This window comes from Adiantum capillus-veneris, chromosome 4 (assembly GCF_014529385.1).
Source record: "Adiantum capillus-veneris isolate H3 chromosome 4, ASM1452938v2, whole genome shotgun sequence".
NCBI classification, from domain to species: domain Eukaryota; kingdom Viridiplantae; phylum Streptophyta; class Polypodiopsida; order Polypodiales; family Pteridaceae; genus Adiantum; species Adiantum capillus-veneris.
In genome coordinates, this window is record NC_140934.1 from 96,928,275 (window position 1) to 97,072,453 (window position 144,179).

At 43.1% G+C, this 144,179-nt stretch overlaps 1 protein-coding gene across 3 annotated transcripts; it reads left to right on the forward strand.

Annotated features, from left to right (window-relative positions):
* The first annotated feature begins 32,709 nt into the window (after positions 1 to 32,709).
* On the forward strand, positions 32,710 to 96,661 carry LOC147459656 (putative RNA-dependent RNA polymerase 3). 3 transcript variants are annotated; one of them, XM_086510880.1, is made up of 20 exons: positions 32,710 to 33,011; positions 63,297 to 63,651; positions 64,726 to 64,849; positions 88,996 to 89,070; positions 89,152 to 89,320; positions 89,401 to 89,605; positions 91,579 to 91,669; positions 91,766 to 91,909; positions 91,984 to 92,061; positions 92,798 to 92,901; positions 92,987 to 93,135; positions 93,234 to 93,462; positions 93,538 to 93,766; positions 93,845 to 93,990; positions 94,091 to 94,250; positions 94,335 to 94,494; positions 94,575 to 94,744; positions 94,827 to 95,027; positions 96,215 to 96,333; positions 96,412 to 96,661. In XM_086510880.1, the coding sequence occupies exons 2-20, from the start codon at positions 63,404 to 63,406 to the stop codon at positions 96,509 to 96,511; spliced, it is 2,901 nt and encodes a 966-aa protein (XP_086367006.1). In that variant the 5' UTR covers positions 32,710 to 33,011; positions 63,297 to 63,403; the 3' UTR covers positions 96,512 to 96,661. The 3 variants fall into 3 exon arrangements, with proteins under 3 accessions (XP_086367006.1, XP_086367005.1, XP_086367004.1); XM_086510878.1 differs by lacking the exons at positions 96,215 to 96,333; positions 96,412 to 96,661 and adding an exon at positions 33,130 to 33,278 and having other exon boundaries at positions 32,715 to 33,011; positions 94,827 to 96,065; XM_086510879.1 differs by lacking the exons at positions 91,984 to 92,061; positions 96,215 to 96,333; positions 96,412 to 96,661 and having other exon boundaries at positions 32,714 to 33,011; positions 94,827 to 96,065.
* Positions 96,662 to 144,179: the final 47,518 nt, after the last annotated feature.

Genomic DNA, 144,179 nt, shown 5'->3' on the forward strand with positions numbered 1-144,179 from the left:
GCGCATCAAACCGCACTCCAAATGCATGCACCAATCTCCACACTTTGCATACATCATTGCAAACACCTGCAAATCTAGTACACAAATATCTGCTCTACCTGTGACTGCCAAAAAACATACTCGAGGCATACATTGCCGAGCTCAAAATGCAATCACATTAGTCTCCCTGAGCATCAAACCACATAAGGCATACATCGTATCCTCCCACCTGTGAGGAAACTTACAGTAAATATCACTCTCACATATAAGAGCAAACCATGTGTGGAATCCTCGACACACAATAAACAACTGCTGCTGCAAAAAATTCAGCGTTCAGAATTTTAAAATTTTGATATAACGAGCACGTCCGGAGCATGTCAAAACCCCAAGATAGACTCCTGGATCACATGTATCTGAGTCCGGTGTGAAATCTATGCCAAAAACCTCCGTTTCGATCCAAAAACGCAGCATAAACTGCCAAAAGAGGGCTGAAAAATGCAGCTCCTCAACCGTAGCTCGAATGAGGTTTCTGATGGCTCGAATGGCTTCGAAAGGGGGGTAAAACGCCAGGACACCTACTGGAAACGCTCTCGGAAAGCTGAATTTGCCGATGCCGAAGTCGAAACCCTATTTGCACTCTTGAAAGTGCACGTGCGCGCGGAAGCGATTTCGGGAATGAAACTGGCTCTCCGCTGTCGTCATGACTGTACACACACGCGCTCCCTCCGCACCTACGCTCTGATACCAATTGAAGGGGATCGGGGAGCACCACAGACGGAGAGTAAGAGAGAGAGAAGGAGACACACAACACACAGATATGGGTGGGGAGACTCAAAGAGTGAGAAGCCCCCTATACACTTATGCTATGTATAAGGTATACAAGTCAGTGGACGCCCAGACTCTGGAAACTGGGTGGCCGGACAAGACACAGGCGCCTATACCTCAACAATACACTTGGCCTCCATCTCCTTACCCACCTTTCTATCAGCCTCCTCCACCTCCTCCATCATCCGACCACCAACAGTAGATCGCCGATATTTCAGTTCTTCAGTTGCGCTCTTCGGGACAGGCCACTAGTGGTCTTGTGGCGGGCAATCTGTATCAGGCTACAGTGTCACTTTCACAGGACAGTTACTTTACAGTTGGCTTTGGTCAGTTGGTCTTTGGTCTAGTCGGTTCACACTAGACAGACTCGTTGGGCAGAGACACATGACAGGATAGAGTGGTCTAGTGGACATCGTGGCCAGGTCACCACCGCCACCCAATGGGGATAGACTTAGATGATGTTCTTTATGAGCCGTTGGTGGCTCTTGATGATTATACATATGAGTAGTTGTTTTGGGCCAGTGGGATTATCTTGTACGTAGTCGTCTAGAGTGAGTCTATACACAGAGCACATCTTCACCATCCCGACACATCTGAGCCTCACCCCCATTGTACCTGTGAGTCCTGGGCTGGAGCTGAGTATGCTTCCACGCCAGAGTCTGTATCAGTCTTTGAGATAGTCGAGTCATATGTTATGGTCTGCTGTTGTGTCTTTGTGAGCTCTGTTGACGTCTATTGTTTCCTTTCTATTCAGTCTGTTTGAGGAGATTCAGTCTGTTTGAGTGAGATTGTCACGCACATTGCACTGAGGACCACCCACTGTAGAGAGAACGACACGTTATCCATGCTACAAGTTGTTGTGTTATTCCTGTGGTTGCAACGTTACCCCTCATTACAGGTTGAAGTGTTCATTCCATATGATGAAAACATAGAAGCACATAAAGGAACTAATGCACTATTATTCCATGAACAAGCTATCGATCACTTATACGTTCTCAAGCAACATATCCCACAGATCCTATTTAGGAAAAAGAAAAGTCACTTAGCATCAATGTCACCTTATATAAAGGTATAGGGCTCTGCAAGATATTCTCCAGAGAGCTCAAGGAGGCCACCAAGGCTTCTGTGAAGAGGCCAAGATAGGCAATAAAGGCTTTGGCATAGTCCACAAGGCCACCTTGGACGATCAAATTGTCGTAGTGGTTATCTATAAGATTGATGAGAAGGATAAGCCAAGGGATTTCTAGGCAGAGACAAAAACAATAGGAACAATCAAGCACCCTAACCTCGTCTCTTTGTGGGGTTATTCTTAGACAGACAAAGAGAAGTTACTCATCCACGAGTACATGGAAAATGATAGCTTGTATGAGTAGCTTCATGGAAACAAGAAAAACAAGATGATGCCAATGGCCAACCAGCAGCTACAATGGAGCTTAGCTGGGAAAGCCGGCAATTGGCTTACAATAGCTTTAGGAAAGTTTCTTGTTTGCCCATTGTTACTCAAATTCAATACTTCAAGAGAGAAGTACTTTGCAAGAAAGAAAGGGATTCTTTCCACAAAAGAATTTGTGGCTACCAGGATTAAGCATATGATCACACAAGTTGTAAGTAACACATTCAGTTAGGCCGAATCGGCCCACATTGCGTTGACCGACATTCACTACATTTTTTACACTAACATAAGGAACATGAACACAACAGCTACTAGAAACTCTACACACCATGCTATAAAGAGAGACGGGTGTAAGGTGCAAGAGCATCCATCATGGCGCTCGGTGCTGATATGGGGGCCGCCATGGAGCAAAGAGCTCCGAGAGGTTTCTAATTGAGTGTCTCTCAAATCGAAGGGATCACAGTAGTTATGTTGACACTGTAAGCAAAAACAAACAAATTCTCTCTCTCACAATGTCAACGTAAAGTAATGAACTATCCAGCCACTTGCTGAAATTGTGATGGGAAAAAGAGAACGATGCGCACGATGTACTTACACTGCTAGGAAGAGTTTGTATCTATTACAGTTGCAATGATTAACAATCAAGTGATTTTGCATGTTGTATACAATCTGTCATTTATTTACTTCCATCAATTCACGCTTGTCATTTTTGTATCTTTATTTTGCAAACAATACGTACTATGGATGATGGAGTTAATGATTATATTGTCTTGTGGCTGACTATTTTGGGTCTATATTTACCTTTGTACTTTTTTTCAAAGGTAAATAGACCAATGAAACATTCAATATTGTTGATGGGTGGCAGGGCATTCAATGCCCTGCCACCAAAATTTTTTAATCTCGGGCGTCGCTATGAGCGTCGCTAAATTGTGTACTGCAGCGTCGCTATAACCGTCGCTATCTATGGCCCTGTAACGTCGCTATATGCCTCGCTATGGCCGTCGCTATATGCGTCGCTATATAGCGACGCATATAGCGACGCTTATATAGACGTCTGTAGTGACTGGTATAGCGACGTTTTCTTATCGACATTGGTAGCGACGCTTTTAGCGACGCCGGGGGATTAAAAAACCCAATGTATTTCCGTCGCTATAAGCGTCACAAGAGTACACAACCTCTTGTAGTGTCAATATCTACTATCACTCTCTTTATGCGGCACACCATTTTGAAATTAGCCAGAAATAGCTCGGCATCCTCTCCAAGATCTCCAAGAAAGAGAGGATATCTTGACATTTGGCGCTGGGCCTCCATTGAATCAATTTCAAAGTGGCAACACGTTTTTGTTCTTCTTTCTTAAAAAGACTTACACAATAATGTTTTCTAAATTGCATCTATTCTACAACAAAATAAAAATATGCACATCAAATGATCTATGATAATCAACAAGAGGCAAATGACAAGGTTTGGTGACGTGAGAATTTCTTCTACTCTTTGGGCACCAAACATGAACACCATACATTGTTGAAAATGGATTTTTCTACTAATCGCAATGTTTATTCTAATGTATGGAGTGAAATGAAAGGGAAAAACCTCTATTCCTGGGCCATTATCCATGGCCTATGCATGTCCTAATGCTTAAAATAACACAGAAATATAGACATCTAAGCTAATATTGTACCTAATGAGAGGCAAAATAAAAGGATTTACCGAAGCGTTTATCTCGGCCAACCTAAGAAGACCTAAAATCCCACGAATTACACGTTAAAATTGCAACTTAGTACTAACAATTATGTGTATCTTTTGCCTTGCAATGTAAATGAAAGGATCATACAAACTCTCGTGATTCATGCAAGCTACTTGATTACTCTAAAGGCTAAGTATTTACAACAACATACACAAGCCCTCCTTAGTGGAGGCACCAAAATTGAGACAGTCTGGGGCGGGGGTAACAAGGAGACGACCTCTAAACACCCTTCAAGGCTCCCGTGCTACTCAATTGGGATTGGAGAAACCACAAACAAGAGAAACTACAACAAACCCACAACCAACAACAAGTGAAGGGGCACCACCTAGTTAGAGAGCAAGCTAGGACGCCGAAGAGGAGAATCTCTGAGCAATACAAGCAAGAAGGAAGGGTACACTAACACTAATATCAATGCTACAAATACACACACCAAACTCCTAGAGAGAGAGAGAGAGAGAGAGAGAGAGATTTGTGCAAGAATTAAAATTCACTTTAAATGTTTGACACATGTGCATAAACAGCTTGGAGAAGAGTCAAGAGACACAATTAAGTTTGATGATGTTGCGATCTGCACATTATCTTAGGGTTATGGGAACCCTCTCACCCTACAACCCTCTTATAATGTTTTCCCAAGCAACAAAAAACAAACACAAGAGCTCTTGAGTCACATACAAACAAATACTAAATGAATCTCAAAATGAAAATGCATCACCTTAATTCAAACGAGATGAGGTTACAATGGGTAGAATGACTTGAAAGATGAGAAAAGAGGGGTGAACGAGATGGGTGTACCCTTGAGATGGTGAATCCATAAGGAATCTTGGGCTCACCCTTGCTTAATTGTCGAAAGTGATCGATGATCTCCTTCTTCTTCTTTTCACACCGCTGCCATAGTCGAATCACCACAGATAGAATGAAGATTTTGTTGATAAAAAACCCCCATTTTGTAGAGATTAAGTATGGTAAGGTTGCTGATATTTTATACATTCTTGAAAGGTTATAATAAAATTATAAACTGGGAGTAATAGAGAGAATTATGGAGATGGTGGATGTAGGTAGGGCTTCAAAAGAGAGCTATGGGTGAGAGGGGAGGCTAATGGTGAAGAGGGTGAGAGAAAACCATGAAAGTTGCAAGTTTGAGTGAGGAATAGAGAAAAATGTGTGTGTGCGTGTGTGGAATTAGGAAAGGAGGTGAGAGAAAACTATGGGTTACTTTGTGAGAAAAGTGGGCACACTGGATCCACACAAAACACATATCTCACCGGTGGTAGCTCCAAAAATTATCAAAATTTTTGAGGTGATTATTCAGCTTATGCTCCACCTCTTGTCTTTTAGTCATTGCTTCAAGTTTGGAGTGGAGATATATATAAAAAATCCCACCAAAATGCCTATATTTCTTTACAAAAAAGTCTTCAGTGGCCTCCCCTTTGTTGAATTTGCATAAGGCCCCAAAGGTGAGCCCCTCCTTGCGTAAGAGCATGACCTAATAGATTTTTAGAGGTTTGAACATATGCATGGTTGTGGATTATGCACAAATATAATATATGGATATGATGGGAAAAAAAAGATTAGTATATAACTAATTCATGGAATCTAAAATAATTAAGTTGTATATATATATATATATTTATATATATATATATATATATATAGGAAATCAATTGAGGAGGGTACTCATTTGTTTTTATTGATGTATATTTATTTATTTACAAGAGATAAGAAAAATACATTTAGAAAATATGAATTTAGTGAAAGGCAATGACTGATGGTCAAAGGTATTTTTTTGAGGTTTTTTCTTGGAGTGGATTTACACCAAAAATAAGAGAAGCTTGCATGAAATGATTTTTTATAGATTACATGGTAAGAAAGATCATGGTGATGGTGAGTAAATGTACATATCGTACTTAGGTAAATAACACACACCTACATAGAAGCATTTCAATAAATACCAAAATAATTATAAAAAATTCCTATATTTAGGCCCTATATACAATGAAATACTTACACACAAATGAGCCAAATAATATATTTTTATTTATTTATTTGGTTCAACTAGCCCAATTATTAGCTAGCTGTGGGTTTTAAAGAGATATGGGGAAAGTCCCCTAACTCACACACACATATGTACACTGAAAGGGTGAGGATACCCACAGTGTTTGAGTGATTTTGATATGGTGAGGTAGCTCACTATGGCAATTACAGAGAGCCAAAAAACGACTGTCAATGTGTTTCATCCAATCTATGCAAAACATGCTTGTTCCATAGCCAAAAATCCTCCACCAACTCATTTTTCATGGCTCACTTCCCAATGTGAAGTTTAGAAATCTTAGACCGGCTCATTGCTCCTAGCTTGCCCCATGCAAGGAGATAGCATGTAGCCACCGCTAGCTATTAAGAGATTCCGTAGGTAATTTGTTGACAGTTGTTGCTTGTCGCTGGATGGTTGTTGCATCGTCATTGGTAAATTTTGGTTCACTCTACGGTACTCCTCTTGGCAGGGATCCTTGTAGATAGTTGTGGATTCTAACTTTTTTTTGTTTTGAAATGAGTTTATGTGAGTCTGTTCAGGTGTGTGTGTGCATATGTCGATAGTTTTTTTATGATTTCTTTTTCTTGTATGGTGATTGTGTGCTGATAGCCATGAGTGAATATGGGTATATATGTGTGTGGGTGAGTAGGTAGTGTATGTATGGATGCATATGCATGCTTGTGTTGATGACAACATGTGTGTCTACACAATTGTGTGTGTGTGCATGTATGTATGTGAAGGTGTGTATGGTGGAGATAAAGGTAGAGATGAATTGTGTGTGTGTGTGTGTGTGTGTGTGTGTGTGTGTGTGTGTGTGTGTGTGTGTGTGTGTGTGTGTGTGTAGTTGTGTATGTGTATAGTATGATAGGGTGGGAGAGAGAGTTCCAGTCAACAGCAATGTGTGTGTGTGTGTGTGTGTGTGTGTGTGTGTGTGAGAGAGAGAGAGAGAGAGAGAGAGAGAGAGAAGAGAGAGAGACGAAAATATTGAGAGTAGCAAAGTGCATTCAGCTTGTTTCTTTAATCAATTGTGGCATTTTATGTTAGTGATTATCTAAGTTTTTCAAAAATGTTTTGAAAAAGTTCATTGCTCTCAATTTTCATTGCTATGGAATAGTCGGACTTCAGTGAAATCTGCACTCTTCAATCTACTCCATGTTGGACTTTGTCATTTTGGAATAGATTTAATGTTGAGTTCAACTTCAAAAGTTAAAAATCTATGGTCTATAGTTCAATTCCAGTTGAGGTTGTAGCCCATAAGTAATGATTGTCAATATGTGGATGGGATTATGTTTTTGTTTCTATAAGAATAGGCTCTTAAAATAATGAGGAAAAGTGAGACTTAAAAGGTAGGGTTAAAATAGGCAAATAACTATCTCTAAAGTGGCATAGATGAAGTGGGCACCCTTAGACTGCCCACCCATGTTTTTCACTTCTCTATGTATTCACAAACGAAGTCTACACTTTAAATTAAAAAGCTCTTGCAATGGAACTGCAATGTTAAGTGCTAAAAGGAAATGAAGTGCTGGTCAGCCCAGTGGTCACATGGTGTGACGTCTAGTATGGCCATCTCTCTTGAAACCTCCAATGCTCACTCATTCTCCACTACTATCATTCATAGTGTGTTACACTATTGCCATTTAACTGCTATTAATATATTGCACACTCCTTACATTACACACCGCACCTTCTATGCCTTCTACCCTCTAAATCCTGCAATCACAAGGCTTTTCCTGTTTGTACAATATGCATTTTCTTATGGCATAGCACTCTTGCTACACTAGAGTCTACTCCACTATTCCCATTCTCTTTTCCAATTGTTCTTCTTTTGTAGCATTCTTCTCAAAAATTCACTTTCCTACCTTATAAAGGGATTCTTCAACTCCAAAACATTGTGCTTAAGAGGAACAATGCTTTCAAATATGGCAGACCTATTCAACACCACCCCCAACTATATGGAGACACAACCCCTTCTTTGATGACATGATCCTCTCCTAATTACCCTGATGGGGTGAAATCCAAATCATGATCACCCATGTTTAGCTATGCCTAAACATAGAGAAATAAGAAAGAAAGTAAGACCAAGAAAGAGATAAAACAAACTTTTCATTATCTAGTGTTATAAAATGAGATATAAAGACCCCATTTTATAGAGACTTCCAAGAGTGATGGTTCCAACTCTTGGGACTTTTTAGCTTCCAACAACATCCTAGGGTAGCAGAGGATGAGGGAACATAGTATGAGTTTGACCGATTTGAGAAAGCACTTGGAGGAGCATGTCCTAGACATAGAGATTCATTTGAAACTTGTCTCCATTTGTATACATGCTTATTTTTCTCTAGAAATCATGAAAAACAAGCTCTTTGACACTTGCACAATGGTTGAATCTGATGCAATGTGTATGTTGCATAGGAAGGAGACACTCCACTCCTGGTGAGAAAAACAAAAAGATTGTGAGAAGAACTCATCTCTGTGATGGGTTAGTGGTTGTGAAAACGTACTCCCTAATCACCAATGATTAGCGTTAGGCTATGGAGGGTGAAGCCTTAACTTAACCATGGTTTTAGGGTTAAGGTTAGAGAGATGTTGATTAGGGTTAGCTTATGCCAAAAGCAAGAGCATAAAGAGAGAGAGAGAGAGAGAGAGAGAGAGAGAGAGAGAGAGAGAGAGAGAGAGAGAGAGTTTAGACACAATGAGAGGACTCAAAGTGCAATTGTTTGATTAGAAATTAACCTCTATATAGGATTGGTGCTTTACAATCATTGGCTAGATGGGTTTCATCCTCTTGCTATTGGACCATGTCATCATCTATCCTTTCCTAGGTGGCTAGAGGGCTTTCCCATCGTGGTGCCATAAGTTGGGCTTACCCTAACATATTCCCCCTTAAGCCAAACTTGGGGTTTACAACGCTTTCATGTGTCCATGCGTAGATGGGCATCATTTTGGTGAGTCAAATGTAGCACCCAAAATACAAAAGTGTCTTCCCAGAGAATTTTTAATTGGGTGTAAGGCCAAAGTCACAACATCCTCCCTAGAGAATCGTAAATTGGCTATAGGTTCAAAGTGTGCACCTCCCCTAGATATTTGTATGCAACTAGGTGGTAGGTCGAAATACAAATGTGGTGCTTTAAAATTTTTGTTTATTTGCATCCGGTGTCAGAGGGTCAAATGTGTCATTGATGCAATCTTCAAATACGCAAAGCTGTTTGTCGATGTTGTCATCAAATTTTCCTTCGTCTTCATTGTCATCTTCTTCTTTTTTATCTTCATTGGTCCATGGTGTTGAAGGTGCAACCATCTTGGCTAATGTTGTAATGCACACATAAATATCGTTTTGTGCGCTTGTGTGTGTGCTCATGGAAAAGAGCAGTCTTACCATATACATAATGTATAGGCAGTGTCTAAACCCGTGTAAAGTGCTTTTGGACACAAATGTTACATACATATCAAAGTGTGCTTTGTGGGATTTTTAAACATATGTGCGAGTTGTTGCAGGTGTGATTCCCTACCCAAAGCCAGAAAATAAATTGCCAAATGTGAGCTTACAAGTGTTGTGGATCCTGCTTGTGCCCCTGTGTGGGAAATGCCTCTTAACAGAGTATAGCACTTTGCAAGTCGTTTGGAACATGGGTTTTATGGTCAAAGTCTGAGGCTTATGGGTTGTTGACAGCTCGCGCAAGAAATACTGCTAGTGGACCTGAACATGCACTATGAAGCACTTCTAATGATAATTGGCATCCGAGTTCCGGGAAAAAGAGTGTTGCATGGAAAGAGCCCCCTATGGACCTGCCATGGAATTTATCATAGTTTATCGCCCATCAAAAATCTACCCAAAATGCCCAACGAAAATCCAATTCGAGCATTAAATCTCGTACCACTCCCCACTTATGGGGTCAATCCAATAGACCATTACACTTCGTGGACTTGCTTGTCAATACTCCCAAAAAAACAAATTATGTCCTCGTTACTTTACAAAGAATGCACACATACACAAACTTATTTTGGAAATGGATTAGGGGCAGCTAATGAGCTCCAAATATTGAGATTAAGGGCTTAGAATGAAGCTAAAAACACAAAGGTTTTGGACACACAATTGAAGAGAAAAACCTTGATCAATTTTTGCACTTCAAGGCCCTACAAAAACGCATCAAGGAGTACTTTGCACACACATAAATTTCACAAGGTGATGATGCTTGCAATGATAGCAATGGTGCGGCAAAATAGGCCAAAAATGAACACAAAGGATGCACACTAATGGAAAAATTACACACACATTGCTAAATACAAATTCCTCCTCACCTATTCACCAAACGGTAATGGATCATTCTTGTGCCTGAGTGGTGATTGGGGATAGGGATTATTAAGCTAATGCAAATGGAGATGAGTGAAGTGACAGACCTATGAACAAAACCCTCGGGTCTAATACCATTTGATGGGTTAGTGGTTGCCCAAATGTACTCCCTAATAACCAATGATTAGTATTAGGCTATGGAGGGTGAAGCCTTAACTTAACCATGGTGTTAGCGTTAGGGTTAGAGAGATGGTGATTAGGGTTAGCTTATGCCAAAAGCAAGAGCATAAAAAGAGAGAGAGTATAGACACAATGATAGAACTCAAAGAGCAATTGTTTGATTAGAAAGTAGCCTCTATATAGGCTTGGTGCTTTACAATCATTGGCTAGATGGATTTCATCCTCTTGCTATTGGACCACATCATCATCTATCCTTTCCTAGGTGGCTAGAGGGATTTCCCATACTAGTACCACAAGTTGGGCTTACCCTAACAATCTGGTATGTTCTTTAGCATAGTTGTAAGTTATTGCAGCTAACAATATTCTGCCCAATGACTTATATGAGAAAAGATTACAAAACTCTCTCTCAATCCACCAATGTGGTGATGGTGATCCTACTATATCAAAGAAATGTCAAAAGATTTTAGTGTGGACTTAGATGTGAGGACTAGATATATCTAATGCAAATCTAGAATGAAATTTGAAGTTGAGTGTAAATCAAGATGTTCATATTGATTGTTTAATTTCATTTTTAGTCCAATGTGGAGCAAGATATAAATGTGCTATGTGGTGGAAATATCATGTGTGCATTGTCTTCTTTGGTTAATCAAAAGGATGTGTGCAAGGTATCATGTCTATAGATCCTGTATATACGATTGAGTGTCCTCCGTGTTGACACGGCACAAGTACCACCATATGCTCTAGATTATTGAGTCAAATTGCCTTTTGTATGCCAAGTTGTAGATAGTAATGCTTTTTAACTGTTGTTGGGGCTCTAGGAGACATAAGTGGCTAGGGGACAATTCTTTCGAAAGGGGAAATTTTCCCCTTGGTGCCTTCAGTAACAGTGTCCTTTTTTGTGTGCTTTTTTTTGTTAATTTTTCTTGTTGCTGAAGTGTTTCTATTGCCCATTCCTAGTGGTCAACATGAATACACAAAATTGATGGTCAAAAGAGTATCTAATGGAATCTAGACAATGAACTATAGAAAATGAGCAAAAAACTCCTTAAGAACTTGTCAAAAAGAAGAAAAAGATTCCATAGGCTCTATGCATGATGCCAGCCCAAACTAACATGAGATTGCTAGCATGGATGAGAGCAAGACCAGAGAATAGCGAGAGCAAGTATGAAACAATTTCTTAGATGCCTATGTTGTTTTTATGTATGACTTGAATATCTCTTCCTTCATTTTTAGTCCATTTGGTCAAAGCAATCTAACAAATCTAAATGATGATCTAACCTCAGGGGGGTCACTTACAAAAAAGTGCATCTATGGCGAGTTCAACAGGAAGGGTGTTAAAATCCCTTAAAACCATAAATAAAATTACATAAGGGATATTTTTTTTTAACTTCAAAAGAAATTATAGATTTCAAAAGAAAGGGGCTCATTATCTTCCTTGAAAAATTCACAGATAATGGATTTTAAAATAGGGTCTTGAATGCACGTGCTATAGGAGGATTACATATAGTGACCTCCTTGAGTATCTAACAAAAGAAGGTGAGCTAAACATGGAGAAGTTTTCATATTGGACATGAACATCCTTTGCTGATGCTTGATACTATGAGATAGAGGTTGTAGAGCTCATTGGCATTCCACCTCTGCTTTGTTTTACGAGAGTGTGTGTACAACATGTTTGCAAAACACACTTTGAGAAAGTGTAAAAGCTTCCCTCATATTTGCAAGTGGCTGGACACACACTAGGCAACAATTGCAAATCATATAAGGGCACTAAGGCTATCGTCAATGACTTCAACTTTGGTCGACATGTATGCCAAGAGTGGTATTTTTGTCATCCTTTCAAGGATGTTGTTTCTTCAAACTAAAGTTTTCAACAAATTTAGTTTCACTGGCTTCCTCCACATGTAATCTATTGGATCACACTTATAAAGGGAAATGCTTAGGAAGGACTCATCAAAGAGGCTTTGGGGTGTTTTCATCAAGGAATTCAGCAAGAGGGGATAGCAAAAAAACATGTCGTGATTGGCAATGCATTGGTTGCCATCTTGTATGCCAATTTGGTCTAGTTTTGAAAGCACAAGTAGTGCTTCCCAAGATGTGGCCTCTTGAAATTCATGATTGCAAATATATGTCCCATGGGGGGTGGGGCCACGAGGGTATAGTCTCTTTGTAGCACCAGATGTTGAGCAAGGGTTTTTGTTCAAGGAATGCAAAGATTGAGGGTTTATATCCATGTATTAATATTTTTCATATGAGGGTAGGGCTGGTCGCACTTGAAAATTTTGGAAGGAAAGGATGCATAAACCTTCGAATCAACCTGAGCTTCGGCTGCATACAAATAGATAGTCGTTTCGCACATGACAAATGACGTCCTACAAGCACAAGGGAGTTTAGATGAGGATGGATCGACATCAGAATTATAAAATCCACCTCTGGCATACAACACAAATCAGTTCAATGACTCTATATGAAACACAAACATGTGATGATTAAACATATCCAAACAAAACAAGTCTCCATTAAGCATGTAGAGGAGCTCGAACATCTACATACCTCCATCATATGGCCATCACAGGCTTGCATATAGCACAGATCGATTTAATCTACTTTATTATTAGATTGAAAATATAAAACCAAGTGATAGCTACTTTGAATGTGACCTTGACAAACCAGATGAGCAAAAACAGACAATGCAATAACTCAACTTTTGTGTCCTTGACATCAAGGATAAATCGCCCTAATTAGGAAGGACTCCTTTTTTGCTTTATAATATTCGATAAAAATGTCATGCAATGTCACACAAGACATGTATCAAGAAAGGCAGTAATAAAGGACGAAAATTTGGCGCAGCTAATTAGCTCCAAATATTGAGATTGAGGGTTTAGAATGAAGCTAAAAACACAAAGGTTTTGGACACACAATTGAAGAGAAAAACCTTTATCAATTTTTGCACTTCAAGGCCCTACAAAAAGGGATCACGGATTACTTTGCACACACATAAATTGCACAAGGTGATGATGCTTGCAATGAGAGCAATGGTGCGGAAAAATAGGCCAAAAATGAACACAAAGGATGCACACTAATGGAAAAATTACGCACACACAATGCTAAGTGCAAATTCCTCCTCACCTATTCACCAAAGGGTATTGGAGCATTCTTGTGCCTGAGTGGTGATTGGGGATAGGGATTATTAAGCTAATGCAAATGGAGATTAGTCAAGTGACACACCTATGTACAAAACCCTCGGCTCTAATACCACTTGATGGGTTAGTGGTTGCGCAAACGTACTCCCTGATCACCAATGATTAATATTAGGCTATGGAGGGTGAAGCCTTAACTTAGCGATGGTGTTAAAGTTAGGGTTAGAGAGATGGTGATTAGGGTTAGCTTATACCAAAAGCAAGAGCATAAAAAGAGAGAGAGTATAGACACAATGATAGGACTCAAAGAGCAATTGTTTGATTAGAAAGTAGCCTCTATATAAGCTTGGTGGTTTACAATCATTGGCTAGATGGGTTTCATCCTGTTGCTATTGGACCACGCCATCATCTATCCTTTCCTAGGTGGCTAGAGGGATTTCCCATAGTGGTGCCACAAGTTGTGCGTACCCTAACAATCTGGTATGTTCTTTAGCATAGTTGTAAGTTATTGCAGCTAACAATATTCTACCTAGAGATTTCTATGAGAAAAATGATTGCAACACTCTATCCCCGGGGCAGTGACTTATCAAAAGACCCCTTTATCACGTGCGTTCAAGAGGTAATTAATAATACCCCAATATACATACTATACTTACACTGTGAGCCTATTTAAAAAACCCCCACCCCCCTCTGTATGTATACATTTTTATACATTTTGGTCTTTTAATAATCCTCTCCGGTTAACTCACGTGATATCATACACATTCTAAAAAGTGACCGCCCCGGGACTCTATCTCGATCCACCAATGTGGTGATGGTGATCCTACTATATCAAAGAAATCTCAAAAGATTTTAGTGTGGGCTTAGAGTGAGGACTAGATATATCTAATGCGGATCTAGAATGAAATTTGAAGTTGAGTGAAATCAGATGTTCATTTTGAATGTTTAATGTCACTTTTAGTCCAATGTGGAGCAAGATATAAATGTGCTATGTGGTGGGAATATTATGTGTGCATTGTTTTCTTTGGTTGATCATAAGGATGTGTGCAAGGTATCATGTCTATAGATCCTTTGTGCCATATTGGTTTTCCGAGGTGTAAGTTGAATGCTAATTGTTATCAATAGTCTAGTGTGAACCAAGATATGTCAATGATGAACTGAGTGATGATGCATGCTCCTACGATGGGAATACAGTGTGTGCAGTCTCTTGTATGGATGTTCATAAGCTTGTCTACAAGGTTTCAGTGTCTATTGATCCCCTGTGTGTGCATGCTCCTATGATGGGAATACCTTGTGTGCATTGTCTAGTACGGATGGTCTTAAGCATGTCTACAAGGTCTCAATGTCTATTGATCCCTTGTGCTACGGTGATTTTGACAAGTGTAGTCAAGGATGATTACTAGTGTTTTGATGGGGGCATGTCACAAAAGATGATGTGGCAACTACCTTGCCAAACATTGGAGAGAGCCTACAACGCAAAAAGAGATGATGACTTGCTAATGTGGTAGATCATGGATTGTCAATGTGGTAGCTTGACAACATTGTTGTACAAAATGATGGCTTTGCACTGGCCAATGTGGCATGTGTGGATATATGATGTGTCATCTCTGTTTACATGGCACCATTGCCACCATATGCTCTAGATTGTTGAGCCAAGTTGATTTTGTATGCCAAATTATATATAGTAATGCTTTCAGACTGATTTTGGATATCTAGGAGCCATAAGTAAGTGGCTAGGGTGCTAGTTATAAAAACAGACTATGAGTGGGCTCATAGAGTTACCGTATACACAATTGATGTGTCATCTGTGTTGACATGGTATCATTACCACCATATGATTTTGCTTATTGAACGAGTTTCCTTTTGTTTGCCAAGTTATAGATAGTAATGATTTTCAATTTCTTTTCGGATTCTAGGAGCCATAAGGAAGTGGCTAGGGTGCTAGTTGTAAAAACATATTGTGAGTGGACTCATAGAGCGACTGTATATACAATTGAGTGTCCTCCGTGTTGACACGGCACAAGTCCCACCATATGCTCTAGATTATTGAGTCAAATTGTCTTTTGTATGCCAAGTTGTAGATAATAATGCTTTTTAACTGTTGTTGGGGCTCTAAGAGCCATAAGTAAGTGGCTAGGGGACAATTCTTTCGAAAGGGAAAATTTTCCCCTTGGTGCCTTCAGTAACAGCGTCCTTTCTTCTTCTTTTTTTTCTTTTTTTAGTTAATTTTTCTTGTTGCTGAAGTGTTTCTATTGCCCATTCCTAGTGGCCAACGATTTCAACATGAATACACAAAAGTGATGGTCAAAAGAGTATCTAATGGAATCTAGACAATGAACTATAAAAAATGAGCAAAAAACTCCTTAAGAACTTGTCAAAAAGAAGAAAAAGCTTCCATAGGCTCTATGCATGATGCCGGCCCAAACTAGCATGAGATCGCTAGCATGGATGAGAGCAAGACCAGAGAATAGCAAGAGCAAGTATGAAACAATTGCTTAGATGCCTATGTTGTTTTTATGTATGACTTGAATATCTCTTTAGTCCATTGGTCAAAGCAGTCTAACAAATCTAAATGATGATCTAACCTCAGGGGGGTCACTTACAAAAAAGTGCATATAAGGCGAGTTCAACAGGAAGGGTGTTAAAATCCCTTAAACCATAAATATAATTACATAAGGGATATATTTTTTTAAAATTTCAAAAGAAATTATAGATTTCAAAAGAAAGGGGCTCATTATCTTCCTTGAAAAATTCACAGATAATGAATTTTAAAATATGGTCTTGAATGCACGTGCTATAGGAGGATTACATATAGTGACCTCCTTGAGTATGTAACAAAAGAAGGTGGGCTAAACATGGGGAAATTTTCATATTGGACATGAACATCCTTTGCTGATGCTTGATACTATGAGATAGAGGTTGTAGAGCTCATTGGCATTCCACCTCTGCTTTGTTTTACGAGAGTGTGTGTACAACATGTTTGCAAGACACACTTTGAGAAATTGTATGAGCTTCCCTCATATTTGCAAGTGACTGGACACACACTAGGCAACAATTGCAAATCATATAAGGGCACTAAGGCTATTGTCAATGACTTCAACTTTGGTCGACCTGTATGGCAAGAGTGGTATTTTTGTCGTCCTATCAAGGATGTTGTTTCTTCAAACTAAAGTTTTCAACAAATTTAGTTTCACTGGCTTCCTCCACATGTAATCTATTGGATCACACTTATAAAGGGAAATGCTTAGGAAGGACTCATCAAAGAGGCTTTGAGGTGTTTTCATCAAGGAATTCAGCAAGAGGGGATAGCAAAAAAACATGTCGTGATTGGCAATGCATTGGTTGCCATCTTGTATGCCAATTTGGTCTAGTTTTGAAAGCACAAGTAGTGCTTCCCAAGATGTGGCCTCTTGAAATGCATGATTGCAAATATATGTCCCATGGGGGGTGGGGCCACGAGGGTATAGTCTCTTTGTACACCAGATGTTGAGCAAGGGTTTTTGTTCAAGGAATGCAAAGATTGAGGGTTTATATCCATGTATTAATATTTTTCATATGAGGGTAGGGCTGGTCGCACTTGAAAATTTTGGAAGGAAAGGATGCATAAACCTTCGAATCAACCTGAGCTTCGGCTGCATACAAATAGATAGTCGTTTCGCACATGACAAATGACGTCCTACAAGCACAAGGGAGTTTAGATGAGGATGGATCGACATCAGAATTATAAAATCCACCTCTGGCATACAACACAAATCAGTTCAATGACTCTATATGAAACACAAACATGTGATGATTAAACATATCCAAACAAAACAAGTCTCCATTAAGCATATAGAGGAGCTCGAACATCTACATACCTTCATCATACGGCCATCACACGCTTGCATATGGCACAAATCAATTTAACTACTTTATTATTAGATTGAAAATACAAAACCAAGTGATAGCTACTTTAAACGTGACCTTGACAAACCAGATGAGCAAAAACAAACAATGCAATAACTCAACTTTTGTGTCCTTGACATAAAGGACAAATCGCCCTAATTAGGAAGGACTCCTTTTTTGCTTTATAATATTCGATAAAAATGTCATGCAATGTCACACAAGACATGTATCAAGAAAGGCAGTAATAAAGGACGGAAATTTGGCGCAGCTAATTAGCTCCAAATATTGAGATTGAGGGTTTAGAATGAAGCTAAAAACACAAAGGTTTTGGACACACAATTGAAGAGAAAAACCTTTATCAATTTTTGCACTTCAAGGCCCTACAAAAAGGGATCACGGATTACTTTGCACACACATAAATTGCACAAGGTGATGATGCTTGCAATGAGAGCAATGGTGCGGAAAAATAGGCCAAAAATGAACACAAAGGATGCACACTAATGGAAAAATTACGCACACACAATGCTAAGTGCAAATTCCTCCTCACCTATTCACCAAAGGGTATTGGAGCATTCTTGTGCCTGAGTGGTGATTGGGGATAGGGATTATTAAGCTAATGCAAATGGAGATTAGTCAAGTGACACACCTATGTACAAAACCCTCGGCTCTAATACCACTTGATGGGTTAGTGGTTGCGCAAACGTACTCCCTGATCACCAATGATTAATATTAGGCTATGGAGGGTGAAGCCTTAACTTAGCGATGGTGTTAAAGTTAGGGTTAGAGAGATGGTGATTAGGGTTAGCTTATACCAAAAGCAAGAGCATAAAAAGAGAGAGAGTATAGACACAATGATAGGACTCAAAGAGCAATTGTTTGATTAGAAAGTAGCCTCTATATAAGCTTGGTGGTTTACAATCATTGGCTAGATGGGTTTCATCCTGTTGCTATTGGACCACGCCATCATCTATCCTTTCCTAGGTGGCTAGAGGGATTTCCCATAGTGGTGCCACAAGTTGTGCGTACCCTAACAATCTGGTATGTTCTTTAGCATAGTTGTAAGTTATTGCAGCTAACAATATTCTACCTAGAGATTTCTATGAGAAAAATGATTGCAACACTCTATCCCCGGGGCAGTGACTTATCAAAAGACCCCTTTATCACGTGCGTTCAAGAGGTAATTAATAATACCCCAATATACATACTATACTTACACTGTGAGCCTATTTAAAAAACCCCCACCCCCCTCTGTATGTATACATTTTTATACATTTTGGTCTTTTAATAATCCTCTCCGGTTAACTCACGTGATATCATACACATTCTAAAAAGTGACCGCCCCGGGACTCTATCTCGATCCACCAATGTGGTGATGGTGATCCTACTATATCAAAGAAATCTCAAAAGATTTTAGTGTGGGCTTAGAGTGAGGACTAGATATATCTAATGCGGATCTAGAATGAAATTTGAAGTTGAGTGGAAATCAGATGTTCATTTTGAATGTTTAATGTCACTTTTAGTCCAATGTGGAGCAAGATATAAATGTGCTATGTGGTGGGAATATTATGTGTGCATTGTTTTCTTTGGTTGATCATAAGGATGTGTGCAAGGTATCATGTCTATAGATCCTTTGTGCCATATTGGTTTTCCGAGGTGTAAGTTGAATGCTAATTGTTATCAATAGTCTAGTGTGAACCAAGATATGTCAATGGTGAACTGAGTGATGATGCATGCTCCTACGATGGGAATACAGTGTGTGCAGTCTCTTGTATGGATGTTCATAAGCTTGTCTACAAGGTTTCAGTGTCTATTGATCCCCTGTGTGTGCATGCTCCTATGATGGGAATACCTTGTGTGCATTGTCTAGTACGGATGGTCTTAAGCATGTCTACAAGGTCTCAATGTCTATTGATCCCTTGTGCTACGGTGATTTTGACAAGTGTAGTCAAGGATGATTACTAGTGTTTTGATGGGGGCATGTCACAAAAGATGATGTGGCAACTACCTTGCCAAACATTGGAGAGAGCCTACAACGCAAAAAAGAGATGATGACTTGCTAATGTGGTAGATCATGGATTGTCAATGTGGTAGCTTGACAACATTGTTGTACAAAATGATGGCTTTGCACTGGCCAATGTGGCATGTGTGGATATATGATGTGTCATCTCTGTTTACATGGCACCATTGCCACCATATGCTCTAGATTGTTGAGCCAAGTTGATTTTGTATGCCAAATTATATATAGTAATGCTTTCAGACTGATTTTGGATATCTAGGAGCCATAAGTAAGTGGCTAGGGTGCTAGTTATAAAAACAGACTATGAGTGGGCTCATAGAGTTACCGTATACACAATTGATGTGTCATCTGTGTTGACATGGTATCATTACCACCATATGATTTTGCTTATTGAACGAGTTTCCTTTTGTTTGCCAAGTTATAGATAGTAATGATTTTCAATTTCTTTTCGGATTCTAGGAGCCATAAGGAAGTGGCTAGGGTGCTAGTTGTAAAAACATATTGTGAGTGGACTCATAGAGCGACTGTATATACAATTGAGTGTCCTCCGTGTTGACACGGCACAAGTCCCACCATATGCTCTAGATTATTGAGTCAAATTGTCTTTTGTATGCCAAGTTGTAGATAATAATGCTTTTTAACTGTTGTTGGGGCTCTAAGAGCCATAAGTAAGTGGCTAGGGGACAATTCTTTCGAAAGGGAAAATTTTCCCCTTGGTGCCTTCAGTAACAGCGTCCTTTCTTCTTCTTTTTTTTCTTTTTTTAGTTAATTTTTCTTGTTGCTGAAGTGTTTCTATTGCCCATTCCTAGTGGCCAACCGATTTCAACATGAATACACAAAAGTGATGGTCAAAAGAGTATCTAATGGAATCTAGACAATGAACTATAAAAAATGAGCAAAAAACTCCTTAAGAACTTGTCAAAAAGAAGAAAAAGCTTCCATAGGCTCTATGCATGATGCCGGCCCAAACTAGCATGAGATCGCTAGCATGGATGAGAGCAAGACCAGAGAATAGCAAGAGCAAGTATGAAACAATTGCTTAGATGCCTATGTTGTTTTTATGTATGACTTGAATATCTCTTTAGTCCATTGGTCAAAGCAGTCTAACAAATCTAAATGATGATCTAACCTCAGGGGGGTCACTTACAAAAAAGTGCATATAAGGCGAGTTCAACAGGAAGGGTGTTAAAATCCCTTAAACCATAAATATAATTACATAAGGGATATATTTTTTTAAAATTTCAAAAGAAATTATAGATTTCAAAAGAAAGGGGCTCATTATCTTCCTTGAAAAATTCACAGATAATGAATTTTAAAATATGGTCTTGAATGCACGTGCTATAGGAGGATTACATATAGTGACCTCCTTGAGTATGTAACAAAAGAAGGTGGGCTAAACATGGGGAAATTTTCATATTGGACATGAACATCCTTTGCTGATGCTTGATACTATGAGATAGAGGTTGTAGAGCTCATTGGCATTCCACCTCTGCTTTGTTTTACGAGAGTGTGTGTACAACATGTTTGCAAGACACACTTTGAGAAATTGTATGAGCTTCCCTCATATTTGCAAGTGACTGGACACACACTAGGCAACAATTGCAAATCATATAAGGGCACTAAGGCTATTGTCAATGACTTCAACTTTGGTCGACCTGTATGGCAAGAGTGGTATTTTTGTCGTCCTATCAAGGATGTTGTTTCTTCAAACTAAAGTTTTCAACAAATTTAGTTTCACTGGCTTCCTCCACATGTAATCTATTGGATCACACTTATAAAGGGAAATGCTTAGGAAGGACTCATCAAAGAGGCTTTGGGGTGTTTTCATCAAGGAATTCAGCAAGAGGGGATAGCAAAAAAACATGTCGTGATTGGCAATGCATTGGTTGCCATCTTGTATGCCAATTTGGTCTAGTTTTGAAAGCACAAGTAGTGCTTCCCAAGATGTGGCCTCTTGAAATGCATGATTGCAAATATATGTCCCATGGGGGGTGGGGCCACGAGGGTATAGTCTCTTTGTACACCAGATGTTGAGCAAGGGTTTTTGTTCAAGGAATGCAAAGATTGAGGGTTTATATCCATGTATTAATATTTTTCATATGAGGGTAGGGCTGGTCGCACTTGAAAATTTTGGAAGGAAAGGATGCATAAACCTTCGAATCAACCTGAGCTTCGGCTGCATACAAATAGATAGTCGTTTCGCACATGACAAATGACGTCCTACAAGCACAAGGGAGTTTAGATGAGGATGGATCGACATCAGAATTATAAAATCCACCTCTGGCATACAACACAAATCAGTTCAATGACTCTATATGAAACACAAACATGTGATGATTAAACATATCCAAACAAAACAAGTCTCCATTAAGCATATAGAGGAGCTCGAACATCTACATACCTTCATCATACGGCCATCACACGCTTGCATATGGCACAAATCAATTTAACTACTTTATTATTAGATTGAAAATACAAAACCAAGTGATAGCTACTTTAAACGTGACCTTGACAAACCAGATGAGCAAAAACAAACAATGCAATAACTCAACTTTTGTGTCCTTGACATAAAGGACAAATCGCCCTAATTAGGAAGGACTCCTTTTTTGCTTTATAATATTCGATAAAAATGTCATGCAATGTCACACAAGACATGTATCAAGAAAGGCAGTAATAAAGGACGGAAATTTGGCGCAGCTAATTAGCTCCAAATATTGAGATTGAGGGTTTAGAATGAAGCTAAAAACACAAAGGTTTTGGACACACAATTGAAGAGAAAAACCTTTATCAATTTTTGCACTTCAAGGCCCTACAAAAAGGGATCACGGATTACTTTGCACACACATAAATTGCACAAGGTGATGATGCTTGCAATGAGAGCAATGGTGCGGAAAAATAGGCCAAAAATGAACACAAAGGATGCACACTAATGGAAAAATTACGCACACACAATGCTAAGTGCAAATTCCTCCTCACCTATTCACCAAAGGGTATTGGAGCATTCTTGTGCCTGAGTGGTGATTGGGGATAGGGATTATTAAGCTAATGCAAATGGAGATTAGTCAAGTGACACACCTATGTACAAAACCCTCGGCTCTAATACCACTTGATGGGTTAGTGGTTGCGCAAACGTACTCCCTGATCACCAATGATTAATATTAGGCTATGGAGGGTGAAGCCTTAACTTAGCGATGGTGTTAAAGTTAGGGTTAGAGAGATGGTGATTAGGGTTAGCTTATACCAAAAGCAAGAGCATAAAAAGAGAGAGAGTATAGACACAATGATAGGACTCAAAGAGCAATTGTTTGATTAGAAAGTAGCCTCTATATAAGCTTGGTGGTTTACAATCATTGGCTAGATGGGTTTCATCCTGTTGCTATTGGACCACGCCATCATCTATCCTTTCCTAGGTGGCTAGAGGGATTTCCCATAGTGGTGCCACAAGTTGTGCGTACCCTAACAATCTGGTATGTTCTTTAGCATAGTTGTAAGTTATTGCAGCTAACAATATTCTACCTAGAGATTTCTATGAGAAAAATGATTGCAACACTCTATCCCCGGGGCAGTGACTTATCAAAAGACCCCTTTATCACGTGCGTTCAAGAGGTAATTAATAATACCCCAATATACATACTATACTTACACTGTGAGCCTATTTAAAAAACCCCCACCCCCCTCTGTATGTATACATTTTTATACATTTTGGTCTTTTAATAATCCTCTCCGGTTAACTCACGTGATATCATACACATTCTAAAAAGTGACCGCCCCGGGACTCTATCTCGATCCACCAATGTGGTGATGGTGATCCTACTATATCAAAGAAATCTCAAAAGATTTTAGTGTGGGCTTAGAGTGAGGACTAGATATATCTAATGCGGATCTAGAATGAAATTTGAAGTTGAGTGGAAATCAGATGTTCATTTTGAATGTTTAATGTCACTTTTAGTCCAATGTGGAGCAAGATATAAATGTGCTATGTGGTGGGAATATTATGTGTGCATTGTTTTCTTTGGTTGATCATAAGGATGTGTGCAAGGTATCATGTCTATAGATCCTTTGTGCCATATTGGTTTTCCGAGGTGTAAGTTGAATGCTAATTGTTATCAATAGTCTAGTGTGAACCAAGATATGTCAATGGTGAACTGAGTGATGATGCATGCTCCTACGATGGGAATACAGTGTGTGCAGTCTCTTGTATGGATGTTCATAAGCTTGTCTACAAGGTTTCAGTGTCTATTGATCCCCTGTGTGTGCATGCTCCTATGATGGGAATACCTTGTGTGCATTGTCTAGTACGGATGGTCTTAAGCATGTCTACAAGGTCTCAATGTCTATTGATCCCTTGTGCTACGGTGATTTTGACAAGTGTAGTCAAGGATGATTACTAGTGTTTTGATGGGGGCATGTCACAAAAGATGATGTGGCAACTACCTTGCCAAACATTGGAGAGAGCCTACAACGCAAAAAAGAGATGATGACTTGCTAATGTGGTAGATCATGGATTGTCAATGTGGTAGCTTGACAACATTGTTGTACAAAATGATGGCTTTGCACTGGCCAATGTGGCATGTGTGGATATATGATGTGTCATCTCTGTTTACATGGCACCATTGCCACCATATGCTCTAGATTGTTGAGCCAAGTTGATTTTGTATGCCAAATTATATATAGTAATGCTTTCAGACTGATTTTGGATATCTAGGAGCCATAAGTAAGTGGCTAGGGTGCTAGTTATAAAAACAGACTATGAGTGGGCTCATAGAGTTACCGTATACACAATTGATGTGTCATCTGTGTTGACATGGTATCATTACCACCATATGATTTTGCTTATTGAACGAGTTTCCTTTTGTTTGCCAAGTTATAGATAGTAATGATTTTCAATTTCTTTTCGGATTCTAGGAGCCATAAGGAAGTGGCTAGGGTGCTAGTTGTAAAAACATATTGTGAGTGGACTCATAGAGCGACTGTATATACAATTGAGTGTCCTCCGTGTTGACACGGCACAAGTCCCACCATATGCTCTAGATTATTGAGTCAAATTGTCTTTTGTATGCCAAGTTGTAGATAATAATGCTTTTTAACTGTTGTTGGGGCTCTAAGAGCCATAAGTAAGTGGCTAGGGGACAATTCTTTCGAAAGGGAAAATTTTTCCCTTGGTGCCTTCAGTAACAGCGTCCTTTCTTCTTCTTTTTTTTCTTTTTTTAGTTAATTTTTCTTGTTGCTGAAGTGTTTCTATTGCCCATTCCTAGTGGCCAACCGATTTCAACATGAATACACAAAAGTGATGGTCAAAAGAGTATCTAATGGAATCTAGACAATGAACTATAAAAAATGAGCAAAAAACTCCTTAAGAACTTGTCAAAAAGAAGAAAAAGCTTCCATAGGCTCTATGCATGATGCCGGCCCAAACTAGCATGAGATCGCTAGCATGGATGAGAGCAAGACCAGAGAATAGCAAGAGCAAGTATGAAACAATTGCTTAGATGCCTATGTTGTTTTTATGTATGACTTGAATATCTCTTTAGTCCATTGGTCAAAGCAGTCTAACAAATCTAAATGATGATCTAACCTCAGGGGGGTCACTTACAAAAAAGTGCATATAAGGCGAGTTCAACAGGAAGGGTGTTAAAATCCCTTAAACCATAAATATAATTACATAAGGGATATATTTTTTTAAAATTTCAAAAGAAATTATAGATTTCAAAAGAAAGGGGCTCATTATCTTCCTTGAAAAATTCACAGATAATGAATTTTAAAATATGGTCTTGAATGCACGTGCTATAGGAGGATTACATATAGTGACCTCCTTGAGTATGTAACAAAAGAAGGTGGGCTAAACATGGGGAAATTTTCATATTGGACATGAACATCCTTTGCTGATGCTTGATACTATGAGATAGAGGTTGTAGAGCTCATTGGCATTCCACCTCTGCTTTGTTTTACGAGAGTGTGTGTACAACATGTTTGCAAGACACACTTTGAGAAATTGTATGAGCTTCCCTCATATTTGCAAGTGACTGGACACACACTAGGCAACAATTGCAAATCATATAAGGGCACTAAGGCTATTGTCAATGACTTCAACTTTGGTCGACCTGTATGGCAAGAGTGGTATTTTTGTCGTCCTATCAAGGATGTTGTTTCTTCAAACTAAAGTTTTCAACAAATTTAGTTTCACTGGCTTCCTCCACATGTAATCTATTGGATCACACTTATAAAGGGAAATGCTTAGGAAGGACTCATCAAAGAGGCTTTGGGGTGTTTTCATCAAGGAATTCAGCAAGAGGGGATAGCAAAAAAACATGTCGTGATTGGCAATGCATTGGTTGCCATCTTGTATGCCAATTTGGTCTAGTTTTGAAAGCACAAGTAGTGCTTCCCAAGATGTGGCCTCTTGAAATGCATGATTGCAAATATATGTCCCATGGGGGGTGGGGCCATGAGGGTATAGTCTCTTTGTACACCAGATGTTGAGCAAGGGTTTTTGTTCAAGGAATGCAAAGATTGAGGGTTTATATCCATGTATTAATATTTTTCATATGAGGGTAGGGCTGGTCGCACTTGAAAATTTTGGAAGGAAAGGATGCATAAACCTTCGAATCAACCTGAGCTTCGGCTGCATACAAATAGATAGTCGTTTCGCACATGACAAATGACGTCCTACAAGCACAAGGGAGTTTAGATGAGGATGGATCGACATCAGAATTATAAAATCCACCTCTGGCATACAACACAAATCAGTTCAATGACTCTATATGAAACACAAACATGTGATGATTAAACATATTCAAACAAAACAAGTCTCCATTAAGCACACAGATGAGCTCGAACATCTACATACCTTCATCATACGGCCATCACACGCTTGCATATGGCACAAATCAATTTAACTACTTTATTATTAGATTGAAAATACAAAACCAAGTGATAGCTACTTTAAACGTGACCTTGACAAACCAGATGAGCAAAAACAAACAATGCAATAACTCAACTTTTGTGTCCTTGACATAAAGGACAAATCGCCCTAATTAGGAAGTACTCCTTTTTTGCTTTATAATATTCGATAAAAATGTCATGCAATGTCACACAAGACATGTATCAAGAAAGGCAGTAATAAAGGACGGAAATTTGGCGCAGCTAATTAGCTCCAAATATTGAGATTGAGGGTTTAGAATGAAGCTAAAAACACAAAGGTTTTGGACACACAATTGAAGAGAAAAACCTTTATCAATTTTTGCACTTCAAGGCCCTACAAAAAGGGATCACGGATTACTTTGCACACACATAAATTGCACAAGGTGATGATGCTTGCAATGAGAGCAATGGTGCGGAAAAATAGGCCAAAAATGAACACAAAGGATGCACACTAATGGAAAAATTACGCACACACAATGCTAAGTGCAAATTCCTCCTCACCTATTCACCAAAGGGTATTGGAGCATTCTTGTGCCTGAGTGGTGATTGGGGATAGGGATTATTAAGCTAATGCAAATGGAGATTAGTCAAGTGACACACCTATGTACAAAACCCTCGGCTCTAATACCACTTGATGGGTTAGTGGTTGCGCAAACGTACTCCCTGATCACCAATGATTAATATTAGGCTATGGAGGGTGAAGCCTTAACTTAACGATGGTGTTAAAGTTAGGGTTAGAGAGATGGTGATTAGGGTTAGCTTATACCAAAAGCAAGAGCATAAAAAGAGAGAGAGTATAGACACAATGATAGGACTCAAAGAGCAATTGTTTGATTAGAAAGTAGCCTCTATATAAGCTTGGTGGTTTACAATCATTGGCTAGATGGGTTTCATCCTGTTGCTATTGGACCACGCCATCATCTATCCTTTCCTAGGTGGCTAGAGGGATTTCCCATAGTGGTGCCACAAGTTGTGCGTACCCTAACAATCTGGTATGTTCTTTAGCATAGTTGTAAGTTATTGCAGCTAACAATATTCTACCTAGAGATTTCTATGAGAAAAATGATTGCAACACTCTATCCCCGGGGCAGTGACTTATCAAAAGACCCCTTTATCACGTGCGTTCAAGAGGTAATTAATAATACCCCAATATACATACTATACTTACACTGTGAGCCTATTTAAAAAACCCCCACCCCCCTCTGTATGTATACATTTTTATACATTTTGGTCTTTTAATAATCCTCTCCGGTTAACTCACGTGATATCATACACATTCTAAAAAGTGACCGCCCCGGGACTCTATCTCGATCCACCAATGTGGTGATGGTGATCCTACTATATCAAAGAAATCTCAAAAGATTTTAGTGTGGGCTTAGAGTGAGGACTAGATATATCTAATGCGGATCTAGAATGAAATTTGAAGTTGAGTGTAAATCAGATGTTCATTTTGAATGTTTAATGTCACTTTTAGTCCAATGTGGAGCAAGATATAAATGTGCTATGTGGTGGGAATATTATGTGTGCATTGTTTTCTTTGGTTGATCATAAGGATGTGTGCAAGGTATCATGTCTATAGATCCTTTGTGCCATATTGGTTTTCCGAGGTGTAAGTTGAATGCTAATTGTTATCAATAGTCTAGTGTGAACCAAGATATGTCAATGGTGAACTGAGTGATGATGCATGCTCCTACGATGGGAATACAGTGTGTGCAGTCTCTTGTATGGATGTTCATAAGCTTGTCTACAAGGTTTCAGTGTCTATTGATCCCCTGTGTGTGCATGCTCCTATGATGGGAATACCTTGTGTGCATTGTCTAGTACGGATGGTCTTAAGCATGTCTACAAGGTCTCAATGTCTATTGATCCCTTGTGCTACGGTGATTTTGACAAGTGTAGTCAAGGATGATTACTAGTGTTTTGATGGGGGCATGTCACAAAAGATGATGTGGCAACTACCTTGCCAAACATTGGAGAGAGCCTACAACGCAAAAAAGAGATGATGACTTGCTAATGTGGTAGATCATGGATTGTCAATGTGGTAGCTTGACAACATTGTTGTACAAAATGATGGCTTTGCACTGGCCAATGTGGCATGTGTGGATATATGATGTGTCATCTCTGTTTACATGGCACCATTGCCACCATATGCTCTAGATTGTTGAGCCAAGTTGATTTTGTATGCCAAATTATATATAGTAATGCTTTCAGACTGATTTTGGATATCTAGGAGCCATAAGTAAGTGGCTAGGGTGCTAGTTATAAAAACAGACTATGAGTGGGCTCATAGAGTTACCGTATACACAATTGATGTGTCATCTGTGTTGACATGGTATCATTACCACCATATGATTTTGCTTATTGAACGAGTTTCCTTTTGTTTGCCAAGTTATAGATAGTAATGATTTTCAATTTCTTTTCGGATTCTAGGAGCCATAAGGAAGTGGCTAGGGTGCTAGTTGTAAAAACATATTGTGAGTGGACTCATAGAGCGACTGTATATACAATTGAGTGTCCTCCGTGTTGACACGGCACAAGTCCCACCATATGCTCTAGATTATTGAGTCAAATTGTCTTTTGTATGCCAAGTTGTAGATAATAATGCTTTTTAACTGTTGTTGGGGCTCTAAGAGCCATAAGTAAGTGGCTAGGGGACAATTCTTTCGAAAGGGAAAATTTTTCCCTTGGTGCCTTCAGTAACAGCGTCCTTTCTTCTTCTTTTTTTTCTTTTTTTAGTTAATTTTTCTTGTTGCTGAAGTGTTTCTATTGCCCATTCCTAGTGGCCAACCGATTTCAACATGAATACACAAAAGTGATGGTCAAAAGAGTATCTAATGGAATCTAGACAATGAACTATAAAAAATGAGCAAAAAACTCCTTAAGAACTTGTCAAAAAGAAGAAAAAGCTTCCATAGGCTCTATGCATGATGCCGGCCCAAACTAGCATGAGATCGCTAGCATGGATGAGAGCAAGACCAGAGAATAGCAAGAGCAAGTATGAAACAATTGCTTAGATGCCTATGTTGTTTTTATGTATGACTTGAATATCTCTTTAGTCCATTGGTCAAAGCAGTCTAACAAATCTAAATGATGATCTAACCTCAGGGGGGTCACTTACAAAAAAGTGCATATAAGGCGAGTTCAACAGGAAGGGTGTTAAAATCCCTTAAACCATAAATATAATTACATAAGGGATATATTTTTTTAAAATTTCAAAAGAAATTATAGATTTCAAAAGAAAGGGGCTCATTATCTTCCTTGAAAAATTCACAGATAATGAATTTTAAAATATGGTCTTGAATGCACGTGCTATAGGAGGATTACATATAGTGACCTCCTTGAGTATGTAACAAAAGAAGGTGGGCTAAACATGGGGAAATTTTCATATTGGACATGAACATCCTTTGCTGATGCTTGATACTATGAGATAGAGGTTGTAGAGCTCATTGGCATTCCACCTCTGCTTTGTTTTACGAGAGTGTGTGTACAACATGTTTGCAAGACACACTTTGAGAAATTGTATGAGCTTCCCTCATATTTGCAAGTGACTGGACACACACTAGGCAACAATTGCAAATCATATAAGGGCACTAAGGCTATTGTCAATGACTTCAACTTTGGTCGACCTGTATGGCAAGAGTGGTATTTTTGTCGTCCTATCAAGGATGTTGTTTCTTCAAACTAAAGTTTTCAACAAATTTAGTTTCACTGGCTTCCTCCACATGTAATCTATTGGATCACACTTATAAAGGGAAATGCTTAGGAAGGACTCATCAAAGAGGCTTTGGGGTGTTTTCATCAAGGAATTCAGCAAGAGGGGATAGCAAAAAAACATGTCGTGATTGGCAATGCATTGGTTGCCATCTTGTATGCCAATTTGGTCTAGTTTTGAAAGCACAAGTAGTGCTTCCCAAGATGTGGCCTCTTGAAATGCATGATTGCAAATATATGTCCCATGGGGGGTGGGGCCACGAGGGTATAGTCTCTTTGTACACCAGATGTTGAGCAAGGGTTTTTGTTCAAGGAATGCAAAGATTGAGGGTTTATATCCATGTATTAATATTTTTCATATGAGGGTAGGGCTGGTCGCACTTGAAAATTTTGGAAGGAAAGGATGCATAAACCTTCGAATCAACCTGAGCTTCGGCTGCATACAAATAGATAGTCGTTTCGCACATGACAAATGACGTCCTACAAGCACAAGGGAGTTTAGATGAGGATGGATCGACATCAGAATTATAAAATCCACCTCTGGCATACAACACAAATCAGTTCAATGACTCTATATGAAACACAAACATGTGATGATTAAACATATTCAAACAAAACAAGTCTCCATTAAGCACACAGATGAGCTCGAACATCTACATACCTTCATCATACGGCCATCATACACTTGCATATGGCACAAATCAATTTAACTACTTTATTATTAGATTGAAAATACAAAACCAAGTGATAGCTACTTTAAACGTGACCTTGACAAACCAGATGAGCAAAAACAAACAATGCAATAACTCAACTTTTGTGTCCTTGACATAAAGGACAAATCGCCCTAATTAGGAAGTACTCCTTTTAGAATATTTGATAAAAATGTCATGCAATGTCACACAAGACATGTATCAAGAAAGGCAGTAATAAAGGATGAAGGAAAGAAGGGAAATGAAAAAGTACATTCAAACTTCGCAAATAAGAGGAAAATGGGAGGGAGAGAAAAGATTTTGTGGAGTCTACCACAACATTAAGAACATAATGTGATGCAGACACACACTCCCAGTTTTCCTTGAAGGATGTAAAGTGGTCCTTATTCAAGATCGATCAAATATAGCCCAAAAAGGGTCACTCACCAAAGTGAGAGCAGCAAAGAACAAGAACAAATAGGAGACAACAAACTAAAGAAGTAGCTTGTAAATCCTGAGAAACTTGAGATGTGTGTGCGTGCTAGAAAGCCTTTGTGCTTGCCAAGAGCGAGTACATAAAAGATTTGAAAAGGCCCTTTACCCTCCAAGCTGCTTAAATGTATAAGCTGCTGCCCAAGTTTCATCTCTTTGAATTGCACACGGACATCGGCATGAAACATCAAGCTTGTCCAATGGAACCAGTCAACATAACTATCAATGCCAATAGAGACTCCAAATAGAGATTCACAGTCAACCAAAAAGAAGCTTAGTGTAGCGCATATCAACATAATAGATTGCAGACGAGGTTGGCACTATTGGCATCGACTGAAGAAGAAATTGGGACAAATAAGTGCGTCTATCTAGCCTCTCTTTCATTCATGGGCATGGTCCCTAGAACCTGCCTAGCCCACCTCTGACGCCAATTTGGACATCTTAGAAGCACCGATAAAATAATAGGTAACGAAATAGATGTAAGAAAGCTGACATTTCGATTGCAAGTTACAAAAGGTAGTCACACAAGCCAATATAACCATCCGCTCCCAACAGCCCACACACACATATAGGCATAAAAGTCAGCTTACTGAGATTTTAACAACATAGGATTTTACAGCTTACTTTAGAAATGCAGACTTAGCCGCATTGAAGCTGGGTAACAACAAGATGAACTTAAAAACCCCCACATGATGAGCACAACAGTTAGACCTTCAATCCGATGTGGATGCAAAAGAGATCGGAGTTGGTTTGCCCATGGTGTTGAATATGCGATTATGACTACTTTGTTGAAATCCATGCATGAAGCCGCGCAAACCCTCACCATTGTAAATCACATCAGACACGATCAATCACTCTCTCTCTCTCACACACACACACACATTTTTTTTTTTTGTAATGTCAAATTGAATTACAAATGGGAAACCTCAAGGCGAGGAAAACCCATAGAAAGTATTACAAACGATAACTCAGAAACAGTCGTAGTAGAGCTGGTAATGGTTAACAGGGAGCTCGTCCAAGTCATAGGCAACTTGAAGAGATTGTCTAAGAGATATCTTGAAGAAAGAAACATATTCCACTTGAATCTACTGAAACATGAGAAAATTCCGTGCTCTACACACTGTCCATAGTACCCAGAATCAAACCCAGCCGAAAAAGTATGCATACGACCGAAGCAAAGGTGGAAGCACTCCAAATAAACACACATACACACACACAAACACGTACACGTACGCGCACACGGTTGACACGACGACCAACGGAGAGAAAAGGACACGCAACACCTTGCATTTCCCAAAACAAAAATAGCATTTGCATGCATGTCCTCCACCTAGAAAAAACACCCTTCCAAAGTCCCTATGAGTGGTAACTGGTGACCGTTACCCTTTGGGTACCCTCCACATTTTGGAATCGCCTTTAGATTCTGTTTTGACTGCCTAGAGCGTTAAATAGCAGCCACATAAATATCTAGCAGAGCTGCTCTCCTAAGCTTAAATCTGAACTCCCTATGTAGCACAAGCTCTAGTTTGTGTCCTGCCCATTTCTAATGTATTTCTTAAGCCTTGCTTTGGACTGAAGAGAGGTGCTCTTGAACTGAATAGAGCTCAGAGCCTTACTTGGGCTGAAGGGAACTCAGAACCTTGGGCTGAAAAGAGCTAGGCCAAGGCTCTGATGAGTTGAACCCATGTTGTAATTTAGCACACCGATCTCTTCCTAGCAGTGTAAGTACATCGTGCGCATCGTTCTCTTTTTCCCATCACAATTTCAGCAAGTGGCTGGATAGTTCATTACTTTACGTTGACATTGTGAGAGAGAGAATTTGTTTGTTTTTGCTTACAGTGTCAACATAACTACTGTGATCCCTTCGATTTGAGAGACACTCAATTAGAAACCTCTCGGAGCTCTTTGCTCCATGGCGGCCCCCATATCAGCACCGAGCGCCATGATGGATGCTCTTGCACCTTACACCCGTCTCTCTTTATAGCATGGTGTGTAGAGTTTCTAGTAGCTGTTGTGTTCATGTTCCTTATGTTAGTGTAAAAAATGTAGTGAATGTCGGTCAACGCAATGTGGGCCGATTCGGCCTAACTGAATGTGTTACTTACAACTTGTGTGATCATATGCTTAATCCTGGTAGCCACAAATTCTTTTGTGGAAAGAATCCCTTTCTTTCTTGCAAAGTACTTCTCTCTTGAAGTATTGAATTTGAGTAACAATGGGCAAACAAGAAACTTTCCTAAAGCTATTGTAAGCCAATTGCCGGCTTTCCCAGCTAAGCTCCATTGTAGCTGCTGGTTGGCCATTGGCATCATCTTGTTTTTCTTGTTTCCATGAAGCTACTCATACAAGCTATCATTTTCCATGTACTCGTGGATGAGTAACTTCTCTTTGTCTGTCTAAGAATAACCCCACAAAGAGACGAGGTTAGGGTGCTTGATTGTTCCTATTGTTTTTGTCTCTGCCTAGAAATCCCTTGGCTTATCCTTCTCATCAATCTTATAGATAACCACTACGACAATTTGATCGTCCAAGGTGGCCTTGTGGACTATGCCAAAGCCTTTATTGCCTATCTTGGCCTCTTCACAGAAGCCCTTGGTGGCCTCCTTGAGCTCTCTGGAGAATATCTTGCAGAGCCCTATACCTTTATATAAGGTGACATTGATGCTAAGTGACTTTTCTTTTTCCTAAATAGGATCTGTGGGATATGTTGCTTGAGAACGTATAAGTGATCGATAGCTTGTTCATGGAATAATAGTGCATTAGTTCCTTTATGTGCTTCTATGTTTTCATCATATGGAATGAACACTTCAACCTGTAATGAGGGGTAACGTTGCAACCACAGGAATAACACAACAACTTGTAGCATGGATAACGTGTCGTTCTCTCTACAGTGGGTGGTCCTCAGTGCAATGTGCGTGACAATCTCACTCAAACAGACTGAATCTCCTCAAACAGACTGAATAGAAAGGAAACAATAGACGTCAACAGAGCTCACAAAGACACAACAGCAGACCATAACATATGACTCGACTATCTCAAAGACTGATACAGACTCTGGCGTGGAAGCATACTCAGCTCCAGCCCAGGACTCACAGGTACAATGGGGGTGTCGAGGCTCAGATGTGTCGGGATGGTGAAGATGTGCTCTGTGTATAGACTCACTCTAGACGACTACGTACAAGATAATCCCACTGGCCCAAAACAACTACTCATATGTATAATCATCAAGAGCCACCAACGGCTCATAAAGAACATCATCTAAGTCTATCCCCATTGGGTGGCGGTGGTGACCTGGCCACGATGTCCACTAGACCACTCTATCCCTGTCATGTGTCTCTGCCCAACGAGTCTGTCTAGTGTGAACCGACTAGACCAAAGACCAACTGACCAAAGCCCAACTGTAAAGTAACTGTCCTGTGAAAGTGACACTGTAGCCTGATACAGATTGCCCGCCACAAGACCACTAGTGGCCTGTCCCGAAGAGCGCAACTGAAGAACTGAAATATCGGCGATCTACTGTTGGTGGTCGGATGATGGAGGAGGTGGAGGAGGCTGATAGAAAGGTGGGTAAGGAGATGGAGGCCAAGTGTATTGTTGAGGTATAGGCGCCTGTGTCTTGTCCGGCCACCCAGTTTCCAGAGTCTGGGCGTCCACTGACTTGTATACCTTATACATAGCATAAGTGTATAGGGGGCTTCTCACTCTTTGAGTCTCCCCACCCATATCTGTGTGTTGTGTGTCTCCTTCTCTCTCTCTTACTCTCCGTCTGTGGTGCTCCCCGATCCCCTTCAATTGGTATCAGAGCGTAGGTGCGGAGGGAGCGCGTGTGTGTACAGTCATGACGACAGCGGAGAGCCAGTTTCATTCCCGAAATCGCTTCCGCGCGCACGTGCACTTTCAAGAGTGCAAATAGGGTTTCGACTTCGGCATCGGCAAATTCAGCTTTCCGAGAGCGTTTCCAGTAGGTGTCCTGGCGTTTTACCCCCCTTTCGAAGCCATTCGAGCCATCAGAAACCTCATTCGAGCTACGGTTGAGGAGCTGCATTTTTCAGCCCTCTTTTGGCAGTTTATGCTGCGTTTTTGGATCGAAACGGAGGTTTTTGGCATAGATTTCACACCCGGACTCAGATACATGTGATCCAGGAGTCTATCTTGGGGTTTTGACATGCTCCGGACGTGCTCGTTATATCAAAATTTTAAAATTCTGAACGCTGAATTTTTTGCAGCAGCAGTTGTTTATTGTGTGTCGAGGATTCCACACATGGTTTGCTCTTATATGTGAGAGTGATATTTACTGTAAGTTTCCTCACAGGTGGGAGGATACGATGTATGCCTTATGTGGTTTGATGCTCAGGGAGACTAATGTGATTGCATTTTGAGCTCGGCAATGTATGCCTCGAGTATGTTTTTTGGCAGTCACAGGTAGAGCAGATATTTGTGTACTAGATTTGCAGGTGTTTGCAATGATGTATGCAAAGTGTGGAGATTGGTGCATGCATTTGGAGTGCGGTTTGATGCGCTTTGGTTGCTCATGGTTTTGAGCGTGCAGTCAGTTTGGTTACTGGTTTTGTGGCCGTTTTACTGACGAAACTCTGGCGAAATTTTCCTAGAGTTTTATGCGCATCATTTATGCGATCTAGGTAGAGATTGCGGGTTGCACTCAGCATTTGCGTGCGGTGTTCTCTGCAGGTGGGAGATTTGTGCGTGTGTATGCATCGATACCGCACAGTGTGGGCTTGGTGATTAGCTCACAGTTTGACAGGCGTACAGTTATCTTGGCACACTCACAGGAGTGAGTATTGTGATGTATGCTTGTGTGGCTACGAGTTAGGTAGCCGGATTCGAGCACTAATGGCTTGAGGTTTTTCAGCAGGTTTTACAGGTTTACAAGTTTACAGGCAGGTTTGAGGACTTATTTGGGTGGCGCTGAATTTTCAGCCATTGTTTCCTCTTTGCAGGTGTCCATGTATGGCTCAGTTGTAGGCTGATCTGGGACACGTTTGTGACTTGTTTATGCGGCTGTTTAAGAGCTGAATTTTGGGACTGATTTGCAGCCATATTTTACAGCCATATTTGCAGACTTTTGTTGATGCGATTCGAGCCAGATTAGGGCTGATTTGGTTGACATTTGCTACTCATTGTTGGTTGCTCTTTTGCGAGCATTATGGCTGATTTTTCATTTGACTTCCAGCGTTATGGTCTGACACAGTTTGATGGTACAGATTTTGTTGCTTGGAAGGAGCATATGCTTGTTGCATTGGCGGATTTGGGGCAGGATAAACCCTTGCGTGGTTTATCGGCGAAGCCCAAGTCTATGCGTGATGATGATAGGCAGGATCTTGATGAGTTAGTCATGTCTACGATTCATTTGCATTTGGTTGAGTCTGTTTATTGGCAGGTCTCGAGGGAGACTACAACTCATGCTTTATGGCAGAGTTTACATGCTATGTACGCGACATCCATGCGTACAGGGGAGTCTAGTCCCACTTCAATGTCCATGGGAGAGATTGATCCCACACGCAAGTCTCAACGGCATAGAGACTTGACATGTTGGCATTGTGGACATAGAGGGCACATTAGGCGTCGATGTTTCAGGCGTTTGAGACAACGGAGGCGACAGATGCATGATGCAGACTTGGGCATGACAGATGCTAGTGAGATCAGTACGGTGGTTACTGAGTATGCTTGTGACGGCGATGTCACATTTACATCTAGCTTGTCTTTAGATGATCTTATGTCTACGGATTGCATATCGGATTGCACATTGTCTTCACACTGGTTACTAGATTCATATGCTACTTTCCATGTCACGTCACATCGTGAGTGGTTTAGCACGTTTTCTAGTGGGAGACTTGGTTGTGTGCACATGGCTGATGGTGTTGTGTATGACATTGAGGGTGCAGGAGACGTATGTTTGTCCTTGCCCAGTGGTATGAGATTTACCATGCGTCATGTGTGTTATGTGCCAGATCTGAGACGGGATTTGATCTCAGTCAGACAGTTACGGGATAGTGGATGTCAGGTATCGCTGCTTGAGCGATCTTTTGCGTTGCATTTGGGTTCGCTGGTGATTGCGAGAGGTGCTAGAGTTGGCACATGGTACCCATTGCACGTAGTACTGGTGCGAGATGGTCGAGTCTCAATCTTGTTACAGCCATGCAGAGAGCGAGAGACCCGGACAGTCTCTTTTGCTCATGGGTTGCAAGGTGCTTTGCATGGAGTGCAGAGTAATGAGCTCGTTGTGCACACAGTTGGGGTACGACTTGAGCAGTCACACAGAGAGGTGACAGAGTCAGACATGCATGCTTTGCTAGTGACTGAGCAAAGCAGAGAGTCAGTTGTGCGAGATACTTCTATGCAGGATAGACAGGTAGAACGGTCTTGCTCTAGTGAGTCACGACAAGAGGACGTTGTGCAAGAGTCTATGCATACGGAGCTAGAGCATGAGAGCTCTAGTGAGTCGCAGCAGATTGAGTGGTCATGTTTGCAGTGGATGATTGCAGAGGAGGCTGAGATGTCAGCGATTATGCAGTCATTCCTTTCTATGCTCGACAGTGAGCATGGGGATATAGTTGTGCAGAATATGTCTTCCAGGAGCAGGACAGCCGGATGCACACGATCACAGCCAGCCAGTGGGCATCGGTTGAGAGCGATTTTCTCTCGCCTTTTGTAGTCTTTAGACTAGGTTCCCTTGCTTAAAGGCACAGTCGCCTTTAAGTGGGAGGTTGTTGGGGTATAGGCGCCTGTGCCCTGAGAGTCTGGGCGCCCACTGACTTGTATACCTTATACATAGCATAAGTGTATAGGGGACTGCTCACTCTTTGAGTCTCCCCACCCATGTCTGTGTGTTGTGTGACTCCTTCTCTCTCTCTCACTCTTCGTCTGTGGTGCTTCCCGATCCCCTTCATGTATGGTGAGGGATAGTGGCCATGAGGAGGGTACATTGGGTATGGAGTAGCCACCCCATGAGCAGCAGGCTGCGTCGGGTGAGGGTGAGTAGGTGGAGCTGGTGGAAACCCAGGAAAAGATTGGGCAGGCTGAGAGGGTGGAACAGGTTGTTGGAATCCAGGGAAGCTGTAGAAGTGCTGAGGAAAGGATGGGGACTGGGAGGGGGAGGCCATAGAGGGTCCATGAAATTGTGATAAGACCGATCCTGCTGGCTTAGACTCCATATTGGTAGGATTTACTTTCTTTGCTGTTTGAGAATCTCCTGAATGTGCTTTGGAAATGTCCGTCTGTGTCTGTATCTGTGTTGCCATAGCAGGAACTTGCGGAGAAACCGGGGTTGTAGTTGTAGTTGTAGTTGTAGCTGTAGCTGTAGCTGGAACTGTCTGTGAAATGGCTACAGCTTAGTATTTTGCACATGAGGGACATAGTGTATGTACCACAGGAGAGAGGTCCTAAACTGCTGCGGTCATATCATTTGCCTCTTTTAATTGTTTTTGCTGAGTGTGGACAATATGTTTGAGGTCCACTACCTGTTGAGTTAAGATTCTTATGCGATCTTGAACTGTAGCAATGAAATTGTCCTTATCCATCGCTCGTTGAAGATGAGCTTGCACTTCCCTTGTCATACCGTCATAGCAAGCGCGATGCAGACCGTTGGTACCTTGCAATGAGAGGGCTACATTCATAATCGTCGAAATGGCTCTTCTGTCCGCCTCTAAAAGTCTGTCGGCCTGAGACGCAAAAGTCTCATATATGTCATGCTTTTCAGATGTAGGTGTCCCAGAGCTAGATGCCCCTGCAGTACCCCTAGGTGTCCCTGCACTAAGAGTAGTATGTGATGCTGACGACACAACTGGAGGTTGTGTTTTAGTGACTGCAACACTACTCACAAGAGGTGGTGTGAAAGTTGAGGTGGCCACAGAAGTAGACATACACACTGTTGGTGTTGTAGTATGGACGTTAGAGATTTTGACCTGTGATTTTGAGAAGGGTAGTGTTGCTAGCTGCTCAGACGAATCTTTTTGTACCTTTGCCCTCTTGCGCAAGATGCCTTTCCCTTTGGCCATTTTGGAACGGTCTTGCTCTTTTGGATCATCTTGAAGGGTGAGAACTGCTGTTGCATATGTCTTTTGCTGCATAATCTGCACTACCCAATACATAATAGGGGTTGCATAGCAATTGAACCTTTCCGCTTTCCCTTTACGTTGAGTCCGGAAACGCTTTGCCCTGTCCTGTAGCGCTTTAAACAGTAGATGGTGAAATGGATACGGCAAGCAGTGGTAGAGATAAGAAAAAGCATCGCATATTGCTGGAGAACCCGGAGAAGATGGAACCCCTGTTCTTTCCGGTGTGCGCAGTAAAAAATAATACTGTAACACTGAATACAGCTGCTGATTCCAGCAAAAGTTCTTGACAAGTATTTGCAGTTTCTTCTAGTGAGAGATTCGAGAAGGTTTTGGTTGCGGGCAGAGGTGCCAACATAGTCAATATTCCCATAGCCTGTCCGATATTCTCCATTGTAAGTATAGTACCATTCAGCTTTGGAAAAGTGAGCAAGAGGGAACTGTAGCAGGGCTACAGTGTCACTTCACAGGACAGGCAGTTGGACAGTTAGCTACAATTGGTCTGGTTCACACTGGACGGACCCTTTGGGCTGGGAGTGACACGTGGTAGGGTACCTACGGTGGTCTAGTGGACATCATGGCCAGGTCACCACCACCACTCAATTTGGAGATAGACTTAGCTGGCTGGACATTTATGAGCCGTTGGTGGCTCTTTATGGTTGTACATATGAGTAGTTGTTTGGGGCAGTTCTATGATCTTGTACGTAGTCGTCTAGAGCGAGTCTTACACAGAGCACTGCTTCACCATCCCTGCACATCTGAGCCTCGACACCCCATTTGTACCTGTGAGTCTTGGGCTGGAGCTGAGTGTGCTGCCACGCCAGAGTCTGTACATGGTTCTTTAAGCTAGTCGAGTCCACATGTTCTGGTCCACTGTTGTGTCTCTGTTGTTATCCATTGTTCCTGTGTTTCATTCTGTTTGAGAGAGTTTCCATTTGTTTGAGTGAGATTGTCACACACATTGCACTGAGGGGCACCCACATTGCACTGAGGGGCACCCACATTGTTGAGAGCACGACACATTATCCGCGCTACAGGTGCTCTCATTTTGGCGATCACGGTGGGACCTCAACTGAAGTCTCACTCTGTTGAGTAGCTGGTTTCTTCGCCTCGCCTGTGCAGCCTGTTGGCCTGGTTCAGCTTAATCTAGCTGGTCTAGTCTCTCGCCTTGTTGGTCTGGTCTTCTCTCGCCCTGGTCCACCCAGTGCTCGTCCTGGTCTAGTTCTTCTCGTCCCTGGTCTAGTCCTTCCTCGTCCTGATCCAGGCCAGGTGGTCTAGTCACTCGCCCTGGTCTAGTAGAGTTTAGACCAATGTTCAGCCAAGTGAAGGTTGTCTTGCCCAAGTGAAGGTCTTCTTGCCCAAGTGAAGTTCGGCATAAAGAAATGCCAGGCGACCGTGTTCAACGGGGACCTTGAGGAACTTATTGCCTTCAAACCCCACATCGGACCTGAGGAGATTCAGGTAGCTTCGGAATATAGATACTTGGGCATCTTAATAGACAGCGAAGTCTCGATCGATACTATCCTTAAGGATAGGATTGAGAGCGCACGTAAGTCTTTATATGCCCATAAACATCTTCTATGCTCTAAGAAAATTCCGATGTGGTCAAGGTTGGCCTTTCTCAAGGCGTGCGTCTTCCCAGTGGCGACTTATGGAGCGGAGATTATGGGCTCACATGACATGAGGAAGTTGAACCCATTAGAGACGCTTATAGCAACTGGAATGAGGTGGGTAGTCGGTAAGGCCGCGAAGTCGAGTTCTGTGGCAGCAGCAACTCTTCACCAGGAGTTAGGGCTCCCCCCCGTACCAGCTTACTGTGCAGGACAGAGGGTACGAGCTTTTACCAAGTACGCAGGTCTAAAGACTTGGATTGCAGATTTGGTTAATAATATACCAGAATGGAACCAATTCAAGAAGTGGACCTGGTGTAAAAGGACAAAGTTTTGGGGGCAGAGGTATATCAACGGCGCTTCTGTTGAAACCGCAAGACAGGAGAGCTGGAAGCTCTGGGAACACTCACATCAATGTGTCTCCCTTGATCCTTATATCGAGAGGAAGTATGAGGACACGCGTGGATACCTCTATAGGCAGAGCATTGGGAAGAACCCCGGTGGGATGGAGGAGAAAGTCTTGTTACTAGCAAGAGTGGATGGCTTAAGGCTTAAGGATAAGATTGAACGGGCACAGTCGAGGACTTGCCCGTTATGCGGAATGGAAGAAGGTTCAAGGTCACTTACGCACTTGTTGGTACAGTGCCCTGAACTGGACAATCTCAGAAGCTCAATACGACCCTGTTTGGAACATGCTAGACGGCTGTTAAACAATCCGAGCGGTGAAGATACCGAAGTGTTACTCCTGGGAGGAGAGATTAGCGGAAAGCGATTGCCAGGATGGGTTGTCCCCCGTGGGGCCCATAATGGTCGTCGTGGACCGCAGCTGAGGAGTGCCTATGCGGATAACGTTGCAGCATTCCTCTGCGGGGCCGTACCGCGATACTACAATGCTCTGGCCCGTGAGGGTGTTGAAAGCTCGTAGGGCTTGTAGTTATTGCGTACGGTGCGGTCCCGCCTAACATGGTCCTGGGGCTTTCCGAGCGGGCCTTGGTGACCATGGTTGGCCGGATCGGGATGCCTCCTTTGAGCCGACGCCCACCTTGGGTATGGCAGTCCTACCGGACATCCGCTGGACGGGGGCCTTTTTCTACCAGGCGAAAATCTTGGAGTACCTGGGCAAGATTTAGTACGGTCTGTGAGTTACAAGGGTTTGTCCCTCTCTCTCAGCCTTGGTCCTTAAATGCATCACTGAATTCGTTTGGTGATTTCCCGACGTTACCCTCGGGTGGCGTGACTAACAAGGGAACATGGACTGACTAACATGGCATGAAAAGACTTTTTACTCCCCCGAGGGGGAAACTTGCTTCCATTCCCCATTGACATGCCACGATACGGCATGGAAGCGCTTTTCCCTTTGTCGGCAAGTCCGCAAGGTAATTTGTCTTTGACTCGTTTGCGTGCACGCGAAGCAAAGGCAGTTCCTTGCTGGCTTGCCGGCTCTAGCCCAAAAAAGTAAAAAGTAAAAAAAAGGTCTTCTTGCCCAAAGCTTAGTGGGGTTGGCGGTTACTGCATGACACATACAAGGAGGTCTTTGGAGCGTCAAAGTGCACTACTGAGTCCTCTGAAGTACTACCACAACCCTTGGTGCCCAGTAGAAGCATATTAACCCCATCACCCATACCTACTCATACGGCTACCTCCATTCCTTCGACCGGTTCTACATCCTCCAGGTCACCTTCTCCGGTAAGGCTCTCTCCCATTTTGTTACAGCAAGCTAGGGAGCAACAGACTCAGGAGCAAGAGGCCATGGAGGAGCTCACAAGTGTTCTGGCAAAGGTGAACATTAAGTTCCCTACCTTTAAAGGTCTTTCCGCAGAAGATGCAGACGACCATGCTCAGAGGTTTGTCTCTCTTTGCAGAGGTCGTGGCCTCAACAGAGAAGACGCATACCTGGTGCTCTTCCCGTCCACCTTGGATGGTCTTGCAGATAAATGGTACAGTCAGTTTGCTGAAAACCACTTTACTACTTGGACCATGTTAAGACAGCAGTTCTGTGAAGCTTTCCGACCAGGGGATTATCAAGAGAAGATTCTAGATGAGTTGGCCAACCTGTTGCTCCAGCCCAAGGAGACATTTGTAGAGCTCATGACCAGAACAAAGTCCCTGGTCGCCAAACTGCCTCAGCAACCAGGGGAATTCATGGTGAAGAAGTGGGTAGAGAAGGCTCTGCCTAAGACTTCTCAACAAAAGCTCAGAGAAAGTCTCCGTCCTAAAGCCAGTCTGGAGGACTTTGTTGCTACTGCTACTAGAATAGAGGGAGCAAGAAGGCAGTTCACTGACTCTCCTCAGTTAGATACTGCCCCTGTACTCGTGGACAGTCCATCAGACCCCTTGACTTCTTTAAGAAGGGAACTGGAAGCCCTAAAGTTACAGCGGGCCCTTCACGAAGAGAGATCCTTCTCTCTCGGACAGGAGAAGCCTCCACATCAAGAGGCTTATGATCAACTTAAAAGAGAGTTAGAAGAGCTCAGGTCTCAGCAGGAGACTAAGGCTATGGTATGGTGTAGTTCATGCCGCTCTCCAGGACACCCTCCACAGGACTGTCTTATTGCCACTTCTGCGAAAAATCGGGTCATGAAGATAAGGATTGCTACTATATAAAGGGATTGCACAAAATACAGCAAAGTCTTGGTCCTACTCTCCAACAGGGGTTAGCACCAGCATCCCACATGGTTTCCCACTACAGCCATCCCAACTACATGCCACCTTTGCTCAATACCCCTGCTGTCCAAGGTATGTCAAGTACTTTCCCGACTCAAAGTTTTTATAATACTAATGCCACCTTGGTTAAGCCACTGCAAGTGGAGGAGCCTGTTGGTGTCCTTACTCGGGCACAAAGAGCAGCTCTTGGTCTCAGTCTGCCCACAGGTCCACCTCGCCAGTGCCCACTTCCTCAAGCTGGTCTAGTTGACCCAAAGGACGAGTCCTTCAAAATTGCTCAAAGCAAACCAACTTCCTTGTTATCAGACATTGATGGAGCCTTCTTGGAAGCAGTGGCTGACTTGGAACAGATTAAGGTCCCAAAGGGAGCCCAGTTCGAAGGCGCCAAGCCCACAGCAGAAGCCATCTTGAAAAATACTTTTCAGCAGGTGTCACTATACGACAGGCTAAGGCTCGACGCAACACTTAGAAGTGACACCCTGTCAGTCATTCAGTCTCTGTACCCGGGGGCTGGGCCTAGTGGCGGGCACCTCCCTGTACAACCCTCAGAGTCTTATTTGATTTCCTATCCATCTGCTCCCCTCACCGATTATAAAAGTCCTCGTTTCACTGTATCTGTCCTTGGGCACCAGCTATCCGGCGTCATCGTTGATGGTGGATCTGGAATCAATTTGATGCCCGAATTCACTATGATGGCCTTAGGTCTAAAGCCTACCCGACTTGCTCCTTTCACTGTTACATTGGCCGATCAGAGAACAGTCTACCCAGTGGGCATAGTCGACAAGGTTCCTCTGAAGGTACAAGATTTCACTTTCAACTTGGATTTTGTGGTAGTTAATCTTCCCCAGGTAGAGGGAGGTTATCCCTTGCTGATTGGTAGGCCATGGTTGCGACATACGAAAGCACTGCACGACTGGGGAAACGACGCCATGTGGATACATACTCCTGGCTCTCCTATGCAACAAATTCGTCTCGAAGGAGGTATGGATCGTGTCAGTCAGCATAGCTCTTTGTCAGTAGAGTCCAACCCTGACTTGGAGCAGCCGGTCCCTCCTGATGGGTCCGATGAAGACTTACTGCAGTGGTTAGAAGCTACCTCTTCGATGCCATGCTATGTAGTCTCTCTTCAACCTTTGCCAACAGATTCACCCTCTCCCCCTGATCCTAAACCTGAAGCTACAGCTGAAGCCAGTAATCCCAGCCAGCCAAGTGAGCCAGAACCAAGTGGACCGGTCTCTGGTGCCCATCCTTCAGAGGGTCCCTTAATGGAAACCATCGGCCTGGGTGAGCCTATAACCCACCATAGAAGGGGGAAAAAGTCTCCCTTACAAGAGTTGGCCAACATCCCACCTCCTTCCTTAGCCTCTACCCCATGTGACTCTCCACCCATGCCGGAGCACTTTGAAGTATCTAAGGATTTACCATTTGCAGAGCTTCCATCAGGATGGTTGCAGGAAGAGTATGCTGATTTCAACATTGATCAGACGCCAACTCATAATGTCCAGAAGCTAACAGAGGCGGCAAGGTCTTCTCTCCCTGACGCAGCCTTGCCCACTGCACGGCCTGACCCAGTCAGAGAGGTCAACCTAGGCGGCCCTGACAACCATCAGCCCATCTTGTTAGCCACTTGGTTATGGGATCACCCCGCTCTACTCGACCTGGTAATCTCTTTCGTGCGCTCTTTCAAGGATGTGTTTACCTGGTCTTACCATGATTTGGAAGGAATCCTAGCAGAGCTAGGAGTCCACACAATTCCTCTGGTTGAGGGGGCTAAGCCGGTCAGAGGACGGGCTTACAAACTGAATCCCAAGTATGCAGAAGCAGTCAAAATCGAGTTGGAAAAAATGCAAGAAGAGGTATTATTGTACCAGTAGAGCACTCAGAATGGTTGTCCCCTATGGTTATTGCCCCAAAGAAGCAGTCCAACAAAATTCGAGTTTGCGTCGACTACCGGGCTCTGAATAAGGTCACAATCCCGGATGGATTTCCGACACCTTTCACTGAGAGAGTCCTTGAAGATGTCGCTGGCGCCATGTATTGTATAGTTTTATGGACGGGTTCAGTGGTTACAACCAGTTAGGAATACATCCTGACGACCAAATCAAAACAGCTTTTGTGACTCCCTGGGGTATTTTCATCTACACTAGAATGTCTTTGGGGCTTAAAAATGCACCGCCTTCTTTCAATCGCATAGTATATCTCATCTTTTGTCCTCTGCTCACTGATCAGCTTCGCATATTCATGTACGACTTTTCCACCTTCTCCGGTGCTCAATGTTCGACTCCAGTAGAAAATCTAAAGGAGCATCTTGCTCAACTCTCTGCAGTCTTCCTCAGGTGCAGAGAGGCACGTTTGAAGCTCAATCCGAACAAGTGTCATTTTTTGGTCACAAAGGGCACACTGTTGGGCCATGTGGTGTCTGCTCAAGGTTTGGCACCTGACCCAGAGAAGATAGTGGCCATCTTGAAGTTACCTCCTCCCATAAATCCCAAAGGTGTTCAGAGCTTTGTGGGCCACACCGGCTATCATCGCAGGTTTATACGTATGTATGTACAGGTGGCTCAACCATTGACCCGGCTCACCAGTGCTGCTGTTCCCTTCCAGTGGTCAACACCTGAGGCCGAAGCATTTGCATACCTCAAAAAACGCCTCACTGAAGCGCCTATTCTAGTTGCCCCGGATTGGGCCCTACCTTTTCATGTGCATATAGATGCCAGTCTGCTGGCTATGGGTGTTGTGCTGACTCAGCCTAGCAAAGAGTTCAACTTGGATCGCCCTGTACATTATGCAAGTCACTTGCTCACCAAAGCAGAGCGCAACTATAGCACCACAGAGAGGGAAGGTTTGGCTATAGTGTATGCTCTACAAAAATTTCGTCACTATTTGCTAGGGATCCACTTCACAATTATTACGGATCACCATGCCTTGCGCTATCTGCTTAATAAGCCACAGGTCGCAGGTCGAGTATGGCGATGGCTCCTCCTATTCCAAGAGTTTGATTTTGAAGTGGTACTCCGTCCTGGTAAGCATCATGTAATGGCTGACCACCTCTCTCACATTCACACAGGTGAAGAAGCTACCGGGATTGCGGATGACTTTCCAGATAGCAGTCTTTTTAAAATCGATACAACACCGGAATGGTACGGCGAAGTCCTACATTTTCTCTCTACTGTGCTGTACCCAGAGAAAGCATCTCCACTGCAGAAGAGGAGATTACTGTTGAAGTCCAGGTCTTTCACTCTGATTGGGGGCCAGCTCTACAAATCGGGACCAGATGGTGTTTTGAAGCGTTGTGTCTCGCCTCATGAGGTGGAGCATATTCTGGAGGATGCCCACAATGGTCCCACTGGTGGCCATTACCCTGGTCACATCACCGCCCAAAAGATTCTACAGAGTGGTCTATGGTGGCCCTACGTTTTTAAGGATGCAATAGCATATTCTAAGGTTTGTGATGTGTGCCAGTGCTGTGGGCCGAAGCCAAGTAAGCAATCCAACCGTCCTCTGCAGGTCTCGATGGCGTGGCTACCTTTTGAGAGATGGGGCTTGGACTTTGTGGGTCCAATATATCCCTCGGCTCAACCAGGTAGTCGCAAATATCTGCTAGTGGCTACAGACTATGCAACAAAGTGGGCAGAGGTAGTGGCGACAGTAGATTGCACTGGCAATACAGTAGTCAAATTTTTATATGAAAATATTTTATGCAGATTTGGATGTCTCTTAGAGATCACCATTGATAGGGGCAGTCATTTTGTCAATGACCTGATCTCAACTTTGTTGGCCAATTACAAGATTTTTCATCGCAAGTCGTGCTCTTATTACCCTAGAGCCAATGGGCAAGCCGAGAGCACCAACAAGGTTCTGATCGCACTCCTGAGGAAAGCATGTCATCTCCATCCAGCATCGTGGGCTCAGGCTGTGCACGGCACTCTTTGGGCATACCGCACATCTTTCAAAGCAACAATGAATCAAACGCCTTTTCAACTCGCTTTCGGTTTGGAAGCCATAGCTCCATTTGAGTTCAACTCCGGATCCCCTAGGGTGGGGAGTCTGCGTGCAAGTTGGGACATGGAAGCTGCTTCTATATCCCGTCTTACCTTATTGGATGAAAGCCGCCTTTTAGCTTCTCATGCTCTGCAAGCGGAGCAACTTCGTCGCAAAGCGTTGCATGATCGCCACCTCAGAAAGCCAAAAATAACGCAAGGCACATTGGTGCTACTCTATCAGGCAAAATATTTGAAAAAAGCAAAGAAGCTTGTTCCAGCTTGGCAAGGGCCCTTCGTCAGGATTAAGTGCTATCACTAGCCCTAATCATATACAAAGCTAATAATGATAGCCATCTCACCACCATATGATTATCAACTCCCCAGTCGGTATTTCTCTAGGGCTTACAATCTTCATCTCTTCTCCAAACTTCATCATGGCAATTCTTATCTTGGAAAACTCCCCTTGTTTCACTGATGCATCATGTATTGTTCTGACTCTGTCTCTGCTACATTCTGTTCTTGTAATTTTCGAATTCAAGTCTCATTTAATAGCCATTTTGATTATGGGATAATGTTCGAAGATTAAAGCAGCTCAACTGCATCTCCCTTTTTCGTCTCTAACTTAATTTTATTCTCTATCTCACAGCATTTATATCTAGCTCTTTCTCTCCTCCTTGTTCCTTCCTTTTCTACCGCATTGTTCCCTTGCTCAATAAGTATCTTAGCATCTCTTAACCTTCCCCATGTTCTCTCCTCAGCTGTGTTCCCTGGCTTAAATGAGTACCACATAACCCCTGCGGTAAGACTCGGTCCAGATTCTTAATTCCCCTCACTTTTTCCCTTATCTACACCTCATCCTGCCATTAAATTTCCCCGCCCTTTTTCCACCTATTGAACCCCTAGACTACCCCTCTCCAGCCTCGCCCTCGCCCTTACCTATCCAGCCCTCGCCCCCTTTATTGAACCCTAGCCCTCGCCTCAGCCCTGCAAAATTCGGCCCATCCTCCCTTGCCCTCGCCCCTACCTACCCTCCCCTGCCCCTCGCACCTACCCTCCCTTGCCCCTCGCCCCTACCCTCTCCACACCCCCTCGCCCCTATCCTCTCACACTTCCCTCGCCCCTACCCTCTCCCAACCCCCTCGCCCCTACCTACCCTCTCTCATCCCCTCGCCCCTATGCAACCAAAGCACTCGCCCCTATCCACTCTCATCCCCTCGCCCCTATCCAACCAAAGCACTCGCCCCTACCCTGCTTCTTGCAACCCTCGCTCCTACCCAACCCAACCCCCGCCTTACTTCCCTCGCCCTTACCCTACCCAAATTCCTCGCCTTAACTGCATCAATCGCTTTGTTGAAAGCATCGTCAGCTTTGGGATCGCTTTGAAATCGCTTTGCCTGATCGTCAGCTTTACTTTTTCCATCGCTTGTGAAAGTACAGGCTTCTAGCTTCTTGTTTAATCAAGCTTTTTCAGAGTTCGCCCTGCACACTGCAGATTGACACAACTAGGGAGTTTTCTTTACGATGGCTGGTACAAGCAAACAAGCAAGGAAGAAAAGAGCTCTCTCTCCAGAGAGGCCAACTGAGACATCCCAAAGTTCTGCAGAGGAAGAGGATGTGGATACATCCAGCCATGGCCTCACCGATGTGTCCTCCACTGATCACAGTGATGAAAACTACAAGGAGTCCGACTCAAGCTCTGCTTCCGACTCAGAGTCTTCGAGCAACGAGGAAGAGGATGAAGAAGAAGAAGCTGTAAAGAACCAAAAGAAGAGGAAAGCCATCATGCAGGTATTGAGTCATCAAATTCTTCGGCCTCCTTCCAAGACCCAAACCAAGTTCACATTGAACTTCCATCTGCAGCAGCCTCATCCGTCGCTTCGAGAAGTCTTATCAAAAGACCAGCTACACAAGCTAGGTCTGTCAGCATTAGCAGACACCGAGCTGCCTTCGGATATTCCCATGGATATGGTGCATGCACTCCTCAAGTTTTTTCCCAAAGTCAAAGGACACCCACTGACTGCTACATGAATAGGTAACGCTTTGGGGATGACAACCTTTCCTACAGTAAAACCGGCTACGCGCACCTATTCACAACTTTCGAAAGATGCGACAATCGAGGCATGCAAAGAGCTACTTAGTACGAGTCATGCTGACTATGCAAGGAATAAAAAGCTCTGGGCCATTTTCAAGTATTACTTTTTGGTCATAGATCCTAAAGTCAGCCAGGGCAAGGGCAAGGGCAAGAGCAAGGGCAAGGGCAAGGCCAGATGTGACATGCCTACTATATTCTCGCACTGCGAAGGCCTATACTGCCTCATGCACACCATCATGTGTGGCTTTCATCAAATTTTATTTACCTCTTTACAGTCGCGGGCAAAAAGATTCAGAGCTCAGGTGCAATCTGTGCAATCTAGCTTTCAATGCTTCGCAGCCCCAATGTTGGCCTGGGTCATTAATATACCTGTTAGTCCTATGGATGTGGATGCGACGATGCAGCGTAAAAGCTCTAAGGGAAAAGGGAAAGATATTGAACAAACAATGGATCTATCTGAAAAGCCAAAGAAAAAGAGAGCAAAGGTAGTGAAGGACACAGTAGAATCTTTAGTATCCTTACCAGTTTCAGAAAGCCAACAGCTTCGAGTGAAGCAACCAGTTCGACGTTCCTCGCATACGGTCGCTATTGATTCGATGGTAAGTTCGGGTGGTGCAGATCACACTATGCATGTCACAGCTGTGGCTTCTACAGTGTGTGTTCCTCTCTCTACTGATGCTATTTTTACCCCTACCACCACAGTGACTAGCTCCCACGTCCCAGTGGCAGTTGCTTCTTCTCCTATGCCTAGTCCTGCAGCAACCACTCCTACCATCTCTACTTCGACAAAGAGGCATGCACCTAGTCCACCGCGAGCAGTGCCACTTGTCACACCAATCCCACCTGCTGTACCACTCGCCAACTCTCTTCACCCTGACACTGTTACAGGACCTTCCACAGGGTCGGACTCTTCATCATTTTTTCGGCTATCGGAGGATATATTGCAGGAGTCTAGGCAAGCCATTGCCACCATTGAGCTGGGAGCAGAGCGTTTAGCAGCCACACACCAGCGTCACGCAGCTACTTACGCAGCTATGGAGGGAGCTCTGAAGGTTGCTGAGAGCGCCATCGCTGATAGGGATGCCACTATTTTCGCACTCCAGCAGGCCCTGAAGTTAAAGTCTCAAGTGATTAGTGACCTTCAGAATCAACTACAAGGATTTAGAGAATTGCTGTTACAGGAAAATAGGGCAACGCAGCCTACGATGATGGGTATGGGATATGGGTGGACTGGAGCAGGTACACCAGTGCAGCATGCAGCAACGGGTCCTTCTCAGCAGTTTATGGGACTTTACTCACAGACTCTAGTTCCCCAGACTCCAGTTCCCGTTCAGTACTACAATCAACAACAACAACAACAGCAGTATCCTCCTCCTCAGAGGTTTCAGTCTTCACCATTGCCTCAGATGCAAAATATGACTTGTTGTGATGGAGTTGCTGGAGCACATCGGCATGGCTGTGTTACTCGACGTCCTCAGTACACTACAGGACAGGTGCTACCATCTGCCTAGCAGCAGGTGGCTGGTCATTTCTCAGGAAACACACTTACTGACAGGAGAGCTCGCATACAGCAAGGCCCCACAATCGATTTGATGGCTCCACCTCCAGAGGCTGATACTTCGGATGCAGTAGTGGCCACCACTCTATCTTTTGGATGACAGATTCAGGAACTCACCATTGTACATACTAGTAGTTTTCTTTCACAGTTTGTCTTCCTCTCACAGAGACGGTGAGCGGTCTTGTGGCGGGCAACCTGTAGAGCAGGGCTACAGTGTCACTTCACAGGACAGGCAGTTGGACAGTTAGCTACAGTTGGTCTGGTTCACACTGGATGGACCCTTTGGGCTGGGAGTGACACGTGGCAGGGTACCTACGGTGGTCTAGTGGACATCGTGGCCAGGTCACCACCACCACTCAGTTTGGAGATAGACTTAGCTGGCTGGACATTTATGAGCCGTTGGTGGCTCTTTATGGTTGTACATATGAGTAGTCGTTTGGGGCAGTTCTATGATCTTGTACGTAGTCGTCTAGAGCGAGTCTTACACAGAGCACTGCTTCACCATCCTTGCACATCTGAGCCTCGACACCCCATTTGTACCTGTGAGTCCTGGGCTGGAGCTGAGTGTGCTGCCATGCCAGAGTCTGTACATGGTTCTTTGAGCTAGTCGAGTCCACATGTTCTGGTCCACTGTTGTGTCTCTATTGTTATCCATTGTTCCTGTGTTTCATTCTGTTTGAGAGAGTTTCCATTTGTTTGAGTGAGATTGTCACGCACATCGCATTGAGGGGCACCCACACTGTTGAGAGCACGACACATTATCCGCGCTACAGGAACTTAGCTTGGCAGTAGAGATATTGCAAGACAAATCGGCCTGAGCCAAATTTTGAAACCCAAGTGTATCATTTGTTGCTGAGAGAACACATCCTTGAGTGCCGGATTCGACGCCTGTAAATGATATATCATTAGTAAAGGTACCTTGGAGAGGGCACCAGACGGGCGAGGCACCTGGAGAGTGGTGACCTTGTCAGCAGTGACTGATATAGGTGAATCTTCCTCTAAAGATTCCTCCGAAAGCTGCTCTGAACTAGGAGCATAGTTTGATTTACTGTAAGAGCTATCCCCAGAGGCAGAGGACTCTTCCTCTGATTGGAGATGCTTTTCTCTATTCCGAGTACGAACCATCTTTATAAGCTGTTGCAAGGACTTCCACTGAGAAACTTGGGTAGTAGGGTGACGGAGCTTGGGAGGCACCCTGGCTATGGGAAGAGGTTGGAGTCAGGAGGACGCTTGGCGCTTCTGATATGAAGAAGTTGAGGCCGATTTACTTTTAAATTGAAGCTAAAGCCTGGTAAGTAATCTTTCGCTTTTTAGATGTTTTCCTTTTTTAATGTGCTTTTCTGGTCTTTGCTTTTTTTTTAAATTTTTGATTGCCTTTGGCAGCAGCCAAGAGATGAAGGCGCTGGGAGGGCGAGGGCTGAGGAAGGTGAGGGACTTGAGGGGCTTTAGGCGCGAGGGCGAGGGGTTAGGTGAGGGCGAGGTGGAGGGTCGAGGGCGAGGGGAAGAGGAGGGCTAGGGCGAGGGCGAGGGCGAGGGGAGGGAAAGGGCGAGAGGCGAGGGCGAGGGGTTAGGTGAGGGCGAGGTGGAGGGTCGAGGGTGAGGGGAAGGGGAGGGCTAGGTCCAAGGAGAGGGTGAGGGGGTGAGGCGAGAGGCTTGGGGGCTAGAGGCGAGGGCGAGGGGGAACAAGGGCGAGAGGCGAGGGGCTAGAGGCGAGGGTATAGGGGCGAGGGCGAGGGTATAGGGGATAAGGGGGGCGAGGGCGAGGACGAGGGGAAGGGGAGGGCTAGGGCTAGGGCGAGGGGTGAGGGAATGGGAGAGGGCGAGTGGTGAGGGGAGGGAAAGGCGAGAGGCGAGAGGCTAGGGGCGAGGGGATAGGGGAGGGCTAGGGCTAGGGAGAGGGGAGGGACAAGGGCGAGAGGCGAGGGGATAGGGGATAGGGGAGGGGGAGGGAGAGGGCGAGGGCGAGGGGGAAGGGTAGGGCGAGGGCTAGGGGTAAGGGTTAGAGGGCGAGGGAGAGAGTAAGGGGGTGAGGGGCGAGGAGAGAGGGAAAGCACTAGGGCGAGGATTAGGGCTAGGGAATTGGGTTGAGAGGAGAGACAAGGTCGAGGGTAGCAGAAAATAAAGAGGGAGTTTTAACGCGTAGGAAACTATCCCAGAGACCTTAAAGATTCAGCTACGACCAATCTATGTACTTGATTAATAGAAAGCATGGATGGTTGCGAGGTACTGAGAAAGAATCAGTAGTGGTAGATAAAATGCAAAGTACCTTCATAAATACCCCGGGGACTCAAGGATCCGAAGGCATTTATGCATAGCAAAAGAAAGTATTTATGCATAGCAAAAGAACTGAGTTTCACTTGAGAGGCAAAAGCTGTGAAAAAGGATTGAGTTGAGATCGAGGAGAATAGGTTATGCCCAAGACTAGAATCTTTCCTACACACACAACACAGAAGGGATTTACACAGGGAGACAGACAAAGATTGAAGACAGAGAGTGAAGGGTAGAGTTTATCCAATTCCAGAATCAAACCCATTGAGCTTAACAAAGTCTGCAGAAGGAGAGCTGTCTAAGGAAGGGGTGTATGAGATAAGATGACAAGGAACAGCAAGGATGCCGAAGATAGTGATTCTGAAGTTATTTAAAGGTTCAGAAATTGGCAAGCTCAACATATGATCGTAGACCGGTTAGACCCTTGAGCGGCAGCTTAAGCATGATACCATTTGATCCGAGATCCATTGACTAACGGCAGTGGAACTCCTTCAAGAGTGGCTAATTGTACAGCTCCGTGGGGTAGAATCTCCATCACCTTATATGGTCCTTGCCATGCTGGGACCAACTTCTTTGCTTTCTTCAGAAACTTGGTTTGATAAAGTAGCACCAGTGCTCCTTGCATTATTTGCGGCTTTCTGAGATGGCAATCATGCCAGGCTTTACGACGAAGCTGCTCTGCTTCCAGATCCAGTGAAGCCAAACTTCGGCTTTCATCCAAAAGGAAAAGACGAGAGACAGATGCCGACCCCAAATCTCCATTGGCACGAAGACTGCCCACTCGCGGAGATCCTGAGTTGAATTCGAAAGGTGCTATGGCTTCCAAACCGAAAGCCAATTGAAATGGGGTGTGATTGGTTGTGGCTTTGAAAGAAGTTCGATATGCCCAAAGTGTATCGTGGATAGCTTGAGCCCAAGTCGAGGGATGAAGATGACATGCTTTCCGCAAGAGTGCTATCAGAACCTTATTAGTGCTCTCTGCCTGCCTGTTTGCTCTAGGGTAATAGGAACAAGATTTTCGGTGAAAAATCTTGTAGTTGGCAAGCAAGGTAGAAATTGTCTCATTCACAAAGTGACTACCCCTATCACTGGTGATTTCCTAGGGACATCCAAACCTGCACAAAATATTTTCGTAGAGAAACTTGGCTACCGTAGTGCCAGTGCAGTCCGTTGTTGCTAGTACCTCTGCCACTTTGTTGCGTAGTCTGTAGCCACCAATAGATACTTCCGATTGCCGGGTTGGGCAGCGGGAGTAATTGGACCTACAAAATCTATGCCCCATCTCTCAAAGGGTTGCCATGCCATAGAGACCTGCAGAGGACGGTTTGACTGCTTGCTTGGTTTAGCCACAACGCTGACATACATCGCATACTTTTACATAGGCAATTGCATCGCGAAAAATATAGGGCCACCATAAGCCACACTGGAGAATCTTCTGTGCAGTAATATGACCAGGGTAATGGCCACCAGTGGGACCACTGTGGGCATCCTCCAAAATATACTCGACTTCATGAGGGGAGACACACCGCCTCAGAACACCATCCTGCCCTGATTTGTATAGCTGGCCCCCAATCAGAGTGAAAGGCCTAGACTTCAGCAACAGGCGTCTCTTCTGCAGGGGAGAAGCATTCTTTGGGTAGAGGCCAGTAGAAAGCAGATGTGAAACATCGCTGTACCATTCCGGAGTGGTATCCACCTTAAAGAGACTGCTATCAGGAAAGTCGTCAGCAACCCCTGTTGCTTCTTCACCAATGTGAACGTGAGAAAGGTGGTCGGCAAGGACATGATGTTTGTCGGGCGTGAGTACCACTTCGAAATCGAACTCTTGAAATAAGAGTAGCCATCGCCATACTCTACCTGCAACGTGCGGCTTGTTGAGCAGATATCGCAGGGCATGGTGATTAGTAATAACTGTGAAGTGGACCCCTAATAAGTAGTGCCGAAATTTTTGCAGAGCATACACAATAGCTAAACCTTCCCTTTCTGTGGTGCTATAGTTGCACTCTACCTTGGTGAGTAGGCGACTCGCATAGTGAACAGGGCGATCCAGGTTGTACTCCTTACTAGGTTGAGTCAGCACCGCACCCACAGCCAGTTGATTGCCATCTGTATGCACATGAAAGGTGAGAGATCCGTCGGGAGCTACTAAGATAGGCGCTTCAGTGAGGCGTTTTTTAAGGTATGCAAAAGCTTTAGCCTCTGCCTTTGACCATTGAAAGGGAACAAACAGCACTGGTTAGGCGGGTTAGGGGTTGAGCCACCTGTGCATAGTGCGTATAAACCTGCGATGATAACCTGTGTGGCCTACAAAGCTCTGTACCCCTTTTGGGTTGATGGGAGATGGTAACTTTAAGATTGCCACGATCTTCTCTGGTCAGGCGCTAAACCTTTAGCAGGCACCACATGGCCTACAAGTGTGCCTTCAGTAACCAAAAAATGACATTTGTTAGGATTTAGCTTTAGGCGTGCTTCTCTGCACCTGAGGAAGACAGCAGAGAGCTGAGCGAGGTGTTCCTCTAGATTTTCCAATGGGATTGAATATTGAGCACCTGAGAAGGTCGAAAAATCGTCCATGAAGATGCGAATATGATCCGTAAGCAGAGGACAAAAGATGAGATATACCGCATTGAAAGAAGATGGGGCATTTTTCAACCCAAAAGACATTCGAGTGTAGATAAAAATACCCCAGGGAGTCACAAAGTCCGTTTTCAGCTGATCACCTGGAAGGATGCCCAACTGATTGTATCCACTAAACCCATCAATGAAACTGTACAATACATGCCCTGCTACATCTTCGAGCACACGCTCAGTGAAAGGTGTTGGGAAACCATATGGGATAGTTACCTTATTCAAAGCATGGTAATCTATGCACACACGGATTTTATTGGACTGCTTCTTAGGTGCTATCACCATGGGTGATAACCACTCAGAGTGCTCCACAGGTACAATGATCCCTGCCTCTTGCATATTTTCTAACTCTGACTTGACCCGCCTCAGCATACCTCGGGTTGAGCTTGTAAGCTCGGCCTCTTACAGGCTTAGCCCCTTCAACCAGAGGTATAGTATGGACATCCAATTCTGGTGGGATCCCCTCCAAATCCTTGTAGGACCAAGCAAAAACATCTTTAAAAGAGTGTATGAAAGAGACTACCTGATTGAGTAATGCGGGATGCTCCCATAACCAAGCTGCTAATAGTACGTGCTGAGGGTTGTCAGGATCTCCCAGGTTGACTTCTCTGACCGGGTCCGGGGGTGTAGGTGGAGAGGGTGCTTCTGAAGATGAGAGGTGAGCTGCCTCCTGGAGCTTCAAGATATCATGTGCAGGTGTTTGATCGATTGGAAACTCTGCATACTCTTCTTGTACCCATCCTGGTGGGAGCTCCTCGAAGGGTAAATCTTCAGACCCAGACATGACAGAGTGCTTTTGTAGGGGGTCCAACTTGGGAGATGCTACAGGAAGGGGGAAATCTTTGGCGAGTGCATGCAGAGGAGATTTCTTTCCCCTTCGGTGATGTGTTATAGGTTCCCCAAGACTGAGGGCTTCCATCGGCGGATCATTCAAAGCATGAGAATTTGGGGCTGACACACTTACTTCTTCGATTGTTGTACTGTCCGCTGTAGGACTTTGGACATCTGTGTCCTCCTGAGGAGTTTGAAGAGAGAGTGTTAATGGCGGCACAGGTGAGTTTTGAATAGAGACCATGTAGGATGGCATCGATGTGGTAGCTTCCAACCATTGTAGCAGGTCCTCGTCAGACCCGTGAGGTGGGATGGGCTGCTTAGGGTCGGGGTTGGGACTGTACTGACAATGAGCTGTGATGAGCCACTGGATCCATCACTCCTTCAAGCCGGATTGGTTGCATTTGGGAGCCAGGAGTATGTATCCACATGTCGTCGTTCCCCCAATCATGAAGTGCCTTAGTATGCTGCAACCATGGTCTACCAATTAGCAAAGGGAATCCTCCCTCCACCTGAGGAAGACTGACCACCACAAAATCCAAGCTAAATGTGAAGTCTTGTACCTTCAAAGGCACCTTCTCTACTATGCCCACAGGGTAGACTGTCCTCTGGTCTGCCAATGTAACACTGAATGGAGCAGGGCGAGTAGGCTGCAGACCTAAGGTTGACATGGTAAATTCGGGCATTAGATTGATTCCAGACCCACCATCCACTATGACACCTGAGAATTGATGCCCAAGAATAGATACAGTAAGACGTGGACTTTTATAGTCGGTGAGGGGAGCAGCTGGATATGAAATCATGTAGGACTCCAAAGGCTGCACAGGTAGGTGCCCGCCACTAGGCCCTGTACCAAGGTACAAAGACTGAATTATTGAGAGGGTGTCACTTCTAAGGGTTGCATCTAGCCGGAGCATCTCATAAAGAGACACTTGCTGAAAGGTGTTCTTCAAGATTGCTTCCGCTGTGGGCCTAGCTCCTACAACCTGGGCCTCCTCGGAAACTTTGACCTGTTGCAAGTCAGCTCTTGCTGCCAGGAAGGCTCCATCAATGTCCGAAAGCATAGAGATTGGCCTATTCTTTGCACCACTTACGGGTGCGACATTTTGAACAGGTTGCGGAAGGGTTGGATAGGATGGTCCTGGTGGCAAACTTAAACCCAGGGCTGCTCTTTGTGCTCGAGTGAGCACCCCAACAAGCTCTGCTGCTTGTTGTGGCTGAACTGTATGTGTAGCATGTGCTGGCTGAGGGGTGGTGTTCACTGTGATTAGATTGATTTTCGGGAATGTAAACTCTTGTTGGTTTTGATTCGGGCCTGAAGATGAGGATGCCCTTTGTTTGGGACAATCTTTACTGTAGTGGTCCTTAGACTCCGGACAATGTCTGCAAGGAGGAGACCCTTCAAGTAAAGGACACTTACTTTGGTAATGGCCATATTCACCGCATCTGTAGCATAAGATTGGCTGATTAGACGGATGAAATGGGGGACGAGGTGGTCGTTGCTCTTGTTGTTGCATGGTGTTGGAGGCTGAGGTGTAGAAGCTTTGGGGAACTGAGGGAGTACTAGCATGATAAAAGCTGGGGGGTGCAAAGTTGTTGTGCATACCTTGCTGCATAGGGGGTGTTGTCAACAGAGGAGGCAACGGGTTTTGATGGCCATAGGGTGAGACCATGTTGGATGCAGGTGCGAACCCTTGTTGGAGAGAAGGACCTAGACTTTGTTGTATTTGCCGCAATCCTTTGATATAGTAACAATCCTTTTCTTCGTGCCCAGATTTTTCGCAAAAGTGGCAATAAGCCCGAAGGGGACAGTCCTGTGGAGGATGTCCAGGAGAGCGACAAGAGCTACACCATACCATAGCTTTAGTCTCCTGCTGAGACCAAAGCTCTTCTAGTTCTCTCTTGATTTGATCCAAAGCCTCAAGGTGCGATGGTTTCTCTTGTCTCAGAGAGATTGATTTCTCTTCTTGGAGGGCGCGTTGTAGTTTGAGGGCTTCGAGTTCCCTGCGCAAGGAAGTCAAAGGATCAGCAGGACTACCTTCCGAGAACACAGAGGGAGTATCTATGTGAGGAGAGTTGTTGAACAACTTCCTAGCCCCCTCTATCCTAGTAGCAGCTGCGATGAATTCCTCCAGAGTGGCGTCAGGTCGAAGGCTCTCCCGGAGTTTTTACTGAGAGGTTTTTGGAAGCGTCTTCTCCACCTACTTCTTAACCATGAATTCACCGGGTTGCTTGGGAAGCTTGGCAACCAAAGATTTGGTTTTGGTCATAAGCTTTGCAAAAGTCTCCTCTGGCTGGAGCACCATGTTGGCCAACTCATCCAACACTTTCTCTTGGTAGTCGCCCGGCCTGAAAGCTGCACAGAACTGTTGTCTTAAGTCTGCCCAAGTTGCAAAATGATTCTCTGCAAACTGGCTGTATCATTTGTCTACTAAGCCGTCCAAGGTGGATGGAAAAAGTACCAGATAAGCATCTTCCCTGTTAAGACCACGTCCTCTACAGAGAGATACGAACCTCCGTGCATGGTCGTCCGCATCTTCCGAGGAGAGTCCTTTGAAGGTGGGGAACTTGATGTTTACCTTGGCCAACACACTAGCCAACGCCTCCATGGCCCCTAGTTGAGCCTGTTGCTCAATAGTCTGCTGTAGTAGAATAGGAGAGAGCTTTGCTGGAGAAGGTGATCTGGAAGATGTGGAACCGGATGAAGGAATGGGGGATGTCGTATGTGGAGGTATGGTTGATGAGGTTAATGGACTTCTACTAGATACCACAGGGCGTCTTCGGTTATAGTGCTTCAGAGGGCTCAGTAGTGCGCTTGACGCTCAAGTGACCGCCTTGTATGTGTCATGCAGTGAACAACACAGGTCTAAAACAGAACAAGTGAGGATAGTGACTAGACCACCTGGTCCAGGACCAGTGACTAGACCACCTAGCTGGCAGGACGAGGAGGGCTGGACCAGGGCGAGGACTAGACCAGGACCAAGGACTAGGGACGAGGACTAGGACTGGTTGGACCAAGGCGAGAGAGGACCAGACCAGCAGACTATCTACACAGTGTAAGCAAGTGTGCGGAGCCAGGTAACAACCGATTAGCTTCACGATTTGTATCTCCACAAGAGTGAGACTTCCTTTGAGGTCCCACCGTGATCGCCAAAATGAGAGCAAGCCCAACGCTTCGTTTTGAGATGGCTTCGATCAGCAGGATGATAGTGATTCAGGAGGGTCGGCCTACATTGTGGCCCACCACATAGCTCATCCCCCAGGGGTGGTGCAGTGATAGAGAGCGGTGTCGGGAGCTCATCAGCAGCCTGACACTTTGGTTCATTTGGCGGGCTCGTTGCTTTCGCATCTTCGAGGCTCGCCGTGTTCCTCCGGTAGAAACTGTTCGTGATATCTGGGTGGAGATGATTCATACACTTCGAGGTCAATTTGAGAGACTTCTTCAGGGCAGCTCTGACCGTATGCGGGAGTGCCGCAAGGCCTTCCTTCGACTTTGGCCCCCTGGCCTCTTCTTCACCATGATCCGTCATTGTACTTATCTTTTTTCATCGGGAGAGTCTCCCCTCATGCTGATGTAGCTCCCTCTTGAAGGGGCAGTTTTAGCCCGATGGGCAGTTTTATTAACTAATAGAAGGATCTTTTTCTTGGAAAACAGAGAAAACTCAAGTGACTCAACAGTAGACTCTGAACAGCACGGGACTCGACTAACTCATGTGACCTAGTACAGGCTTTGGCTGGCAGCACACTCAGCTCCAAGCCCAAAACTCACGAGTACAATGGAGTGTCGATGCTCAGATGTGCAGGGAGAGTGCAGATGTGGTGCTAGACTGAACACATGACGCGACTAAAGACTCATGAAAACCACCTAAACAACATACCAAGACTAAGAAAATATGAGCATATATACAAAAAGGGCAGCCCACGGATAACTCAAATATCCTTGACAGTCCAGCTGTGCCTATCTCCAAACTGTGGCAAGGAAGAATGGGCCAGGGTGTCACTAGACCACCACTCCTGCCATGTGTCAAGTCCACCCAGTGTGAAACTACGACCACGAGCTATAACTGTCTTTCCGTGCAAAGTGACACTGTAGCCCAGCTACATCTATTCTACACATGTATCAGATACGTGAGTGGAAAAGTGCATGTACATTCTCTACGTTGCATGACTGCCTCACCCCACAGGAGTGTCATAACAACTGGCTATAGTCAGTATAGTCATTGCATGCAAAGAGAAGAGGTTATGCAATGTTTTTCCTATTCTAATGTACTAATTTGGTCATGGGTATCCTTTGAAAATGCCCAAAGGTTGCCTCACCCCACAGAAGTGTCATAACATCTGGCTATAGTCAGTATAGTCCTTGCATGCAAAGAGAAGAGGTTATGCAAGGTTTTTCCTATTCTAATATAGTAATCTGGTTACGGGCATCCTTTGAAAAGGCCCAAAGGTTGCTGGACATCATCCCCTCAGATTTCCCAGATGAATTAGGTGCAATATGAAATATGGCAAGCTAAGAGTTCATGTGACAAAAAAGCTCTTGAAGCATAGTCACAAGAAAGCTTGTGAAGCGTACCCACAAGAAATTCCTGTTTAGTCCTATCAAGTCTTATCATCACTCACTTGCTCGACTTTGGTCACTTTCGGATGTTGCTCCATTTTGCACCAGCAATAGGACCGACCTGCAGCTTCACGTTACCAGCATTTTCTCCTAGCCAACTTGGAGCATATAAGTAGTGAAGTCCATGTATAAAACTTTGGACGCTACAAATTGGCAGGCTGCTATAATTCATCTGTATTTTCACCTAAGCACATCTAATCGAGATTCAGTACATGAAGAGGCATTTTGAATGACAGATATCAAACTCGAAACACTTTTGCAGGCCACTAAACTTCCCCTATGTGCTCAGTTTAGCCAGTAATTAAGTACATAGCTCATCAGGATGACAAATGAGTAATGTATTGAATATCAAGTTTATTTTTAGTGCTAGGCTTGATTATGCCAGTTTGCCTGCCTTGCGGCTCCCTGAGAGCCAGAGCCATGACTCAAACCAAGAATGCAGACCTTTGCTATGACTGTATGCTTGTGTGTGTGTGCACATCATCTTGATGATGCGATTTTTTCTTTCTATGGGTGTTCCAAAAGGGCATTTGGGGATGGATCATCGACCAATATGGAGAGCTATTAGTCATCTTCTTACACCTTTTCAGCCAATTCCTCGGGTTGAGATTATGTAGGGCTTGCAAGATTGGTCATTTGATCGCCGGGGTTAGTCCTCCTTTTGTTTTTATGCACTTATTACTTCCAATGCATATTGCTTGCTCATGCCCCTGCCCTGGATTTCCCAGCATGGTAATCGATTATGGCATTTGCACATACTCATCTGTTGGTGGAAAAGTATTCTATGAAAGACTTCAAAGTGCAAATTGCCTCTCAAACAGAGGAATTTCGTTTGGTGCTAACTTGCAGGTATGCTCCCTGTTGGGGTCCTTCTAGCAGGGTGGCACATTGCTTCTTCTTTATGTTTTTGTTGGTGCCAATATGCTAAAACTGTACCTCACATGTTATGGCATTGCTCTCATGCTCATGATTTTTTTGAATGGTTACACAAAGGCTGCAATATTGTTTCCCTCATTGCCATTTTGGAAGACTCTTTTGGGCTTTTGGCCAATTGAGTCCACCATTAGTAGTGTGTGACTACTTTCTTGCTTAATTGCTGTTCAGGTTCCTTTGGTTTTTTTATCATGCACGCAGTCATTTCAGCAGGCTTTTCATCATGGCAACAGTTATCCAACTTTACCCTACCCATAGTTTCGTACACAGCTCCTCTAGTTTCTTTGTGCTTGTTTCCATCTGGAAGACATTTCACTTCAGCAGTTTGAGGTCTTCTATTATTGTTTCTAGCCTTCTTGTACGGCTTCACCCGTTTTGGGTGACTATGTCTTGTGCATTAGTGAAAGAAAAAATCGCTAGGACCAATTGTTAAAAAGAATGAATTGCTGCTGCTGTTAACAACATCCAACCAACCAGGTAATCACAAGCTCTAAATGTCATTACATTACTTGCCGGACTATTTGCTGAAGTAATTAATGGAAATCAAGTTTCACCCAAGAAAAAGTGTGTGTGTGTTTAAGGGGGGGGGGGGGGGGGGGGGGGGGGCATGTGTGGGAGCTTATATTGACTCCTTGTGCTAAATGTAGTATTGGGTGCTGATGCTGTTTGTGGGGATGTGTGATGATATTGTTGGCCAAATAGTCTTGTGAATTATCACACTAGATTTATACATGCGTTTTCCTCTACAGGTGAATTTGGTTTTCCTTGGATTCATCCTTTTAAAGGTTTATGAAATTCAGATTATTCTCTCTACAACAATTAGGATTAGCCCTGTCTATGAGAGCTTGGACAGGCCATGGGGCTGATACAAAGCAAAAAAGGTGGCACTCAAGATGGAGTCCCTGCTGTGGTTTCACAATTGGACATGGAGTATCCAGATACTTTGTTGGCCAGCTTTGCCTATGAGTGTGAAAACAGCCTCCGCCCATCTCTCGAATGTCCAATTTCTCAGCCATGGCTTGCTTTGGGTTCTCAGGAGCAGTGGATTGCTTTTGGCCAGCTTCCTTTTCCCAAACGGCAGCTCATCCTTACGTATTTTTCTCAGTATGTCTACAACTCTTCTCAATGCATGTGTGTATGTGTGTGCGTGTGTGTGTGTGTAAAGAGATAGACATAAAGAAAAAATGTAGTACCATCTACTTAAGGACCTACGAGACAGATCCATTACAGGGGTCTGTCGTTTAGACATCAGGAGAAAGTACAACAATCGCTAAAACAATGGGCTGATCCTAAACATACTATGCACGGATCTGTTGATTGCTGCACAGATGCTTCTGAATTGCTACTGCAAGCTAATGTCGCTTTTATCACCTTCTTTGCTTTGCAAGCTCGTTGAGGATAGTTCCCTCCAGCTCATTGCTGCTGAGATCCATGCACTGTACATACTTGAGGTCCCCCGATGCGGGATAAATTGTGTCAAATATTGGGTGGTTAATAAGATGCAGGCATTTTGAGTAGCCATAAGACCCAACTCAGAAGAAATACTGCCCGTGAAGGGGTTATTCATGAGTTCGAACCAGTTTAAGCTTATCAGATTGTGAGATTATAGATAGTGCCTTTGACGATGTTCATATTGATCAATTGGGTCATTGTTGGTTTTGATTTCCTTGCTGCAAATATTAAATTTTTTTATATATTAGACAGGGCCAGTAATGCCAGAGAAAGAGCACTGGTCGAAAGTTGAGAGACTGCAGCTCATCAATTGCAACCTGGTACTTGCAGTTGTTGAAAGGCACTGTCCCTGAAAGATTTGTTGTCTGCAAGCAGCAATTTACATAGGGAAGTGCCATAAATAATGCCTAGAGTACTTTTATGAATGAATACTCATATTTGCCTGTAATGGTGATGAACACTCTTAATTACATGAGGGGAAAGCTACTCCGTATTAAGCTCTAATGCTATAAAGCACTTGGTAATGTAAGGAGAATGCGCTGTTGTCTCTTGCAGCAGTTAGAGAAAAAAGAGATGGGAATGAGGGTGAAATGGAGAAAACAGTATACTGCCTATGCTGTGTTATGGGTGTTGAGAACCCTATCTTTTGCTATTAATTGTCTCCAACAGAATATGAAAAATCTCCCTGGTACACAGATGCAATGTTTTTCTTTCACTTCTCTGCAGGGATATTTGCATGGAGAAGATCTCTTCAGAGTGCTTTAACATGTTCAAAACAATGGATATGTTTGCAATGGAGTCATGGCTTCAACAAAAATCACAAAGATATGAGAAGATAAGGATCTCCCACGTGAGTTCTACTTAACCTTTTGACTTATCCTTATTGTCCTTTTATATTCTTTCCAGTTAACTTGTGGCAAAAAATCACGACTTGAATGCAAAATTCAGGCTAGATTCTTTTTAATTTGAGGTATTGGTAGAGAACTTTGTTTATATATACTGATTGCTGTTGGCTTGGGATACCTGTTAAGTAAGTGATTAGGGTGGGTAGATTAAGCTAGCATTCATGGCTTAATGCAAGCTTAATCATGAGCTAAATAAGAATGTGCTAATGAAAATTAGAGAGACTCAATGGCAAGATAATTTGCACATAAACTAAGCTTTGTTGAATTGAGCAAAATGAACCAAGTACAAGGGCCATTATATAGGCCTAGGAGGGGAGGCTAATACTGACATCATGGGTGATGGAAGGGCTCAAATCAGCCCCAACTCCTGGGTAGCAAGTGTGGGAGTGTGTGTGGCATGTGAAGCATCTCCCAAATCTAGCAACGATCCTCTAGCCAAAATACAATCTATATGGTCAAGATGGTTTAGGGGGAGTGCTCCATGGTGTGAGCTAAAGTACAAATCTAGCAAAGGTCCTCTAAGCAAAGTACAATGTATCTGGTTAAGATGGTTTAGGGGTAGTGCTCCATTGTCACATGTGCATTTAACCCTATGTGCAAGTGGACAAGCTATACTCTTACTTCTAGGGTTTAGACAACCGAGGAAGTGTTCACCGCCGGTGTCTACTAGGTGTAGGCATTGGGGAGTGGTTGCATTAAGTCATTAATTATCTGGCCTAGGTAGTGTATAAGCATGTGAAGCAACTCCTATTTAATAATGTCAATATTATTAATAAGTGACCAGCATGAAGAAAGTCGTGGGGTTTTAATCTGGGATTGCCCTACCTCACCCTGCAAGTCCTATAAAGGTGACCCCTTGGGTCACCATTTCAATCATCAGATCTAGTACCCCATGGACAGCAAGCGCCCTAACAACCCTCAGCATTCCTCAAGCATTTACCTCCTAGTATTTTTCCTGAAGCACCTCATCCTAAGATTGTCACCAACCCTAGCGTTTTCAGCCTGCATCAGATTTCAGCCCTCAGCGATTTCAGTTGCAGATCAGCCTGGCGTTTCCCCTAGCGTTAGATCAGCCCCATCACAAGATCCTCACCAACCCTAGCGTTTTCAGCCTGCACCAGATTTCAGCCCTCAGCGATTTCAGTTGCAGATCAGCCTGGCGTTTTCCCTAGCATCAGATCAGCCCTAGAGTCGGTGTTTTCAGATTTCAGCCATAGCCTCTCCGGATCAGCATCAGATTAGCAGATCCAAGTCGAATCCCTTAGCGTTTTCAGATTTCAGCCTTGGCCTCTGCCGTACCGTTGAGTCCAAGCAGTTATCGCATGATCCCATCAGCATCTTAGCACCTAGATCCGTTGTATCAACAACTGTGCAATCTAAAGAAAATACCACTCTAGTAATACAGTGGAGGGCCCTTGGAGGAGGGTTTGGGACCCCATCTGGTGTTAAGACTTGGTGTGAGTGCAAGGCCTCCAAGTGGTGTACCCGCAGAAAGGAGTTGAGCCTGGGCAAAAGATAAAGCCTTCTTAAGCCAGATTGCAACCATTACCAAGGATCTAGTATCACAGTACCCCAAGTACCCAACTACCCCAATACTCAAAAGTGGAATGGATACTCTACGTGCAGGTGATGAGTCTGAAGTTGGAGAATAAGTTCTTACACCAAGAGAGCCATTTCCGGCTGCTCATTCCTCTCCTCAAATGGCGATCCTCCAAAAGAAGTTGGCGAGTCATCACGTAGATCGTGTAAAGATGATGACTCCAACAATCCAGTTCACGGAAAAGTTGACTTTCAGTAAGTATGATGGTAAGATGGATGCATCTATTAGTTAATTTTTGCATGCTCATTCCTTGGAAGGCCAGAATAATAGCACACGATGTTGCACGTTTGTTCATTAAGCATTGGTATCCTCTTTGTGGTTTGCCGAAGTCAATTTTTTCAATTGAGGGCACTATGCACTGGATGGGCTTTTCAAATGCATGGATTAGAGGGGTGTCAGCTCTCTACAGGCGTGCGCATAATCACGTGCTGTTTGCAAGGGAACAAGGGGAACGGTTTATACTCACATGGTCAGCACAAGTGCCCTCTTGCCCTCTTTTCCTTTTCTATGCTGAGGCGATGGAGTAGATTTCTGACTTCACCGGAGATTGGTTTGTGTGGACTCCAGCTACCTATTCGGCGAGATGAGCTTTTGGATGCCGAGTTTGCTGATGACTTGGTCGTGTTTTTGGAGGGCCAAGAGGCCAATTTGCACGAGTGTGAGCAATCTCAAGGTGTTCTGTTGCACGTTGGGAGCATTGGTCAATTGACAGAAGATAGTGGCTTTTCTGGTTGGTAGTGCTCCCATGCCCAATTGAACACCTGGAGCGGACTTTAAGTGGTCTTTCGGACACTAGTTCAATACTTGGGTTTAGGTTGGTCTGGATCTGTCACCAGAGCAGCAAATTGCTCCTCTCCTCCTTTCCATCAGGAGGAAACTGCTCTACTAGAGCTTGGCATAGCTTTAGCTTTCGCTTGCTGGCAAGGTTATAGTGGCCAATCAAGTGCTTTTGGCTACTATGTGGTACATCACGTCTTGCTTGATTTTCTCGAGTTCTCGCATCAACCAATAGGAGAGGTTGATTAGGAATTTTGTGGTCGAGGCGCGACACACGGTCTGCTCGGGCCAAAGTTTCTTGGCAGGCCATCACTCTACCTTGCTCTCAAGGAGGATGGGGACTCATCTACCCAGCACAACAGAGTAGAGCCCTCCTTGGGAAGCTCATTGCTAGAGTCTCCTGCCAGGAAAAGAGCCGTGAAAGGAGCCGTTGCTTCTTTGGATTCGTGCCCAAGTCCCATAGACGGGCGGCCCATGGAGCGCCTCCACCGGTTGGAACTTCACAGAGTTACACAGAGTGGGGTGAGTAGGGGATGGGAGGACCGTTTTACTTTGAGCTTGCTTTGGTCTTGGAAGCAGTTTCGGAGAGGCCTTGAGTAGCGATCTGGTCAGCACACGGCGAGGACACATGGTTGGTAGTTGACCTCATGTCTCTTGGGGTCCTATGGCAGAGGTTCCAACCCGCACTTTTGGGGACTGGTTGCAGTTTACAACAGTTCCCGAGGAGCTTCAAAGTCTTCATAAGCAAGACATGAGGGGGGTGTAGAGCATGTGTCAGGATATTGTAGAGGCAATACCAGCAGAGTGGCACACCCCTCTTGAGCCGGTGGCTCCACGTTGGATAGGGATTTCACTTGACAGGAGGTCTTCATTGCAATTAGGCTTGTACAGACACAGGTTTCTGCATGTTCTTTGAGGTTCAGAGAGAGGGTCGCCTTCACAACGTCTTTGCCGAGGCACCCAAGGTGGCAAATTGTTGCTTCCAATAGCTTTGAGTTGTGAGCATCAATGGGAGGACGTGTGATAGATCTTGACCCATCAGCTCTTGAGACAGGACATTGGCAGTTATGGGCCTGGGAGCGCTGCTCTCTAGTGTGAGTGTAGTGGGACCCAGGGGAGTGGTTCTGGCGGGGGTGATCGGCCGGAGGGCAGTTTGAGAGGCTTCAGGGCAGCTCCGCGCATGTGGGAGCGCGAGGCCTTCCTGTGTCTTCGGTGTCCAGGGCCCGTCCTCACCATGGTGCAGGGGGCACCTAGCTCGTATTACCGTCGGCTACTGTACATCTCTTATCTTCATTGGGAGGTCTCCCCTCATTTTGATGTAGCTAGTGGCAAAATTGGAAAAATTGAAAAGCCAGGGGAAAAAACCTCTCATAAAAAGAGTAAAAAGTGCCCTGGCAAGCTGAAAGGAAAGAGGATGATAGTAGCCTCTGAAAGATGTACTCCCGTGAAAGGGTCACTGTGCAACTACATACCATAAGCCTGAACCACCAAAAAGCCACCAGAAGTGATGTCGAGTAAGGTATATTTGCAAATGTCAGTAGCTCAATGTTGGATAGCAAAGGCAAGCTGACATCACCAAAAGAAATGCAAGAGGAGGCCACAAGATGGCTAGCAAAGCGTTGCACTCGAGCAGTCAAGGAGCTGTTAGCCAGTATAGAGACCAGTCAACTTGCTGAAGGTGGCTCTTGAAAACCAGAGGTGGGGAGGGAACTTCAGGTTGACAGTGAAGGAAGCTCTGGTGATGACCATGTGATATCCTGGTGTAGAATCTTGGTAGAGAGAGCAGAGGAGCAAGCAAGCTTCCGAGCAATAAAAGCAAACAAAAGCAAGCAAAAAACCATAATCTAAACTATTAAAAGAAAGAAAGTAGAACAATGAAGGATGAAAGAAAAGGTTTTGTGGCTATGCCCAGCCATACTTGAGGTAGACGTACCTGTTCATGGCAAAGCACTTCATTGTGTTGCTCACCCGGTAAGCCCGCATGAGGCGGGACCCTCGTTCCTAGGGTTTCCTTGGTCAGAGTCTTGAGTCTTTTGGAGTTCTGCTACTAAATACGTGTCCCAGGTCACTTTCAGTGAGTTTACATATTTATGAGCATTTTAGGCCATTTATGGGATCGTGGGGTTTTCTGGCTGAGGTAGAGCAAACCTATAGTTTGCCTATATAGGCAGTCCCCCCCCCCCCCCCCCCCTTCGTACTTTTAGTGTGTTATTCAGTGCAGAGATCCAACGTTTGGGGCACTCTCTCTCTCTCTCTCTCTCTCTCTCTCTCTCTCTCTCTCTCTCTCTAATTGATAGGGCGATTGAGCTTGGGAGATCGAGGCAACCACGACCGAGACATAGGAGCACACTCCATCGACGGAGACTTCAGCAGAGGATCAGGGACATCCTAGCACGACATCCGGAGTGTCATTGAGAACTTACTCTACACTTCATTTTCACTGTCACTACTCACTTCTCATTTTTATTTTTTGCATTCAGTACCTTTGTACTTTTGTATTCAGACATTGTACTAGTTTCACCACTTTGTATTAGCTGGTCTCATAGGTCATTTTGGCCTTTTGAAGACGTTAATGTATCATATCATATCATATCCCTCTCCGCTTGCTAGCGTTTTGTGTGTCGGCGACCAACCTCTCTCTATCGTTTTCTCTCTCCATAGGGATCTCTCTCCATGTGGTGTTTTTCCCTTGCGGTCTCATCTCCCTTTGCTAGCGCTTCCCCTCCGCACCGTGTGGACACCCTCTTCGGTGTTCCATTATGTGCAGTGTGTTCCCATGCCCGTTCGGTCGGCGGTACGCGCTAGGACCTTGACGGTGAGGAGATTTATCGTGATAGATACGAGATCTATTGGCTGGCCGGTACGAGAGGTGTCTCGCTCGCGGTTGCAGACAAGTTCATCACTCAATTCACCCTTTTCCGCTGCACCTTTGACATGGTATCGGAGCCACATCATGCTCTCGAATCGGATCAGTGATTTGTGTGAGTTTGTGGTGCTGATTTTTCGCAACGAAAAGGGACGGTTTGCTATTTTTTCTTCTTTTTTCACTCTTTTGGGGCTGAGTTTAGCTGTAGTGGGTAGATTTTCGGATTTTAACTTCTACCTTAACCTAGCCTTATCACATGCCTAAATTCTCCAACACCATGGAGAGGAGTGATGATTCTGAAACCAATTCAGCCCGTGGTGACGAAGTACATCATGAGAATGGGATCGGCAGCGGTGAGACCACTATCAAACAAGGAATGGGAATTTTGGTTCTAGTTCTATTCCGGCGTAGGTGATCAACCAATCAAGATACCCACACTCCCTACCTTTCCCTCCGATCGGCAATTAAATGGAGACAACTTTGCCATTTGGAAAGCTACCATGATGGCGGTCTTTGACTCTTACGATCTTGGAGGTTTTGTCTCGAGCAACTTTCAAAAGCCAAAGGACCCGGCAGCAAGAGCTAAGTTATGGGAGCGTGTCAATGCTTGGATCCGGTCTTTCATTATCCTCAATAGTACACCATCAGTTATTAGCCATATACGATTGATGAAAGATGCGAAGTTGATTTGGGATTGGCTTTCTTTCCTCTCTGATCGAGTTTCTCCAATGAAGCGGATAGCCCTCGAGGTGCAGTTGAGGACCTTGGATGCGAAGCACTCTTCCATGCGGGATCACATCAACAAGATGCAGGAGCTTCAGCAAGAGATACTTCATATGGGAAAGCTTATCAGTTCAGAGGACATAGCTATCCAACTTTTGGCCCAATTGCCTCCTCGATACACCAACTTATATCTTCATTGATTACGAGTGGTCGGTTGAATTCTATCTCTTGGGACGAGATTGTTCCAATGGTATTGGACTAGGAGAAGAGGTTCAATAGGGGGAAGAAGTTGGGCTTCGAAGCCTTGACCAGCTCTTCCAACTTCCAACAACAAGAAGCAGAAGGGTAAGAAGAAAAGAAACAACACCAAAGACAAGAAGAGTGATGCCCAACCGGACGCCTTGAAGGCGGAACGGCATTGCAAAGATTGTGGTGAGAAAGGACATTATTGGAGGAAGTGTCCAAAGCGAGTTGGAGATGCTTCGACTTCTTCTGCGGCAGTGGTGCAGTCACCGGCCTTTGTTCATTTGGAGATTCTCCCCTTGACGGACTCTCCAAGGACATCAGAGGCTACGATGACTCTTGCAGGTCGAGATGATCGTGATTGGATTCTTGACAGTGGTGCCTCACTGCACATGACACCTTCGAGGGATCTTTTGTCCAGCATGCGACGACACTGTGGTATCATCTTCATTGGCGAAAAATCTGAAATTCCTATTCACAATGAGGGTTCCATGGCTCATTCCCGACGGCAGAGGGGGTATGCATACCTCCAAGGTACTTTATGCTCCAAAGCTGGGATTTCATCTCATGTTCGTGCACAAAGTGTGCAAGCTTGGCATGGAGGTGATCTTTACAAAGGATTTGGTATCTATTCGGGATCGGCAATCCGGCAAAGAGATTAGAGGGGGCTCGGTGGAGAACAGACTCTACAGGTTCCATGCTCTTTCTTCAGCGACACGGATACCCACATGTGATCTTTGGAATTACAGATTCGATCATATGAACAATGATGCTCTTCGGCTTACTTTCCGTGAGCAGATGCTTACAGCCTTACAGTCTTACCAGATGTTGGGAGTAAGCATGCAAAATGCATTACTTGCATTCGTGGGAAGCAACATCGGGAATCTATCTAGAGGCTTGTTACACGCCGAACCATTGCCGTTTTGGAGTTGGTTCACACAGACCTTTGTGGACCTATGCAGACCCCCTCCCTTGACAAGGCTCATTATTTCATGTTATTGGTGGATGATTTCAGCCGCTTTACTTGGGTATACTTTCTACAGCACCAACACGAGGCATTTGGCCTCTTCAAGAATTGACGTTCTCTTGTGGAGAAGGAAAGCAATCAAGTGTTGAAGACTATTCGATCGGACACAGGTGGGGAGTTTACTTCCAATGCTTTTATTCAGTTTTGTAAGGACCATGGTATCAAGCGAGAGCTTGCGAATACCAGATCACCTTCAGAGAATGGAGTTGTGGAGCGGAAGAATAGGGCAGTGGTAGAAATGGCACGGATTATGCTTGAGCATCGAGACTTGCCGAAGTATTTATGGGCAGAGCCAGTTGCGACGGCTGTCCATACCATAAACCGATCTCCAATCTCTTCAGTTCCTAAGAAGACACCATTTGAAGCCTATTTTGGTAAAAAGCCCGATGTCTCCTACTTTCGTATTTTTGGGAGCAATGCCTACGTCCATGTACCGAAGAAGCAAGTTTGACCCCAAGACCCGGAGAGTGATTTTTGTCAGCTACAACTCTCTTTCCAAGGGATATCGACTCTATGATCTAGACGAAAGTAAAGTTGTACTTAGCTGTGATGTCTTCGACGAGATTTTATCTTCAGAGGGGGCTTCCGTTCCCAAGTCTTCCATGATGACCCTCGATTTGCCGATACTTGGAGACCCAAATTTTGATTTGCCTCTTGATGAGCCCTCTTCTCCTACCCTTGTCCCACAGGCTATCACTAAATGATGACATGGCCATGCTACCCGGACACACACACACACACACACACACACACACACACACACACACGCGCGCGCGCGCACGTGGAAGATTGATGACATGGCAGACATATGATGACGTGGCAAAACAATACGGGTTGGTCCGCAAATTGCGGCGACAGACTGATGACGTGGCAGCTCCGTAAATTGGGCTAACATCATGTACGGAATTCCGATTTTTGCGCAAGTTGCTTTTTCTGGCAGCTTTTGGAGCCAGTTGCTTTTGGAACGAATTGCTTTTGAGTTTAACTGCTATTGGGGCTATGCTTTCGGCATCCCTTGTAAGAATAAATAAGCCCTAAGGGCCTCACTCTTCAGAGCATCAGGATTCAAAGTCTGAGAGCAGAGGACGCCTCGGGTGTTGTACTTTGCTCAATTGTTAATATAAAAAGAAATACCAAAAGGGGCGCTAGTCTTTGGGTCAATACTTCTGGGCACGGAACTACGCCTAGCCGTGTCGACTCAAATTGTGAAAGTGTGATAAAGTTGTGAAATATTTTAAGGGATTCTCTCATGTGTCGTGTCCGATTCTTGACTTGGGACGCCCAAGCCTGTGACAGTGGTATCAGAGCTTCAGGCATGTGCTTTTTTCTCAAAGCGTACCGGCCCTATCAAAAAGCAGACAGGGCACTAGGGCACAATTTTGAAAATTGTTATTGAAGAATCTTCGTGTCCCAACCTCGGACTTATTAGCCACTCCGACCCTTACTTCATCGCGCATTTGTCATGCTCCCTTCTTCATCGCTCTGTCCCACAAGGCATAAGCCAAAAAGAATCCGAGATTACACATGGGTTCTCGTAGAGAATCTGACAAAGCTAACACTTGTCAACGGAAAGGCACAGAAAAGTTGAATTCCGGTGGAGGAACTGAAGAAAAGAACGAAGATTTGGGCAAATTTTTTCGACGAAGAAAGTTTGCCATAGCAAAATACAAGCGTCAATTGCAGGTTGACACATGTGTGAAAAGATTGATCAAGCACTCCAGAGACCCGAGATTTGCGAAACACCTGAACGATTACACGATTGATGAGATTCACTCGAGATAGCGTGAGGCCATTGAGTCTCCTCTCAGGACGGGGTTGAAAGCTGACAGGACAGGTGAGTGCAGAAAAGCGGAAGCTTTACTCACAGGAAGAGTTGGAACAAAGCTGTTGACCAAAAGATGAACCAGATATTGGAAAGGACACTGGAAGAGATATTGATGTGTTGACAATGTGGGTGTTTGTGAATAGATAACTGAAAATAGGAGCTAGGAACTCGCATCCATATGGATTGGGAAGCATGGAGCTGGACATCAACTCCTTTGCAACGAGGTGAGCCATCTCCTTGAAACTTTGTCTGTTTTGTAGGTGAAATCGAGGATGAGATGGTGAGGAGCGAGGGCAGCTCAGGAATGAATCCGTTGACTCAAGATAAGAATGATGAATTTTGAATGAATGGATGATGACGCATGCTGAGAGATTCTAGTGCATCAAGATTTCCCATATGAATGAGATGATTGGATACTGTGGTGAGCGCATCAAGAGTTCTTGCAGGATGAGATGGCTACACAGGGAGTTAGGTGCATCAAGACTTCTGGACGGATGAGGTGACTAGATGATTGAAACTCTATGTTCAACATGAACTAAGTGTGTGAATGAAGAACTTTGAAATATGAATTTTCGATGCTGATTTATGTATGAGATTAATGTTCTCTGGAAGAACTTGCTGGTTGTGTGTCGATAACAAGTGAAATCGATGATAATGGATGATGAATTCGGAGCAATGGCCGCTCCAAAATGAACCGGATAAGTATCATGAATTTTGAATGAAACTAATGGAAGAACCTGCTATTTGTGAACAGATAACATGATTAAGAATGAGATGATGATGATTTTGGAGCAGTGACAACTCCTGACTGAACTTGATATCGAATCATGAATATTGAATCACGAATGATTCAATGGAACTGTTGTGAGCGCATCAAGAGTTCTTGTGGGATGAGATGGCCACACAGCTAGAACTGAATGATTGGACCACTCTGTTCAGTATGAACTTAGTGATGGATTGAGATCCTCGAAAATGCTTACTCGCACACGACAATGCTGGAGTACAAAAGGAATGATCACTTGCACAGTGTTGGAGTGCATAAATCTATGGACATGCTCGCAATATGGGACTAGTCAATCCGACATCAGTGAGATCTGCGATAGATCTAGATGCGGTTGCTAAATACGTTGCTAGGAATCATGCTCCTAGATCAGAACCGGATCCATGGACATGATCGCGGTATGGGATTAGTTGAATCGGCATCAGTGAGGTTCGGTGCGGATCTAGATGCGATTCCTAAATACGTCGCTAGGAATCACGGTCCTAGATTCTACGTGATGTGATCCGACTGTAATCTGAATGTGATGTGATGTGTCTGTCGTCTTTGTACAAGGTTGGATTTGTGTCGTCTAGTGCGTCGGTACCTAGAGTTAGTGTCTATTGAACTGGTTTATGACTTATGTCTGATTTGCAGGCGTAATCGATGGCGATTACAACTCTTTTAAGAGGGGGGTATGTCACAAAATGATGACGTGGCCATGCTACCCGGACACACACACACACACGCGCGCGCCTGGCAGACTGATGACGTGGCAGACAGATGATGATGTGGCAGAATAGCACGGACTTCCGCAAATTGCATTGACAGGCTGATGACATGGCAACTCCGTAAATTGTGCTTACAGCATGTACAAAATTTCACTTTTTTGCGCAAGTTGCTTTTTCTGGCAGCTTTTGAAGCTAGTTGCTTTTGGAACAAATTGCTTTTGAGTTTAACTGCTTTTGGGGCTCTACTTTTGGCATCCCTTGTAAGAATAAATAAGCCCTAAGGGCCTCATTCTTCAGAGCATCTGGACGTAGAGTCTGAGAGCAGAGGACCCCTCGGGCATTGTACTTTCTCTTTTGTTAATATAAAAGGAAATACCGGGACAAAGACCGAACCTGTTGAAACATGAGAGAAGTACGATGAGCGCGCTCGCTGTTTCTGCTAGCAACCCCCCCCCCCCCCCCCCCGTCGCCATTGCTGCACCTCCTCCCCCGCCGCTACTCTCGCGCTGCCCCCCTGCCTGCCTTCTCGTGCGCGGCATCCTAGCCCGCCCCCTGCTGCGCGTAGCCCTGCCCGCCTTATCCGCTGCCGACCCGCTGTCCTATCACGCTGCTACCCCCCACCCGCTGCCTTTTCCAGCCTCCCTCTCGCTCCGGTCTTCGCTTGCAAACATCCCCCCCCTCCCTGCCGCTCTCTTCGCTCTCCGCCTCTTTCCCGAAGGTTCCCTGCAAAACTGGCTCTGGTAGTGCTGTTTTTTGGACAGTGCTCGGCGCGTTTTGTTGCAGAGTAATTTCTCCTTCCGCTTCTCCGCCACAGCAGTAGACACAGATGGAGGCTCCAGCTCCACCACAGAGGACTCGTTCGAAGCCCCCTCGCCCGACCTCGTTGAGCCCACCATTCGACTTGCTCTTTCACCGACAGAGCAAGCGAGCCTAGCCGCAGAGGTAGAGCGCTTGCAGGCGACTTATGTCATCTGCAAGATTCTCGGCACCCGACCCAGCAGAGGAGAGCTGCGTGACCTTTCCGGGCCTGCCTTCTCGCAGAGGTGGGCAAGATCTTGGACGTACAGATACTCAGACGAGGTTACTATCAGATCGAGTTTGAGACCTCCGAGATGGCGATTAAGGTCATCGCCATGAGTCCATTGACCATTCGAGCAGCTCGAGCCCACTTTCGACAGTGGAGACATGGTTTTGAACCTGCTTCGGATGTTTCGGTAGAGGAGGTAGACATCCCTATCTCCGTCTGCTTTCCGGGTTTGCGGAGGGAGTACTTACCACTTTTGTCCAGGATAGGCTCAGCCATTGGGACTGTCCTGGAGACACCTCACATGGCAGCCTCAGTAGCTGCCAAGGCGGCTGGCATTCCCTCAGTTCGGGTTCTGGTTAGGGACACTCACACGCTCCCGAAGGTCATTCTTCTGCCTCGGGTGAGTGGGGGTTGGTTTAGACAGAGCGTGGAGTATTCGAGCCTCCCGAACCAGCACTTCATTTGTCGACAGATGGGCCATCTTGTGAAGGCCTGTCCACGGAGGAGGCCTCGACGTACACCACAGACTCAGCCCCAGCCTGCAAGGGCTGGCCAGCAGCCACAGACAGACACATCAGACACATGCAGAGCCACCCTTTGAGCCTGGGGCTCTAGCAGAGGAGGGTTGGCAGTAGGTCTGTGGTCGACAACGGCAGGGGCCACAGCGACAACCTGACACTCAGAGTGGTCCTCAGGCACCTACCTAGCAGCAGTGGGTTCCCACGGGAAACCGGTTCGGTCCTCTTGAGCAGGATGAGGTCCCTGCTCCAGCCCCCACCCCAGCTTCACCCTTGACAGCCCCTCCCCCCCACCCGAGTTCCCCCCCTCATCATCATCCTCCCCCCCGTCTCCTACTCCCGCCGCCTCTTCCCGCCGCCCCTCTCCCTCTGCCGCCACCCCTGCCCCTCTTCTCCACCTCTCCCCCCTGCTCCCAGCCCCCCCCCCCCTCCCGCTCCAGTTCCACAGTCGACCCAGAGGGCAGGGCCATCTCCGACTGCTAGGAGATCTCTTGGCAGTGCCTTTGCCACGAGTCGCTTGGCGAGAGAGGGACATCCTTTCTTGCGACCCCCTCTACAGGTACATACGTCTCCCCTTGCGGCTATCCCTCGTGGTCTGACGAGCATCGACATCCGGCACCGATGGGACTTCTTCAACTACGACTTTACTCATTTTCTCGGTGACCCCTCAACAGACCATGAGGCAGCCTGCTTCAGGGTCCATGTTCTGTCCCTTGCAGCTAGGGGGACAGAGGCCTTGGACTCAGCGGTTGGCTTCTCCTTTCCCCTTTGCAGCAGGGACCAGACTGAGTGGACTCTCGACTTAGTGTTGGGATGGTTGCACACACAGGTCCTAGAGTTCTCTCACCACATGGGAGAACTAGGAGTTACATACATGCTTCAGACTTTGTGGCCATTGGCCAAGTTTGCGGTGACACCTCCAGATACAGCAGGATGTAGACACATTGTGGTTTACTTCTTTGCGGATACATAGTGCTTGCCATGCTATGTACACATTCATGAGGACTCCTGGACAGAGGAGGTTGCTTTACGTACGGCTCGCTTTGGTTGGGCTTGGGCCAGGCACTCGTTGTAGTCACGCCTATCTAGCAGACGCTCGGATGCGGATTACTCCCTATCCAAGCGAGCCTCGAAGATAGCCGGTTTAGCTACTGCGGCAGCATCTGTTCTCTCTCGCTCCCCATGAGGATCGTCTCATGGAACGTGTAGGGACTTGGTGGGCCCCAGTTTCAGCGTCAGCGGGGCCGATTGCGTCAGGAGCTTCAACGTTGCCTTGTGGGAGGAGAGATTGATCTCCTTATGCTTCAGGAGCACCATCTGTGTGAGAGCCGCATTAGACGTTGTGGTCAGCTCTTGCGTGGACGATATGATACTTTTTGGTATGCCGCTTTTGGACCTGGAGGCATCTAGGGTGGGGTATGTATGACTATTGCGGATTCTTTGTAGCAGGCCATTGTGGGCAGAGGGATTATTGTGCCAGGCAGGGCTCAGTGGATTACTATGCAGGTTCAAGGTTGCCTTGTGGGCTTCCTGAACATCTATGTGCTCAATGTGGCGAGTGCTCGAGCAGAGTTTTGGTCACAGATAGTTGAGTCTCTGCCGCAGGGAGAACACTCGTGCATAGGGGGGACTTCAACATGTTGGAGGACCCTTCCGACAGGATTGGTGGCAGCCATGCTACTGTGCATGGAGTTGAGCGGGCAGCTTGCGAGAGGTTTTGTATGACTCTGAGGGTCTCGGATCTTTGGTAGCACTCTAGTTTTGTGAGGCCCCCGGACAGCCTTGCTTTCTCTTGTTCGGACTGCAAAGTGAGAGGAGTGAATCTATCGCGGTTAGATCGCTTCTACACTAGTGACCACTTCAATGACTTGGGAGGGACAGTTGGCATTCTGGCAGGGACTTCCTTCTCGGACCATGCACTAGTGATCCTCACAGTGGCAGACAGGCAGAGGAGAGGGAGCACGATGCTTCGCATCCTAGAGAGGGTCTTGTTGGACACTGCACTCAGAGAGCGAGTAGAGGCTCTCTTGACAGAGAGCTTGGACAGGTAGGATTCTCCTGCTGACAGAGTGGCCTCAGGACTAGCTCAGATTAGTCGTTTCTTTCTCTAGGAGTCTTTGGCTCGCCGGGCTGTAGCGAGAGAGGAGGAGCGGCGTCTCAGACGGGGCATTGCTTCGTTGCAGAGGATGCAGGAGCAGCATCCAGATAGTCCTTGGTTGGAGCAGCAGCTACAGCAGGCTCGCCAGGAGCTTGTTAGCACAGAGGAGCGGCGGCATGAGTTTGCTTTCCATCGACAGGCATCTCAGTGGACACAGGTGGGCAACAGAGTGACTGGTGCTTTCTTCGAGGCAGTGGGACCTCGGCATTCGCATGCCAAGTTCAGTGAGTTGAGGAGGCCCGACGTGTCAGTTGCTTCTGAGCCCGAGGATATGCGTGCAGTTGCTATTGACTTTTATCATGAGTTACTGTTTGCAGAGCCTCAGTCAGAGCGTCAGGATGCATGCAGGGAGCAGGTGTGGGCACAGATGCCTTGCCTTGTGATTGAGGAGATGCGTCAGAGGCTTGAGCTGCCACTTCAGCTTGAGGAGCTGCACACGGCTCTTAGTGCCCTCCCTTGTGGCAGTTGTCCAGGTGAGGATGGGTTGACTCCCAGTTTTTTCTTGGAGTACTGGGACTTGCTTGGCCCAGATCTTTGTAGTGCTTTTCAGTACATCTTGCACACAGGAGTGATGCCTGACAGCATGAGTGAGGGCTTGATCTACCTCATTCCCAAGGAGGGTGGCTCCTTGGATGAGATTCGACAGTGGCGCCCCATCACCATCCTCAACTCAGCCTACAAAATTCTTGCCAAGGCTCTGAGTTTGAGGATCCAGCCACTTCTAGAGAGCCTTATACATGGGACTCAGACAGGTTTTGTCAAGGAACGCAGTATCCTGGACAACATCTTTACTTTTTGGGAGGCTTTTGCCCTAGCGCGGCTCCGTGGTGAGGACTTGGTGATTCTTCTTCTCGATTTTGAGAAGGCATACGACAGAGTTGACTGGGACTTTTTAGAGGGCACTCTACGTAGGATGGGCTTCTCAGATGCTTGGATCAGAGGGGTGTCAGCTTTATATAGACAGGCTCACAGCCAGGTACTTTTGGCAGGAGGTAGAGGTGATCGCTTCATGCTCACACGTTCGGTCAGACAGGGCTGTCCTCTTGCCCCCTTCCTCTTTCTGTTCTATGCGGAGGCGATGAGCAGGTTTTTGGTGTCGCAGCAGGTTGGTCTACAGGGCTTAGCACTCCCTATTCGGGGAGATGAGCTACTAGACGCTGAGTTTGCTGACGACTCAGCCTTGTACTTAGATGGCCAGGAGGCCAACCTTCACAGGTGTGAGCAGGCTCTAGAGACCTTCTGTTGTGCATCTGGCGCACTGATCAACTGGAGAAAAACAGTGGCTTTCTCGGTTGGCAGTGGTTTTGTGCCCGATTGGATGCCAGGAGAGGGATTTAGGTGGATCCCCCCAGGGACTGCATTTCGGTACTTGGGCTGTCAGGTTGGTTTGTACTTGTCTCCCAAGCAGCAGATTGCTCCCCTCCTCCCGTCTATCAGGAGGAAGTTGTTACACTGGAGCCCAACACGACTTTCTTTGGCTGGCAGAGTAGTAGTGGCCAACCAGGTGTTGTTGGCGACTATGTGGTACATCACTTCTTGCTGGATCTTCTCGAGTTCTTGTATCAGCCAGGTAGAGAGGCTGACCAGGAACTTCCTTTGGTCAAGAGGTGACACTCAGATAGCCCGAGCCAAAGTGGCTTGGCAGGTCATCACTCTTCCTTGTTCACAGGGAGGGCTTGGGATCATTGACCTAGCACAGCAGAGCAGAGCCCTTCTTGGGAAGTTCATAGTCAGAGGACTTCTTCCAGGTGAGGAGCCCTGGAAGGAGTTCTTGCTACAGCGGCTTCGTACTAGGGTGCCTCAGGCTGGAGGCCCCTGGCGACCTTCGACCACATGGATCTTCACAGAGATGCGCAGAGTTGGTTTGAGTAGGAGACTGGATGACGGCTTTGTTGTGAATTTGCTTCGATCATGGGAGCACTTGCGGCGAGGCTTGGAGTAGCGACAGCCTACTTGCACGGAGGAGCGCCTACGACAGCCCCTTGTTTGGAACCCCATGGTTAGCACTTAGAAAGGCCACTTGGTTGGTAGTCGGCCTCATGTTTCCTGGGGTCCCATTGCAGCGAGTTCTTCATGCTCTTTAGGTGATTGGTTAGAGTTTTCAAGCTTGTCAGAGGAGGTGCAGGGTTTCCAGCCTACAGGGCATGAGAGGGGTACAAAGCATATGCCAGGACATCTCAGAGGCTGTTCCAGCTGAGTGGCTCACACTTCTCGAGCCAGTAGCACCCAGGTGGATGGGAGCCTTCACACGAGTGGAGGTTCTCATCTCAGTCCGGGCCTGCTCAGAGACTGGTCCATCCCTTTTCTTCGAGCTACAGGGTGAGGGACGCTTACAACGAGTTGCAGTAGAGGCCCCGCAGGTAGCAGAGTGCTGTTTTCAGAGGATCCGAGTGGTCGGCATCTGTGGGAGGACTTGTGTCATCGATCCTGACCCAGCAGCTCTTGAGACTGGACACTTGAGGCTGTGGGCTTGGGAGTGCTGTCCATTGGCACGAGTGCAGTGGGATCTTGGTGAGTGGCTTTGGAGGGACCCTTTCTCTTTTGCAGACCACCCAAGTGTCCCGTTCTTTCAGTACACTGTTCGACTGGGACGTCACATACTAGCAGCACAGAGAGAGGCCCGCCCCGCTGTAGCACCTCATTGGCAGGAGGAGGGTCTCACAACTGAGTTCTTGGCAGCCTTCTGGGAGAGGTTGTGGGACTCCAGATAGCCGAGGCGAGTCACCTTATTTCAGTGGTTGGTCGCACACAGAGCTACAGCAGTTGGGAGCTGGCTAGTGCATAGTGGTCTCTCGGTTGCATATGCAGCTTGTGATCATCTTGTGGAGAGTCAGTTCACTGTCTTTGGGACTGTTCTTTGGCACAGCAGGTGTGGCTTCGAGTTCTTCGGCTGATGCCTGCTCTTTCCACGGCTCGACAATACACTTGGGGAGCAGCGGCTTGGTCCACCCTCATGGGCCTGGCACTTCAGTTTGAGCTATCTTCCACCAGCAGGATGATAGTGCTGCAGGAGGGGCGACCTACACTCCAGCCTGCCCCATAGAGCTTACTCCACAGGAGTCGTGCACTGAGAGAGAGGAGTTTTGGGAGCTCATCAGTGGCCTGACACTCTCGTTCATCTGGCGGGCCTATTGCTTCCGCATCTTTGAGGCTCGCCCTACGCCACCAGCAAAGACTGTTCGCGATCTTTCGCCAGAGCTGATCCACTCTCTCAGAGGACAGCTTGAGAGACTACAGGGCAGCTCTGACCGCATGCGGGAAAGCAGAGAGGCTTTCCTTCGACTATGGCGTCCTAGGCCTTTCTACACCATGGTCCAGGGTGTACTCCGATGGCACTACAGACCACCTGTGTGGCTTTTCCCTCCCCCCATTTCTTGATTTAGCCCCATTGTACATATGCTGGTTTTTCATTGGGAGAGTCTCCCATTATGGTTGTTGTAAGGTGCAATGGAATGAATGTTGTATTTCTCAAGATTAGTGATCTTTATTGCTCAAGGTTCCTTTTAGTTCTTAGGGAAAGAGAGAGCTTTCCGTCTTGTAGAGTGCTGTGGTCATGAACAAAGTGAGTGGATATTGTGTGTGCAAGTGAATGAGACTGAGAGAAGGAGAGAGAAGAGATACGACACCGAGAGGTTGTAAAACCCTCCTCCGAAGGCCCCACTCTCGTCGGCGAGAGTGGTCTACTTTGATTGCACAAAGGTGTACAATGAGTATGCAATGGACTGATGCAAGTTGGACTATGCCGACGACGACGACGACGACGACGACTTGATGGCTGAAATCTGAGATCTTCTAATCGCTGAATTCTGGGACTGTTTCGGTGGCTGAAAATGACTGTTTTGGCTGCGCTTTTCGAGGCTAAACATCTGCAACCGTCTGAGGCTGATTTGCTACTGCGTCTATGGCTGAATTCCTGAGTTTTATCACTGCTGAATTTGCAGGTTTCCTAGCGTTAGTAGTTGGGGCTGAAAACGCTGGAAAGGCTGCTGGTTTGGGCTGAGGATACCCAGTGATAGTGAAGGGCTGATCCGTACCTGCTGGATATGCTGCAGAAAACGCTGAAGTGCTGAATCATACAAGCTGCGAATCTGCCCCAAAAACGCTGAGGTATGCTGGTGGTATAGCGTTAGTAAAATGCTAATGCTGGGCTGTTTTGTTGTGAGAAAACCGCCAGGAAAGAGGTTCTCGGCGATGGTCTGTTGTGGGGGAGAATCGCCAAGGGAGGTTTGTGTCGATGGCGACGCTGATGCTTGGAAACGCCAAGGGATGGGGAAGTATGGCGCTAGGGGGTCATGGGGGGGGTACTGTTGAGAAGTTGCCTGTTGAGTGGGAAGCTCCTGCTGCCTCTTCTGCCAGAAAGTGCTACCTTGGGTTTGCTTATATATTAACTTAGCAAAATTGCCCTACCTACTTTTGTTGGAAAGTCACTTAAAAATAATAAGTGAAAATTCCAATAAATAGGAAAATAGGCTAAATGCACTGGAAAATTCCTTTAACTGATGCTAATGGATTCTGATGGGAATTCTGATGATCATGCTATGTGCAACCGGAGGATATGCATCTATGCTAAGTGACTGGGCCATAGAAACAAGGGACGGGGGGACGCGGCCCATTTATGCAGGGACGGGACGGGGGACGTCGGGACGGAGACGGAGACGCCTTTTTGGGACGTGGGGACGTCCCTCACAGGGGACGGGTGGCGGGACGGGTCCCGGGACGCGGGTCCCCGGTGACACCACCGGATGGGATGCGGGCAGGGGGCAGGCTGCTTTCTACTTAAGAGCACCCAAGCCTCAAGGCCACTTCCTTGAAGTTCCCATTGCCCAAGCCTTGCAAGACTCAAGTGCCAAGAGCCAAGTTTGAAGTTGCCCTCCGACTCTCTGAGGCTTCGCCCTTGAGTGACGAGTCTCTGACGCTCGAGTCTCTTTCTCCTCTCTCTCTCTCTCTCTCCCTCTCCCATCTCCCCTCCTCTCCAAGTCGAAGGCTTGAGCCTTGAAGCCTACCCCTCTTTCCTTCTCTTCAAGATTTCTCTAATATCTATGTACATCATTATGTTTTGCCCTTTGGCCAGGATGATTGATGCTTGATCACCACATCAATGGTAAACCGTGTCGCGCACGCCGCACGCCCTTTGTTATATTTTGGTATTATGTAATATGAGTGCAAAACACACTTTTTCTGTGCAATCTTGTGCTCTTAGTGTTCACTGTTTTCTCAATATTAAATTTGCAAAGAACTAGTGTTTTTTAAAGCGCGTCCCCTGTCGCGTCCCCCGTCGCGTATTTTGCCCCGTCCCCGTCCCCAGGACCCGCTACGTCCCCGAGACCCGTCCCCGTCCCCATGTGACTATGGACTGGGCATGCACGGTCTACGAATAGACTCACAAAAGTGCCAAATCACTGCTAATCTAGACTTGACTTGACTGACTGAACCGTGCTTTGGTGTAGCTTGTCCACAGACACATAGGGTTGGGATGTGTCACGTGACATTCCCTCCTTTTCAAAGTGAGGTACTGGTACCGAACTGTATGGTGTCGAGGGAGATCGCCAACAGCATCCAGAATCCTGGAAGGGACTCTTCGCCGGCCCACTCTGCTGTGTGGGTCGTGCGGTACTTGAACTTCATAAGGTTTGCAAAGCTTGCTTCTTTGGGCCGCGCCAAAAGCGACACAAAATCTTTTGAATCTCCTTTCTTGCTTCAACTTCGTCTAGAGTCCTGCTTCTTTCGTCTTCAAGAATCTCCATGGCTGAAAATTCCTGAAACCATCTCCAACACAAAACCATGAACATACCTATTCCATGTAAAGTGAAGGAAAAAAAACTTGTCTTCTCTAAAGACTGTGTATGCAATGTAGATGAACATAGAGACGGAGTGACAACCCGTTCATCAAACACATGCAAACAATGCGGTCGAATCTTTTCTGTTTGATCGAAAACAATCAACTGTGGCAAATCACAACGGAAATGCCCATGCTTGGTGCTCATACTATCATGTGCTCGTTCAGAAACTGTGTCATGCCAAGGAAGAGACATGGAATGCGACTTCCTTACATACAAACTTTTCTGCTTTTCATGAACAATCCGCATACATTCGTGCTCATCCATGAGAGAAACGTGCTCAACATACAGTATGTCATGCCTAGGAAAAGGGATAACATAACGATGTTGACTAAAATACAGGAAACGGTCACGAATGAAACATTCGAACAATGCGTGCGTATCAATCATACGAACACATAATACTTCCTATGATGGCTCTTTGGACCAAGGCTCGAGAGCCAAGGTCGGCTCTTCGTGATTGATCGAATCTGCAACGAGGTTAGCTTCGCCAGAAAAAGCATCCACTAACACCTCATCCTTGTGAACAATCACATCTGCTTCATGCAAATCATCATGCTGGTCTTTATCATCCAAATCATCATGCAAATCATTATCCTTCAAATCATCATGCTTCTCATAAACATGCAAGTTCTGTGTGTCATGCTGTGGAGAAAAAGAGACTGAGAGAGTCTCCTTATCTCGAATCCTTTCAACCTTGTCCTGCATATTAGCAATGAGAGATGGAGAAGGAGAAGTATCCACTCCATGAAAGACAGTAGGAGAATCACTGTCGGCATTGAGAGTTGTAGTGTTAGCTGCAAATTTTATGACAGCATCAGTCTCATGAAACCACTTAATGCCTAAAATCATATCACATCCTGAGAGAGGAGAAACAACAAATCTTCTAGTGAAGGCAGTCTGTTGGATTGCAAACAACACATCAAGGCATTCCTCAGTGATGAGAGCGTCCATACCAGGACGAAAGCTAGAGACCTCGATAGGAGATCTCGGACTAACTTCGAGGCGGGCTTTCTCAACAAGAGAGGAATTGATCACATCATGTATACTACCTGGGTCAAACAATATGACAAAACGGTGCCCCGACGTATGACCATAACATTTAATGAGAGAATCATCAATGGGAGGGTCCTGAAAAACTTTGGGCACAATCGTGTTATCATTCATTGCATTGACAGATGTAGTGGGTGCTGTGGGTTCTTTAGATTCATTCGATTCAAGCTTAGGACATGTTCTTTTTATGTGACCCTTAATGTGACAATGAAAACAACGACCTTCCTTGGAATACGTGCTTTGTTCTTCCAAAGTGATGTAACCTCCTACAATTCCTTGCGCTACCTTTTCATATGGAGTAAGCTTAGGTTTAGCAGTTGTGTTAGCCTTACACTTAGATTCATTGGAAGAATTCTTTGATGAGATATTGTTGGTAGATTGGTTAGAAGAGTTATCATTCTTACCATTCTTACCGTTCTTACCGTTCTGAGGGTTCTGAGAAGTCTGCGAGGTACTTGTGGAGGTCTTGTTCTCCTTAGGCTTTCCCTTGTTGTGATTCATCTCCTGAGCGAGAGCAATCACTACCGCCTTGTTGAGATCGATTGGATCGAATACCTCGACATCGTACTTGATATACTCGTCCAATCCAAAGAGAAAAGCCTCTTTGCGCTCATCATCCAACATGCGTAATTGGGTACCTAGTTGCAAAACACGATTAGAAAAAGACATAACCGGCATACCATTTTGCTTGAGAGCGCGCCAATCGTCCTTCAATCGTGCGAGGGACTGAGGTGGCATAAACCGCGCCTTGAGCTTGTCTTGGAAATCAGCCCAACTAAAAGAGAGGGGCGTGAGATCGCGGCTGCCTCTAGGTGCGCGGCTAGCTGTGCCTCTTGCCATGCGTGGTACCAATTCTAGTGGTTCTTTCCTTGAGTAATGCAGAACACTTCCAAAGCTCTGATACCAATGTAAGGTGCAACGGAATAAATGTTGTATTTCTCAAGATTAGTGATCTTTATTGCTCAAGGTTCCTTTTAGTTCTTAGGGAAGGAGAGAGCTTTCCATCTCGTAGAGTGCTGTGGTCACGAACAAAGTGAGTGGATATTGTGTGTGCAAGTGAATGAGACTGAGAGAAGGAGAGAGTTGTGAGTTAATTTGCACATTTTATTAATAGCCTAGGAACTGTTCATACTATTCAGGTTTCACTACTGAATCTTGCTATTGTTGCTCTGTTCTTCATTGTCTTTTGTGTTTTCATTCTGTGGAGTGAGATCTCACGCACACTGCAGTGAGGAGCACCCACTATAGAGAGCACGACACACTATCTCCGCTATAAGAGACAAGGTTTACAAGTTGCAAAAGATTTTTTATGTCGTGAAGCAAACTTTGTATCCTTGGTACAAGAAGATTGATTTTTTCTTTCTTTGTTGTTGCTTTTCATCGTTCTTGTGTAGACCCCAACTCGTATCTTTTCAAAACAGGGAAATTGGTGACACTTGCTATTCTATATGTGCACGATCTAGTCATTACGGATAGCTATGCAAAGCATATTTGCTAGACTATCGAGATCTTGGCTAAGAAGTTTGAGATGATAGATCTCGGCTTACTTCACTATTTTCTTAGACCAGAGAATAGGTAGATAAAGGGGGTTATGAGCCCCTTTTAGCAATGATATATCTAGCAGTTGTTGGAGTCCTTTGGCATGGCCAACTAGTTGTAAGCTGATCTCTACTCCGATGGATACCAACACCAAGCTGTCCCCTTCAAAGGTAGCTGATGCTAGCAAGTATCAAAAACTGGTCGGTCTTCTCATTTGGTTGCTCAACACCAGTTTTGTCGTCATTTTTCTAGTGGACTTCTTAGCTCTTCTATGGAGAAGACCCCAAGACACAATGGCAACAAGCACTACGGACCTTGCTTTACTTTCAGCAGTCACAATCATTGGGCATTTGGGATGCCTATGGAGGTATGCACTCCAGGATTACTCTTCAAGGATGGAGTAATTTACATTAGGGCAGAGATTGAGAGACAGGACTTTTAACTACAGGTTACACCTTACTCTTGGCTTATGAACAGTTTCTTGTAGTAGTAAAAAGTAGCCTACTATAACCTTATTTTCCCTTGCTTGCTATGCTGCACGCTAGTCTATTTGGTTGAGGCAGTTACCTTGGGAGATAGATTTTCTGCAGCAGACTAACATAATTTACTTGACAATCAGAGTTGTATCGTCTTGATCCAGAAATCGAGTTGAGCAAGTACATGCCATAAAAATTTAGCCTTATGGCATTGTCATTGACATAGCAGCTATAATACACGTATTATATTAAAAATACACCTGACTCGACATTTTTTTTTCCGGTGTAGTACATAGCATTGATTGCTATTTTCAGTTGATTATTTTTATGGTTTTACTCACGCTTGTCTCTTGGAAATTAAGTTTCAGTCAACTTTTGGGTATTGTATCTCGATACTTTGGTTAGTAAAAGTCAACACTTGATTTTGATTATGAATTTCTGTGTCATGTCATGCAGTCCATAATACATATATCATATTTAAGTTATGCCTAGGGCTATGCAAGAAAATTCTATAAGAAAAACCACGTTTTTAATTTGAGGTCCGCGAAAAAGACGTCTAGTACTCGTTTTATACGTCAATGTATGCTACGTCCCATCTGTACCTGGTTGCTAATATATTTTAGCCCTGATTGGCTCAAATGCTGTTTGATGTGGAATTATGTTTGACCTAAGGTATGTATTCATGTCAATCATGACGCAGGCCAAAGTAAATTATGCTCTAGACCAAGCTGGAAAATTGTTAAGCTAACAAAGCTTTTTTTTTGTTCTGGATAAAAACTTTACTCCGTGTCACTTGATATGGTTTTTCCTTTTTATATTCTAGAAAATAATCTCTGGATGCAGATTTGAAGCAAAGGGGGGTCATTTGTTCATTCTGTATTCTGTTTGTGCTTATGTTGTTATTAAGAAGCCAATAAATGTGACTCTTTGACAGGAGGAAAGTGGAGCCAATGGTACCCATTTTTTGTACAGATGTGAGATAAACAAAGATGCCCACATTTCAGCCATGGTACTTGACCTGGCCTTCACATTTTTATGTCAAAACAGCACAACAGTCACTTATACTCCTCTACACCAATGTCATATGTAGGACATGATACTGTGTTGTGATGGGACTCCATTACAAAGGGCATTTGGTTATGACAATGTGTTACAAGTGCATTTTGGAGGCAATTGTAGAGAGGCTCTTAACCGAGATGTCTTGTATACAATCTTTTCCAAAGGCCTTCACATTGGCCTTCGCACATACATGTTTTACGGTGAGTGCAAGTCTTTCCACATAAGGCATTCTCATGGATCTTGATTATTGATGGCTTGAATGATGTGTTGTCACCAAAAGGGATGAAAGATGAACAACAGAAGAGGAAGGGAAGAACTTCACAGGATTTTTCCCAGGGTTTCAAGTGTGTGTTTCTTTGTTTGCACTCGGAATCTGAGCATGATCTTCATAGTACGAGTTTTCGATCATATGCAACCATACATGATGCCAGGCAGTATCTTGGACATTTTCACACTGTATCAAAATTATCAACACGCATATCGAGGTTCGAGTCAGTGCAATCTTTCATTTGATACATGCATCTTGTTTATTTTTCGATATGCAAACAGCTAATGTAATACCTGGCTGTGCATGATGATGGATTAAGCATTAGGCAGTACTATGCACAGAATTATAAAACTTAACATCTTTGTGTGTACAAAGTGGAGATACTATCAGCTTGTTCTTTTGTTGGGCAAGAAAAACTGGGTGTTAAAAGAAACCAGATGGTCAAAATAAAGGTCTCTGAGCAAGAACCGCAACATCAGATCACACTAAAGATAAAATTACCAGCAGTTCAGGGACAATGATAATGAATCAAAATCAGTGAAAGCATGTGGCAAAGGATGTGAAGTCCCAGCCATGTGCCACAACACAAATTTGCTGGTGTTATATTAGCACCAAGTTATGTAGAGAGCTCATTAGTCCAGATAGTCAAAATAGAAGGTATCTGTGCAAAAACCCGCACATCGATGCACAACAATATTGTGAGAGGTAAAATACCCAGCAGTAGAAAGACCACAATAATGATTTACAATCAGTGGCAGCGAGTGGCAAAGGATGGGAGAATCCTGGCCATGTGGAACATGCACAAATCTGCTGGGTGAGTTTTCAGTACTAAGCGATGGAGAGGGCTCCTTCGTCCAGCTTCCAAGTCAAGAAAACATCCACTGCAACCTCCATGTACTGTCAACAATGCCAGCAACATTTCATCATAGTCGAAAGGAAATGGGGAAAACAGCGAAATAGGACTCCAGAAAATCCTGCACCATCACATCACGTAAGCGCTCTGTGACCAGTACCAAAATAGGATAAAATCCTTTAAGGGTGAATCTGGGCTTATCCTGGATTCATCTAGGTATATTTTTTAGTAGTATAGCGGACATGCAAACTTCACATTGTGAAGTTTTCGTCTGAGTTACGACCAGTTGATATTGTGCTAATTCTTTTTATCTTTTGTGATGCGTATGCCCTATCAACTACCTCATTTTTGTGCTAATCTTTTCGATTTAATGCTTCTTTTAGTGCTAGGCTTCATTATGGCTATCCATAGGGGTCCATCTCTCAGCTGAGGATCTGGATAATGGAACATTTTTCAGAGAAGCTAAACAAGGGGAGATGTGAATGCATGCTTTTTTGCACAAAATAGATCCTTCTATTAGTTAAAGCCATTGCAGTGGGCTACACCAATCCCTACCGAGAGGATAACATAATTATACTATTCTGACATTTCTCTAACAGGAAGCTGCACCATGGAAGGGCCTGGGAGACGAGCCTCACTCTTTGGTAGGCTCTCACTCTCATCTAGAGGTGTGCTAGAAGGCTTCTTCCTGCTCTCTTAGGTTGTGTCTCTCCCATGATCCCATGACTAGCAACCTAGCTACCTGTCATGGTCTGCACCCTACCTCTGACCATGTACATACTGACCTTGACTCACACATGCTCCTATGTAGATCTATGGTGAGTTTCCTGTGCAAAGCTCGATCAAACTGTCGTCGTGGCGCTTTGGGAAAATCTTTGACAAGATATCCTAAAGCATTACATCCCAAACACTGGTTTAGCCGGCTCCTAGGATCAATCCTCTCCCACTTGTAAGGAATAGACCAATGAAGGGAGTTACAGCCACTTTCATGGAGGGCACAGAGAACAGTAGCTGAGTCAAAAGGAGAGCAAACATAAATTCATACTGCTTCAGCACTCTAAATTCTGACCTAGAAAAGCAATATGCAGTAGGTACTGTGGTACCTGGCATCTGTACTCAAAGCTAGCAATGTCAAAAGCTGGATACCAAGGTACCAGAAAGATGGCACTCGGAGTTTAAGATTGTAGCCTGTTGTGACAATGGAACAGTTTTATGATCGATTGATAAACAAGGAATATTTTATTTCTTGGTAGACGTGTTTTCGTCAACCTTAGAGATACTAATTGCTTCTTTTGGTTTAGGTGAAGAAATTTAAAACAGAACACTCTTACTTGCAGAATAAAGCTTGCCCTTTCAAAGACTTACCAAGTACCAGACTTGGATTTTACACAAGTTAAAGTTCAGGAAATAGAAGATATCTGCTGTAAGGTAGAGTTAGCTTATCTGCATGTCATAATTTTCTCTGTGTTTGAGGTATTAGCACTTTGTTAGAATGGCTTAGCTCATCCTGAATCTATTATCCAGGATGGAAAAGGAGTGCCAGTGCTGGGGCCAAACGGAGAGGTCTTGATTACAACAGATGGTGCAGGTTTTATATCAGAGAATTTAATAAGGATGTGCCCAATTGCGGTTTTTAAGGGAAAAAAGTTTGCAACAGATTGTGGCAAGGTCATTTGCAATCTTTAAGCTTGTAAACACATTGGTAAAAAGAGACTGCTCTGAATTAATAACATTGGTTGCAGGAGTTTCCCTTGTTCTTGCAAGTGCGCCTTTTCTTTAGAGGCAACATATATAAAGGAGTTCTTTTAGTCAACAAACAGGTTTTCTTTTCTTTTTTAATCTCTACATGCCAAGTTCAAAAGATTAGGTTTTTGAACCAATAAGTTAATATTGGCTAACAAGATTTGAGTATCACAAGCCAACCTCTCTTGTATCATAGACCATTCAAAATGTGATGATGTTTGTGATAACCAAATCCTGTCAGCCAAGGAGAGCATGAAAAGTCTTGAACTCAAGAGGGAATTGGAATATCCAATCTGCAAAAATTGGGAGTTACTCCCTGGATTCTGGTTTATGGTGCAACTGGGTCCTTGTGCCTATAATGCCCAGGTCTGAACTACGCAAGCGTCAGCAGCAAGGATTTGAACTTTGCCTAGTGTACTTGGAGATGGAATCAAAATGTTTAAACACGTGTAGATCGAATAATGACACAAGACCTTCTCAGCACTCTCTCAAGAACAGAGTGAGCTGCCTTATGTCAAAGTTCAAACCCTGAATTGTTTCCAAGAAATAGACCTCATTATTGTTTTCTGTGATCTAACGGTTTGAGGAAACCCATTATCAAGATGAAGCTATTTTGGTCCTTTTTTGTAGAAATTTGAAACACACCCATCCACATTGGAATTTGGCACCCTAGAGGCATTGAAAAACTCTCTGTTTAACATTCTGCACGCACACACACCTTGGAACTTTTTCGTCTTTGCACTGTGTATGAGTATATTTGGTCTTTGGGCATTGATTCATATATATAAGTTGCAACACTGTTGGATGAAGCAGCTGCCTCCCAACACAATTCAGGTGCGACGGAGTATGAAGAAAGTAGAAAATGATCCAAGAGTTTTGACCCCAACATATGATTCTCTCGAAGTGTGCGCAACAAGGTGCCTATTGCAATCTTTTGAGTGAAAAAACTTCTTGAAGACTTCAAGATCATGCGACAAATTACAAGTTTGTATTACTGTACAGCCGCAGGCCCTCTATCGCTAATGTTTTTCAGCATCTTGTTCTGTTGTTGCTGATTGGTGGTGTCCCACAAGAAGTGTTCTTGAAGTTGGCAGAGGAGAGGCTAGAAGACATGAGCAGTTGCTTCAAAAAAATTCAAAAAGCATGCAAAGGTATGGTTGCAAATTTTATTGTTTTACAGAAGTTCATATGTCTATCTGATCTTTCTCTAACACAATTCTATTCTTTTGGATTAAATGTTTGCATACAGCTTTGGAACCTTTCATATTTGAAAAGCAAGAATGCCAAATTGTTTTCAAAATGCTTTTGTCTGAGATAAGAATAGAAGAGCCGTTTGTTACAAAGGTTCTTGTAGAGTTGCGGAACTCTCAGTTGACTGATTTGAGCAACTGCCGCTTTCCTGTAGAAGGAACGTACTACCTGAAGGGTTGTGCTGACCCAACCGGCATTTTAGGTCCCTCTCAAGTAGTCATTTTGAGGTGTGTTTGTTGCTTCAGTTGAAGTAGGTTTGTTTTGTGAGGCATTTCTCAAGGATTTATTATTTTTGCAAAAAGAGAACATCCTGTTATTGCTGAGGAAGTGTTGGTGTATAAGCCTCCTGGGCTTCATCCTGGAGACATCCGCAAATTTCAAGCTATACAGCCTCCGCAGGCTTTAAGGGACGTAGTGGGCTCTGCAAGATTTGGAATCTTCTTTTCTGTGCACGGTGAGCGCTCTGCTACAGATCAGATGGCAAATGCCGACCTGGATGGTGATGAGTTCTGGATTTGCGAGAATCAGGAGGTAACTTCCATAAAATCTGTGTATGTGTATGCTTAGCAAATTATAGGCTCATGAATTTTGGCATTTTCTTAGCTGTAGATAATAAGGCACTTTCAAGTTAGTCCACCATGGATGGTGCCAAAGGAGAGCAAGACAGCAGCAAAACCCAAGATTGCACCATCCAAGCCAGAAGATTTTGAACTGGAGCATATCAAGTTTTGCATGGATGCATTCTTTGAGCCTAGGTACTCTTAATGTAAATGTGATGATATTATCACATGTATGCGTTAGAGGTTTATTTTTTTTGTGAGATTTTTTAGTAACTGGAAATGTCATGATGGTTAGTTTCATAAAAGGTCAGGCAGCAAACAATTGGCTTGCCCTCATGGACAAGTATGTATCATCTCACAATGTGGGGCACTCAGATGAAAAGCTGATGCAAAAATGCCTGAGACTTGTAGACATCTATTATGAAGCACTTGATGCTGAGAAGACAGGCAAGAAGGTAAAGGTTTTTCGTCAAAAGGAACTTGTAAAAAGATGTGATTGATTCCTTAATGACTCATCCTCTTTGTTTCATGATTCTCAGGTTCAGTCGTTGTCTTTGGATTTGAGAAGAGGCGAAAGGCCACATTTTATGGAGTCAATTGCAACATCACGACTCAAAATTTTTGAGTCTTCTACTGTCCTGGGTCAAGTATTTGACATGGTGAAACGCCCGTGTAATGCTTCTTACATTCCTCCTGAAGGTCCGCTCATTCCATGCAAATTCGTATAAGATGGTTACAAAAGATTGCCTTGGTTCCATGTTTTGTTGGTTTGAGTGTAGTTTCCATGGAGCTAGACGAACAATTCCTAATTCCAGGTCATGAGCAGTACTTCAAGAAGTGGTCCAATCTTTTGCAGTGTTACGGGAAAGATATGAGACAAGCATATCTAGAAACGAACAACTATTCTAACAATGTGTTATTTGATGGGATTACTGAGAAGTATCGGCAGGCAAGTCTAAAATTGTGTGTTGCATTCAATTTTGTGTTTGTGGTGACATTTTTGCATTAATGTTAGTGTGTGTTTTCTGTAGATATTATACGGGGCACCAGACTTCTCGAGGAGCAGAAACAACATCAATCAAATTCATATGGAGGCATCTGCAATTTACAAAGTAGTTTATATCCGCGCACAGCGTCATCAAGAGCTTGGATGGTTCACAAGTGTTCGTTTTGTTTGGATAATAGCAGGGGATGCACTTCTTGATATGATAAGAAAGCCTGGATGGTGGAGCGTGAGTCCAACAATAATGGCAGTTGTTTATGGTCGATCTACCTCTGAGTCTGGGCATTGACTCTTTGGTTTTTGACTTTGCTAGAGGCTAGTCTGTTCTCGACAGCTAGATGTGGATAACAAAAAAGATATAAGGGCAAAACCCCTTGCACATACCCCTTGCAAGGCTCAAATAAGAGATGGAAAACCCAATGCACCCCTTGCACAAAGAGAGGATAAGGGCAGTCCCCCTTGCTGTTTGAAAGATAAGAAGCTTGCTTGATACCGAATGAAGCCAGATGAAGTCAAGCTGATGCACACACAGAAATAGACTGGCCATGCTGGGCGGGGATGGCAATGATAGGATTCAAAGTAAAGACAACAAAATAGAGCAACATGAAGGGCAGATGAGAGTCTCTGTTTTGTCTTTGTATTTCATGATTTGGCCTTGGCACTAAACATTTTGCATCCTACTCATGGGACTTTTGTATGGCCACGTCAGTTCTAAGGAGCTGCTCCTCTTTACAACACTTAAATTTGAGTAAGAATGAGCTTCCAGGAGATTTTCTTGAAGATATTATAAGCCGAATGCCCACTCTGCATAAGCTTGTATTGAGCTTCAACAACTGCACAAGGCCATTTCCTGCATCCCTTGCCAACTCTGCGTGAGCTTGTATTGAGCTTCAACATGCCCAGTGTAAAGTAGAAGACAGTGAGTAAAGATGAGCTCTCGCAGATGTTGGTCGCACTTAACACAGGTAAATTGAGTTCAGCAAAATTAAAGTCCCATGCGGATGTGACAAAGGCAAACTCTAATGAGAAATGTGTCAAAAAGTCTTTGTTGAATTCCTTGAGGACATACATATGTACACTAGTTTTTGTACACGCGAGAATTTGAGGTTTGGATTTCTCTTTTAGTCTCTACATTTGAGCTTTGTAAGAAATCCAAACCCCATCTAGGACTAACCTTTATTCACCCTTATATCCATCATTTGTTCAATGACATAAGCTGATGTTGTACACTGATTAAACTCTTGGTCATTTTTGTTTCTTTGTTAGACATGTTTTCACAATCGTTTAACTGTAATGTCCGTTAGTCATGCTCATTGCTCATCACTTTCAGGCAGTTTGCCATGTTTATACATTCTGGACTGTGCTTAGTTGTAAGCCTTGCCAGGTTTACTATACTGCTTATAGTGTTGTCAATAGTTTTACATCGATAACTCAGAGCTCATTGTATATGAGGAAATGGTTTTTCTGTACTTCTTGTACCCAAATGTTGTCAAGCGGTTCTTGGCTTTGTTCGACGGTGATCATCGAAAGGAGAGGTAAAAAAAACATACAGTAATAATTTTTCAAATGGAAGACGAGGTTCATTTTGCTTATACTCTGTTTTTACATTGCAGTCTTGAAAGTGTGGTCATGGTGATGTTAACTCAAGTTGGGTCTTTTGTGCCCTCACATTTACCTGAACCTGCCGAAGCATGTGCCATTTTGGTCAATTGATCGAGTTAATGCTTTGTCTATTTGGATATTGGCATAATGTTCTCTCTAGTATATAGGATTTGTCCTACACTGAGCTACTTACCAAGTCCTCATGGTTATTGGCTTGCCGAATGGGAAGCATTTGGAACTAAGTTTTGCTGGGAAAATGGTTGAGGATACACATTTTCTTTTGTAACAAATATTTTGGCCCTGATTACATTCTATGGACACACTTTGATTCATTTGTAATAGGTACTCTTCATCCTCGGTTTGAAAACTCTCTCTTTGACAAACAACTCTTCTCTATTTCCTTCTTGTGCTGGCCAGTAAAGGAACTCGCGAAATCCGGGTGGGTGTGTTCAATGATTGCACATTCCAATTAAAGACGAACATCATGTTCACCCTAGGTTTTGTCCCTTATAATCTATGTGTATTTTTCTAATAGCAACCAAAACAAACACACTTTTTTTTTTTTGAGTGAAAGCACAATTCCCTTGTTTTTTTTGGGTGAAACCACTATTCTATTGATTCAAAATTTGTATTTACAAAGAGGAATAAAGTCAATGGAGGAGTTTGTTCTTAAAAATTAGGAGTAGGAAAACATTGCCGAAGATTGAAAATTTAGTTCCACCAGCATAGTAACAATCATACAACAATTGTTGCAGCGGGTGTCTAAAGTAAGTGTAGACATTCATAGACTACTACCCAAAGCATCATTGATTGTGGTTTATCCATGTTGTCCAAAGTGCCCAAAATCTTATACGCTGAAAAAATGTAGAGTACATGTGCATGCACGCACGCACACACACAACTTTTTGGGGTCTTTTTTCACATTTAATGTGCATGTAGCGATAAAGATCACCTTTCAAGTCTACATATTCAGTCATTTCCCAACATTGAGGATTCTATAAAGGCAGGTTAAGTTATATATGTCCTTTTTACTAAATATTATGATATCTTGATATGTTTGCATCAGAAAGTAGGATCTTTGATGAATTTTTGTTATAGTATTGAGCTACACCGTTGGTTGTTAACTCAGCAACAATGCAATTCCAAACTTATTGAATCAATGTGAGTACCAATGGAATTTCTTACTTGAAATAACCTGAATCTAAGCAAGGTTGCAATATTAGAATACATAGCAGACACAACATAGCGATTCTTGAAAGATCAGGTGGCTCCAAGAAACTCCAAAATTGGAAAGGCACTCACAAGAAGTTTTGGACAAATTCTCACAATAATTTCCACATTGTGACTTACCTCAACGTCATGAGCTTCTAGGAGGGAGGCACTGCATACCTAGCTAGGTACGATTGGGGGCAGGGGACCGCCAGCCCGGTGGTGGTTATCTTGATTGGAACAATCAGTTCACTCTCAGAAGGGTTGCTAGGTATCACTTAGACTACATTCACTACTGTTTTACCCTTGTTTAAAGGATGTTTTGGACAATCTTCAGGGAAGTGTCCTCCCTTTTTGCAACATTGTATGCAATAATCTTCAACTGGCTTGAGGTTCTTGTCAGGCTCTCGGCATTCATTTTTAAAATGATCATCTGCACCATAGTTATGACAATTTTCAGTTCTTGGCTTAATCATGGGTCTCATCATTGGAGGTCTAACACCGTGATTAACTACATAGTACATTGGTGCAAGCTCTGGTATAGCATAAGTCACGTGTTCTTCTATTGGTGGTGGATGTAAATTATACCACTCTCCTTCTACCATTATTGTTGATGGACAAAGCTCAGCATAGGGTGTAACAGGTACTAGTGCTTGTTCATCTATGACTTCCTCTGGATGCATGTACTTTACAAGCACTACATTATGTCCTGGATATGGAGGTTGTTGACACAATACGGGTTGAGGTCTTTCCATACCCATCGGTGGTCTTTGAGCTGGGACCATATTAGGTTGATATCTGTACATGGGTTGTCCTTGTGGTCTCATAGGCACATATTGAACATTCTTATCATACTTTGGTCGGTAATTGCACTCATTGGTCTCAAAGTTTGTCCATTTACCCTTGATTGCATACCATTTTTGTGGCCTAATCGGTTGTCCCTGTTGAGGTATCCTTTGTCCTGGTCCCCTCATAGGTGCTTTTTGTATGTTATTTATCATGTCATTCATCCTTTTGAGTATGTTTTCTATGGTTGAAAGCGGTGCTGTAGCAGTCATTCCCACTTGTGTTGGTTTGGTGGATGTTGTTTTCTCGCTTTGGTTATCCTTAGGGACATTTTCTTCATTGAAAATATCACAATTGTCTTTAAGTCAATAGCATCTGACACACACTGTTGTAGGGTTGTATGCTTCTTGCTATACGGTATAGCATGAAGTTCTTTGATTAGCAATCCCTCTAGAAACAATGATAATAGTCTTTCTTCTACAGGTATCTCTAGCTCTGGGCATCTTGCAATGTATTGTTTCATTGAAGTTGCACAATCTCTAACAGACTCACCTTGTTTCTGTTTAAAGCTATAGATTTGAGCTACCGTATTGTGTTTGATCCCCATTTTGGAACAAGCAGCTATAAATCCTTGAGCTAATGTATTCAAGTCCATGATTGACCTTGGTGGAATTTTTTGGAACCATGTCAATGCTTTCTTTTTCTAATGTCATTCCAAACCCCTCGAATTGAGTACAGAAATCAAATATGCGTTCTGCTCGTAGCACTTGCTTAAAGCTTGCTAAGTGATCGTATGGATCCCTAGATCCACTGTATTTTTTGATCCATTTTTGAAAAGAGCTGGTTTGACACGTCTATTTGGTTCAACTCCGGGTCTCCTGATAGTTGGTCCTGTTCCGAGTCCTTCAAACCAGTCTATTAGAATTAGTGACTCATGTAGTCCTGGAGTGGCTTTAGTTGTCAATCAATTTTCTTCGTGATGAGGTGGTTTATGGTTTCTTATTATTACTCTCAAAAAATCTCTTGCAGAGTTCATCTCTTGGAATAGTTTCTGGTCCTTGGCCCATTATCCAATCCCTTATAGAGTACCCTTGGTATTTGGTTTGTTCCACCTCCTCAGGAGTCATCATAACAAAGTTATTGCTCTAACAATCCCTAAACAGGTGAGTTGGTAGATCTGTTGAACTCTTATCTTTGATTTTGAAGATATAAATAATCTTCATGGGTGTTAGCTGTCTTGATTTGGCATGAGAAGTCTATAGAAGATCTTTGACGTTTCTATCCTCTCAACAATATCCTTGGATTATCTGTACTAAGCTGTTTCAAAGGCTTTAAATAAACTTGATCGTATCCCTCAAATTCTAAAGTTGGTAGTCCTTCTTTTGCTGCCATATCTAGAATTATGGTATTTGCTTCTAACCTTATATGTCTATTACGTCAGGGTTTTCAACTTGTAAATACTGAGTTTCGTTTCTATCCATATACATTTTTTCTTGTTTGTTTGCCCTGATTTCCTCTTCAAACTCAATACCATGGTCATCCATGCGAATAGCATACTCTTCGTTAGGATACAAGTAAACCTGAGCTCCATGGTTAGTTTTATAAAAAGAGAGTATATGCTTATAGCGCACTGTCGTTCCAGTTTCTGAGTGAGTCGAATAGGAAGACATTTTAAATGTTGATTCTGAAAAAGTGTCTGAGATTTATTTAAGAATAGTACTCAAGTGCTCGCTTTGATTAACACTTTCTTCGGTGGATACTTTAATGGAGGTTTCTCCAAATATGCCTTGGTTTCCTAGTATACGACCATATCTAAGGTTCATAAAGACTTGTGAAGCCTTGGATAGAGTATTTACCGTTGGATTGACTTGTTGTCAATTTCTTCCACTTGACTTGATTGCAACTTTTGTCAAGCTGTCAATTTCTTGTCTGCAACCTGATTCCTGTATCCATTTTGATCAAGTTAGCTATTCTTTCACAAAGACTGTATAGTTTTTGCTAACTATTGTGACTGGTCTATGCGTATCACTTCAATTCGAACTAAGTGAGTTAGCAGTTGAGACTTTCAGATTCCACTTTTGCAAAAAGCCAAAGGACTAATCTGCAACCTGAAAACTGAGTGAACATGTACCAATTTGGATCTGATTGAACCTAAAATTTCCCGGTGGCCTTATATTATGTTGGTCTAACAATGTACAAGTTCAAAAGAAAAAAATGGTGTCTCTGTGTAGCAGTAGTAAATAATAGCGATTATTTGCTTTTCTCAAATTTTTACACTTTTTGGCTTGATTTGCCAAGTATACAACCTGTTACGGTCCCTGGACAATTTTCACTAAGTTTGAACAAAAATTGTTCAAGGTTATCAACTGTTTCGTGTCCGCAGACTCGATTTTCAAAAATCTTGCTTAAGTCTCACTTTTGTGATCGAAATTTCACTAAAATTGATTTGTGTGCTCTACTTGATATGCTTGACCTTGTGGTATACTTAAATGTGCAAGATTATCAATTTTTGTAGCAAATGTAAATAATCACGATTATTTACTCCAGCTAATTTTTTGCAAGTTTTTGTCGCATTCTTGACACAGATCTTTTAAGTATCTCAACTTAAGGTCCCTAGCCAAGTTTCACTAAGTTTGGATAATTTTTGTTCAAATGGTCATCAATTTTGTATCTGCAGACTGACTTTGCAAATTTGACCCCAATTTTCAATCCAATGATCCAAATCTTACAAAATTTGGTTTGTGGGCTTATTACAACATGGTAAAGCTAGTGGTATGCTAGCTTGGTCAAAAAAGTTGAAAAATGGGACAGATGTAAAAAATCATGATTATTTACTTCTGGTAAATTTTTGCATCTTTTTGGTCAAGTGAGCATGTACACATGCCTATCACATCAATATAAGCCTATGAATCAAGTTTCATTGAGTTTGAACAAATTTTTTTCCCTAATTTACACTCAAGTTCTTGAAAGTCAGTACTGTACTTTAGTTTTTACCCAGTTTTTGGTCAATTTGGTGATCCAAATTCTATGGTCCTTTATAAAAGTTGTTTATACACATGCGTAGAGTCTCTGGTATCCACCTTGGTCAGTTTTGAGCTGAAAGTAAATAATCACGATTATTTACTTTATGTCCAAAATGAACACTGTTTTGAACTTTTTCATTGGAGAGTCTTTTCATGAGCTGGTTTTAAGCCTCTCAGTCAAGTCAAAACTTAATTTATAATTTGAGTTTTTGCAAACTCTTGAAATTTTTACCTCAATGTGTTGTTGAGCTTATCCAATGGTTCATACAACTTTTAAAGCATACTTTCCAGTTAGATTGAGCGGTTGGCAATCTTTCTGTGCTATTTCTAGCCGTAGACCTGAAATTCTGCAACTTCACATAACAACTCACAATAAATTCTTTCGGAGAGAACAATGTTCTGAATTCCACCTCGGATTCTACTTACCCTACTCCTAGGTTCTACAACAATGGGGCTATGGAAAGTGTTCACAAACAATTGTTTTTTTGTTTTTTATGGTTTCTTGAGCATTGATCTTAAGACTTGTCTCATCCGTCAATCTTTCTCAAAATCCTAATCCAATTTTACAATCCTACAATCCTAAAGGCACTCAGCAAGTACGATTAATTATAAGCTACCTCTACACAACAAAAGTTGACAATCTTAAGCTATGCAGTTAAAAAAAAGAAAAGTTTTTACTCTAGGAGATCCTAGAGGAAGTTAAAAGATAACTTCACAATACGCTCGTGTTTTTTCCTAGTTTAGGTCTCTTCGATACCCGACAACGGTGCCAAATGTGGGATGGTACGAAGTTGACTCGACTAGTGTATAGAGGCTACAAGAGGTTGTCAATCTGTTGGAAAACAACAAACAACTCACATCTAACTCAGGCTACACTCAAATGATTAAAATCACCAAAAGCCAATTGCTCATCGACAAACAAATCACATTCGTTACAGCATTAGACGACAAAGTTACCAAACTTCTAGGACATGTTTATAAGACCTGAGCACACATGCTTATGGTCTCAAATCTCACTTCACGTCAAGTGCAAAAATCGCTATTATTAACAGCAGTGAGTTTTTGACCTAGTTGTTTTCGACCCAGAATGCTTCTAAATGCTTAGCAATGATGCCCCAATATCCAACGTATACTTAGTTTTTTATTTTAAAGTGTAAATTCTTACTTATGATTAGATTACGGATCGACGACGCCAAAAGCTATGAGATACCATGAAATGCTTACGTCAATGCGTAGAGCTCTTACCTACGGTTGCAATGCAACAGACGCGATTGCAATGTGACAACCAAGGAGGGAGTAGAAAGCGCGAGAAGGAGAGAAGTGTACATCGTTAGCTCACGTTGTGTATTTTGTTATCCAAAAACTTAATAATAACTTACAAAAATTGGCTTTTATACCTTAGCCAAGGTTTTTGATGGTCAAAACTAATAATTTGGGAGCTCTAACTAAAGACAGGTTGATACAGTTTGGAAGCTTGTAGCCCCAGCTCATCAATTACAAAGTTAAACCGGAAAAATAGGAGTTACAATATTCTCGATTCATCAAAATAATCAATGTTTTTACAAAGAGAGCTCCGAAAAATGGTATACGGGTTAGCTTGCTGCTAACAATCATGCATAACTACCATAATTGTCCAACAATCTCTACCTGTGTAACTAGATCATCAAAGGTAGTTGAATCCAAAAGAAAATATACTTGTGGAACGTAGAACCAAAAATAGGAGAATAAGAAAGAACATCTCCCTACTTTGAAGAATGCCATAGATAGCTATAACTAGTTCCTAGCCCAAGAGGGACCACCATCCAACTGCACAAAGCAATATGCCAGCTTAAGGATAAGGGAAGTAGATGTGTGTTGAGTGATACAGTCTTGAGGGGCCAATCTAGAAGACAAGGAATAGGAACTACTTCTTGAATACACTACTAAGAGCAATTGTCATGCCACAAATCTAAAAGATGAAGCAACCACCAAAGTGGCTCAAGAAAAACATCCACCAAGGTACTAACTGCACTATGTGTAATAGAAATTTATAATTCTTTGTTTATTGCAACTGACATGTAGCAAAGCTAATACTAGGCGAGGATATCATATTTTATGTATATTTATTATTCAAGTGCTCATAATTGAGCTATGGCCATTTATGACCGGCCGGTTAGTTTGTACTCATTTTGAGCATTCAAGAAATCTATAAGTAAATGCATGCAAGAGAAAAATGCTCACTCTTGCACGGGGGGAGATTGCACCCAATGCTTGTGTGTTAGAAAATAAGACGTAGCTAAATAGATTTTTAAGTAGATTACTTAATGGAGAGAGATAGATTTCACACACAAGAGATTATAGAGTAGAGAGAGAGAGAGAGAGAGAGAGAGAGAGAGAGAGAGAGAGAGAGAGTACACACGATATACGTGGTTCACCCAATGTGGGCTACATCCACAGGAAAGCAGCCACTCAATGGCTTTAGCACTTCAAACGAAGAAGTAGTTTACAAAGGGATTAAACTCTTGATAGAGCTCCCACCTTGCTTCACTCTCACCACCTCACACTCACCTTGTTGCATCAACTTCACACTATGAAATTTGTGTAGAAATGGCCTCCTTTTATAGGCCAAAAGGGCTGCTCTCTCTTATGAGAGATAGCCATGTGTAGCCGCCCTTGTGCGAATAAGTCCAAATCGGACCCTCCAATCCGCCCATGTGTGGCCGCCCTTGAGAAGACAAGTCCGCTTTTGAATTCGGCCACCGGCCACCGGCCACCGGCCATTGACTTCCGACCACCGGCCATCGGCCATTGACTACTGGCCACCGGCCAACCGACCGGTTGTTTTCAGACCACTTTCCGGCCGCCGTCCGGCCATAATATTCCGGCGAAAAAAAGTCTCGGGGGCCTCTGCCCCCGAGGCCTCTAAAGTTGCCCCTGATTCTTGTCCGTGAAAATTTTGGTTTCCGGTGAGTGATTTTCCTTCACACACGATGGCTTCTCCTCATAATGGGGGCCTTACAAATGTGCGCTTTTACCACAGAAAATTACAAGGGTAAATCGGGCTCCATACTTAACAATCTCCCACTTGGAGACTGATCTCCAAACCAAACCTGTGACTGCTTTCCATTATGGCTTCTTATCCTTGAATGCCGATTGAAGATGAGCAAAAGCTCAACTTCTCCTTGTTGACCACCTTTGTAAACATGTCTGCAGGATTTTCACTTGTATGCACCTTTCCTAGCTTTAGCTGTCCCTCTTCCAAAAGAGTGCATATGAAGTGATATCTCACCTCAATGTGCTTTGTCCTTGAATGAAAGGCTGAGTTCTTCGCAAGATGGATAGCGCTTTGGCTATCACTGTACAAGACACAATTGTCTTGTTTGAATTTAAGCTCTTCTAAGAATCTGTGAAGCCACAGAATTTATTTGCTTGCCTCTGTCATTGCTACATACTCTGCTTTCGTGGTAGAAAGTGAAACCACTTTCTGTAGCTTTGAAGCCAAGCTTACTGCTGTGCCTCCAACCGTGAACACATAGCCAGTAGTCCTCCTTCGAGTATCTTTGTCACCTGCCATATCTGCATCAGCATACCCTTCTAGAAAAATATCAATTCCTCCAAAATACAAAGCATTTGTTGTTGTCTCTTTTAGATACCTAAGTATCCACTTCACAGCTTGCCAATGCTATTTACCTGGGTTGTCCGTGAACCTACTCACAACTCCCACTGCATGTGCAATGTCTGGCCTTGTCCAGACCATAGCATACATTAGAGAACCTACCGCTGCAGCATATGGAACTCTAGACATATAGGCTATCTCCTCTTGTGTCTTTGGACACATATCCTTCGTTAGTTTAAAATGACCAGCCAAAGGTGTAGAAACTGGTTTTTCATTTTGCATTGCAAACCTTTCTAGTACCTTCTTGATGTAATCTTCTTGAGATAGATTTATTGTCTTCTTCGTCCTGTCCCTTGATATTTTCATACCAAGTATCCTCTTTGCAGCACCTAAATCTTTCATTGAAAAAGATTTAAACAGCTCCTCTTTTAGGTCTTTGATGTCCTGCATGTTAGCACTTGCAATCAGCATGTCATGAACATACAACATTAGGATGATGAACTTCTCATCTCCCAAATTCTTCGTGTAGACACAGTGATCCGAGTTGCATCTTGTGAATCCATGATCCAATATCCATCGATCAAACTTCAAGTACCATTGTCTTGATGCTTGCTTTAAACCATACAAGCTCTTCTTTAATCTGCAAACCATTTTCTCCTTACCTTTTACTTCATACCCCTTTGGTTGAAGCATGTAAATTTCCTCCTCTAAGTCACCGTGAGGGAATGCCGTATTTACATCCATTTGCTCGAGATTTAAATCATGAGCAGCCACAAGGCTTAAGACAAGCCTAATTGAGTTCATTTTTACAACAGGAGAAAATATTTCATTGAAGTCAATACCTTTCTTTTGAGAAAACCCTTTTACCACAAGCCTAGACTTGTACCTTTTCTTCCCACCTTCTTCTTCCTTCAGCTTGTACACCCATTTGTTTTGAAGTGCCCACTTACCTTTATGCAACTCAATCAACTCCCATGTTTGGTTGCGTTGTAGTGAGTTCATCTCCACTTGCATGCTCTTCGTCCATTCTTCTTTGGATTCATGTTGCATAGCTTCTTCGTATGATTCCGGCTCTCCAGAATCTGAGATCAAGAGATGGTTGAAGGAAGGAACAAACCTTTCTGGAGGTCTACTTGCTCTTGTAGATCTTCAGGGAATAGGTTGAGGCTCCTCATTTGGTTAACGTTGTTGCACATTGTCACCGTTTGTTGCAGTCCTTGAGTCTTCACCGTCCTCGAGCTCAATGTACTCATCACCTGTTTCTTTTGTTTGTTTTCTTTCCAAGTAATCTTTGTACATATTTTGTTCGTTAAAAATTACATCCCTACTCCTTAAGATTTTACCATCTTCAGGATTCCATAGGCGATACCCAAAGTCACCTTCTCCATAGCCAATAAAGAAACACTTTTTGGACTTTGCATCTAGCTTTGATCTTAGGCTTCTATCTATGTGCATGAAAGCCTCACACCCAAACACTTTGAGAAATGCATAATTCACCGGTTTACCTGTCCATGCCTCTTCTGGAACTCCCCCATCCAATGCCGTTGAGGGTGACCGATTGATGAAGTACACAGACGTACTTACAGCTTCCGCCCAAAGCTCAAGCGGTAGGCCTGCATGTAGCCGCATGCTTCATGCTCGTTCCATGATTTTCCTGTTCATCCTTTCCGAAATCCCATTTTGTTGAGGTGTCCTTGGGGTTGTCCTTTGCCTCCGAATGCCATTGCTAGCACAAAAGCTTTCAAAAGCTTGACTGCAATATTCGCCTCCATTGTCGGATCTGAGGCATTTAACCTTGGTACCTGTTTCATTCTCCACAAAGGCTTTCCACCTTTGAAATATGGAAAATACATCGGATTTATTCTTCATGACATAAACCCATGTTTTTCTAGTCGCATCGTCTATGAATGTTACATAGTACAATGAGCCACCAAGTGATGGTGTACTTCCAAGACCCCAAACATCAGAATGAACCAACTCAAGTTTTTTATTTTTTTCTTTCATTTCCTGATTTTTGAAATTTTACCCTCTTTTGTTTACCATAAACACAATCTTCACAGAACTCTAAGTCCACTTCTTTCAAACCTGGTAGAAGCTTCTTTGTTTGAAGGATTTGCATTCCTTTGGCACTCATATGCCCAAGTCGATAGTGCCACACTGCACTATCAAATTCTGTAGTTGCTGCACAAGCTGAAGGTTGCATGCTAACAGTACACAAGTAAAGTGTACTGATCTTTTCTCCCTTGGCAACCACCAAAGATCCCTTTGAGATCTTCCACCGTTTGTTACCGAATGCAATGTTGTGACCTTCATCGTCCAATTGTCCTGTAGAGATTAAATTTTTGCGAAGAGAAGGAACATGCCTAACATCTTTAAGCTTCCATTCATTTTCGTTAGCAGTTTTGACAGAAACTGTACCTTTGCCGACAATCTCACAAGCTTCATCATCTCCCAAGTATACATACCCAAAATTACCTTTGGTGTAGTCTTGGAAATGTTGCTTGTGTGGTGTCGCATGGAATGAAGCCTCGGAATCTACTATCCAGGAATTAGACACATTGTCTAATGAGAGAATTAGAGCATCTTGCTCTACTTTACGTGCCACATTGGCCTCCGATGTTGGCTTGTTGTCTTGAGACTCTGTCTCCTTCTTCTTCTTGGACCAGCAATCCTTCTTGACGTGGCCCTTCTTGCCGCAGTTCCAACATTCAAGAACTGACTTTGTGCGTGACTTGCTCCGCCTTGAGCGATCACGACCCTTTTGGTTTTTGAACCTCTCCTTAGGCCTTCCTCTTGTTTCCACTGATAGTGCAGCACTTGATGATTCTCCTGTGCTTCTCCTTCGCATTTCCTCGCTTAGGAGAACACCCACAACATCATCAAACTTAAGAGTATTTGTGCCAGAGATAGAATTACTTACAGCCATAACAAGGCTGTCCCAACTATCCGGTAGAGATGATAGTATAAGGAGAGCTTGCACTTCGTCATCGAAATTGATTTTCACTGATCGAAGTTGACTTATGTTTGTGTTAAAGTCATTTATGTGTTCTGCAACTGAACCATTCTCTGCCATCTTTAGATTGAACAAGCGCTTCATAAGAAATACCTTATTGGATGCTGATGGTTTCTCGTAGAAGTCGTCAAGTGACTTCATCAAGTCCTCAGTGGTCTTCATTTACGAAACATTGAAGGCCACCGTTGACGCCAAGCTTAACCGGATTGTTCCCAGTGCCTTTCGATCAAGGACAATCCATGCTTCATCTGCCATTGTTGCGGGCTTCTTCTCAAGATCGCCTAGTGGCAAATAGAGGTCCTTCTGGTAGAGATAGTCTTCAATCTGCATCTTCCAATGTTGGTAGTTTTTGCCGTTGAACTTCTCAATCTTGAGCTTTCCTTCCTCCGCCATAACTCCCACTCAATTCAAGGAATCCTTTCCTTGAGATAATTTAGCTACGAGCAAACCTTGCTATGATACCAGTTGTTAGAAAATAAGACGTAGCTAAATAGATTTTTGAGTAGATTACTTAATGGAGAGAGATAGATTTCACACACAAGAGATTACAGAGTAGAGAGAGAGAGAGAGAGAGAGAGTACACACGATATACGTGGTTCACCCAATGTGGGCTACGTCCACGGGAAAGCAGCCACTCAATGGCTTTAGCACTTCAAAAGAAGAAGTAGTTTACAAAGGGATTAAACCCTTGATAGAGCTCCCGCCTTGCTTCACTCTCACCACCTCACACTCACCTTGTTGCATCAACTTCACACTATGAAATGTGTGTAGAAATGGCCTCCTTTTATAGGCCAAAAGGGCTGCCCTCTCTTATGAGAGACATCCATGTGTAGCCGCCCTTGTGCGAATAAGTCCAAATCGGACCCTCCAATCCGCCCATGTGTGGCCGCCCTTGAGAAGACAAGTCCGCTTTTGAATTCGGCCACCGGCCACCGGCCATTGACTTCCGACCACCGGCCATCGGTCATTGACTACTGGCCACCGGCCAACCGACCGGTTGTTTTTCAACCACTTTCCGGCCGCCGTCCGGTCATAATATTCCGGCGAAAAAAAGTCTCGGGGGCCTCTGCCCCCGAGGCCTCTAAAGTTGCCCCTGATTCTTGTCCGTGAAAATTTTGGTTTCCGATGAGTGATTTTCCTTCACACACGATGGCTTCTCCTCATAATGGAGGCCTTACAAATGTGCGCTTTTACCACAGAAAATTACAAGGGTAAATCAGCCTCCATACTTAACACTGTGTCTTTTCTTCTCTCCTCTCCTCTCTTCTCTCTCTCGTCATGCTTGTGTAGCACCCCGCTCTAGGAGGTGCACCTGCATATGCGCTCTCGTTGTATCTCGCTCTCTATCTCTCTTTGTTCATGTATAGCTGGATTACACGCTCGTGGGTTTTTCCAGGTATGTAGATCTATCGTTTTATGCCATGAAGTATGTTGTTTTTGGTATATTGCAGTGCCACCTTGCCTTCCATTTGCAGCAGTGGCATCAAAGCATAGGTTACACTCCAAGACTAAAGATTTTTGACAAGTAGCAGCTAAGTGTTTTGTTTTCTTATGCTTGTAGATTTTGTTAATTGCTTCAATTTATAATAATTACTGTCGATTATATGAGATGGATAGTGATCGTTAGAAACTGAAGAGAGTCCATTCTTTGTTTTCTCTATATAGTGATTGCGAGTGTAATTATGTTGATTAAACATAATACTAAAATGTATTAAACTAAATGATACAGGGTCACTCAATGGTGAAAAAAGAGAGGAATAGTGCATAGCCCTAGATATGATATTGCGAAGAGTAGATGCAACATAAGAAAATTTTAGTTGTCTCTAATGACATAGGAACACACATATTGATCTCTTTCTTGATAGAGAGCGAAAACGCCATAGTAATCTCTTTAGGTTAGAGGGAGAAGTTGAATAAAATTGTAAGAAGAAGAAAAAGAAGAAGAAGAGTCGAACGAGAATTTACCCTGGTAGGAGAAACTCAAAGAGATATGGAAGAATCCCAATCATGTCCGCATGACACAGGGAAAATCAAGGATGGTAAAGGGAGTTTGAATATGAGATTAAACTTAAAAGAGTAGCTCGTTGTGGGAATCAACCCTGACTAAACTTCAAAAGTCACAAAATGATTGGTACTGAATGGGCAGCGTGGATCAATATATCAAAGATCCTCCTCATCTGCTGGAAAAGGCACCAAAGGCATGCTACTTAATTGTGGATGTGAGTGCAAGGTAAGGAATTGTTGCCAGTAAACCGATAAACCATGGGCCTACGACACCAGTTTCTGCAGTCTGCATCTGACAATGTCAATTATATGCAAGTGGACTACAAAATCAAGATGAAGGTAGCAGGACACAATAGCCTATCGGGCCTGAGGATGTTGATAACTACATGAATTCACTTGGCAAAGGTGTACCACATGAAGGGATGATTGCCCACTCGCACTGTAGTACTTGCCAACCATTGTCAAGCAAGAGCCCACATTCCCTTGCATGTAGAGGACTTTAACGAGTGACAAATCCGCAACCCACACTTTCAATGGCCACCAAACCACCACACCACCCATGTTGTGACTCTCTCTCTCTCTCTCTCTCTGTCTCTCTCTCTCTCTCTCTCTCTCTCTCTCTCTCTCTCTCTCTACTATTGTACCTCTCTTCAAGGCAGTGGACCCCATAGTGCCAGGGAACTACCGTACTATTATGATAGGGCACACATTGGCACGGTTGTATGCATCCATTCTTGAACAACAACTGAGTAAATGGGTAGAAAATGAGGGCATACAAGCAGCACGACAAGCTGGATTCAGGAGGGGTTTCTCCACTTTGGACCATATTCTTACACTCAGAGCCATTATTGAGGAGGGTCGGGCACATGAGAGATGGATGTATTACTGCTTTGTGGACTTCCGCAAAGCATTTGACACAGTGCCGAGAGCCAGATTGATGCACAGGCTACTGAAGTTGGGAGTACCCACAGAGATCATATGGGGGATCATGGCTTTATACGGCTCAGTGAGACTGGCACTCTTGAGGGGATTTCTGACATTGTTCATTCCACTATTGGAGTGAAACAGGGGTGTCCTTTGTCCCCTACACTTTTTGGTATGTATGTAGATGAGGTCTCTGACTACATTGACAGAGAGGGTGACAGAGGCGCTCAGCTCGCAGGGACATGGATCCCTTTATTATTATATGTTGATGATATTGTGTTGATATCAGAGTCACCAGAGGGCATGCAGAGACATTTAGATGCATTGCACAACTTTGCAGAGGATAGTGGACTGTCTGTGAACCTCGGTAAAACCAAGGTTATGGTGTTTAACACCACACCACAATGGGTCAAGAAATCGGCACTTGCACTCGTATATGGTCAGGACACTGTGGAGTACACAGATGAATATACATATCTGGGGGTGGTATTCACGGGACGGAGGTTTACTCTGATGAGAGCAACAGAGACTAGACTGTCCACAGCCTATGCGGCATTGGGAGGGCTAGAGAGGATGTGGTCGGCAGGTTTAGTTTCAAGAACCACGAACAAAGTTATGGCTCTTTGATACTTTGGTTGCCTCAGCTATGCTTTATGGGGTCCAAGTGTAGGGATCATCTGTGAATCATGACAGCTGGAGGAACATGGAGAGACCCTTGGTATTTATGATATCCCGGATGATTAGAGCCAAGGCCTCCGTACCACATGCGATTATTTGAGCGGAGGTAGCCGCCCCTCCTATAGAGATTGAGGCTCTTACCAGATCAGTGTCCTTTATGCACAATCTATGGGATACACATAGAGGCAGATATACTAGATTGGCTCTTGAGTCCTCTAGACAGTTAGCGATGCAGGGAGATGCATCATGTTGGTATGCACAAATGACCTCATGGTTTCAGAGGCATGGTCTCAGCATGGATAGATTGCCTCCCTTTCAGTATTCCCTGGATGCACCCTCCTTGCTAGTCACACGGACGGAGATCACTAGACTCATACGTCAGGATCTTATACAGTTGGACACCAGGAGGACATGGGTAGAGCCGATGCAGGAGTTGGGCACGAAGATGGCTTTCTACAAAGAGCACCTTCTCCAACTTTCGAGAGATGGGTTTGTGACTCGTCCGAGCTACATGGACACTCATTTATCTCATGGTCTGCGATGTCCTATTGGTCAGATTCGCACATCCTCAAACCAGCTGGAGATTGAGACGGGTAGATTTTGAGGGATACCACCGGAGTCTAGGATATGTCAACTATGAAATAGAGAACCAAAGACAGAGCTACACTACATATGCAACTGCACTGTGTATTATGAGATACGAGGGCGCTTCCATTGCTTATTCAGGGAGGGTTTTGGACCCCTAGATAGAGTAATGAGGTATCAGGATCTGAGGTATCAGGATCAGAGATGCCTTGGCTTATATCTACTTGAGCTACACCGACATAGAGATAGTCTGTTGGGGAGACATGGAGTACGACAGTCGCAGAGACAGATCACAGACTTCTTTGGATCAAGGGAGCCAAGAGACCAACCACCAACACAGGGTTGTACCCGCATTCATACTAGAGGCACCCTCATTGGCAGGGCGACTGAGCTCGGGAGATCGAGACGACCACGACCGAGACACAGGAGCACACTCCATCGACGGAGACTCCAACAAAGGATCAGAGGCATTCTAGCACGACACCCAGATTGTCATTGAGGGCCTATTCTACATTTTCACATTACACATTTCACACTTCATTTTCAGTTTTCATTTTTTTTTGTACTTTCAGTACTTTTCGTACTTGAATTTCAGACATAATATTAGATTCACCACTTTGTATCTGATGGTCTCATAGGTCATTTTGGCCTTTTGAAGACGTTAATATATCATTTCATTTCATTTCATTTGTGTGTGTGTGTGTGGCACTTTTGGACAGCCATGCAGCCACTAACAACCAGCTCTTTCACTCTCTTTCCCCCCTGTCTAATTTCATGTCTCTCGTTCCCTGTCTTTCTCTCTCTGTTTGCAACGAGTAGAGATGAAAAATCCCCCAACTACCTGTAGCCCCTCTTTTTTCTGCCTACAGCCTTCACCACCACACACTTCGAATGCAGCCTGTGGCCAAGTATAGTGGAGCCATTATCACCTTACCATTTTTTTATCCACTACCTCTCACATGCTACTGTGTAGCGTCGAAGCTTATTAATTGATAGCCCTAATTGAGTTCAACAACCTCCCCCTTTTTGGCCAGCACCAACTGCAACCTCAAAATTTTGAGTGTGTGCATGCAGGATAGCGGCACTCTTTCTCTTATTCTCTCCCTAAATTGAACTCAATCGATTAATGTTTTTTCTTTCCCTTCTACGCTCAATAGTAGCCCACTCGTTACCTGATTGTTTTTCGCCTCTCAATGCATAGGCTCCTTGACCTTGTTAGAAGGCCTTGCTCCATCTTCCCCTGTCTAACTGATCGAAGCGTGTTCCTGAGGTAGATTTTGCATGCCACTTGCGGTGCTGCCATTGTCTTCACCTTGTAGACCACTACATGCACCTGTACGTGATTGCACAATTTCAATGATGTGGTGGTTTACGGTTCTGTGTTGTGCTATCGTGGTTGATTGGAACCACATATGCGATGGCTCCCACACAAGAGAATAAAATTATCCTATTCATGATGTGGACTACAGGAGTGAAGATTGTTCCTACGACATTACTAGAGCTGAATAAAACTCCATGATAAGGGAAGGGACAATGGCTCCGAGCTCCAAAACCTCACGAAACACTGTATTCAGAGGGTTGTTGTAGTCACAAAATATTTCCAACCTCGTTAAATTTAGCTATCGTTGCATCCAGGTTTTGTGCTCCTCTATGACATCTACACTAGCAACAACCTTCATCGACCTAAGGTTGCCAAGTTGAACGCAATAAGAAAAGGGACGCATTGCAAAAGGCTATTGTGGTGATAGGGCCGAAAGAAGCAGAACATGTAATGATGGACAAAGAAACCTATCCTCTCTCTTTCTCCCTTGCTAGTTTAGCTAAACATGCACAATCTCAGTAAAGGATGAGCACAACAATCCCCCTTCCTTAATCTGCACCACTTTTGCCTTATTTTTGTGTTTTAAGATGAAGATATAATTTTTGGGTTGGTGTTATTGTTATCCGCAAGCTAACTCATGTAACATTTTTCGAGAGCTTTTATTGTAAAAACACTTATTTTTGCGATAAATCAGAAACACAGTACTTATTTTTCAAGTGGATATTGTAATTGATGAATTAAGACTATAAGCTTTTAGATTGTATCAATTTATCTTTAGTTAAAGCTCTCAGATTATTAATTTTTGAACAAAGAAACCTTGGCTAAGGTATAAAAGTCATTTTTTATAAGTTATTTTCAAGTTTTGGATAATATAAACACAGCGTAAGCTAACGCTGCTCACTTCTCTCTTTCTCGTGCTTCCTACTCCCTTTCTGGTTGTCACGTTGTAATGTCGCTGTTGCGTTGCAACCGCAGGTAAGAGCTCTATGCATTGACATAAACATATCATGGTAAATTGTAGATTTTGACATCGCCCACAACCCGCGGTCTAATTTCATAATAAGTAGGAATTTAAGTTAGAAAATCACAAAGTAAGTATAAGCGGGATATTGGGACATCATTGCGAAGCATTTAGATGCATTTGGGATCAAAAACGACTAGGTAAAAAACTTAGTGATCTTAATAATCGTGTCATAAAAACTAATATCTAACCAACCCAAATGATTTTCTCATATTGAACTGATCACTTAGTATGGGAGAATAAACAGGAACAAGGGTTAAGATATTAAGATGTGCTTATATATCTATCTCAATACGAGGCCAATGGTAAAGGGCCCCAAATGAGAGATGGTCTATCAAAGAGCAAAGCTAACCAATGGAACATAAGACCTTAGGCTTAGCTTCATTGAAGAGACCTCCAATAGTTAAAAAGTCCTTTGACCTTAGGTAAGCTAGGGCTGAGCTTCAGGTCAGAACTCGGCCCAAGCTTGAGGTGGGAACCCGGCCCAAGCTTAAGGTGCTTGAGGTGCTTGATGACTGATGTACTTGAGATGCTTGAGGTGCTTGATGATTGAGATGCTTGACATGCTTGAGATGCTAGAGTTGTACTTGAGGTGAGAACCTAGCCCAAGCTTGAAGTGCTTAAGGACCAAGCTTGTGGTGGAAACTAGGCCTATGCATGAGGGGCTTGAGGTGTCAAAAAGTCAAGATTCAATCCTTACAAGGAGGGGGAGAGCCCTACAAGAGGGAGATGAGAGAGAACACCCACACACTCACACAAGGCATGCATGGTACAAAGAAAGCAAAGGGGACACTAGTCAAGTTCCTCCTCATGTTGCCCTCATGGTGTGCGTGAAGCCTATTGGTTGGCCACCCAAGGGGTCCAATGATAATTTAGGAGATTTAATATGCACAAATTTTAAGAAGTATGCATGCTTAGAATCATGTTTTTGATGACGACGTCTCTCAAACACCAGGTAGAATCTCTACTTTGGGAGAATAAAAAGGACTAAAGAGCAGACATGCTTGTGACTTCTATGTCTCCCAAGCACCAAATGGATTAGTCATCCATCTTGGAAAGATGTTGTATGGTAAAAAGGGATCCCCTACCCGCTAAGTAAGATTGACTAATGACTAGGGCTTTATCTCTTCTACCTCATAGTCGAGAACGACTATGATTTCAAGAGAGAGGTAATGTCATAAAAACTAATATCTAACCAACCCAAATGATTTTCTCATATTAAAATGATTACTTAATGTGGGAGAATACACGGGAACAAGGGTTAAGATATTGAGATGTGCTTATAGATCTATCTCAACACGGGGCCAATGGTAAAGGGACCCAAATGAGAGATGGTCTATCAAAGAGCAAGGCTAACCAATGGAACATAAGACCTTAGGGTTAGCTTCATTGAACACGTCCAATAGTTAGTGTAAAAGTCCTTTGACCTTAGGTATGCTAGGGTTGAGCTTGAGGTGGGAACTCGGCCCAAGCTTGAGGTGGGAACCCAGCCCAAGCTTAAGGTGCTTGATAACTGAGGTGCTTGAGATGCTTGAGGTGCTTGATATGCTTGAGATGCTAGAGCTGTACTTGAGGTGAGAACCCAGCCCAAGCTTGAAGTGCTTAAGGGCTAAGATTGTGGTGGGAACTGGGCCTATGTATGAGGGGCTTGAGGTGTCAAAAAGTCAAGATTCAATCCCTACAAGGAGGGGGTGAGCCCTACAAGAGGGGGGATGAGAGAGAACACCCTCACACTCACACAAGGCATCATGCATGGTACAAAGAAAGCAAAGGGGACACTTGTCAAGTTCGTCCTCATGTTGCCCTCATGGTGTGCCTGAAGCCTATTGGTTGGCCACCCAAGGGATCCAATGATAATTTAGGAGATTTGATTAATTTTCTTTGCATTTATCAAGTCCTCTCTCTCAAAGGGGAAAGGGGGACACTTGTCCCAAGGCTACCCTTGTTGCTTGTAATGCCTCCTACTTGTGATTGGCTAGGCCTAGAGGGCTCCAATGAGCTTCAAGCATGAGCTACAAGGGGGGGGGGGGGGGTTCAACCAAAGAAATCTAGGGGGTTGATTAGGGGGTATACTCACCCACACACACTCACACACACTCTCATTGTGTGCTATGCAAAATGTAAGAGCTCCATCTCCTTCTCCAAGCTCCTTGAGAAGTTGAGAGCCTACACCAACACTCTTGGCTGTGGAATGCAAATCCAACCAAGAGCTATGATTTGATGCTTAAGCTTTCCATCTTCTCCATCTTCGTTCCTATGTTATTATGTATGATAAGCAAGAGCTATGCTTCGATGCTTAAGCTTTCCATCTTCTCCATCTTTGTTCCTATGCTATTATGTATGAGAAGCAAGAAGAATGATGATAAGTGAGGAACTATTTCTTTCTCCTATGGAATACTTCTTCTTCCTCTTCTCTACCCTCATTCCCTACTAGCTCTCTCCACCTTTGAAGGTGTGTGAGGTCTTGGGACTCAGGCTTAGGATAGTTAATGCTTTCTACAAAGTTTATGTTATGCTTATTGCAATAAGGCTAATGGATTATTGTAAGTAGATTAATTACTTAATACAAGTAGACTAATTGTCATTGCAAAGTAGATTAATTGTTGCTTTGGACACAAGTTGATTCATAAAAGTTTATATCTTCATGCATTCAAATGATTTAGGGAACACAAGGATTAATGATGTTCACAAGTTCTTCATTGTTTTCAAGCTAAGATTGATTGTTGTTTTTAAGCAAAAGCTTGGTGTATGAAGCTTCCTTCTTCATACCGCCAAAGAGGTCTCAAGGAACACAAAAATTGTATTGTACCAAGTCTCCCTTAATGGGAGAATCTATAATACAAATGCTTATTGGAGGGGGAGCCGACTCCACATAAATTCGGTCCTCAACTATTGTCATGTTCTCTAAACTCTCTCTTGCAAAAGTATTGTTCATGCCTATTTAATCAAGTGTTATGATTAAGTTGCTACTCAAATTACGTTCACCCTCTATGCTCTCAAAGTAATTTCACAAAGTTGCTCACTCTAGTTCTCTTAATTCTGCTATTCTACAAGTTATTAGGCCATTTCCATTACAAATCGCAATTTTTGTACTTCATCAAAAGTGAGATTTGAGACCATAAGCATATGTACTTAGGTTTTATATACATGTCCTAGAAGTTTCGTAACATTCGGATGGTGTTTGATGCTATAACGGTTATGATTTGTTTGCCGATTAGCGATTAGCTTTTGCTAACTTAGGTCATTTGAGTGTAGCGTGTGTTAGATACAATTTGTTTATTGTTTTTCAAGAGATTGACACCCTCTTGTAGCTTCTATGCACTAGTCAGTTTCGTCCCATGGATTGACAATTATGTTTGTGGTTCTCGCTATGTCTGCAACGCTATGTTTGCAATAAGATAAGAGTGAGGTTAGAAACCCATCCCACATTTGGCACTGCTGCCGGGGACGAATAGACCTAAATTAGGGAAAACATGAGCATCTTGTGTAGTTGTCCTTTAACTTTCTCTAGGATCACCTAGAGTTAAAACTTTCTCTTTAAAACCGCATAGCTTAAGATTGTCGTCTTTTGTTGTGTAGAGGTAGCTTGGAAATAGATTGTACTTGCTAAATACCTTGTAGGATTATGTTAGGATTTTGAGAATGATTGATGGACGAGACAAGTCTTAAGATCAAAGCTCAAAAAACCACAAAAAAAGAAAACAAGTATTTGTGGACACTTTTCACAACCCCATTGTAGTAGAACCTAGGAGTAGGGTAAGTAGAATCCGAGGTGGGATCTCAGAACATTGCTCACTCCAAAAGAATCAATTATGAGTTGTCTATGTGAAGTTGCAGAATTTCAAGTCTACGGCTTGAAACAACACCAGAAGACTGTCAACCACTGAATTCGATTGGAGTTTATGCTCTAAAAGTTGTATGAACCAGTGTGGGTAAGCTTAAGGATGCAATTGAGGTAAATTCTCAAGAGTTTGCAAAAACTCAGATTATCTACTTTTCTTGAGATTTTAGACCAAACTAAGTTTTGACTTGACTCAGAGGCTTAAAACAGGTCGGAAAAGACATTGTCCAGTGAAAATTTGCAAAAAGTGTTCATTTTAGGCCAAAAGTAAATAATCGTGATTATTTACTTTCAGTTCAAAATTGACCAAGGTTGATATGAGAGACTCTATGCATGATTATTAACATCTTTTGTAAAGGCTCATAGAATTTGGATCACAAAATAAACCAAAACCTTGCGAAAAATTGAAATCTGTACTAATTGTCGAGAACTTGAGTGTGACTTGGTAAATCTTATCAAAACTTAGTGAAACTTGGTTTAGAGGCTTAGATTGAAGTGTTAAATATGTGTATATGCTCAGATGATCAAAAATATATAAAAAATTACCAGAAGTAAATAATCGTGATTATTTACTTTTGTCCTATTTTTCAACCCTTTTGACCAACTAAGAATACCACAAGTTTTATCATGTTGTATTGAGTACATATATCAAATTTGGTAAGATTTGGATCATTAAAGTGGAAATTGTGCTTAGATTTGAAAAGTCAATCTGCAGACACAAAACTGTTGACAAATTGAGTAGAATTTATCCAGACTTGGTGAAACTTGGCTAGGGAGCTTAAGTTGAGTTGCTTAATCAATTTGTATCAACATTTTGGCAAAACATTATAAAAATTTTCCAGCTATAAATAATCGCGATTATTTACTTATGTTCTGGAATTGAACAATTTTGCATATTTTAGTATACCACAAGGTCAAGCATATCAAGTAGACTCCATAAATCAAATTTGCTGAAATTTGGATCACAAAAGTGAGACTTAAGCCAAATTCTTGAAAACTGAGTCTACGGACACTAAACATTTGATAACTTGGACAAATCTTGTTCAAATTCATTGAAACTCGTCTAGAGACCACAACAAGGTGATTACCTGGTAAAACAAAAAGTATAAAATTTGAGAAAAGTAAATAATCGGGATTATTTATTGCTGAAACTCAGAGACAAGATTTTTGACTTTTGAGCTTGTACAGTGTTAGAACAACATAATACAAGGCCACTGGTCAAGTTTGGGTTCCATTGGGTCCAAATTAGTACATGTTAGCTCAGTTTCAGGTTGCAAATTACTCCTTTAGCTCTTTGCAAGGATAAAATTTGAAAATCTCATTTGTTGACTCACTTAGCTCAGATTGAAGTGATATACATAGAACAATGTCATTAGTTAGCAAAAATTATACAGTCTTTAAAAGAAAATTGCTAACTTGGTTAAAACTGACACATGAATCAGGTTGCAGGCAAGGAATTGAGAGCTTGATAGGAGTTTCACTCAAGTCAAGTGGAAGAAACGGATAACAATTCAATCCGACAGTAAGTACTCTATCCAGGGCTTAACAAGTCTATATGAACCTTAGATCTGGTCGTATACTAGCAAATCAAGGCATAATTGGAGAGACCGCTAGTAGGGTATCCACCAAAGAGATTGTGAATCAAGGTGATCACTTGGGCACTATCCTAGAAGAAGTCTCAGACACTTATTCAGACTCAACATCTGAAATGTCTTCCTATTTGACTCAATCAGGAACCGGAATGACAATGCAATATAAGCACATACTCACCTTTCATAAAACTAATATCCATGGAGCTCAGGTTTACCTGGATCCTAATGAGGAGTATGACATTCGCATTGATGACCATGACATAGAGTTTGAAGAGGAAATAAGGGCAAACAAACAAGGGAAAATGTATATGGATAAAAACGAGACTCAATATTTAAAAGTTGAAAACCCTGACGTGATAGATGAATGGGGGTTAGAAGTGAATTGCTTAATTCTAGATATGGCAGCAAAAGAAGGTCCACCGACTTTAGAATTCAAGGGATACGATCAAGTTGATCTGAAACCTTTGAAACAGCTTAGCACGGATAATCCTAGGATCGGAGTCTATTGTTGGGAGGATAGGAACATCAAGGATCTTTTATGGACCTCTCATGCCAAATCAAGGCAGTTAACATCCATGAAGATCATCTATATCTTCAAAATCAAAGACAAGGGTTTAGCAAATCTACCTTTTTAGGGATTGTTATAACAATAACTTTGTTATGATGAGTCCTGAGGAGGTAGAATAGACCAAATTTCCAAGGGTACCCTATAAGAGTTTGGATATTGGGCTAAGGACCAAAAACTACTCCAAGAGAGAAGCTCCGCGAGAGATCTTTTGGAGCAATGTTAAAAAACCTGAACCTACCTCATCATGAAGAAAACCGAGTGACATTAAAGCCAGTCCTAGGCTACATGAGTCACTCTTTTCAACATATTGGTTTGAAGGACTCGAGATAGGACCAACTTCCAGAAGAGTTGGAGCTGAGCCAAAAAAACGTGTTAGACCAGCTGATTTTCAAAAATGGGTCGAAAAATACAGTGGATTTGGGGATCCATATGACCACTTAGCAAGCTTCAAGTAAGTGCTAAGAGCAGAACGCATATTTGATTTCCATACTTAGTTTGAGGGATTTGGAATGCCTTTAGAAGGGAAAGCTTTGACATGGTTCCAAAACATTCCACCAAGGTCAATTATGGATTTGAATACATTAGCTCAAGGGTTTGTAGCTACATGTTTGAAAACTGGGATCAAATATAATACGGTAGCTCAAATCTATAGCTTCAAATAGAAACAAGGTGAGTCTGTTAGGGATTGTGCAATTAGGATGAAGCAATACATTGCAAGGTGCCCAGAACTAGAAATACCTGTAGAAGAAAGACAAGTGTCATTATTTCTAGAGGGATTGATAAATAAAGAACTTCATGCTATACTGTGTACAAAGGAACAGATGACCCTAGAAGAGTGTGTATCAGATGCTATTGACTTGGGAGACAATTGTGATATTTTCAATGAAGAAGATGTCCCTAAGGATACTCAGTGAGAAAATAGCATCCACAAAACCAACACAAGTGGGAACATGTGTTGCAGCACCACTTACAACCATAAAAGACACGCTCAAAAGAATGAAGGAAATGATGAGTAATATGCAAAAAGCACCTATGAGAGGACCAGGGCAAGGGATACCTCAACAGGGACAACCAATTAGGCCACAAAAATGGTGTGCTATCGAGGATAAATGGACCAACCATGAGACCAATGAGTGCTATTACCGACCAAAGTACAATGGAAATGTTCAATATGTGTCCATAAGGCCACAAGGACAACCCATGTATATACATCATCCTAATATGGCCCCAACATGCACAAAAACCACGGATGGGTATGGAAAGACCACAACCTCCATATCTTGGACATAATGCAGTGCCTGTAAAGTACATGCATTTAGAAGGAATCATAGATGAACAAGCACTAGTTACTGTTACACCTTATGTTGAGCCTAGTCCATGTTGGAATTAGGGTTGCAGAGAAACACACACAGCTTGGAGAAGACGAAGGAAGCTCAAGGCACACAATAGAGAGTGTGTTACTTAGTGTGCAATGGAAAGATAGATAGCCCTAGAGTGATGGGCGTATATACAATGCACGAGGGAAAAAACCTCGTAAAGAGGGAAAAAATGCCCTGGCGGTCCTAGTGTGTTCACACACATCACTACCACATGTATATGGTAACAAATCCCCCCTGGAGTGATGCGGTGAACGAGAGCTGGCACATGAGTAAAGGGAAGTGCCATGCCCTGAGGACAGGATCAATCCACAAAGGAGAGTAAGCCCAAGGCTTTGCGGAAAGATTCAAGCTTCTCACGAGACAATGCCTTTGTGAAAAGATCTGCAAGGTTGTCCTATGTTGGCACATAAGCCAAGCTGATCTCTCCTGCTGAGAGCCTCTCCCTAACATAGTGGTAATGCACCTCAATGTGCTTTGTGCGAGCATGAAAAACTAGGTTCCTTGCAACTGCCAATGCGCTCTGACTGTCAGTGTAGATAGTGTTGGCAGTGTCCTATCCAACACCCAAATCAGCCATAAGGCGTCTGAGCAATACACACTCAACCGTAGCTGTGAAGACTGCCCTGTACTCAGCCTCACAACTCGAAGTGGCCACAATAGGTTGCTTCTTGCTCAACCATGATATACACGAACTGCCAAGCATGAAACAAAAACCACTTGTGGACACTCGCGTGTCAAAACAACCAGCCCAATTTGAGTCCGAAAAAGCATGTAAGTCTGGTGGCAATGATCCCCCCTTGGGATAAAACAAGCCAAGCCGTAAAGTGCCACTAAGGTAGCGGAAAATCCTCTTGACAGCCTGCCAATGCTTAGACCCTGGGCTATGCATAAATCTAGTGACCTGTGAGACTGCAAACTGAATATCTGGCCTCGTGTTGCATACATAAATGAGGCAGCCAACAACAGTTTGGTAAAGAGTGACATCAGCAGGATCGCCAGCATCATGTAGACTCAACTTTGACTACAAGAGGCTATTCATATTAGCGACGCTCACACAGCAACGCTCAAAAAAAAAATCCCGGCGTCGCTATGATCGTCGCTATGAGCGTCGCAACTTTCTTTGTAAATTTGCGACGCTCATAGCGACGCCCGCTGGGCTAAAAAAATAACCGAGCGCGCCCAAAAACTCAGATCTCAGATCTGAGTTTTTCGGCGCCCTCAAGCAAGGAGCAGGTAATGCTCTCCCTCTCTCTCTCTCTCTCTCTTTTTCTTCTCCACACACACACACACACACACACACACACGAGGAGAGGAAGGAGAGCCAGGTATGCTCCTTCCCTCTCCTCATTCTCATGTTCCCTTCCCCTCTTTCTCTCTCCCTCTCTCTCTCTCTCTCACACACACACACATACACACACACATAGTGTTTTTGAGAGAGAGAGAGAGAGAGAGAGAGAGAGAGAGAGAGAGAGAGAGAGAGAGAGAGAGAGAGAGAGAGAGAGAGTACAAACAAAAACAAAAACGCACACACACATACATAAACAAAGAATGCACACACACATTGAGAGAGGAAAAGAGAGAGAGAGCATGCATAAACAAAAAACGCACGCATTGAGAGAGGAAAAGAGAGAGAGAACATGCATAAACAAAAAACGCACACATTGAGAAAGGAAAAGAGAGAGAAAACATGCATACGATCCAAAAAAACGCACACACATTGAGAGAGAAAGAGAGAGAAACTAATTTAACGTCGTAGGAAACTAATTAAAATTAAAAGACCTAAAGATCTAGTCGACGAGGAGTTGAACTCAAGACCTATTATTCAAGAGGGAAATGGCATAATCAATCTATCATACTTGGCATGGGTGATAGAAAGGTTATACCATTTATCTCTTTTTATTGGCACACACATCCACACACGCGCACACACACAAGAAGAAGAGAGTTATAACGTCGTAGGAAACTATCTTAAAAGACGTTAAAGATTAGGTTATATGTAGACTTACATTAAATTAGATTTAGGTTTATTTTTAACTAGATTTACGTTTATTTACACTAGATTTAGATTTACGTTATATTAGATTGGATTTAGGTTTCCATAGACTGCGATGCCTGCATGAAGCGGGTGAAGAAAGCCCTCAATGGAATATAGGGTATTGCTGCCTTCACTCATGGTGGGCTCCGTCGATCCAAAAGTACTGGTGAAATGTCTTCAGAAGATAGGGAAGAAGGTGGATCTTCAGGGCGGCAAGAGTCACTACATCCCCGACACAATGACCATCTAGACAGCCTCTAGTCATTCAACAACAACTTCAAAGTTAGTAACAAGAGCAAGAACGGTCTAAAGGGCCAATTGCTGTCGTCAGATGTGGATGGAGATGAGGCAGCGTCACCGCCGGAAGTTAACTCTCACATCTTTAGTGATGAGAATGCCAACTCTTGCCGAGTTTAGGGAAAAATTATGTGTTAAATCAGTTTTAAGGTTCTTATAATCCCTGTTAGTTTAGTTCTTTGTTTTTAATATAACATAATTTACGTTAGATTTAGATTTATGTTATATTAGATTAGACTTAGGTTTATTTAGGTTTACCCACACACACACACACACACACACAAGAAGAAGAGAGTTTTAACGTTGTAGGAAACTATCCCAAAAGACGTTAAAGATTAGGTTAGATGTAGACTTACGTTAAATTAGATTTAGGTTTATTTTTAGTTAGATTTATGTTTATTTAGATTTACGCTTATTTACGTTAGATCGAGTCCACGCAAGAATTACTTACGGTTTAGGGTTTAGAGTTAGACGAACAGTGAAAAGATCTACTGTGAAAAGATGTTAAGATGCTGTGAAGTGCTACAGCTAGAGAAGAGGCAAAGGGGTTTTGTCCACTACATGCAGTATCATGTAGACGTGGGTGTGTAGATTTCTTGTACCCACAAATATAGGTATTGACCAATAAAGACGAGATTATAACCCGGTGGTTCTGATCTCCGTGCACCTCTAGACCGAGGTGTGCGGGGATTGGACATGACTAGAGAATGTGAGGTAAAGAGAGAGAGAGAGAGAGAGAGAGAGAGAGAGAGAGAGAGAGAGAGAGAGAGAGAGAGAGAGAGAGAGAGAGAGAGAGAGAGAGAGAGAGAGAGAGATAAGACGAAGAATGCCAATAGAATATTAAATTTGTTGTCCAGGTTATAAGTTTTTTATCCTCATTATGAGTAGTGACGAGGATGTGGGACCGTCCAACCGAAACACCTATCTCTCAACGAGGGTCTTATGTCCTTGTAATCAATGCAAGCATGCTGTGCGATGGACAAGACATGTTTCTTTGCAGCACGTTCGCGAATTTGGCGAGTTCGATCCATCTATTATAGATCGAGTTGTTGCCAATTATAACTCGTCGGACTCTGACGCTGGCCAACAAGCAACAATCTTGCAACCCAATAGACGTGTTCGCAGGCGCTTTGGTCAAGCAGCATATGTGAGGCCACAAGATGTAGCCTCTGACAGCTCGGGGGATGATCATGCAGAGCACATTCCCAACGAGGCAATGTTTGATCCCGAGATTGATGAAATGATCGAGACGATCATGGATTCAGAAAGGCTTATCTATGATGATATGAAAAGTGAAGCCGATACGCCATTGTATAATGGAGCACGTATGTCTAGATTGAAAGCACTCCTGGTTCTTCTCAACATGCAGGCAAAGTTTGGATGGAGTGACACTAGCGTCACAGCGCTTTTCAGGTGATCTATTACAATTAGTTTACTTTAATAAAACTCTAAATGTATAATGATCTGATAGATTTTTACATGACTGTATCATTTTTTTATGTTGTGTAGATTGCTGAAAGAGCACATACTACCAGCTGACAATGTGATGCCAGATTCCCGAGATGAATCAAGAAAGATTTTGCGAAACTTGGGGATGGATTACAATTCTATCCACGCTTGTCCTAATGACTGCATTCTTTTCAGAGGGGAATACATAGACATGGAGAAGTGTCCGAAATGTGATTCCGAAAGATATCGAGTAGATCTCCTCGGGACAAAAATTCCACAAAAGGTTTTGCGACATTTCCCTCTGCTTCCTCGCATCAAGCATTTCTTCGAATGTAAGTCCATGGCCGCCCTAGCATCATGGCATGAGGAGAATAAATCTTCGGATGGTGTGCTACGAATTCCTGCAGATTGCGTAGCCTGGAAACATATAGATGAAACATGGTCGGATTTTACCAGGGAAGGTCGAAATTTGCGCTTAGGCCTGGCTATGGATGGCGTAAATCCATTTGGTCAAAGATCAACATCTTACAGTGTATGGCCCGTTGTCATCATCAACTACAACATTCCCCCGTGGTTGACTACGAAGAAGGGGTACCTATGGCTAAGCTTGATTGTGCCAGGGCGATATAAAGTGGGGAATATGGATGTGTATCTTCGTCCACTATTGGAAGAGCTACAACAATTGTGGATTGGCATAGAGGTGGTGGATATGAGCCGACACACAGGACGACAGAATGCTTTGATCAGAGGCATTCTAATGTGGACCATGCATGACTATCCCGGGCTAACAGAATGCTCAAGTGATCTATTGACACTCCTCACTCAGACACTGTAAATCTTGTTTTTTCCCATAGTTGATCTATTATCATGTGTATACATGCAGGGCCGATAAAACTCCCTAAAGCACCATGGATTTTCACAGGAGCCCAAGAACGCAAAGTAAAAGAGACCATTCGATCTTTGCGGACCCCCACTGGCGTAATGCACTCGCTCCGAACGTGTTTTACTAAAGAAGGAAAGCTTACCGGTTTGAAGTCACACGATTGGCATAAAATGTGTCAGGTACGTTCATAGTGGACTTTAATATCATTGCATAAAATGTGGACTTTAATATCATTGCTGCACATACTTTACAGTTTATTTTACCGGTTGCCATTGAGGGATGTTTGTCTCTCGACATCCGTAACACAATCTACAAACTTGCAAAGCTGGTGCAATGGATCTCACAAAAGGAGATCAACGTAGACTCCATACCATTCGCCAAACTAAATGCTGCGGAGCTTGTGTGCATGTTTGAGAAACATTTTCCTACTACAATGCTAACCATTCAGGTGCATCTTCTTGTTCGCATAGTTGATGAGGTGGAAATAGCTGGCACAGTTCATTCCAGATGGATGTTCTTCTTAGAACGTTTCATGAAAACGCTTAAGGGATAGGCACGTCCAGAGGGTAGCATGGCAGAAGGTTTGTTGGTATCAGAGTCCCTAGTGTACATTGGAGAGTGGCTAAACGGATTTGATAAAGCCCGGGACACGCTATGGCGAACCATAGATGATGAGCGCATATCTGGGATTGTCATGTGCAATCTCGGTGTTGAGAAGAAGATGACGGAAGATCTAGAGGCTAAAATCAACCGATTTTGCATGCTTCACAATCCAGTGATGCAAAAGTGGATTTCACAATATGAGGATGCAAAGCAAGAGCGACAAAGGGCACGAATCGAGTGGAGACGGGGAAGACGACCACCGATGCACTATCCAGCGGTTCTGGAGAGCCTACCAACCTTCATGAGCTTAAGATGGTTGCACAACCAATTGAAAAGCGCACAACAATGCGGTGACAAAGTGACTGAGGAAGAGTGGGAGTACTCTCGGGGTTGCGCGACCAAGGTAAGTTTGCAATGTATGACTAGCAAGTGACTTTATTTATAAACGTTTGAACGTCCACTCATAATCTTTGTTCGTTGTAGTATAAGTCATAAACAACAGCATGGTGTAAAGGTCGACATTTTAGGGTGGAACGAATCGACAAAAAGCGTTTTACTCAAGATTGTGGAATCATGGCAAAATTTGAACAGTCTAGTCGACGACGTTCCTCTGATGCAGATCCTGTGGTGACGGAACTCACTTACTTCGGCACGCTGCAAGAGATTTTGAGGATCGATTACAGAGGATTTTTTGTCGACTTGTTCGACGTGCAATGGTTCAAGATAATCATGGAGGGTCGCAACGCTACTGTGCGTAGAGGAGAGTCTGGTTTTCTTGAGGTGGATTCTACTAAGAAATGGACTGACCTAAGAGACACTTTCGTACTACCCGAGCATTGTGAACAAGTAAGTATGTAAATAGTTAACATCCCCCTTTTACAAGTTATGTGCTTGAAAGCTCTCATGTAAGTTATGTGGCTCTGGCAGGTAATATTTCATCCTACAAAGTCTACATCAAACTGGTGGTACGTCATAGAGGTAGCCCCTCGTAGTGCAAGGACGTATGAAAGCTACCATGTGCCAATCACAACGGCATCAATGGAGGAGATCAGAGAAGATGCTCAATCAGAAGCCGCTGCGGTGGTGCCAGACGAGCATCAAGATGCTACTACTCTATAAGGGGTGCATGCAGAGGAGCTACAAAATGAAACAAAGGATATGTGTTTAAACGGAGAGCTCTATATAGATATAGGAAGTTATGCTGAGTTATGCGAGGATGAGAGAGAGATCTCTTAAAGCCACAAATATTGTATTTGAACAATTTTGCTCCGTGTTGTAAAAGCTCTGGCTCTCTAAGTACCTTCCATGGTGTATAACGCTCTTTTCTACTCGCGCTCACATCTTTTGATTGAAAATTCTGAGTTTTCGACTTGCCTCTTCTATCACTCAATTCATTGCGTCATTGTATTTATATGCGTCATTACGTCATTGTATTTAATGGTCTTTGCGTCATTGTCTACTCTATTCATTCAATATTAAGTTTAAATATTCGTGTGTTTAATGCAGGTATGGATGATGAGGAGTTTCTTTCTTCTTTGTCACCGCAGCAGAGACAGTGGTACGTGGAGCGTCATCGCTCTGGCGCATCATCGCGCGTTCCTACTCCATCCACATCTCCCTCTCTTTCGGAGCATTTGGCGCGCTCCGAAGCTTCGACGTCGACGAGACGAGCTTCACACTCGTCTAGACACCGGTGCTCTAGTGGTGGCGGTGGCGGTTGTTGTGGGGATTCCGCCACCGATGCCTCCACACCGCCTCGTGTTCGACGAGGCTCTTTACCCTCCCCTTCTTTGCCCGCCCCCACACCAGCCACAGCATCGCCATCTACGCCAGGTTTTGCACGGCTGACTGTTCCTAGAAGCTACACACCTCTACCTACTCCGCCAGGAGCCACCCCACTCGACACTCCTCGCTTCGGGGCCCAGACACCGGTGGAGACACCTGACGTCCGTACCCCCATCGACACGCCGCTAGAGACCCCTACCGGGACACCTAGGTTCATGCGTCACCGGCCAGAGGGCTTGTCTTACTCCATCGACTTCAGCGGTGGCATCATCATGGATGATGACGGCAAGAAGGTGATCTCGCGCATGCGTGGTCTTTGCTCTCAGCTGTTTAGACACTACATACTAAACAAATGGAGTGAAGTACCAAGTGATTTAAAAAACAGAGTCATCAGCATACTTCATGATGAGTTTCCCGTTCCAACACGGGATCAGCGCTTCAATGAAGACCTGATGAAGATTCGAATGCACGAATACTGCAAACACAAGCGTTCCGAAGTGCAAAAAGCAATCAAGAATGGGTGGAACAGGCGAGATTGGTTGGCCAAAGAAGATTGGAAGAATGCGAAGAAAGCAGCACGCGAGAATCCCGACAAGTGGAAGCAACAAAAGGATGCAGCCAGAGCGCGAGTAGAGGCAGGGAGCTCGCACCACTTGGGGAGCGGTGGATGGGCATCATTTGAGGCCGATTTTGTAAGTGTTTTCACATTGCTCTTTATGTTCGATAGTTTAGGGTTTATGAGTTTTTTAATTCTAACATAATGAAATCTTTGTATGTTTTGACAGTGGTCGATGACAGGACGTGATCCCACACCGTACGAGCGCGAGTACGCAGGCAGGAAGGGCTTAAACGCCCTGATGGACATTCTCAGTTCTCGCGGCGGCATGGTTAGTATTAGGGTTTACTCTTTTTTATTTTTTGTATTGTTTTATAAATGTCGTTATATGTTTATACTTACTGAAAGCTGTCTTATTGTCTTTTTTTGCAGAATCCGACAGATACGCCGCTTGGACGCGATGAGACGTCTGACTAGACGACGTCAGTTTAGCCGTAGCTAGATAGCATTAGTTTAGGGTTTCTCATAGCTTATGTATCATGAGACGGATTTTATACGTCTTTTTGAACCATGTATATTATTACATTTGTCACCGCAGTTCCTTTTGCCAATCAATTCTTTATGCCTATGATGTTGTACAATTGTCATTATTACAATTGTCAATTTTGCAAACAATGCGTCTTGTGGGTGACTATTTTGGGTCTATTATCTACCCTTGCACTTTTTTTAAAAAGTGAATCAAGTACAATATGGTTGATGGGTGGCAGGGCATTCAATGCCCTGCCACCAAAAAAAAATTCTCTCAGGCGTCGCTATAACCGTCGCTATTTATGGCTCTGTAGCGTCGCTATGAGCGTCGCTATAGTCTGCAGTGTAAACGTCGCTATGACCGTCGCTATGAGCGTCTCTATATAGCGACGCTTATAGCGACGCTCTCGTAGCGACGCTCGTAGCGACGGTTTTAGCGACGTCGGGGGTTATAAAAACCCAATGTATTTCCGTCGCTAACAGCGTCACAAGAGCACACAACCTCTTGTAGTGTTTAAACCTATTTCCATGGGAGTGGCAATAGGTTTGCAATCCTCAAGTCCAAACTTACATAGAAATGTCTTTATGTAGCTTTTTTGACACAAGGCAATACCACCATCACACTGCTTAAACTGCATACCTAAGTAATGATGCAACAACCCCAAATATTTCATCTTGAAAGTAGCATTCAAATCAGCCTTAAATTCAGCAATATGTCTTTCATTTGGTCCAGTGATCAGTAAATCATCGACATAAAGAACCACAATGAGAAGTACATCACCCTCACGCTTTACATACAATGTGCTTTCTGTTGGACTGTTATGAAAGCCTCGTTTAACCAAATGAGTGTCAGCTTTCTCATACCAAGCACGAGGAGATTGCTTCAACCCATACAAAGCCTTCTTACATCTGCACACTTTGTCCTCTTGTCCTTTTATGACAAAACTGCGAGGCTACGTTACATAAACTTCCTCAAATATGTCACCATTCAAGAAAGCAGTAACAATGTCCGATTGATGTACATCCCAACCAAAATGAGCTGCCAATGCACATAGAAAACGTACAGTAGTCATACGACAAGTGGGAGAAAAAGTCTCTTCATAATCTATGCCTTTTTCCTGTGCATAACCCTTTGCAACAAGTCGAGCCTTATGGCGATCGATCTCACCATCTGGTTTGCGTTTCAACTTGTAAACCCACTTCGTACCAATGGCCTTTTTGCTAGGAGGCAAATCACATAAAGTCCATGTGTCATTCTCTATAAGTACATCATATTCTGATTGCATGGTAGCCATCCAATTTTTTGAATTCTGTGCTTCATCAAAAGACAGAGGCTCCTAAACATCATGTAAGCTAGACACAGCCAAAGCATAACAATCTGATGCATAAGATGCATGGCGAGAGCTTGAACGAGTACGACTAGACAAAGGTGCATCCAATTTACTATCATGCAAAGTGTGCACCAGCCATTTTGGCATACCTCTAGCCTGCTCATTTTCAGCCCTTTCCTCATCAAGTACATCATGTACATCTGCATCAGTAATAGGCTGATCTAAAACATGTTTAGAAACCCCCATAGGCTGTACATTTGCCTCATTGGAAATTACATTCATATTTCCACCACTGAAAAGAGGCAACAAAGTGTCATAAATGTCCTGTAAGCTTACATTACTGTCTCTAGTACAAGACAGCAAGGGATGAACAGAATCTTCCACAAACACTACATCCCAAGAAACTAGAATACGTTTTCTTTGCGGATGATACAACCTGTAACCTTTGATTTCAGCACTATAACCAACAAAAATACATTTGACAGCCTTATCATCTAGTTTTCTGCGCTGCACTTGTGGCACCAAAGCATATGGCAAACAACCAAAAACACGCACGTGCTCAATAGAAGGCTTTCTATCATGCCATGCTTCATATGGAGTAATAGACTGCAAAGCTTTTGTAGGACACCTGTTAAGTACATAAGTGGCACACATGATGGCCTCAAGCCAAAAAGAATGCGGCAAAACTTGACTTTTGACCGTACATCATGCCATTTCTGTCAATGACCTGTTTTTCCTCTCAGCAACACCATTTTGCTGAGGTGTATAAGGCACTGTACATTGGTGTTTTATCCCACGACTAGCCAGAAATGCATTAAATTCATGAGACATATACTCCCCCCCTCGATCGCAACGGAGGGTGCCCATAGTACATTTCCAGACATTTTCAGCCATAGCCAGAAATTGTTTGAAGCACATAAAAACTTCGGACTTCGCTTTAAGCAGAAATACCCATGCATGCTTGGAGTAATCATCAATGAAAGTCACGAAGTACAGGTAATTGCCCAAGGACGGAGTTTGCATGGGCCCACAAACATCACTATGCACAAGCTGCAACCTACATGTGGCCCGAAGTGAACCATCCTTTGGAAATTTAGAACGTTGCATCTTACCCAAAATACAGCCTTCACAAACATGTTTGACAGGTGCTTCAAGAGGCGGAAAAGAAGAAACCATATCAGATTTCTGCAAACGCAGCAAACTGGCAAAATTCAGATGACCAAAACGTGCATGCCAAAGTTTTGCATCTGAAATAGCCCTTGAATCTGCAACAGCATTTGCAAAATTTTGTCCACACTTGTCATACAAAGTGATCTTATACAGCCCACGGCACAAAAGCCCAGATGCAACAATTTCATCACCAAAAATGAGATCATAAACTGTACATCTGTCATCCACAAATGTGACTACAAGTCCAAGCCTAGCAAGTGCGGATACAGATAAGAGATTCTTATTGATCCCAGGTACATAAAGTGCTTCAACAAGTGTGAAGGATCTGCCATTAGCAGCAGTGAGCACAATCTTTCCAACTCCCTGAACTGGATAAGAGGCGTTGTTGGCACAAGTGACTAAATTCCCATGAGGGACAGACTCAAGAGAGGTAAAAAATTCACGATGTGAGGTAATGTGCTTTGTAGCACCATTGTCAAAATACCACACATGTGAATCTACAGCAACTGACAAGCATGCATCATGGACATCAGGATTGTAAGTGCACTTTGTGCTAAAAGCCCATTCTGCATCAACATCAGCAACACAGACTTAAGGATTTCCTTGTGTCATAAGTCTCCAAGTACTAGCAAAAGTCTGGTAAGAATCAAGTAAGGCATCAAGAACAGTCTGCACTAGGGAACTGTCTGAAATGACTTCACCTGCAGAAATGAGTTGCTCATTGATATCCTTGACACTAGCAAGGAAAGTGTCCATATCATCTTCCTCATGCAGAATCTTTGATTCCAGCTCTTTACGCAGCAAAGCAATTTTAGCCTCATTGCGGCTTGCATAAAGACCTGCTAGAATATCCCAAGCATGTTTTGCAAATTTTGCTGAACGGAGGTTAGGAACAATGGTGCGCTTCACAGACAACGCAATCAATGCATGAGCCTGCGCATCCTTAACATCCCAACGAGGTTGTTATGCCGTAGGCAAAACAACTCTAACAACTGTAATCCTTGCAGCAAGACCTGCAACATCCTCAACATCGCGTACATCCTCAGAACCAGGACGTACATCAATGCCCTGCACAATGTTCCAGACACCCTTTGACACAAGAACATGTTGCATCATATAAGCCCACATAGGGTAGTTGTCCTCATCCAACCTGTCCTCAGCAGCAAACATCTTGAACACATCTGTGTTGTTGTTGTCGGTAAATGTTGCACGTGATGTGAAAACTGCCCGAAAATAGGAGAAACGGAGCGGGAACAACCTGTGATATATAGCACAAACCGTAGAAGACTATAAGGCACATGTTATGCTGAAAACGGCAATGACAAAAATTTTGCACAAAATGACGAAATGCCTGTACAGTACTACCTGTGGTGGAAACGGAGGCCGAAATGAGCCCAAATCAAAATTCTGAGCAGACCAGGCTGTATGAGTTCTCCCAAAATATTTGTCGACTTGCGAACGCTTGCCAAAGCTCATTGAAATCGGAGAAAGTGAGCAGGCGTGTGCTGGAGAAGCTGGCGACCAAGCCCAGGAGGACGTGACCTGCTCTGATACCCATTGTTGGAATTAGGGTTGCAGAGAAACACACACAGCTTGGAGAAGACGAAGGAAGCTCAAGGCACACAATAGAGAGTGTGTTACTTAGTGTGCAATGGAAAGATAGATAGCCCTAGAGTGATGGGCATATATACAATGCACGGGGGAAAAAACCTCCTAAAGAGGGAAAAAATGCCCCGGTGGTCCTAGTGTGTTCACACACATCACTACCACATGTATACGGTAACAGTCCATCTACAATAATGGTAGAAGAAGAGTGGAATAATTCACATCCACCTTCAATGAAAGAACATGTGACTTATGCTACACCAGAGCTTATATCTTGTACATAATGTAGTGCCTGTAAAGTACATGCATTCAGAAGGAGTAATAGATGAACAAGCACTAGTGCCTGTTACACCTTATGTTGAGCCTAGTCCATCTACAGTACTGGTAGAATAAGAGTGGTATAATTCACATCCACCTTCAATGGAAGAACTTGTGACTTATGCTACACTAGAGCTTACACCGATGTACTATGTAGCTAATCAAAGTGTTAGATCTCCTTGGCTTAATCATGGTAAGACCATGCTTAAGCCAAGGACTGAAAGCTGCCATAATTGTGGTGCAGGTGATCATTGAAAAAATGAATGTCCAGAACTTGACAAAAACATTAAGCCAGCCAAATCTTTTTTGTACACAATGCTGCAAAAAAGGTAGACACTTCCTTGAAGACTGTCCAAAAAATTCTTTAAACAAAGGAAAAGTAGTGGTGAATGTAGTCCAAATGATACCTAGTAGCTCTTTAGAGAGTGAACCTATTGTTCCAATCAAGGTGATCACTAGAGCCCAGGCTAAGAAAAAAAAACATAACTCCTCTGTTGAATCAAAGAATACTAAAATTTCCTCTTAAAAGACCAAGAAAAGAAGAAGTCAGAGGTATGAGATGAGAAAACAGAAACAAAAGAATGAAATTGAAGAAAAAACCAAGCAGCTGTTCTGGGAAAAAATAAAAGAAATGGGAAGTGAATTCAAAGAAATCACAATGAAATCTGGAGGACCAATTTTGGTACACAAAATCTTTGAGCCAATCAATGCAGCCTTGGAAGCTTTCCAAGTGGGACTTCAGCAGGCCAAAACATGGAAAACAAATGGAAAAACTATCCTTCTCCAGATATGGAGGCAGCTAAGCTTGAAGCTTATCAAAATTTGGTAAGAATTACTCAAGAAATGCTGGAAAAACAAAATGTCAAGCTTGAGAGTATAGCAAAACCCGAGGAGCTAGTGGTAGAAACCAAAAAAGAGAAAACCAAAGTGGTGGTAGAACCCCACCTTGAAACTAAAGAGCCAAAATGCATAGTGTCTGAGAGTGAAGATGCTCTAGATGGAATTCCATTCGTAGAGGAAGACTGGCTAAGACATTTATTTGAAAAAGTAAGAGAGATTAATGATGGGAGCATAACTTTGAAGTCAGCTCCTAAAGGGGAAGTTTGGTTAGACAATCTACCTCTTGATATGGACAATGATGTACAATCCTTGTATGGGGATTGTGGATTTGAAGCATCAGGAATGTCTAAACCATTGACTCTAAAAAAACTACCCTCTCACTTAGGAGACAATGAAGACGAGTCCATAGTGTGTAAAACCACTCAAGTAAAAAGAGCGGAACAGACCCTAGAGGTAGACAACATCCATTCAATCATATCTACACCCATTCAATGCACTTTTACTTTGGGAGAATTGTTAAAAGTTAGACCATATTTATGGAATGATTTACAAAAAACTCTAGAGAAGGTGGGGATAACAGGGCTAATCGCAAAAATTTGGGTAAATTGATACATGAATTGGATAACAAGGAGATTAGATCTGTTCCAATGAACAAAGTTGGAGAAAGACACACCTATTTGGATGTGTGGAGCCTCAAAAAACAGGAGTTTAAAATGAGAAGAATGTTTCTAAGAAAGGGATTGCACAGCTGAAGCATATATACCTGCACCCTTTCTGGAGCATTTGTTTGGGCCATTTGAATGGAGTCAAATTTTGGAAACAATGGATATGTGTGTGAATACGTTTATGCCTACTGAATTTTGCAATGAGGATGGATATGACATAATTCCCATACAAATGATCTCAACCCTTCACATTGAAGATGAAGTTAAGGAACCCAAGGACTTATTGAAAGGTCAACAAGTCTTTCCAGACCTCTATTATGATGTTGACGAGTCTGAAGGACATTTAACTACATCTGATAATTTTGGGTCACAAAAAGAACATGTGAGAGCCAAACTACTCATAAAAGGAGGAGAGGAAAAGTTTTTTGACTTTCCAAACCAAAAAACAAGAAGACAGAAATGGTATAGAAGAAAAAGAGACACAAAAAAATTGAAATATAGACCTATGCCATTTGTTTCTATCAGAACACAGTTTTTAATGCAAATAGATGGACATGATTGTGTCAAGGACAAAATCACGTGTAGATATTCTTCAGACAACAAACAAAGGACACCAAAAATATCAACAAAAATGAGAAAAGAAACTCAATCAAAACCTAAACAACAGGATGATGGATCATCCATGACACGGGCTGAATGAAAGAAAAAATATCAAGAGTTGAAGAAAACTCTCAAGGAGATGTATATCACTAAAGTGGAAACAACCAAGGAAGAGAGTAAAGATGTAATGAGTGTTCCATCCGATTACGAGAAATATACTCGTCAAGACTGAAAGATCATAGTCGAACAACCTGTAAGGGATCTCAGAAAACAGAATGAATCCTATGAAGGACCTAAAAATGCAAAGAAGATAGCTCTAGCCGAACCAAGAGAAGAGCTTAGACCTGCCTACATTACAAATGACTTGACAGAAGAAGAAGAAGATCTTTTTCTAAACTTGCTGAAATAATACCGAGGTATCTTTGCTTGGTCTTATAAAGATCTCAAGGGTGTTGATCCAGAAATCTATCAACATACCATACCTATGAGAAATGATGTGAAACCAAGTAGACAAAGGTCATATACTTATACCGGAACATTTGCCAAAAAGATCAAAGAAGAGATAATGAAGCGCAAGGAATCCGAATTCATTTATGAAATTGAACACACATATTGAGTGTCTACGATTGTGGTGATACCCAAGAAAAATGGAAAATTAAGAGTGTTTGTCAATCTCAAAAAAGTGAATGTAGCCACCATTAGAGATAACTACCCTCTTCCAAACAATCACCGAGCATGTTTTAGAACGAGTTGCAGGAAAAGAAGATTACAGCTTTTTAGATGGATTTTTAGGATACAATCAACTTTTGGTTGATCCCAAAGATCAACATAAAATTGCCTTTGCAAGTGAATGGGGTATTCTTGCCTATAGGTTTATGCCTTTTGGGTTAACTAATGTTCCTGCCACTTTTCAAAGATTGATGAGCCATGCTTTCAAAGATTATCTTTGGAATTTCTTGGAAGTATATATGGATGATTTATGTGTACATTCATCAATCCGAGCTAATTATTTTGAACACCTCAAAAAGGTATTCGAAAAATGTAGACTTTATAGGGTTTGCTTAAATCTTGAAAAGTGCACATTTATGGGCAGACAAGGAAAAATTCTTGGACATATAGTGTCTAAAAATGGCATAGCTACCGATATGGATAAAATTTATGTTATTGCTGAATTGTCTAGACCGACAACATCCGAAGGGATTCAAGCTTTCACGGGACATTGTGGATATTACAGATGATTCATTTACATGTATGCTATAATCGCAAAACTCATGTATGTCTTGATTACACTCTTTGTATGGACTGATGAGTGTGAAGAATCCTTCATGAAGCTTAAGAAAGCTCTTACTTTAGCCCCAATATTGAAAGCACCAGATTGAAATAAGATGTTCCATATACATGTTGATGCTTCCAATTTTTCCATTGGATGTATATTAGCTTAACCAGGAGACGAAAAAATTGATTTTCCTATTTCTTATGCTAGTAGACAATTGAATGTGGCATAGAAAAACTATACAACCACTGAAAGAGAAGGATGAGGGATGATCTATGCCGTAAAAAAGTATAGAAATTACCTATTAGCCAACAAATTTGTGTTCTTTGTGGACCACCAAGCTTTATTGTACTTGGTCAACAAGCCATGCAACACAAAGAGAATAGTGAGATGGTTCATCATTATTTTGGAATTTGATTTCACTGTAATTGTAAAAAAGGACACCACACACCAAAGAGCAGATCATTTTATCAAGGATTACTTCAGGAGAACCACCAAAAGGGGGTAGATAATGATATACCAGATGCATATCTATTCTCCGTAGAAATGATACCCCGTTGGTCAGAAGATATGGTTTCATTGATGACCATAGCTCAAGTGGATTCTCAAATACTACTTCCTATTACACCTGGATTAATTGAGCAATTGGCTATGTATGAATTACTAGCTGGAAGGTTATATAAAAGAAATCGAGATGGAATATTGATTTTGTGTATGAATCGTGAGGAGAAAACCCAATACCTAAGTCAAGCACACATTACCATAGTAGGACTTCACTTTGCGGAAGACCAAACTATGCGACGGATCTTGAGACTTGGAGTATTTTGGCCAACCATGAGAAGTGATGATCACTCATTTGTGAAAAAAATGTCTTCAATGACAAAAAAAAGCACCCATATCTCACGTGATATTATTTCAAGTTTCACTTGTTCTTAAGTGGAGTAACTATCTAGTTACTTACTTATCAAGCAAAACATTCCCGGAGGATATGAGTAAACGCCACCAAAGAGCTATTGAAACAGAAGCAAGAGAATATGATCTTATTGTAAACCAATTGTATCCGGAGAGGAAAGGATCAACATTTGCGTCTTTGTGAAAATGAAGATAAATATATCCCCACTCTAGAACAAACACATGTTGGATGAGCTGGAGGTCACTTTTCTAGTGAAACCACCGCTAGAGCAATTTTAATGACATACATATGGTGGCCAACACTTTTTGCAGATGCCAAAGAATATGTTCAAAGATGTAATGCATGCCAACGAGAAAACATTCCAACAAGGGTAGATAGCATGCCTGTAAGACCAATGATGTGGGCTAGATCTTTTGCAAAATGGGCCATAGATTTTATTGGGCCATTTATATAGAACTCAAGCTCAATATATCATTGTAGCTACTACGGACTATTTGACCAAGTGGGAAGAGGCTAAGGCAACCAGAAAGAATGATACTAAAACCACAGCCGCATTCTTATATGAGAATGTTTTCATAAGATATGGACTACAAATAGAAATTTTCAGTGATAGATGAACTCATTTCCTCAACGTGGTAATTGAGTATCTGTTGAATGAATTTATGGTAATTCATAACAAATACGCTCCATATCATCCATAAGCAAATGGACAAGCTGAGCACACGAGTAAAATTCTTAGCTCAGTATTGACTAAAGTGGTTAGTTCAGAACGAACTAATTGGGAAATGAATCTACATGCCACTCTATGGACTTATAGAGTTTCATTCAAGACAACTTTAAATGCTACACCCTTTAATCTTGTTTATGGTCTTGATGCCATACTAATGATAGAATTTCTATTGCCAACACTAAGGGTAGCTAAAGATCTTAAGTGGACCGGACATGAATTGTCAGAGAGGCTCAAAGATTTAGAAAATCTTGATGAGCAAAGGTTAATTACTGTAGCTCACATCTATGCACAAAAATGGAAGCAACTTTTTTTTTAATTCACATCTAGTCACAAAAAAGGGAATCTAGTTTTAGTGTATTCTCTTAAGCAACACATTCCAAAATTCAAGAAGAAGGAAAATGGACCGTTTATAATTGAAGATGTATCTCCAAGGGAACAATTAAGTTATCCACTCTAGATGGTGAACCAATGGCTAACTGGATTAGTGGATGCCGCTTAAAGAAGTACCATTAGCCACTAACCAATGATTTGCTAGAGAAGATGCATGCAGCAAAGCAAAGAAAGATGAAATGACAATAGGTTATTGATGAATCCCAAGAGGAATCTCGACTTTGAGTACTCAAGGAAATTAACTGCTTTCAAAAATCAACAAACACCTATTCCCATCAACACTTTGGAACCAGATGACAGACTATGGGAATTGAAGAATGATGCAGTGTCAACGGATGATGAATGGCATGATGGAATGGACTTTTGCATCAAAGTACAAGTGAACAATCATAGCACAAATGCATTGGTAGATACCAGAGCTTGAATGAATGCAGTCAGTTATTCCACTTACAAGAAAGCAGCGAATCAGTCTTTAGCATCGAGAATATCTGCTATCAAAGGATGCAACAAAAACCCAACACCGACGATGGGAGTAGTCAACTTGAATGTGATAGAACATGGATGTTCATTCCCTCATCAATTTGTATGCATACCAGATGAACTTATGAATGAAACAATGATTCTTGGAATCATGGATGCGAAAGTACAAGGCCGAACCAGATTGGGACACCAATCAACTCAAGCTGTCACCTAAAGGAGGACAACTCATTGTTCCAATTGCATTGAGCAAAGAGGAATGGAAAAGAAGTTACCCATAGAAGAAACAAGGGAGTCATCAATCTAAGTCGACCTCTAGACAAGAAATGCTACAAGTAGCATGCAAGGAGTCAGGCAAATATGGGTACCAAAAGCACAAATCAAGGACAATCCGTCTCAGATTTGGGTGCCTAAAAACTCATCTATCATAATGACAAAAATTTCACATTTGACAACTCAGAGAAAACATCTTTCAGAAGAGAAACTAGAAATAGATGGGTTTGGAGGAAAAAAGAGCACAAACTGTAAAGCCGATGAAGCAGTGGAAGGTTAAATCTCAAAAAACTCAACCACAACAGATCACCAACAAAAAACCAAGATACCAGTGGAGAGTTAAATCTCAACAACCGTCATCATTGATACCTACAACTCAGGAAATCAATGTGCCAAATCATCTAGATGGTACAATCAGACATAGAGCACACAAATTATAGAATTTGCTATTTATAAAACATCAACAGGAAACCTTGACCACGGAAACCCTTGAGTTAACTACTTAAGACCCCAACTCTTGCACAACATGCTGGTTTGAATTTCATTGATCTTCAGAGCATGGTAGAGCCAACCACGGCTATGCATAGACACGATTGTTCAACCCATGTACACAGTCGTCCCATAGTACTCCATCTAGGAGGGGTGGAAGGGAACTTTAGTAATTAAGGGCAATGTTTGAAGAAGGAGGAAAAAAGTTGGATGTTAACTGTGTTTTTTGCAAAATTACCTAATAATGCTCTTAAAAATCATCAACAGGGGAATTTCAACTGATAACATCTCCTCGATGAGTGTAAATAGTGTATATACCATTAGAACTTATACATTAAAAAAATAGCCTTGGTTCCTTATTTTCATCAAATTTTCTTGATATTGAAACTTTAAAATGGAGAAGTCCACCAGAAAGTAATAAATTAGTGTTTTTAATGGATTTTCTTAATTATTGATTTTTCACTTTGCTTTTTAAGTGTACTTTATGATTTTCTTTGATTTTTTAATAAACAAGTCAAAAAGTAATAATAAATAGAAAATGAGCTCGGATGGAGAAACTAAAGATACACTGATGATAAGAAGAAACAAGGCAGACGACACAAAAATTTTCAACCAAAATGAGAAATGGAAGCGGGAGGCCTAAATTAGGTCGCCAAGGCCTACTATTGCAAATTCTTGTAGAATGAGCTAACGGAGTCCGATTGAGGAAATTTTTTATTTAACATAGATTTCATAGCCTAGTAGGACTAACAGAGGAATCTGGGGAAAAATAGTTTGGAAAGTCCGAATATAGATATCCAAGGTAGCCCGAAATCACCTCATTTCCACTAGTCACTCTTGGAGGAAAGAGCTTTCTACCTTCTTTGCATGCGATTTTCGGAGTCCACAGTTACCCATTTTCAGCGCCATCTCTCACGAGACATGAGGGATAGGTTCTAATCTTATCAAAGAACGTTTCTATACGGTCGGATAGCAAGTCTAGGACTAGGAAAAAACCCTAGAATCCCAGCAGTGCACAAACACCTACGACACAAAAACGACCACAGCAGCCTGTCAGCTCAACCAAATTGGACGATACTTGAATTGTAGTATGTCCCTAGATAGTAGAATACCTCCATATCATTAGATGACCATTTGGAAGGGGTCGAGGGGGTCCCAAGTAAATAATCTAGGTTTTTGTCTCATGCCAAAATTGGATTTTGACTCCACCGGAAGCTTATAGACAAGGTCTATACACAATGTACCTAGATGGTTTCAAGAAAATAGTCAAGGAGAGCTCTCAAATAGCAGGAAACAGCTCGAAGACTACAAAGTGTGAAATGTGACATATGAATTCAAACTGACTCTGATAGAGCCCAAACTGGAGGATCAACATCAGGACTATGTAGCGGACAAGTCCATGGCTTCAAAAGTGACCAAACAACTCTACACACCAAGTAGTAACAAAAACCGGTGATTTCAGAGTCGACAAGAGCACGAAGTGATGCCAACACGACCAAACCTTTCCCAATTTAATTTTAGGACTTGTTTTAGGTGTAATCAAGATGTGTAGGTCAAAAAAGTATCTTTTCATGCAGAAAATGTGATTGTGGTTAATAATCATGATTATTTACTTTTGTGCATATTTGGCTTGAAAATTATTTTGTCACTTCACCTATCACTTATACACATCTATCTCATGCTACATATCAACTTTGAGCCCAAAAGATCAAGAAAATCTCAGATTTTGTCAAAAAACGCACTAAAGGCTCTTCTGTTCAAATTTTGAGTTAATTGTCACATTTTTTGATCCAAATCATCCCATATCTCACACAAAGGCTTTACATTATGTCTAGAACCAACTTGCAATGAAAACTGTTCAATTTGATGAAAAAGTTAGTGATCGGCATGGCATCCTTACATGTTTTTATGCATCTATGCATGGCTTTTGTATAACATGAATTAATGAAATATATCACAGAAGACTATGTAGTGTCATCATCATACAAATTACAAAAAGTGGTCATAGTCCAAGCTTCTAGTAGGGGTGATGTAGAGTAGGTGTACTTGTATACGTATGGTTAGATAGATCTTTAAAACTCAGTATAATTAAAGGATTATCCAATCTTTAATGATAAGATTTCTAGACTAAGGAAAAATTCCTCAACATGATAATACCTACGTGTGAAAAAAGTCACAATGTTATTGTGATGTACGTGTAGGAGAATAGCAATAAAATCTAGCGATTCACCACAACACTGACAATATATTTGTACATCAGTCATGTGTTGATAGAGGTAGTTACACTATTTAAGTTAGCAAGATTGAAGGACTCATCGGCAAGGTATGGAGCTTTTCCCAAACATAGCTTAAACCGTGTCAAACTTGACTAAACATTTCTTCATCCAACACTACTTTTGTCAGCTACTTCAAAGTGAGAACATGAGGAATTTCCATAGCTGAAGCCAAGTGGAGGCTGTAACTGTGGGATGGGTTTCTAACCTCACTTCTATCTTATTGCAGACATAGCGAGAACCACGAATATAATTGTCAATCGATGGGACGAAGCTGACTCGACTAGTGCATGGAGACTACAAGAGGGTGTCAATCTCTTGGAAAACAATAGGCAACTCGCAACACAAGCTATACTCAAATGACCTAAGTTATCAAAAGCTAATTTCTAATCAGCAAACAAATCATAACCGTTACAACATCAAATGACATCCCAATGTTACAAAACTTCTAGGACATGTATATAAGACCTAATCACACATGCTTATGATCTCAAATCTCACTTTTGATGAAGTGCAAAAACCACAATTATTAACAACCATGAGTTTTTTATTTAATTGTTTATTATCCCAAATGCATATAAATTCTTAGCAATGATGTCTCAATACCCCGCCTATGCTTACTTTGTGATTCCTAACTTAAATTCCTACTTATGATGAAATTAGGTTGCAGGTCGGCAATGCCAAAAGCTACAGTTTACCATGATATGTTTACGTCAATGCATAGAGCTCTTACTTGCGGTTGCAATGCAACAGACGG

Bases quoted from the DNA above. Each gene is read 5' to 3' on its own strand.
- LOC147459656 (XM_086510880.1), top strand. From the start codon at position 63,404: ATGGGGCTGATACAAAGCAAAAAAGGTGGCACTCAAGATGGAGTCCCT. The intron at 63,652-64,725 runs GTATGTCTACAA...ACTTCTCTGCAG, and splicing joins ATCCTTACGTATTTTTCTCA to GGATATTTGCATGGAGAAGA. The intron at 89,071-89,151 runs GTACTTGACCTG...TGTCATATGTAG, and splicing joins ATGCCCACATTTCAGCCATG to GACATGATACTGTGTTGTGA.